The sequence below is a fragment of the Giraffa tippelskirchi genome, chromosome 3 (genome assembly GCF_054371585.1).
Source record: "Giraffa tippelskirchi isolate mGirTip1 chromosome 3, T2T-mGirTip1v1.2.pri, whole genome shotgun sequence".
Lineage (NCBI taxonomy): Eukaryota > Metazoa > Chordata > Mammalia > Artiodactyla > Giraffidae > Giraffa > Giraffa tippelskirchi.
Window position 1 is genome coordinate 21,753,600 of NC_137277.1, and position 121,896 is coordinate 21,875,495.

At 48.9% G+C, this 121,896-nt stretch overlaps 2 protein-coding genes and 1 long non-coding RNA gene across 5 annotated transcripts; 2 read left to right on the forward strand and 1 right to left on the reverse strand.

Annotated features, from left to right (window-relative positions):
- Positions 1–34,922: 34,922 nt before the first annotated feature.
- Positions 34,923–46,073, forward strand: CCR7 (C-C motif chemokine receptor 7). The gene is made up of 3 exons (XM_081586444.1): positions 34,923–34,984; positions 40,883–40,932; positions 44,018–46,073. Exons 1-3 carry the CDS (start codon positions 34,975–34,977, stop codon positions 45,095–45,097), a joined length of 1,140 nt encoding a protein of 379 aa, XP_081442570.1. The 5' UTR covers positions 34,923–34,974; the 3' UTR covers positions 45,098–46,073.
- A 25,184-nt stretch (positions 46,074–71,257) lies between these two features.
- LOC145542699 (uncharacterized) lies at positions 71,258–87,497 on the reverse strand. Its single transcript, XR_014080075.1, has 3 exons — positions 85,670–87,497; positions 84,669–84,798; positions 71,258–71,990 (listed from the first exon to the last, which is right to left on the reverse strand). It is a non-coding gene; the product is annotated as an uncharacterized LOC145542699 (long non-coding RNA).
- Positions 87,498–99,939: 12,442 nt separating this feature from the next.
- TNS4 (tensin 4) lies at positions 99,940–121,290 on the forward strand. 3 transcript variants are annotated; one of them, XM_081582113.1, is made up of 13 exons: positions 99,940–100,029; positions 103,878–104,406; positions 110,417–110,840; positions 111,958–112,382; positions 114,600–114,686; positions 115,016–115,141; positions 116,584–116,676; positions 116,769–116,846; positions 118,031–118,102; positions 118,793–118,994; positions 119,788–119,856; positions 120,114–120,140; positions 120,622–121,290. In XM_081582113.1, the coding sequence occupies exons 2-13, from the start codon at positions 103,968–103,970 to the stop codon at positions 120,761–120,763; spliced, it is 2,184 nt and encodes a 727-aa protein (XP_081438239.1). In that variant the 5' UTR covers positions 99,940–100,029; positions 103,878–103,967; the 3' UTR covers positions 120,764–121,290. The 3 variants fall into 3 exon arrangements, with proteins under 3 accessions (XP_081438239.1, XP_081438240.1, XP_081438241.1); XM_081582114.1 differs by having other exon boundaries at positions 118,826–118,994; XM_081582115.1 differs by lacking the exons at positions 119,788–119,856; positions 120,114–120,140; positions 120,622–121,290 and having other exon boundaries at positions 118,793–119,372.
- The last annotated feature ends 606 nt before the right edge of the window (positions 121,291–121,896 follow it).

The following is a 121,896-nucleotide window of genomic DNA, read 5'->3' on the forward strand; positions in this document are numbered from 1 at the left end:
AAAAACAGCAGCTCTGTGTGTTTAAATCATTTTGTTGGTATTCTCAGCCTTACAATACAGTTCTCACAGCATACCTAATGAACCGTAATCATCGCTCAAAGTATGTAGCTTAACAACAATTGGGGAGATCCCACCAGGATGGTATCTGTCCTAAACACTCTGCGACCCAGCTGAACCCAACACATCAGCAATAGGCGTTATACGTGGAAGCAGGGGGCTGATGCAAGTGAGGCACCAGGAAACTCGTGCTTATCAGAATAGCTGCTTTGAGTTGGCTACCGCCACGCTAATGCACAAAGGAGGATCTATACAGGTCTCCCCTTGTATTTTTTTTTAAATAATTTATTTATTTATTTTATTTTTGGCTGTGCTGGGTCTTCATTGCTGTGAGGGTTTTCTCTAGATGCAGCGAGCAGGGGCTACTCTCCAGTTGTGATGCACAGGTTTCTCATTGCAGTGAGTTCTCTTGTTGCAGAGCACAGGCTCTAGGGTGCATGGGCTTCAGTATCTGCGGCTTCCAGGCTCTGGAGCGCAGGCTGGATAGTTGTGGCTCTCAGGCTCATTTGCTCCAAGGTATGTGGGATCTTCCTGGACCAGGGATTGAACCCTTGTTGGCAGGTGGATTCTTTACCGCTGAGCCACCAGGGAGGACGACCTCCCCATGTATTGATACTAGAATTATTGTAGCAAGATTTTTTTTACTGTCACCACCCACTTTGAAGGTAAATTTTATGATTTCTGACTTAAGCTCCTGTGAAAGTGAAACTGTTAGTCACTCAGTCATGTCTGACTCTTTGCGACCCTATGGACAGTAGCACACACCAGGCTCCTCGTTCCATGAAATTCTCCAGGCAAGAATACTGGAGTGGGTTGCCAGTTCCCTTCTCCAGGGGACCTTCCTGACCCAGGGATGGAACCTGGGTCTCCTCAATTGCAGGCAGATTCTTTACCATCTGAGCCACCAGGGAAGCCCTCCTAAGGCAGGTCTATAAACCAGGTGGAAGTTGACAGACACGTGTGTTCTGCTGTGGCTGAAAGTGTTCTAGGTCCATGCAACCTGGGTGTCCTGCCATCAGAACAATTAGTGCTGGAACACACAGGGAAGCTTGATAGCCTGAAACTAAACTGCCGTTTATTTATCCATGATTTGCTTTCTCAGGAGCAAGAAACAGAGAGGGCTCTGAGCAGCAGACTTGTGGACCACGTAACTCCCTCTTCTCCAACAGGGGTAGGTTCCCTGACACTTGGCGCTCCCCTCCAGGAGGGGAGGGGATGGGCTGTTTACTGACTCACTCTGGCCGGAGGCAGAACCCCTTTGTCCGATGGTGTCCAAGTGATATTACCTCTCAACTGGGAGAGCAGACAGACGCTCCATCCGTCGTGCACCTGTGCTGTGCCTCCAGCGCCCTCTACAGGACGTTGTTAAGACCTGGATGCCGGGAACTAGGACAAAACCGGCCCCCTTCACTTGGGACTGAGTAGGGATTTCAGGGCTAAAACTGGGCAAGTCCTGGGCAAGCTGAGATACACTGGCCACACCATTAAATAAAGGAGGACATAAATCTGGTTGTAGGGGCATGATCGTCGTCATCATTTTATGGTTGAAGTCCGGGGATGGGGAGGGGACAACATAGACTGGGATTCTAAGGAAAGAGGTGCAGAGGTTACCTAGCAGGGAGAAATAAGCTGTTGGATAATGAGGCTGTTTGCCCTGAGTCAAAGCTCTCAGCCCTAAAGCAGAGCCATGTATCAGGTTCTACAGCCCAGGCTGGGCAAAGAACGGGTGACTGGAGACTTACATGTTTCCTTGTGAGCTGTGGATCATTCCTTTGATTTTCGTTCACTTGACAAACAGCTGCTGAAATCTATTATATTCCAAGAAACCTCCTAGGAACCAGTAATAAAGATCCAACACGACATGGCCCCTTGCCTTTTGTCTGGTAGAGGAGATGTCTGTCCAAATGGTCAGAGCCCAGTGGATGCGCACCTGCATGAATCAAAGACTTCGCAAAAATGTGCCCTGGAAAGGCCTTTTCCCTACAGAGTGATGAGTGAGGCACTCCTTTTGGTGGGTACTTGAGCATGGCAGGAACTGACTGGCAGGAGTTAGGCCCAGGGCCAGGGGGCAAAGGAGCATAAGATGGCTCATTGGAGTCCTTTGAACTCTGCTCTGAAGCTAGCCCACCTTCTCTGCCTGACCCCCCGGGACTGACAGGGCCCAGGAAATTTCTAGCCAGAGGAGGCTGGCTAAGTAAATTATGATACTTAAAGTATTTTCTGAATTAATGCTGGTAAGAAAGAATATGTAGCAAGATGGGGCTATACATACACTCTCAGATTGCTTCCGTTGTCTCAGTCACTCAGTTGTGTCTGACTTTTTGCGACCCCATATACTGTAGCCTGCCAGGCCCCTCTGTTCATGGGATTTCCCAGGTAATAATGTTGGGGTGGGTTGCCATTTCCTCTTCCAGGGGACCTTCCCAACCCAGAGATCAAACCCACGTCTCCTGCATTGACAGGCAGATTCTTTATCACTGAGCCACCTGGGTAGCCCACACTCTAAGACTAGTTTCTTTCAAAAAATAAATGTATGTTGGGATCATGCTGCTGTACAATTAAATACGCATCCAGAGAAAAACTAGAAGGGAAAACACAGAAACCGGATCCAGTGTGTTTGTGGTAAGATTAGGGATGGTCTTTTATTCCTCTTGGCAAAACTGGGTTTCGTATAGTTGTCATTTTCACCATAAACAAGGGAAATATCTTTAGTGTTATAAAGTTCACATGGACTACATTCTAATGAAAAACTACAGTTAAAAAAAAAACAAAACAGTGCTGCTACAAATTAAACCTGTTACAACAGAAAAAAAAAAAAAGAACAGTCCTGGATTAACACATCTGAAGTTACCCAGGAAGAGAAGAAACAAAACCTGTACAGGGGAATTAATTCTCCTTTCAACTCATGGGGCTTAATTATTTTGTCCCAAACCAACTGGTGCCAGACAGAGGTGGCGTCGTAACACCCAGGCCAGAAGCGAATCCAGTGGCCAAAGATGCTGGATTAGCTGAGCTGGCCTCCAGGCAAGCTGGGAGATGTAATAAGAGCTGGTGTCCTTCCAAGAGATGATCTTTGAAGGATAACAATCCCAGGCTGCCATCAAAATGAAAAGATGGAGACAGATTCAGCTCCTGGGCTGAGCTAAGCCGAGTGACAACTTGCTATAGCCCTGAGGCGGGTGTGCAGATGACTAAGGAGGGACGGGTCCTCAGGGTGAGGGCCCAGCTCAGGGGATGAGAAGGTGGGTCCAGTACCTCATAGCTCCTCCTGCATACCACAGGCTCCACCCACTCCTCCTTGGTACTTCACAAAATGTGTAAATAGTTTAAGTCCGTTTTAAACAGGATGCTTCCTATTCATCCAGTTTCAGGACTCCAGGGAGGCCAATGAATCCCCATCACACTGTCTCCAGCCAGCACCCATCCCAGGACCCTAGGCTTCCCCTGGATTGAAGAGAAGGAAATAGGTAATTAATTAGGACATTTGACAAGTGGTTGAACTGACTCTGTCCCTGAGCTTCATCCATTTGGAAACATGGTTCTGGGGTCAAAGGGAGCCCCCTTGGAGGTTGCCCAGCACCTTGGCTCCTTGTATTTACCTCCATCTCTGGCCCTAGAAAGCCAGAAGAAGCTGGAATACACCTGGATGGAGGCTCCCTGGCCTCATCTGGAAACTGACTTCTCCCCTCCGCCATGCCTGCAGGCCAGCAAATTCCTCCAGGGCCCAGACCCTGCTGGCAAAGATTTCTGCCCCCTTCCTCCTGCCCAGATCAGTGAACCACTCTGTCATTTTCAAATCACCCTGACTGGGTGCCCTTGACTCTAACCTTGATAACATCCCAGCTCTCCTAGATCTTAAGGTGGGATGGGGAAGGGGCAGGATTTGCCCTGAACATTTTTTCCTGGCTCCCTCCCCGATCTCTTAGTCAGAAATACACGAACAAACTGCCTTTCCTCCAGAAAAGATGGTATATAGAGGTGGAGGAGCCAGTGACAGATCTTCTCCACCCATTCATTCCACACTTACTGACAGTTTGAGAGTCCAGTGATGGAGCACACTCAGAGATGAAGGGGTCCTGGGCCCTTGGAGAAAGAGGAGAGAAATGCACTGACTGTCTCTACCAAGGGCCACATGCGTGGTCCCATGAGTCAGAGGAGGGAAACAAACTTTCCTGTGTGCAGACACTAGGGAAGGCTTCAGAAGTGTGGTATCTGAGCTGGTTCTGAAAGGGCAGTGGGAGATGGAGCAAGGGCACTGTGGGAGGCAAGGGAGGCCCTGGTGGAAAGTTTGGAGCAGAGATAGAAAGGAGCAGCAACTAAAATTGAGTTCCCCTAAAACTGAGTTCTTCTGCCAAGCTTATGGTTAACCTCCTTATCCAAAATTTCATTCCCTTTCTTGTCCTGCACGTGTTACCCTTCCAGGTTGAGTAGTATCAAAGGAAAGGGGGGATTATAACCAAGCAGGACCCAATGGGGCCTTCCTGGGAAGACCCCCCACAACATGTCCTCTACCTGCCTCTTAGTTGTAGAAAAACTTCAGCCTCCTAGACCTTCCCAAATAACAAATTTAATTAGAGAGTGAGAAAATGCAAAAACCAAGGAAAACAGTCAAGTAAGACAAAATAATAGTAGCTTAGCAATTAAACAAAGTCAAGGACTTTTAGTCCCTCCTCAGGGGCTATAGCAGAGAGGGTGATGGCACCCTACTCCAGTACTCTTGCCTGGAGAATCCCAGGGAAGTTGGAGCCTGCTGGGCTGCCGTCTATGGGGTCACACAGAGTCGGACACGACTGAAGCGACTTAGCAGCAGCAGCAGGAGCTATAAATCATATTCTGAGCCATGTCCTTGAGCTATTTCACAGACAACTGAAACCCCCCACCAGGTGGAAGATGTTAACTACATGCTGACCACGAGCACGTAACCCCAGACTAGTCAGAACCAGAAGGTTGATGATGTTAATCCCTGATTACCTCACCACCAACCAATCATAAGAATGTCCACAAGTTAATCATGTACCTTGCAACCCTTTCCCTCACCCTGTCTTTAAAAATCTTTTCTTGAAAGCAAGCCATCATTGAGTTTGGGGTTTTTGAGCATTAGGCACCTGTACTCCTTGCTTGGTGCCCTGCAATAAACGCTGCACTTTCATTCACCACAACCTGGGGTCAGTAGATTGGCTTCAGATTCAAGTCGGGTTTGATCACACAGTAAGCCAGCTGCTTAAGAATGGAAGGGGGATACTCTTTGGAGGGTTCTGATTCCAAACCCAGGCTGAATCTCAGCCTCTACTTGGTCCTCCTGGTTGGGAGGTATAGGAATGAGTTGTTATGGGAGACTATTAAAGCAACGAGACAGGTTAAAACACACCTACTGGACTCTGGTAAGACCACCTCTTTCTCAGTAGGAGATAATGCAATCAATTTCTCAGAGGCCCTGGGCTTTCAGGTAGGGAATCCCCAGCACCCAGGAGAGTCCCATGGCTGGAGAGGTCAGCAGATGGTGGTGACTCAGCACTGGGAAGACCAATGCTTCTGTCTTGTTCGGCCTAAGAACTCTGGCCAAAGGACTGTTGACTCAGATCCCTAGTCACAGAGACTTTTCTCCACCAGATACGGATCAGCTTCCATCCAGATTCCCTAAAGAAACTCAGAAACCCAAAGCACCTCTCTAGAATGGCTCTGAAGTACTGCTACCAGGATAGCCAGTCCCCAGCCCTTGCCTCCTGCCTAGGGAGCACCTACTCTCTGCAAATGAGAGTGAAATCAGGCGGCTCAGAATCCTGCCTCCCACTTGGGGGAGCTCTGAGAACCAAATGAGGGAATCCATAGATGAAGATGAGCTATAGAGGCTGTGTTCAAAGCCTAGGGGGTTTTCGGTTGTTGTCTGTAAGGCGAGAGATGCTGTACAAAAATCCTCCCCCTCCTGTTTTCACTTCCTCTTCTTTCACTTTACCCTGGGAAGGGGAAAATCCTGTACAGATTAACAGCTGATGTGTAAAGTACCAAAACAACATTCTTCAAGTGGCATTTTAAGAGTATCATCTGGTCACAGCCATGTGACTAGGTTCTGACGTTTCAGACTCAAGACCTGAAGAATTGCTAGATAAGAACAAACGTAGGGGTGGAAGGGCCCATAGGTCCAATGTACCACTCTATTGCTCTCTCAGAGGGTCTCCAGCCTGAGTTTGGACGCCTCCAAATGAAGAGTGGGTGCTGTCAGTGTATCCAGGCAGCCTCACTGACATTGGCTCTGCGTTATGCTAGACGATGTGGACAGGCTCCCCATCCACTGGTCCTGGGTGGGGCCTGGTGGGAAGTCATGGGTATGGAGAGCCCAAGAATGCCCTAACCCTGCCAGCCTTTTCCCCCTCACACAAGTCCCCAAGTAAGCCAGACCAACCAAGGACAGCTCAATGGGAGTTGCAGTCCCCAAGCCATGCCAGCACCAATAATGTCACCAAGATCTGGGGACAGTTCCTACATTTACTAGGGTTAATAATAACACATATCATAACCTATATGGGAAAAGAATCTGAAAAAGAATAGATGTAAGTATATGTATAACTGAATCACTTTACTGTATATCTGAAACTAGCACAACATTGTCAATTAACTCTACTCCAATATAAAGTAAAAACTTAAATAAATAAATATAAATTACAGCTAATAATAACTACATCTGTGCTGTACATTTACTATGGAGTCAAGCTCTAGGGTGAGCCAGGCTGGGAGTGAATGATGAAGGAGTTAGTAAAAAGAAAAGATACTATCAGTGGGTTTGGGTGGTGAGGAAGCTGGGAGTGAGGAAGTATGGCTGGAGGGTAGCCCCAGCCTGCCTTTGGGAGATGCCAGACCTTCACACAGTCACCTTGAATACTCCCCCTGGTCTCGCCCCAGTCTCACAAACGCCTACTCTGCCATCAAGATGCAGCCCACGTGTGCCCACCTTTGAGAAGCTTTTCCCAGCACCTCTGTTTCCAGGTGGAGTGAGATGCTTGCCATCTGTGGTTTGTACAGTCTGTGTCTCCTACCAAGGATATGGTCCCAACCTGAGTCACCATGGCATCCCTGGAGCCCCACTCAGGGAGGGTATTAATGAATATTGATTGACATTCATCTTTGTAGCCCAGTGACTATTACACACAGTATATTACAGAAGAGATAGATGTTCCATGAATGAATGAATAAGTGAATGAATGAATACCAAGGGGTTATAGGGCAGCATATGACCTTGGGACAGGCACCCAACCTTACACCACTTTTGTTCTCCACAGGGTTTCACAGTGAAGTGACCACTTCATTGGAAGGACTAGCTCAGCTCAACATTTGAGAATCACTCATTTAGCAAATATTTACTGAGCTCTGACGATGTGCCAGGCTGGGTTCTGGGTGACCAAGACACAAAACCCTTTGCCCTCAAGAAATGTCCATTCAACAGGGAATGAGACAAACTGTCCTGTGTGTCATGTAAACACATGCCTTCCCCTCACACCTCCTCCTTGCACACCCAGGCCCCTCAACTTTAGCACTTGAAGGCGCCAGTAATGCCCTGCCTCTGGCATTCTTCAGACAGCAACTCATGAAGCGTAACAAGAGGAGTGACATGGTGCCATTTCAGTCATCAGCAACAGATGCAGGGGAGGTGGCACTTTTGCTTCCTGGTCCCCAGATCCCACTCTGCATCCACTGACAGTGTCATCTGCCAAGGGGTGGAACCAGCCCTCTTAATTAAAATGAATTAAATAGAGTCAGCTTTTCACAATTGAATGACTCAGAAATGACCTGAGGACCTCGCTGGCCCTGGGCACCTTGGCATGGGGCCTTCGGTGCATCATTGACCTGGGCTTCCTCCTTGGGTCCACGACTTGCCTCCCTGGCTACCTGGTTCCCAGCAGAGAGCCTGTTAGACCCTGGCTCATGCTGTTTTGCAGGCATTTGGAGAGGGGTTGCCAGCCTCCAGGATTAATGTCTGCTGGAATGTGGGCATTGTTCCTCGGCAGCATTTCCTACTTTCCGGGGTGGCACAACTCTCTTGCTAGGCACTGGAGATGGGTGCTGAAAGACACCCAAAATTCACTTGCCCCAAATCAGGGGGCCTGCGTCCGCCTTTGAGACTGGGCCTATGTGGTTTTCCTACAGAGCTGGGTATGCAATACCATCTCAACAAAGACTCACGTTAAAAGAAAAAAAAAAAACCATATAAAATGCACAAGAAGAACTGTCTGTTTTAAGTCATCACGCGGTGAACTGTTGCAAAGTGATCAATCCTTTTTTCCAGCAGATTATCTTAACTGGGTTGGCCTGATGTGGATTTGAGAAAGGTTTGACGTGAATTACGTCCTTCCCAGATTCACTTTTCCTGTGTCCTCACTAAAGTGGAGGGGTTGCTAGCTCCTAAAAGTAGCAGTCATTTACATAACACTTTTCACGCCCACGGCACAAGGGAGGGGTGTCAATATGATCCGTCACCAGAAGAAAGCCTTACAATTTATGCAATCATGGAGAATTCAAAGGATGGCAAACAAAAAGCAATATACGCTCAGCATGGCACAATTAATAAGTATTATTCTCTTGATCCTTTTCCCGTTTCTGCCAGTAAAACTGAGCTCAGCGGGTCTGCTTTCTTCTTTGTAATGCCAACTGATGAAGTCACCAACCTACCCGCACCCCCCTCCCCAATGCAAGCCAGCATCAAAAACACCAGTATCTGAGAAGGAACTACAGATGATGGCATGTCTGCCCCGAAGCTGGGGAGGGAGAGATGTCACTCTATATCCAAAAAATACTTCAAAGAATCAGATTTAATAAGGTGTCAGTTTGAAGATTTTCACAAGAACATAAATCTCATTCTCCAGGGTGATGTGTGGACTCGTGATTTTTCATTACTCTCTCAGGCTGGACTTGATTTGAACAAATCTGTCCCTGGACACATTCGGTCAACAAAAGGGTCTGGTGAGATCCCTAAAGCTTTAGAAATGGTTGCCTGAAAGACAACCATAAAAAGAGCCCTGGAAGACATCTATAAGTCTGACTGGTTTTCTCACTTGAGGATGGGTTGTCTTAGAAATCACATTGGAGCTGACATCTCTGCATCCCTCAACTGTCCTGTGGGCTTTCTCTATCAGATCACAAGAAGGTCATTCAATTTTCCCCTTCTCCCACCTGCACGAAAGAGCAAATGAAAGCTAAGTGTGTTTTCCCCTACTGAAGCACTCTTCGGATCATTTAAAACCCACAAGGATGGCATCATCTCTCCACCTCCTTTCTCCCTAGAAGCCCTCTTGATCCAACTTGAACTTCCCTTTTAGATCCTTCAGAGTCTTCAGTATAAAACAAGACAAGTATATCTCTATCACTAAGTCCCTGACTCTTGGCTTTGTTTTACCAAAGACTTCTCCTCATCGGGAACAGACAATGAGGCAGAAAAAGAGGGGAGTGAGGGATGGGGAAAGTAATCATCACCAATCACTAAGAATCACTCATAAAAAAGCAGCATCTCAATTAAAACAATTAAGTTCTCATCAAGCTCAGTCTCATGGTGTAAAGTCAAATATTGAATTTCAGTTGCCCTGTAAGGCCTAACTGAGATTCTAATTAGTCAGACATAAACTGTACAGCTGGTTCATTCTTGGGACCCTTTGGGGCTTCTCAGAAGCAGCAGTGCCCTCTCACCCAAAGTGTATCCCCACCAAAAAAAAGATACATTCTTACAAGTATAATCTACCTGATTCTGAGAACTCTTTTGGCTCAATTTGCTCAAGTGTATGTAACCAATTACTGAGCCCTTGAATCTCATACCATTTCCTCCCATAAGACTTCGTCTCTGTCCCAATCTTGGCCAATCAAAATGTTGGACACATGAAAGATGTTGGATACATCCTTCTAATAGACCACCACGCAACCATTTAAAGTGATGTTGTGGAAGAATATTTAATGAGGAGGAGGAAAGTTCATCAGATACCTGTCAAGTGAAAATTGCAGGTTTGAAAGCAACAGGTGCCATAAGGTATAAGCCCACTTTAGAAGGTTTTTAATATATATATGGTCATCTCTTAGTGGTTTTATTTTCCTGCTTGGGCTTTTCAGCAGTTCACATTTTATGAATATTTTTATCACTGAAAAAATGTAAATGGAAACTAGAGGAGGGTATGGCAACCCACTCCAACACTCTTGCCTGGAGAATCCCGTGGATAGAGGAACCTGGAGGGCTACAGCCCATAGGCAAAGGTTTGCCTACAGTCCATAGGCAAAGAGTCAGACATGACTGAAGCAACTTAGCATGGACTCACACAAATAGAAAACATCCTACTTGTTATAGGCTCTGTTCCCCCTGCCACCCCAGTTAATGTGGTTAAGTCCTAACCTCCAATACCTCAGAATGTATTTGGAGATAGGGCCTTTAAAGAGATAATTAAAGTCAAGTTAGGTCATTTGGGTAGGCTCTAATCCAATATGACTAGTATCTTTATAAGGAGATGGTGTCAGGATATAGACCGTGGAATGAGCATGTGAATACGCAGCGAGAAGGCATCCATCTGCAAGCCAGGGAGGGAGGTCTGAGAAGAAACCAGTCCTGCCAAATCCTTGATCTAGGACTTCCAGCCTCTAGAACTTTGAGAAAATAAATATCTGTTATGTATGTGACCCAGTTTGTTTTGGCAACCAGAGCAAATGATACACCACTCATCCACCAAAGACTGGCCCCAAGGCCAAGCCTGCCATGAAACCACCTCTCACCCCCAAACTTCCCCTCCCTCTGTCTTTCTGTTGCTACTGCTTCTGTGTCACTTGGCCTTGTTTCGAATACACTTGCTCACACTCCCCTCTGCTGCATTGTAAGCTTCCTGAGGATGAGGTCCATGTGTTAATCACCTTTTTCTATCCCACCACTGCTGGTTCAGAAGGCCTGGGAGCTCTCAATGAACGGACATTGAAATAACCAAGGAAAAGGAATGCCACTGGGGGGTCAGACCACCTAGATGTTTTCTGGCGGTGGTGTTGTGTGTGTGTGTATGTGTGTGTATGTGTTGGGGGTGGGTGTGGTTTTTCCAGGAGGGCGCCACCTCTTACCAGCTGTGTGATCTTGGGGGCGGTCACACTTCACACCCAAACCTGAAGAGTTTACAAAGCGTTTTCATGTGTAGTCTCTCATTTGGTTGTCATAACAATCCACCACGATTGCCCATTGTTTCCTCCAGTTCACAGGTAAAGTAACCATGCTCAACGAAGGCAGAGAAACAAAACATTTCATTGTGAAAATTTACAATAATAGCTAAAATGTGCTGAGTGCCTGGTATGGCACTGAACGCTTTTCGTGGCTTGTCCCAGTTAATCCGTACAAGGAGCCTGAGTGGGAGGAATTGTCACTAGAGCTATCTTACAGGTAAACGGAGGCTCAGAGGAGTCACCTGAGATCACAGGGCTAAAAATGATGGAGCGGAGCTTAAACACAGGTTTGATAGCCACAGCCCACACTTAGAACCAATGTCACCTCCTCCTCACATAAATCAGTGTATTTTGTTATTGTTCAGTTGCCTAGTCATGTCCGACTCTCTTGAGACACCATGGGTTGGGATTTTCCAGGCAACAATACTGGAGTAAGTTGCCATTTCCTTTCTCCAAGGGATCTTCCCGACTCAGGGATCCAATCCTTATCTCCTGCCCTCATCTCCTGCGTTGCAGGCAGATTCTTCACCAGTGAGAGCCACCAGATATAGAGGGTCCTAAATGAGAGAAGCAGACAAGAATTGCTCCAAAATTCAGAGACGGAGTTGGTCTAGACAGTCTTCTTAAATAAGGCAAGGTTCGAGCCAACTCTTTTCAGACATAGTGAGTGGAGAGGATGAGGTGGGGCCCGCCTGCCTCACTTCATGCTGTTTACCACTGAGTCTCACAAGTCAAATTTAACCACTCAGTTTAACTCCTCATATCCCTCTGGAACCATCAGGCTCTACCAGCACCGGGCTGGGAGGTGCAGGGATATAGAGAGGATGAAGTGGAAGGTCCCTGCCCATGAGGAGTCCAGTCTCCCACGTAGAACAATAGGGCCCAAGAAGATGTGAATCATTTATGATGCCGTGACTTCAAGGTTCTATCCAGGACCTTTGGGGAAAGCCCTGGTCCGAAGTCTGCCACTGATTTTCTATGAGGCTTTAGGCAAATCGCAACCCGTCTCATGGCCTCAACTTCTGCACCTGGAAACAGAATCACTGAATATGTATTAGGGAATGATTTCTGTAGGCTACCCTCTATCATTTACATGCTATTTCTTCTCCCTCTCTCTCTCTGTCTCTCTCTCTTCCTCTCCTTTTTTGTTAAAAATAGGAATTGAATGTGAAAGATAGAGGTCAAAGCAAAAAAAAAGTTTAAAAGTCAACAACATATAAATAAAAGTTACAGGAGCCAATAGACACTCAAGAAAGATGCTTGTTAAACACAAGATTAATTAATCCATTCTCCTAGGCCCACCTCATGGTTCCACACAATCAAAAACACTAACTCAGGCAATAAAATGTAAGAAAGGCAGCTATTTCTTGAAGATGGAGATATAAATAGCACCAATTGCCATTTACATCCTGCTGGGATGAAGGATGCTTTCAGAAGAGACGGTGTAAATGGATTAACCACTTCCTAGGGAAGCCAGAGGAAGAAGTTTGAGTCTACAACATACGTGATACCTAAAGCAGCGTCCACTGCCTCCAGCACTGGAACTCGTGAGGGCCTCTCCTAAATTCTTTCTGCCCCTAGTGCTGGACCTTATCCCACCGGAACAGGCACCTTAGCAGTGGGGACAGGTTTCTCTTGGCTTATTTCTTGTAAGATTCAAAAGATAAGAGGAATTCCTAAGGAATTGGATGGGCAGTATTTTCTTACTTAAGAACAGAAGTTGAATAAGCAGGAACAATCCCCTGGGAACCAGTTGACCAACACAGTCTCTTTAGATTCTTTTTTTAAATTTTATTGGAGGATAGTTGATTTACAATATTGTGTTAGTTTCAGGTGTACAGAAAAGTAATTCAGTTACGCGTATGCATATATTCACTGTTTTTCAGATTCTTTTCCCATACAGGTTATTACAGAATATTGAGCAGACTTCTCTGTACTACACAGTAGGTCCTTGTTGGTAAGCTATTTTATATATAGTAGTATGTTAATTCCAAGCTCTGAATTTATCCTTCCCCTCCCCCACATAAGTTTGTTTTCAAAATCTGTGAGTCCGTTTTTGTTTTGTAAATGAGTTAGCTTACATCGTTTTTTTAGATTCCAATTACAAGTGATGTCGCACATGAGTGATAGCCGCATATGAGTACCCACATTTGATAACCACATATAGTGGTATCATATGATATTTGTCTTTCTCTAAGTTTCTTTAGATTCTTGAGCACAGTTAGCATCGTGGTACATATATGATTTCTTTCCTTTGTATTTTCTTCCTTTTCTGTTTTCTAATGACAGGAGAAAAACCATCTGCAGAGGAAAATTCTTCTGTGTGAACTGAACCCTTCACCTTTTTCATCCCAGTTTTAGGAAATATCCACTACAGTAAGATGAACCCTTCTCTGGAAGATAAAAAAGAGAGGGTTCTCCCCCTTCCCTGGGCCCCCATCATTCTACAATCCCGGGGCCCCCTAAAGAGTAGTGGGTCTCTTCTGATTGCTTTCCAGGTTGGTTTTCAACAACCCACCCATATCAGCATATCAAGGGGTTGGGCTCTCTAAGAAAACCTCCCCCTTCCTGAGCTGCTGTAGAAGCTTAGAAGATGTGGTGAAAATGAAAGATTTCCCAGTAACTGTGCCCACAGGGTTCCGGGGACTTCACAAGCTGAAACCGGTGCCAAGAGACTCCTGCCTGAGGGCCAAGCAGGACAAACTGTCAGTGTGGCCATCCGTTCAGTGCATCAGAAAATGCCCCCGAGTCCTTCATTTGCTCATCTGATAGACGTCAGTGTGCATCTGTCTCCCCAGCACCACATTCTCTTCTGGGGATATAAAAAGGAGAAGACAAAGCCGCTGCCTTCAGGAACTCAAGACTCAGTGGGGGCGCAAGGAAGCCTCCATGCTTGCTTTCTCACTCCCTACCCCCACTCCAGCCCCACAACCCCAATATCAGGAAATGAGACAAGAAGGTTTGAGTCAAGTTGGAAAACCTGTTAGGCTGGGCTGTTGACTACCATTTTGGCTGAGAACCCAGGGGAATCTGAGATGTTGAGAATTCGCAGCAATCGTGGTAGCTTCAGATGGTCTTCTATGCAGCATCCTTTGGAGGTGAGGGGTAACACTCTAGGCTCCTCATGAGGGATAAGCCTACAAAAAAGGAAAAAGATAAAACAGTCACAAAGCTGGACACACTGCCTGTTCCCATGGAGAAAAGAAAATGATATGAGTAGAAAAAATGCACATGGCAGAGATTTATATTGAGACAGGCAGTCAAGTAGGAAAAAGTATTACTATGAACCCAGGTGCCAGGTAAAGGCCTTGAAGCCTGGGCCCAGGGTGGAAAACTACTGCCTTTTCTGATGGGAGAGCGGTAGTGTTTATGGGAGGTGAGTACAGTGGTTGCTTAAGTAGACTAAACTCATGTAAACCCCATCCCTCCCATCTCCTCACCAACAACTAATCGGTGCCAAGAAACTGGGTCTGGCTGAGTCTGACTGGATCTGACTGAACCTGGTTGAGTCTGGTTGCATCTGCTTAGGTTGAGTTCGGTCTGGTTGGTGATGCACTCAAATACTGCCCATGACCTTTGTAGTAGTCAACACAGAGATGTGAGTCCAAGTCCCACATCCGCTCCTTGCTTGAAAAAGTCTCTGATTCTCTTTAAGCCTCAGCTTCCTTGTGTGTAAACTGGGGAACCTGATCAGTACTTACCATGTTGTTAGTGTGAGGATTATATGAGACAACTGTGTAAAGCTTGAAGAGTGCCCAGCAGAGGTGGAGGCTCAATACTTGTTATCTGCTACACGGAGTCTTTCCCCATCCTTCCAATAAAAATGGTCCACCTTGAACTCACACCACAGTCTGCTTTATCTTTCATTTTCTGCCCTTGAAGAGAAAATCCCTGTTTGATTCATATCCAGAGAGAATAGTCAGAATTCAAATGGTAAGATTTGCATCGTAGATGATTCTTATGTGAGAGGGAGGAAAAAGAGAGAATGTAGAAGAATGATGTCCATGGGTAGAAATATGCAACTACTGCCAGCTACCAACACAACAAACAGAAACAGACTGAGCTGCTGCGGCTTGAAATTCAGTTTCCCGGATGTTAAAGATAGACTTGCTATGACTTAGGATGTGATCCATGAGGATCATCTGGGAGCTTGGGAGAAAGGTAGTTTTTCAGGCCCTAGGCCAGTCCTGCGGAATTTGAATCTCAATTTTGACTCCCAAGCATGATGCACTTGTGAATCTGGATAGACCGGTGGTTATCAATCTTGCCTACACATTAGAACCATTGAAGGATTTTTAAAAAATCTTGAGGTCTAGGCTGTCTCCCAGAACAAGCAGAATCTCATTTATTTTTGTAGCTCACCAGATTATACTAGCCTGGGTTGAGAACCATTGGTCTAAACCAACCCTACAATTTACTGGTCAAGAAACTACAGTCCAGAGGTAAACTGACCTGCCCAAAATCGCATAGTAAGTAAGTGACAATGCTTGGGGGTTGAGCCAAGTCCTCCCTTCCCAGGGCTCTCTGCACTGTTCTTAACTGCCCTACAGAATTGGGGATAGGAAGGGAGCACCAGGCTTCCCTTTCTGGCTTGGCGTCTTCAAGGTTGAGTTCTGAAAGAGGAGTTTCCTAGACACAGATGGCCTGTGCATGGGAATTCCCTGATGGACTGTGTCCACCTCCCTCCCCCCATCTCCCACGGGATAGGTCCCCAGAGCCCAGGCCAGGTGGTGTTCTGCTTCTAAACAGCAGCTAGTCTCTAGGTTAAAACAGCCCCCAAACTCTCACCCCGCCAGCCTGAGTCTGCCATTCCCACACACCCATTCCTCCCAGAAACACAGAGCGCTCAGGGACTGTCCCACCACCAGGCCATACAATTCTCAGAACTCAGGTGAAGTTTCTGAGCCTCCACAGCCTCAGCTCCTGGCTCCTCTCAGAACTGCCTGGGACAGGCCTCATTCTCAAAGTCAGCAACCGCGACAGTCTCGAAACTAGAAGGTCTAGAGGCTCCCCCTTGACTTGTTTTTGCTCTCTTGCCAAGGTTTTGAGGGAGGTGTGTGTGTCTCAAACCTCTGATTGTCTCTGCTCTCTGACTTTTCTGGTCTGTTTTTGAAGTGGCTTTTTGTTATTCTGCCTCGGCTCACTCACCTTCCTCAGCAGCTGTGGAAAACACTCAGCCTTGCTCTGCTCCCCGCTGAGCGCTTGGATTCCACGTAAACTGCTCACCTGCTGGCCTGGTCGGGAGGGCCTGGGCCTGTGGAGTCCTTGAGAACAGTCATGGAGCAGAAAACCTCCCTGTGCTCAAGGAAGAGGATGCAGGAGACCTGAGAAGAAAGAACTTTCTAAGCACACCATTACCTACAGCCTAGGCAGATCTGGAGAAGGCAGGGCTAGGGACCTCTCCTTTCACAAACATCAGGATTGCTATAAGGAGGGTGCCCACCTGCTAGGAGAGGCTTCCCTGGTAGCTCAGTGATAAAGAATCTGCCTGCCAATGCAGGAGATGCAGGAGCCTCGGGTTCCGTCCCTGGGTCGGGAAGATCCCCTGGCGGAGGAAATAGCAACCCACTCCAGTATTCTTGCCTGAAAAACCCCAAGGAAAGTAGAGCCTGGGGGGCTACAGTCCACGCAGTCGCAAAGCATCGGATATGACTGAGTGCCTGAGAACGCATAAACACACACCCCGGCCAGGAACCTTCACAGCCGCTTCTGCTGAAATTTGAGTAGATCTAGAACGGCACTCAGATGGTAGCCGTTCATCATATGTGGCTAGTGAGTGCTTAAAATATGGCTAGTGTGACTAAGGAACTCAATTTTAAATTTTACTTAATTTCAATGAAATTTAAATAACTACGTGTGGCTAGTGACTGCTGTGTGAGACAAAGCAGCTCATCGGCAGTGATTCTCACAGCTGGCTGCACAGCAGAATCACCTGGGAAGACGTAACCCTCGGATGCCCGCATCCACCACAGTGATTCTGATTTACCCGCACAGGGCATGGACTGAGCTGCAGAGTTTGGGAAGCTTCATGGGTGACTCCAGTGTGCAGCCAAGTTTGAGAGCTTCTGGCCCAAAAAATCCCCAACAGCTCTTCTAACCCTGACTTCCTACATTTTGATGTGATTACTGGTGTTTTTGGAATCACAATTCAATTTCTTTCATCAATGAAAGAAAAGACAAAACCGTGTAATCATCTCAACAGATGGAGGAAAAAGCATTTGGTGAAACTCAACATCCATTCATGATAAAAAAAAAAAACACTTATAAAAGTGGGCATAGATGGGACCTCCATGACGGTCCAATGATTAAAACTTCACCTTCCAATGCAAGGGATGAAAGTTCAATCCCTGGTCAGGACGATCCCACGTGCTTGGGGCCAAAAAATTAAAACATGAAACACAAGCAATATTGTAACAAATTCAATAAAGACTTAAAATTAATTAATTAATAAAAAAATTAGGGCTTCCCTGGTGGCTCAGTGGGAAAGAATTCACCTGCCAGTGTGGGAGACATGGGTTTGATCCCTGGTCTGGAGAGATCCCAAATGCTGCACAGCAATTAAGTCCATGTGTCACAGTTATTGAGCCTGAACTCTAGAGTCTGCAAGCTGCAACTATTGAAGCCCATACACTCTAGAGAGAAGCCACTGCAATAAGAAACGTGTGCCCTACAGCTAGATAGTAGCCCCCACTTGCTGCAACTAGAGAAAAGCCCGCATGACAATGAAGACCAAGCACAGCCTGCTAGTGTTTTTAAAAAGATTGCCATGAATAGTAGCAATACTTGATGAAAAGCCATTCAATAACCCCTTGAGAGGAGAGGAAAAAAGAAGGGTGGGAAGGGAGGGGAAAGAAGTAGGGAGAATAAATAAATAAATAAAATTATTTAAAAATATTTTAAGTGGGTATAGAAGGAATGTATCTCAACATTAAAAAATACATTTATGACAAACCCACTGCCAGTGTAATACTCAATGGTGAAAAGCTGAAAGCCTTCCCCTTAAATTCTAGAATCAGACAAAGATGCCCACTTTCATTGCTTCTGTTCAACATAGTATTGGAAGTCCTAGCCACAGCAATCAGACAAGAAAAAGAAGTAAAAGGTACCAAAATGGTAGGGAAGAGGTAAAAATTGTCATTATATGTAGAATTTGAGGACTGAGGAGTTTACTCAGAGAATCCACTCAAGACAATGAAAGGTATTTTTCCATGTTCTAAACATAATATACATTCATGGTAGAAAATTAAGAAAATTCAGAGAAATAAAAAGAAAGTTAAAATGCCCTGAAATCCCACCACCCAAATAAAGGGTTAAAACATTGAAGTGTACATCCTCCCAGGTATTTTTCCATGGATATATCCTTCTGTTTCCTTCAAAATTGGAATCATACCATGAGTTCTATTTTGTAATTAGCCATTATAACTTTGTCTAGTTAGTTCAGTTGCTCAGTCGTGTCACTCTTTGCGACCCCATGGACTGCAGCATGCCAGGCTTCCCTGTCCATCACCAACTCCCAAAACTTGCTCAAACACATGTCCATTGAGTTGGTGATGCCATCCAACCATCTTATCCTCTATTGTCCCCTTCTCCTCCTGCCTTCAATCATTCCCAAGATCAGGGTCTTTTCCAATGGGTCAGTTTTTCGCATCAGGTGGCCAAAGTATTGAAGTTAAAGCTCCAGCATCAGTCCTTCCAATGAGTATTCAGGACTGATTTCCTTTAGGGTTGACCGGTTTGATCTCCTTGCAGCCCAAGGGACTCTCAAGAGTCTTCTCCAACACTACAGTTCAAAAGCATCAATTCTTCGGAACTCAGCTTTCTTTATAGTCCAACTCTCACATCCATATATGACTGCTGGAAAAACTACAGCTTTGACTAGACAGACCTTTGTTGGCAAAGTAATGTCTCTGCTTTTTAATATGCTGTCTAGGTTGGTCATAGCTTTTCTTCCAAGGAGCAAGCGTCTTTTAATTTCATGGCTGCAGTCACCATCTGCACTGGCTTATGTGGTTAACAAATATTCATATATCACCAACTGTAAGGTTACATGTTATTTTATCATAAATGTAAACTATAGTTTATTCAAATCCATATTAATATTGGCCCCAGTTTTGCTAGTATTTTTCAAAACGTTGCCATGAGTATAATAGTAGCAATACTTGATAAAAAGCCATTCGATAACCACTTGTGAGGATTGGAAAGAAGAGAGATGGGAGGGGAGGGGAAAGAAAAAGAGAGAAAATAAAATGAAAATAATTTGCCCAGAAGGCACAAAAAATTCTAAGTAATTCAAATTACTCTCCAGAAAAGCTGAACCAGTTGACACTCCTACCAAAAGAGTGTAACAGTACCTATTTTTATGCATGCTGGCATTGTACAAAGTGCATTTGATAAGTATTATCAATTTTGCTTGTCAAATTTAATGAAGTTTAAAAAAAAAAAACCACCACCAACAGACAGCAACTCATTGTAAAGTCCAGCATAGCTTAATAAGCACCAACTCTGTACAAGGTGCTATCTTAGATATGGATAGTAAAGATGAACAGAAGCAACTTCCCTGGTGATCCAGTGGTTAAGAATCTACCTGCCAATGCAGGGGACAGGGTTTGATCAATGGTCCAGGAAGATTCCACATGCTGTGCAACAACTAAGCCAGGGTACCATAACTACTGAAGACCATGTGCTCCAGAGCCCAAGAGCTCAGTAGAGCCCGAGGGCCCTAGCACCAAGAGCTGGTGATGCCATCCAACCAAACATAGTATGGTATGGTTTTATTTGGCTTATTCACTCCTTTTCTAGAAGACATTGGCATACAATGTCAATATGTCCATTTTTTTAAAGTTCCAGGGAATTCCCTGATGGTCCAGTGGTTAGGACTCAGCACCTTCACTGCTGGGGCCAGAGTTCAATCCTTGGCCTGCAAGCCACAGAGCGTGGCCAAAAAATAAATTAAAAATAAATAAATTTTTTAAAATGAAAATTTAAATTAAAAAAGTGTTGCAAAAGTCAAGGTCATAGGGCAAATTTTGGGAGACTTGGATTCCCCAAGCCTCAGGACCTAAGCCCAACTTTCACACAGCACCAGCATTGTAAAGAGAAGGAGGAGGTCAGTTCAAGCCCTGGCTCTCCCACTTAGGACTTGTGGGGAAATTTACTTCATCTCACTGAGCCTGTAAAACATGGATTGGAGGAACAGTGAAAAATTAGATTTGAAGGGTGGAAAAGAGTTTTGTTAAAAACAACAAGAATAAGAATAAGACAGCTTCCCTGGTGGCTCAGTGGTCAAGAATCTGCCTGCCAATACAGGAGACGCAGGTTCAATCCCTGGGCCTGGAAGATCACACATGCTGCAGAGCAGCTAAACTGCCTGCTACAACCACTGAGCCTGTGCTCCAGAAGCCAGGAACCACAACTGCTGAAGCCCACATGCCTAGAGTCTGTGCTCCACAAGAGAAGCCACTGCAATGAGAAGCTCGAGCACCCTAACAACAGAGTAGCCTCTGCTCACTGCAACTGGAGAAAAGCCCATATAGCAACAAAGATCCAGCACAGCCAAAAATAAATAAATAGAATTATTTTTAAAAAGAATAAGAATAAGCTGTGACTCCCATCAATGCGGACCATGGTCAAGTTAACCAGCTTCTTACTTTTCCTTTTTATGAATCTGTTACACACACACACACACTCACTCACACCCTTTAAACGAAGTCTCTGACGTACTAGCATTTCAGGAACAAGGCAAGTCCCTAGAGATGGCCTTTCCTCAGAAGCTCACTGAAAATGAATTCAGGAACTTGCCCAACTGTGATTCGGAACATGGGGTTGGAAGGGCATGACAGCCACGGGACCTTTGAGAGTGGGGTCCCCTTTTCCACCCATTGACCTACACACCCCCTCCCCCCAGCTCTGCTCTATTACGTCAGGGACGGAATTAAATTTCCCACCTGCCCTGCCTTCACTCCCCCGTCTCCTCCCTGCTCTGTGACACACATCCCTGGAGAGTCCCCCACATCATCGCAGAACAAAAACAAAACAACAAAGAGAAAAACACCAAACCTTCCCCCTCGCCACCCACCCCTCCGCTATGAGTTGCCCACACGATAGGGGTTCTTCAACTCGGGTTTCGAATACTAGAAATGAAATGTTTTTTTTTTTCACTTCTGCTATTTACACAGAAGTGCCTGCCCACCATAATTCAAATTTATTTTTAGATTTTTCAACTGTAGAAGTCTGCAAAATGCCAAAATGGGCTCATGTTATTCAGTCAACAGGAGGGAGGAAGGGGGAAAGGGGTACGGGGTGAGTTGTGAGAACCTGTCCTCCACACCCCAGCTCCGCCCCCCCGACCCTGTGCTCTCCTGATTCTGCTTCATTTCAGCCTCCTAGAGACTTGTAGAAGAAACCCATCTATTATTGATCTATTTTTGAAGGTATTGAAACTGAGGTTCTGGGTAGTTAAGCAACTCGGTCAAAGTCAATTAGTCAGTACCAGGACCTGGATTTGAAACCAGAACTGACTCAAAAGCCAACGGTCTTTGTGCTGAAACCCTCTCCTTCTCTGTCTTTCTTTCTCTTGTTTCCACAGCAAATTCACGTGTACCTTCTTTACCTAAGTGTTTGCACACTCCCCGCTCTAGCCACCTGTGCTTTGACCTTTTCTGCTTTGGAATAAAAATCAGGTCCACCAGAGAAGATTCTGGAAATTTAAGGTTTACTCCACCCCCAAAGCAGTGCATAGGCTTCATTGCAACCTGTTTTAGTGACTGATTCCTTGCCCCTTGCGAATCCTGGTGGGGAGGAGAGCAAAGGCAAGTTGGAACTCTCTAACAGCAACCTGGGAGGCTGCTGGTTTGGGGTGACACAGATCTGGGTTGGAATCCCAGCTGGGACACTTAAGGCACTTAAATGTCACTCAGCTTGCACTTCCTCACCTAGAAATTGGCAAATGAGGTACCCACTTGGCAGCAAAGATGGGAGACGCAAACGAGGTCGTGTGAGAGAAAGGACGCAGGTCAAGTCCAGGCACAGAGCTGGCCGTTCAGCACGTTTTCCTCTTGCCTTCCCTTCTCACCACCCCAAGAGAGGAGCACAGGACTTGAGCCTGGCCTACAGGGAGCTCTGGTAACTATCTCTGAGGAGGTTCAAGACATTTATCAAGCAAACAACAAGGCTCTACTAAGACAGCCATATTCATATCTTTTATTCTATGATAAACCATAATGGAAAAGAACACTGAAAAAAGAATGTATATAAATGTACAACTGAATCACTTTGCTGTACAGCAGAAATGAACACAACATTATAAATCATGCTAAGTAGCTTCAGTCATGTCCAACTCTTTGTGACCTTATGGACTGTAGCCCTCCAGGCTCCTCTGTCTGTGAAATTCTCCAGGCAGGAACACTGGACTGGATTGCCATGCTCTCCTCCAGGGGATCTTCCTGACCCAGAGATCGAACCCGTATCTCTTATGACCCCTGCATCGGCAAGCAGGTTCTCCACCACAAGCACCACCTGGGAAGCTATACTTCAATTTTTTTAAAGAGTTTTACTAAGGCCCACTTCCAACATTTGCAGGGGCCAGCCAAGGGTCCAGTAGAAACCTACATCCCACATGCCAGATATTTATGGCAATAAACTGGCAAGTATTAATAAAATAGGTTCTATCCCATTTTGAAAATATGTTTCCATCATGTAAAATATATTTTATAAAGACCTAAAAGGCCATGTTTAAATTTAGAATTCTCAGATTCCTTGGATAGCTTCCTACCAGCCTCCAGCCAGGGCCTGCAGCTCAGTCCCTTTTCCTTCCTACTCCCTGGCCTGCCATGTAAGCTCTGTCTATACCACCATCCCCATACACAGCTGGCCTCTGGCCAGCTTTGAGTCTGGGGGATTCTGGATGTTCGGACCTGGAGGGTGATGAAGAAGTGGAGACACTGACCCACTGTGGGCCCATCCTTCATGTGACAAAGAGGGATGCAGTTAGAAGGAACTGTGCAAGGCACAGAGCTGCCATTTATCTGTCATTCTAAGTGGGAATTTATACGGTGAGCTGGGACCACAACAGTTGCCTCATCCTTCTTTCTGAATTAACCCTTAAACTTGACATTTGAAAGAAAATTATATTTTTGATCATTTTAATCAATTTGCAATCATCTTTGTCTCTCCCTTGGGACAGAGGCCAAGGAGGGGGAGACTCTAACACCTGTCCTTTGATATTTACACATAGAATCTCTTCAGCTCTATTTTTATCTTTGCTCTTAAAAGTCTTTGCTCTAGAAAACCAGACAGTATAGACAGAAACCAGATCTGTAGTTGCCAAGGGCTGCGGGTGGAGGAAGGGGTTGACTACAAAGAGGTATGAGAGAATTTAGGGGTGTGATGAAACTGTTGCATACTGTACCTTGCTGGTGGTGGTGGTTACACAACTGTATGCATTTGTAAAAATCCCTAGAACTGTATACTAAAATAGGTGGGTTTTATTGCATGCAAACTATATCTCAATAGCTTATATAATAAAAATTCTTCAAACCACATTTTAAGAAAGGAGCAAGATTTGAAAGAGGAATGTGTTCAGGTCTCTAAAATAAATTTCTTTGGTGCAACTTTGAGGGTGAGTCAGGGTAGACTACATCTGTCACGTTTGTAGCTGCCCATCATCTTATGTATGAACAGACTTTCTTTCTGGAAGAAATTCCCTCGTTATGGTCCTGCCTCCCCAAGTGGAAGTCAAGAACTCAAACTCCCAGCCTCCCTTGCAACTAGGCATGGGCACGTAACCTACTCTCCACCAGTCAGAAGCATTCATGAAGATTTTGATTCAGAAGTATGGTGAGGGCTTCAGGGGGCTTCCATTTTTGCTGGTGTGATGACAGCAGAGACATTTGACTTTGAGGGTTTTAGTGGTTGTGAAGTTGAGTTCCTGGTCACCAGCTCAAATTTGTGTAGGGTGGGGATGCATGGGGAAGCTCTGTTCCCTGCTCTCGGCTACTGGCTCTGCGTCTTCTTGGGGAAAGACCTTGATTTCTCTGAGTCTCTTCATCTGCAGGGCTCACCTGACAGAACTGTTGTGAAATTAAGTGAAGTGATTCAGGGTCTGATATGCAGTAGGTGCTGAGTAAGTATTAGCTCCTTTCCTCCCTCAAACAATAGGTAAGATACTGTAAACTGGGAACTTGCCTTAATGGCCTGGGAGCCTCCCCAGAGCTGGGACCCCAGGAGCTTTATTCAGAAGCCAATGCTGACACTAACTTTTGAGGAGCAGGAGCAGGTAGTCAGAGCTATATGCCCATTAAGCTTCCCTCCTCTGCCCAGCTCCTCTCTGGCTGTACCAAGGAGTGAGCATTATTTCATGAGCTCAAGGTAGAGCCTGTTTGGGATCAAATAAATGAAAAGATGCTTCAATCTACTGGTTGAGCACCAAGAATATGCCAAGTGCTGTGTTAAGCTTCCAAGAAATAAATAAGTTGTCAACTACTTGCAATCTGATGGAGGGAGAAAAATGTATAGATGCCTGTCATACAAATTAGACTGAGAGATGCTAGGACAGTAGTAGTGTGAATAGAATGCTATGGGCTTGAGCATCAGAAATTCTTCAGGAGGTGAGGGCTCTCTGAGCAGGGTCTCGAATGATGAGTTTGAGTCTAACAGGGGAGAAGGGATTCAGAGGCATCTTAGCCTAAGAGAAGAGCATCTGGAAAAGCCCAAAAGAATGAAAGTACATAGCACTCTTGAGGCAACTCAAAGTTGGTCCAGAATGGAGGCAGTACAAAGTGGGTAGAGGTGAGGAGTCAGAGACTCCTCAGGCCTCAGGCTAGAGATGGCCTCTACAGAAGGGCTTTGAATACCATGAAGAGAGCACAAGAAAAGGATGAAGCAGACATGGTGTCTTTCCCAGCCCCGCCAGGAGATGATAAATGGACTCCTCAAATGTGGATGACCAGAGAGGACATCTAAGGTCATCTGGTTCAATTCCCAGGTGAAGAAGCAAGCAATGAGGTGCTCCTGGAAAATGGCTGGCTGAACCAAGACCAGAACCCCTTATTCTTTTCTACCACAACAGGCAGTCTCAAGTGAAACAAGCATGAAGCCACCTGGGCTTTCCAATACCTACAATGTACAGACTCAGCTGTGACATGTGCAACACTGGCCCAGTGGTGGGCCTGGCCTAGGGGGTGGGAAGTGGGCATGCTGGATGTCTCCCTCATCAATTGTCACGAGACCAGACATCACTTCCCCCCTCCTGCTTTCACCACAGAGGCTATTTCAGTCCAAGTTTCTGATCACCCTCGCCACCTGCCAAGACAAAGGTCACCACAGATGTCAACACCAGGTTTCACTGAGGGACAAAAGGAGCCCACGAGGGATTCTGGGCAACCTTCAGCCACACACAGGGGCTCCAACCTAGAGCTGATGGCTACATTCGGACACTGTGGCCAGCCCCACCCTCTCTAGGTGTCAAAACAAGAATGGTGTGAGGTTCCACTGAGCAATTCTGAAAGAATAAACTGCCCCCTGCTTTCCCTTAACCTGCCATCAGACCCGCATCCTCACCTGCCCCCACCGCTTTCCTCAGGGAACCTGGCAACGTGAAAAACACAGGCATATAAACCCTGCCTCTTGATGCCCGACACTGAACCACGCAGCAAAACAGGAAGCATCTTCTTGTCATTGTGTTCTCTGTGCAGGCACGTCCCGACAAGGGGCAGGAAACCACCATGGGCCGTGGCAACAGGTGTCAGGGTAACCTGAGGCTTCCCGCCAATTCTCCTTCCCTTTTCTTCCTCCTAGAGAGCAGTCTCCTTTCTCTCTGCAGCCTGACAACTCCTCACCTCTCACCTGCTGCTCCTTTCCCTCTTAATGGCCTGAGGCTTGATAATGACCCTCAAAGGCCCTCAAACCTAGTAAGATTGTTGTCTCTCCCCAAATATAATTCCTGAGACCAGCCAACCAACACAAAATGTACACATACCCTGAAATTAAAAGAACTTCTCTTTTAGATTTTTCTGATTGCAAACTTCTAGGTCAATTCAAAAGAGAAATTCTCTCAAATTTGGGGGTGTCCCTGTCTGGCTGGGGCCCTAAATCTATCCTAAATCTGCCTGTTGGGTTACCCTGAACTGGTGGAGACCCACACTCCTTGGCTTCAAGTGGGTTTGGTTGTTCCCACGTGAAAAAAAATAGGGATGGAGACAGGAGTATTAGAGGTGTGATCTCGGACTTTGCCCATTGAATTACAAACCCAGAGGGACTGGAAGCCAGAGGACACTCTGGGTTGAGCCAAGAAATTGGTACTTTAACCAGGGCTCCATCTGCACCAAAGGCTCCCTCCAGGGGACTCTGGGTCTGCTGCCTTCTCTTGGGTCTCTCCAGATCAGACCTTCTACAGAAGGTCTCTGTTCTTCCTTGCCTTGTACAAGACTTACCCCGTTCTTTCTTATGTTAAACAGGGGGGCTGAGTTTATGATAGGCTAAGTTTTTCTTTATCCTTAAGGTCACTGGGTTGTCAGTGGATGGTTGGACTGAATGACTGTAAAAGTCTCTTCCACGTTCTGCTCCCTGCTCCTTCTCGGAAACCTTTGCTCATGGGCAGGACTTCCCCCATGAGAATGCAGTGCACACATTTCTCAGAGAACAGGGCAGAGGGTGGAAAGCCTGGTCCGAGAACGTCTTTCTCAGGAGTGGCCTTAGCCCTTTAGGTCATGCCTCACGTCAACTTGGCATGGTAGGAAAAGCCCCTTAGCTTGGAGTAAAAAATCAAGATACCAAAAAAAAAAAAAAAATCAAGATACTTCTCTTTTAAGTCACAGTTTCTTTAGTCAGAAAATTGAAACCTACAAAACTGAGCAACCCTATTGTTAAATGCGATTAGACTGAAGAATGTGCTTGGAAATATGCAAGCCCCATACAAATGCAGAGACATTGCCTTCCATTAATTGACATGTTCTTCAGTCATTAGTTAACCATGGCATATTAAGTCTTCAGGTCCTTGCTCTTGACCCAATACCTGGCAGAGCAGATACTCAGTAAATAGATACTGGGTAAATGATGGGCCAGTGAATGGACAGATGGACAAATGTACATGAAGAGTAGTGGGGAACAGTCAACTATGGGACAAACATTACACACCATCTGTTTCACATGTCACAACAGCAGGGAGAGATTCGCTCTAAACACACAGCCAAAGCAAAATACATCTCATGTGTCAAGCACAACCAGATCATTGTATAGTAACAAAGGCCAGAAATCTGGCCCCCAGACGCATCTTCCCTGCAAGGAGGCCAGGTTAAACAGTGCGGCTTTCCCTGTTCCCCTAACTGCCAAACTGAGTGATTTGGGAAAAGTGAGCAAGCTGTTCAAGGTCTGCCAGGCAAGACTTCCGGCCTTGGCCCTTGCCGCTGACCTCTCACTACCACCTTCCTCCCTTCTCCTGGGTTACCCCTCCTCCCCTCAGATAGCACTTTTTCCATAACCTTCCTGATTCCCTTCTGTGTGCTTCTATGGTATATTGGGCTTGCCCCTCCCCTTATTAGTTAGCTCTTACTACATTGTGCTTTAATTTTGTCTTCCATTATTTTTTAAATATTATGAAATACTGAATTCATAAAAGCATAAAGAATATTACATTGAGATCTTTGTCCACCACAAGTCAAACCTTACCAACAGTTTCAGCTCCTAAAAATCCCTCTCCCTTGACACCCTCTTCCACCCCCATCTTGAATTTAGTATCTACCTTTCCATGTCTATTTTTATTTTTTTAATTGGAGTATAATTGCTTGCAATAACATGTTAGTTTCTGCTGTCAACAATGTGAATCAGCTGTATGTATCCATGCCTGTTTTTATACTTTTAATGCTTATGGGCAATTGCTTCTTTATTTTTCCATCTCCTCCACTGTTAGGGAATGAGTGTTTGTATCCCCCCAAATTCATATGTTAAAGCTCTAAGACCCAACGTGGCTGTATTTGGAGATGGGGCATCTAAGGAAGGAAGGTTAAATAAAGTCATAAAAGTGAGTCCATAACCCAACAGGACTAATGTCCTTATAAGAAGAGCTATCAGGACTTCTCTGGTGTCACAGTGGTTAAGAATCCATCTGCCAACACAGGGGACATGATCCCTGGTCTGGGAAGATCCCACATGCCATGGAGCAACTAAGCCTGAGCGCCACAACTACTGAACTTGTGTGCCTTAGAGCCTGTGCTCTGCAACAGGAGAAGCCCCTGCAGTGAGAAGCCTGTACACCACAATGCCGAGTAGCCCCCATTCGCCGTAACCAAGGTAAGGCTGCACAAAGCAACGAAGATCCCGCGCAGTCAAAAATAAAATTAATAAAAAAAGGAAGAGACTCCAGAAAGCTTTCTCTGTGTGTGTCTTTCTCTTGTATTTGTGTCTCTGTGTCTCTTCACTCCTTTCTCTGTCTCTCCCCTCCAAGCCGCCTTGCACACTCTAAGAAAAGTTCATGTAAGGACATAATGAGAAGGTACCCATCTGCAAGCAAGGAAGAGAGGATGCTCCTCCTGGACCTTGATCTGGGACTTCCAGGCTCACAATTAACTGTGAGAAAATTAATTTCCAGTGTTTAAGCTACACAGTTTGTGGTATTTTATTGCGGCAGTCCAAGCTAATATACCCACCACGTTCCACATGAGCTTGGCAAGGTCAGGGACCATAGGTGTTCATCTTCATATCTGTCGAGTCCAGCACTGTGCCTGGCATATAAGTGTTTATTGAATATTTGTTGAATAAATGAATGGGTGAAGACACTGCATAAGAAATATGGATGTCCTAGGGCCTATTCCTGGGAGCAAGGTGTTCTCTGCTCTGCCATGATATAGGTCTTATTCAAGTTGCTGCTGAGACTAGAATCTGCAGTCAGCTCCTAACAATATAAATTTGAAAAGAAGAAAGGAACTCCCAAGAGAGAGCTGGAGCAACTGGTGTCACCTTAGGAAAAGGTTGAAATCACATCATCAATCAATCAAATATTCATGAAGCATCTGTTTATTAGGTATTCAGACCCGAACGGCCTCCATTTCTGTAAGGCAATCAATCTTTGGAAAACCAGAGACCGATTGGTACAAAGATGCCCCAGATAAAAGTAAGCACAATGCATTTGCTTCTCTTCTGGACAAGTCCTCGGTACAGAAACCAGTCCCCGAGCACTGGTAAGGGGTTTCACTTCCAGAGTCCCTGCTTTGACTTTTAAGATTCTCCAGACAATAAAAAAAAAAAATTAATAATTTTTTTAAAAAAGAAGATTACCCAGAGGGAAAGAAGCAGCAGTCTCAAGGGGCTGGCTTCAAATCCTTTCCTAGGTATGCAACACATGGTCTTAACAAGTGGGCTGAGACAGAGGATAACAGCCAGGGCACCTGTAAGTGAATCATATTAGATATATGTTTTATTTACTTTATTTTTTATTTTTGGTTGTGCTGATTCTTTGTTGCTGCGTGCCAGCTTTCTGTAGTTGCAGTGAGTGGGGGCTACTCTTCGCTGCCACGTACAGACTTTAATTGCAGTAGCTTCTTTTGTTGCAGAGCACAGGCTCTAGGCACACAGTCTTCAGTAGTTGCAGCATGTGGGCTCGCTAGTTGTGGCTTGAGGGCTTTAGAGCGCTGGCTCAGTAGTTATGGCACATAGGCTTAGTTGCTCCAAAGCATGTGGAATCTTCCCAGACCAGAGATTGAACCCGTGTCGCCCACATTGGCAGGTGGATTCCTATCCACTGTACCACCATAGAAGCCCTAAAAAATATATTTTTAAAATCACAGCATTGTTTGGCACAATACAAAAACCAGCCAAAAATGTACACAGCATAATCTCTCTTCCAAGAAGCATAACGTCTCTGCTTGAATAGAAAACGGTTCCCATGCTGTTGTTATAAATGGCAATTTGAGGGTGCTCGAAGTTAAGTGCTATGAGTGTTCAGAGGAGGGAAGAAAGAGAAGGTGGGCCTGCCTGGTCCTCGAAGGATGGGGTGCAATTTGGAAAGTCATATGTTCCTCCTATATTGTCCCTCTCAGAAAGAGTGAATCGTCGCTAACTGAATGCTAGCGTGTGGAGGGGGAAGCTCAGAATGTTGAGAAATACTAGGGAATCCCCATTGCCTTGCTCAGGGACCAACTAAGAAACTGAAGCTGAAGGCCTCCAGCCCAAAGTGTGCCATGTTCACACAGCCTGAGTAGGAGAGGTTGGTAAGCACATGAGCAAAGGTCTGGGGTGGGCACCATGGCTTAGCATCCAGCTGAGTCTGCTGAGAAGATCAGAATCAGGATGCTTCCTTTATCCCCTAAGAACATGGCGCATCTACCACCGAGCTCTTCAGTCCTGCCCTGTATCCTACGGCTGCTATCTGGGGTCTTCTCTGGGGCCTATATGGGGCTGGAGAACCAAGAAAATCCCTGAGGACTATAAGGATTATCCTGAGAAGGGAGCCTGGAGATTATGCGGTCCAATCTCATTACTTTTCAGGTGGATATCCAAGAATCAGAGAGGGGAATTGACTTGTCTGAAGTCACATAAAACATTCCAGCAGAGGAAGACTGGTACATAGGTCTTCTGCCTCTAAGCTCGATTTTTCTTAGAAGCATCTGGCACATGGAAAAAGACCTCAAGAGGAAGCCTCTAGAATAGTTCCAAACTGAAGTTACTCTGCTCTTCCTTGCCAGCACCCTACCCAGATATAACCCACTAAAGTCTTTCCCACCTAGTGCAAGAGATTGTCTATATGTTTAAAACTAATTCAGTTCAGTTCAGTTCAGTTCAGTCTCTCAGTCGTGTCCTACTCTTTGCGACCCCATGAACCACAGCACGCCAGGCCTTCCTGTCCATCACAACTCCCAGAGTTTACCCAAACTCATGCCCATTGAGTCGGTGATGCCATCCAACCACCTCATCCTCTGTTGTCCCCTTCTCCTCCTGCCCTCAATCTTTCCCAGCATTAGGGTCTTTTCAAATGAATCAGCTCTTCACATCAGGTGGCCAAAGTATTGGAGTTTCAGCTTCAACATCAGTCCTTCCAATGAACACCCAGGACTGATCTCCTTTAGGATGGACTGATTGGATCTCCTTGCAGTCCAAGGAACTCTCAAGAGTCTTCTCCAACACTACAGTTCAAAAGCACCAATTCTCCTGTGCTCAGCTTTCTTTATAGTCCAACTCTCACATCCATACTTGACCACTGGAAAAACTATAGCCTTGACTAGACAGATCTTTGTTGACAAAGTAATGTCTCTGCTCTTTAATATGCTGTCTAGGTTGGTCATAACTTTCCTTCCAAGGAGTAAGCATCTTTTAATTTCATGGCTGCAATCACCATCTGCAGTGATTTTGGAGCCCCAAAAAATAAAGTTAGCTACTGTTTCCACTGGTTCCAAATAGGAAAAGGAGTACGTCAAGGCTGTATATTGTCACCCTGCTTATTTAACTTATATGCAGAGTACATCATGAGAAACGCTGGGCTGGAAGAAACACAAGCTGGAATCAAGATTGCTGGGAGAAATATCAATAACCTCAGATATGCGGATGACACCACCCTTATGGCAGAAAGTGAAGAAGAACTAAAGAGCCTCTTGATGAAAGTGAAAGAGGAGAGTGAAAAAGTTGGCTTAAAGCTCAACGTTCAGAAAACTAAGATCATGGCATCTGGTCCCATCACTTCATGGGAAATAGATGGGGAAACAGTGGAAACAGTGCCAGACTTTATTTTTTTGGCTCCAAAATCACTGCTGATGGTGATTGCAGCCATGAAATTAAAAGACACTTACTCCTTGGAAGGAAGGTTATGGCCAACCTAGATAGCATATTTAAAAGCAGAGACATTACTTTGCCAACAAAGGTCCGTCTAGTCAAGGCTATGGTTTTTCCAGTGGTCATGTATGGATGTGAGAGTTGGACGGTGAAGAAAGCTGAGCGCCGCAGAATTGATGCTTTTGAACTGTAGTGTTGGAGAAGACTTTTGAGAGTCCCTGGGACTGCAAGGCGATCCAATCAATCCATCCTAAAAGAGATCAATCCTGGGTGTTCATTGGAAGGACTGATGTTGAAGCTGGAACTCCAATACTTTGGCCACCTCATGCGAAGAGTTGGCTCATTGAAAAAGACCCTAATGCTGGGTAGGATTGGGGGCAGGAGGAGAAGGGGACGACAGAGGATGAGATGGTTGGATGGCATCACCGACTCGATAGACATGGGTTTGGGTAGACTCTGGGAGTTGGTGATGGACAGAGAGGCCTGGCGTGCTGCAATTCATGGGGTCGCAAAGAGTCGGACACGACTGAGCGACTGAACTGAACTGAACTGAACTGTTTCCACTGTAAGCAACCTCCAAGTACCAGTGATGAGAGCAGCCAGAATCTTTAGAATGGAAGGAAAGTTCCAGTTCCAGGAGGGCTTCTCAGGTCTCCATTTGGGGGATTTGGAATAAAAGAGACTGGTTAAGCAGTGGACAGGATGCCACAAGAAAGTTCTGCACTTCAGAGTCTCAGATGCCAAAGCTTGGGTATCTCCTAAGCAGTCCATATCCTTACTTCACACTTGAGAAAACTCAAGTTTCCTCAGGCCCAGAGAGGGAAAGTGACCTACCCAAGATCATACAAAGGGCTGGTGAAGAGCTTGGCTTAATGCACTGCATCCCAGTTGAATGTTCTTCATATCTTTGCAGCGAAGAAAAGCTATTCTATCTACTTGTCCACCTGTCTTCCAGCCCTATTCAATCTTGGATTTCCTCCCCTCATTTTAGGTAAAGCATCATGTCATGTTTGGTCTCAGTCATAACTGTAGGCAACAGGGATGCAATCTAGCCTTAACTTTTTCTACATAGTAGTCCCCCCTTATCTCTGGGAGATATGTTTTAAGATCCCCAGTGGATGCCTGAAACTATGGATATTACCAAACTCTATATATCATACTTACTATATTTTTTCCTATACATACATATCTATAATAAAATTTAATTTATAAATTAGGCATGGTAAGAGATCAGCAAAAATAGCTAACAATAAAATAGAAAAAGTATACCAATATACTGTAGCAAAAGTTATATGAATGTGGTCTCTCTCTTTCTCTTTCAAAATATCTTATTGCAGTGTTCTCAGGCAAGAATACTGGAGTGGGTTGCCATTTCCTTCCCCAGGGCATCTTCCCAACCCAGGAAATGAGCCCATGTTTCCTGCATTGGCAGGCGGATTCTTTACCACTGAGCCACCAGAGAAGCCCAGAAATGGTCAACAGGCACATGAAAAGGCACTCACCATCATTAGTCATTAGGATAACGCAAAGCATAACCACTTCACACCCACTAGAATGGCTAGAATCAAAAAAAATAGAGAACAGGTTTTGTTGAGGATGTAGAACCTTCATACATTGCTGATGAGAATGAAAAATGGTGAGGCCACTTTGGGAAAAGCTTGACAGTTCCTTGAAATGTTAAACATGTAGTTGAGATATTAGCCAACATTTTCACTCGTAGGCATGTTCTCTAGAGAAAAAGAAGCCTATATCCACACAAAATCTTGTATATGAATGTTCCTAGCAGCATTATTCATGATAGCCAAAAACTGGAAACAACCCAAATGTCCAACTCATCACGGATAAACCAAATGGAGTATATGCATACCATGGAATAGTATTGAGACATAAAAAGGAATGAAGTATTGATATATATGACAACATGGGTGAACCTTGAAAACATTATGCTAAGTGAAAGAAGCCAGACACAAAGGCCACATAGAGAATAGTTCTATTTATGTGAAATGTCTAGAATAGGCAAATCTGTAAAAGATGAAAGTAGATTTGTTGTTACCAGGGGATGGGGGTGGGGATGGAGGGGATAGGGAGAGTACTCATTTCTAATGAGCAGCGGTTGAGGAGGGGTGGTTTTGCAGAAGGAAGTTATTTTAAATGTTCCAAAATCGATTGTGGTGATGATTGCACAACTCTGTGAATATACCAAAAAAAAATTTTTGACTAGTATTCTTTAAAAGGGTGAATTTATTTGTGAATTATATCTCAATAAAACTGTATTTAAAAGAAAAGGAAAGAAAGAGAAGAGAAGAGGAAAGAGAAAAGAAAATGAAAGAAAAGAAAAAAGAGGAAAAAAGAGACAACCTGGTCCAATGGCTGATTCATGTTGATGTATGGCAGAAACCAACACAATATTGTAAAGAAATTATCCTCCGATTAAAAATAAATAAATTTCAAGAAAAGAGAGATATCCTGGCACATCCTTCCTCTTTTGCCTTCCAACATCTGTCAGTGCCTCCCATTGCCCAAACCTACCCAAAAGCCAAAGGGCAAAGCAGTTTGGGAAACGTAGTCCTCTGTGACACTGAATAGGGCAAGGGAAGGATGGGGATAGATCTCTCCCTTATCTCCAACTCCCTGGCATGTGATACCCAGGCTGTAAACATTTATCAAATCAATAAATAGCTTCATTCCCCTGCCTTGGGCAGGGCCCCGAGTCTGCAAGGGGGGCTTTCTGAATGTAAAGGACCCAATGATTCATGATCCTGTGACCGGTGAGTGGGCTGTCACTGTCTCACTTTCTCATACCCCTCACAGCCTTTGGTCCCAGGAAGCCACCTGAGTCCAGACCCTGAGTGAGGCCGGACTAGGGGGAGGAGCGGGGGTGGGAGGGGCTGAGAAGAGGGTGGCTCCTCTCACAGCTTAAAAGGGGCTCGAACCACATCCTCCCCAGACAGAGCCCCGGCACAACCTTCCTGTGTGGTTTCAGCCGCCGAGAGAGTCATGGACCTTGGTGAGTGAGCTTCCCCCAAGTGAGAGAGAGAGCAGTTACCGGGGTCACTCGGACACCCAGAATGACTTTGTGGAATGGGGGTGGAGGATAGGGTGGAAGGCATGGGGGAGCCTCCCAGAGGAACCAGGTGGCTTTGGTGGGAATCAGTGGCTCCTCCCAGAGAGGCTCCTCCAGGCACTTCTTTCGGACCTGGGGAAGGGGGCGACCATTGTTACCAAGAATAGTAGGTTCTGCAGAAGGTGCCGGGGCTGGGGTGGTAGAGATCTGCACAGCACCTGCTCTAGCTAGCCAGGGGGTGATGGGGAAGGCTCTCGGGGGCCCTGTTTCATCTGAGAAATCTTGGAGGGTTCAGGACCCTCCATTCGCCCTCCTATTCCCACCTCTCTCCCAGGCTAAATAGGGCTGAGCTTGTCTGCTCTCTTTGGGTTATGACGAGAGGCAGAGTCAAGGTGAGTGCATTATGTAAATGACACTATAGAAGCAACACGAGCTGTGCTTTTTTTTCTCTCTGCTGCACATCCCACGGGAAAGCTGTTGCCTCTTGCCGGTCAAAGGTTGAATGGGCAACACGAAATGAGACCACGAGGGGCCTTCAGCTGGAAGAAGTCACAGCCAGGGCCTCCACCTCAGCCCCTAGTCTCACTCACTTTTTCTGCTCGGGGATATGGCTCTTCCCTTTCCATAATCCATCCTCCGATCTAACCTTGGTCTTAACCAGAGGGAGTCCAAGGGAAGCCCCAAGCAGCTTCTTGGGGGGTTCATCCAGCTCCAGACACCCCATGTACAAATCTCAGCTTAAGAGTCAGACTGGGCTGAGGCTACAAAGGCCAGGTTCCTGGACGGCTTGTTCTCACCAGCAAACAAACACCACAGCAGCCTCAAAGCCACAAGGGGTTGGCTTTAAAAAGTGAAGGTTCCCTGTTCATCCTCTGCTGTCCTCACACCCCTCCCCATCACACCACAGCCTCTTGCCTTCATGTCGGCTTTTCCCGCCCACTCGGAACCCAGGGTCGACTCAGCAAACAGCTGTCAAAGGGCTAAAGTGGCTGTTGCACCCACCGACCCAGAACTCCTGGAAGGCAGGCTTTGATTCTTGCACCTCTGATTCCCAGAGGCTTTGGGGGTGTGAGCAGAAAAAGATCTGTGGAATGAATGAATGGCATCAAGAACTCTGATTTTAGTTTTTAAAAATTTCTTCCAACTTCCCCTCCTCCCAGCAGCCTGCCCACTAATCCCACTTCCCAGACATCCACCCCCACTAACCATGGTACCAGAATGCAGACATCGTCCCCCTGGAGACCCCGATCCTGCTCCTCTGTTTGATCTCTGTGAAAGAAACCAGCAGGTCCCCGTGGTACACTGGTAAAGGCTAGAGAACTGGCTCCCTGATACGTAGCGCTTGCCAGTTTCCACAGTGTAAATTCTCCCATCATAGCCGATTGCAAGCTGTCAGTCGATTTCAAGCCATGAAATGACTGAGCACCCAGTCAGAGAGAGATGCTCACCACTGACTCAATGAGCCCATGAGAGCAGCCACAGCACAGCGCGGAGGGTCTTCCTCCCAAAGACTAGGTTTGGGGTGCTAGACTCACAGGCATTAATGGGGGAGGGAGATCCCTTTAATGCAGGACATGTCTCCAGGATAAAAGGATGTTCTTACTGCTTCACTCAATTCGAGAGAGCCCCAACGGCTGACTGAGCCCCAGATACTGGTAGGAGGGGACATCACTGAGACATTTTACTCAGATCAGGCATGAGGACTCAGGGCCGTTTGTAGGACGGATGAGCCACAAACGATCTGTTTCTTTCTCTTTGTCAGCCTGTCAGGGCGCCTGAGGTGGGTGAGGGGTAGAGTTTCTGTTACACAAAATGTGAAACGCCAAAACCAGGGCTGAGCTGGCCTTTTTCACAATTTGAATGGGCAGCCCTGAGGCGCCTTTCCAGTCCATCTTCAAGAAGTGGGGCCTAAGACTTCAGTTAGAACTTTCCAAAGCAGGGAAGAAAAAAATGAGCCATGAGATACTCATTTCCCACAGCTCAGCCAGAGATAGTGGCAGAGGGATATGTTGAAGGAATTCAGGGCCAATCCTTCCTGGCCTCTGGGGAGGCTGACTGGGAAAGAGGGGAACCCTGCAGCCTGGGGGAGCTGTTGGGAAATCTCTCCTCTTTGCTTGGTACTTTCAGTCAACTGCTATTGATGGAAGAATTCAGGCAAGACCAGTCTGGTGGGGGGAGAGACACATGTGTCAACGAGCCATTGCAAGAGGGGGAGAGAGAGTGCTGATGGGGTAAAAGCAGGGCAATTGTGAAACCTAAAGAAACGAACAGTGACTATGAGTCAGGGGAGCATTTAAGCTGGGTTTTGAAGGATGTGTAGGAGTTCTCAAAGCAAACAAGGAGAAGCAAGGGGCCTAGGAGGTAGCAGGACTAGTGATCTCAATGGCTCAATTGTCAATAATGTAACTGAGGGAATGGGCATAAGATATAGTAAGTGGAGGACAGTGGAGTGAAGAGGTTAGCCCTACCTAAAGGCATCCAAATCCAATTTTTTTAAAACTCCATGTAACAAAGCAGAATATCCTGTGGACTCAGCCTGCAGGCTCCCAGCTTGTCAGCTCTAATAAAAGCTAATAGAGACAAGAAAAAGGCAAGTTGCGGAGGGTGTATAGAACCTGGCTGTACTGAGAAGGAAGGGAGGTAGGAGGGACAGGCAGGGTCAAACTTTAAAATTCTGTGTGGCATTGCTGAAAATGTTTGGGCTTTTTTACTGAAAGCAATGAGAAGCCAGTGAAGACTTTTCTGTTTCAGTTAGGTGAGTTAAATATTGTGATCTGTGTTTCAGAGGAGCTCTCTGGTGGCAAAGCCTTATGTCAGGGTAGAAGTGGGGCCAGCTCTGGGATGTTACAGGGATAGAGGTGACAGAATGAGTGACCAATAGATGGAGGAGAGTGTGGATTCCCTTGATGCTCTACAGAGGCCCCAATACACAGCAGACTCAACAGAAATGAAGTAGCAGGAGTTCCATTCAAAAATCTCAGACCTATCTCTTTGCACCTGTGTGACCCAGACAAGTGGATTAACCTCTCTGAGCCTCTATTTTCTGAAATATAGAATGAGACTCACAAGGGGTAACTCACAGGATATTAGGAGGGAAAAGAACATAAAGTCTGAGAGGCAGCATGGAAGAGGAATTGGGAGTGTGGTTTCTGAAATTAAATGGATTCAAAGCCCAGCTACATTACCAGCTGGCTGTGTGACTTTGGGAAAGTTACTAATCTCTAGTTTCTCTCACTGGGAGCTAAGGTTGGACTTCTAGGGAATTTCCTTTTCATTGTGATCATTACTAGAACCTCAAGAACTCAGAAAATACCCAATGTATCACTCAACCACTCCTCAGCCCCCGAGATTCCCAACTTCTCTGGCCCCACCCTGGTGGCTGCCCAAAGCCAGTTGCTTTATGACTTTGTAACAGACAAAAACCATTTGAGTCAAGGACATTGACCAGGCCCCCTCTGATTCACACCAGAGTTTCCCCCAAGTTCCTGTTTGGTCACCTTTCTTGAAGAACAACCTATGCTGGTCCTAGAAGATCCCTGTTCAACGACCATCTCCAACACAACTGGAAGGAGACCTCACCTACACACATCCTCCAGCCCCCCTCCCAACCCCTCCCCCAGCCAGTGGCAAAAGGACTGAGACAGGGCCCACGGAAGGAGGTTGATGGAGTGAAATAGAAACACAGCTCTTGCTCCTCGTGTTTCACCCGTTGTGACATCAAAACCTTGAGGTTTCTCGGTTCTCACTGACAGCCAGAGCAGGCTTTCTCTAGAGTAACCGAAAGACTAGTACATGTTTAAAGAAACCTCGAACATTTCACATCAAGATGAATCACCAGAGGCCGGGCAGCTCGTTGGACCGCAAAGAGAGTGTGCTTAAGGGTAAAGATGTGGACTTGAGCTCAGGGGCTCTCAGGATAATTCAGCAAGGAAGTGGGGTGAGAGAGGGGAGCCATGATGTTGCACAAAAATCCATTCCCACCCAGGACTGCAAATACTCAGGGGCAAGCTGGGGATGACAGCTCCTGCCCCCAGAAATAGAAGATGAAGCTAGGAAGGCAGGTCCAAGTAGACAGTGGAAGGGTGGGCAACCACGCTGAGCATCAGGCTGTCATCCTTAGAACTGGTAGAGAGGTCCTAAGGATTTAGCAGGAGGGCACGGTGGGGGTTGGCATCAGAGCTATGATTGAGGAAGATGTGCCTAGCAGTAATGTGCAGTATAACGGGAGAAATGTCTGTTTATTTATGTGGCTCCATGCCCTTCCTCCTCCCTCCAAGACACCCCAACCCCAGAATTCCCGTCTTAGGCAAACTCCTTGGATAATGGCAACTTGGATGTCATGTCATGAAATTTCCAGCAGGTGGTGCTGTGGCCAAGCACACAGACTCGCTGGCCCCGTGCTGCTGCATCTTGGGAAGCAGGATTCCTTGCTTGTTTGAGGGAAGCCCTGAGCCTCCAGAAGGTGCTAGAAGCAGAGTCCCAAGCATTGGTCTATTGACCCTCCTGAGACTAGAGGTGCGATGGGTCGGCAAGTCCTGCCTTGTATTCATTCCTGACATCACAGTTACTGTCTCCCATGGGCTGGTCCAGTTATAGGAAGGGGTTTTACAGAGATGAAGAGGGCACAGCTCTCAGACTTTAAGTGAGATAAGAGCTCTGTATAAATCACCCTGTCAACTTGCCTGGTCTCCTCAGCTTGACCCCCTAGAAGAAATAAATTCCAAGTCCAGCTCTCAACTCAGCCACCAAGAAGGACTGAGCCACCAGGGCTCACATCAAACCTTGTGAGAACCTGGGCTCTCAACCTGCCGTTCAGAACTAAGGAGGGCCTCCTGACTTTCAGAAAGTACCCAGGCTGTGACTCACTCTTTCCCACCATTTTTCTCTTTCACCTGCCTCCCAAGGCCCTAGATTAGAAGCAAGTTAAAGAAGAGAAAACATATCCACACAAGTCAAGTGACCTTGGGGAATGGCCTCACTCCTGTCACACAGCCACACGGCAAGGTCCCTACAGGGCAGCTTGGGAGAAGGGCAAACAAGTCATTCATTCATTCATTCATTCATTCAGCAGCACACAGTCTCTGGGCACCTCCTCATTTATGGGCCTGAACTGGGTAAAAGGGACAATGTCGCTGGCCCAAAGCCAAGCTGGGGGCATGGGCCTGGTGAACCACCAATGAGTGCTGGATGGATGACAGCCGGGTGAGGACTGTTTGGGGGAGCCTCATGGGTCCTAGAAGAACTTTCCTATTTGCCATTGAGAGGCAGTAAGGAACACTCCTTCATGCAGCCCTGTGAAACCAGTCTACTTCCTCAGCCAGCCTCCATCAGGAAACAGTCAGGGCTTCATAGGTGGCTGCCCACCCACTGGGTGCAGGAAAAATGCTCCCCACTGGCTCCTGGCACCAGAGCAGGGCAGAACACACACACCTCCTCCACCTCCTTACAGTCTTTCTTCCTGCGTAGCATGGAATAGGAGGGGGTCAGACGCAGGAGTCAAGGTCAGCTGAAGCTCAGCCTTGAGCGGTAATCTGGGCCAGGGTGGGCTTTCCAATTCCAGAAGAGACTCTGAAGAGCCAAGAGGGGGGAGTGCCTGCCCTGCATTCTGATCCTCCTCCTTTCCAGGACCCCTTCTGGAGCTGAGGAGGAAGAAGAGGTGAGGGCAGTGAGACTGGGCAGCTGGCCGGGTGCTCCAAGGCACAATCTGGTTCTCATGTTCTCAAACGCAGTGTCCAGAGCTTGTGATGAAAGTTCCCCACGTTCTCCCTGGCTCTGTGCGGTTTTTTCATAACAAAGAGCCAGCCCTGCTGAGCAATAACTTTCTCACCTTGTCTCCTTCAGGGAAGCCAATGAAGAACGTGTTGGTGGTGGCCCTCCTTGTCATTTTCCAGGTGAGGTGTCCTGCCTGCCAAGGAAAGCTCCATTCCCTCTCCCAAATGCCCCTCAGCAAGCCTAGCCTTCTCAAACCCAGGCCCTGGAGTTCTGGTGGAGTCACTGGGCATTTACTGGAAAGAAATAGACCCAAGCACAAATTTGGTCTTCTTTAAGCTGATGGCCACCTTCTCCATCTGCTGAGTGACCCTAGAAAGCCACAGGTGTTCTCTGAATTTCTTCACTCCATTTCAATTAAAATTTTTGGGAAAGCAGGTTACCCTGCCTTCCCCACTTCACTTCCAATATCCCCACCCAGGAGACAGAAAAGTAGACTCTGAGTTCTTGGAGAGAGTTCTTTGCTTCACAAAAAAGTAAAGGCTGTGAGGTTACTGGGTCTGGAACATATGTGCCCACACCCACGAGGGTAAATCTTCATAGGTGAGATGAGAAAAGAACCTGCAGGCAGCTTACTATCCTATTGCCCCAAAGATGTCTTCCTCCCAAGACCTCCAGCTAAATGCTCCGTTCGAAGCCCCAGTTCCCTTTTCTGAAATAGACTCATCTGAGCCTCACTGTGGGGAGGGGAGGGGAGGATGGGGACCCTGGAGGGAGGGAGGGTGAATGGAACCCATCCTTCAGGGGGGCCCAGAACTCCGGAGGAGCAAAGGCCACCAGCTTACAGGTCTCAGCTTCTCAATCCCAGATGTGGAGACAGAAAATCCACGCCCACCAAGTGCCAGTGTTAGAAAACCACTCTTCCCGTGACTTTGCTGGGGTAGGGGAGCTCTCTTGGAGCCGGAGGAGGCGGCTGAGGCTGGAGCTGGAGAGGCAGTGCTTCAGAATTTGGCTCCTCCTCAGGTCTGGAGACCAGAGAGGCAGTTTTCCAGGAGCTCTGGCCAGAGGCAGGCCCCAAGCTGGGCACTGTTCCCAAAGCCCCATCCCAGAGGCCTCCTGGAGCTTGGGTTGTAGCCTACAGCCTGGCCCCCTTCCCCATCAGCACTCCCTCCCCATCGTCTCCCCCCTTCCCAGGACTCCAGAGGGTTGGAGTGCTAACACGGGAGGCTGGAAGATTGGGGAGGGGATGAGGGACAGCTGGACTCATCCTCCTCTTTACCTGGAGAGATGGGGGTGGCTCAGATGGGGCAGGATGTGGTGGGGCTGTGGGCTGCAGAGACATCAAGCCTGGTGGCCCCTGGTGGCCCCTGGTGAGGGGTGGGGCAGGTACCAAGAAGAGAAAGAGGAGGCAGAATGGGGCAGTGGGAAGCACACGCCAGAGGCTCGGTGTATTACCCGCCGAAGCCCAGAACCCCCTTACGTCCAGATCTGAGGCCTCGAGTGTTACCCTGGGCAGCCAAGGACAGCCAGCCTCTCCCAGGCCTCCCGGGCTGCAATCGCACCTGGAAAAGAGAAAAGAGTTGCCACTGACATCTCTTCTCAAGATAGCAATGCCCCAAAAAAGACTCCAGGATATGATTTGGTCCTCACCCTGTCCCCACACAGAACAGTGATGAATCCAGGATTTGGAAGTGAGAAAGAGACAGGATACAGGCAAATCGGGAGACTAGGTTCCCGTTCTGGCTGAGTAACCCTGAACCAGTCACATTGTTTCTCCAAGAGCCTCCTTTCATCTCCTCTACAATCCCTCCAGTTCCCCAATTGTGTAAATCCATCACACAGGGCTGCCCAGGGCCCCATTCCCAGAGGACAGACCAGAGGCTTGCTGAGGCAGTTTCCAGCCCAGCTCACCACCCAGCACAGCTCAGCCACCCCATGTGTATCCTTCATTGATCAAATCACAGCTGTCTGCCTGAACCTTCACCCTGCCCTGCAGATAGGCTAAAAAAAAAAAAAAAGCCCTGAACATGTGAGCCCTACTAATTGGAATTTGCCAGAAGAGACAGTGAGGAAGAGAGAGAGGAGTAAGTTGCGGCGAGAAGGTGGGAAGATGGAGGGAAGGTGGAGATATGGCTACGCTTCCTTCCTGGGCCCAAGAGGACTCACAGCTGAGGCTGTGGCCCCGACATCCCCTTGGGCCCGCATCACCTGAGCTCCTGCTGCCTGCCAGTCTCTGTACCTTGGGCCGCAGGGATCCATAAGCCTTCCAGTCACCCACCGCCCATGATCACAGCATCTTGCCCCAACCCAGGGCTTTGTGGTCTCTTAACAGAGTTTTCCCTTCCTCTCTTCTCACTCCATTTCCCTGGTGGCTCAGGGGTAAAGAATCCACTTACAATGCTGGAGACACAGATTCGATCCCTGAGTTAGGAAGATCCCTTGGAGAAGGAAATGGCAACCTACTCCAGTATTCTTGCCTGGGAAATCCCATGGACAAAGGAGCCTGGTGGGCAACAGTCCATGGGGTCGCAAAGAGCTGGACCCAACTTAGTGACTATGACCACCACCACCTTCTCACTCTGGGCCCTCCTCAACTTTAGCCCAAGTGGATCTTCCCTCAAAAGATGGGGTATTTTTGTAGGCCCCCTCCCTTGGAAAGTTCTTTCTACCAGATTCCAAAGGAGGCTCAAAAAGAAAGACCCTACCATCCCATTCTCCTGGAGTTTCCAGCAGACAAAATCAAAGCTCCATGAAGACAAAAGGATGCCAGAATATGAGTTAGGAACCTCACAACAACCATGTAAAGGAGATAGTATTCATCTCCATTTCACAGATGAGAAAACTGAGGCTTGGAGAGACGAAGTATATTTAACCAGCCCAATGCTCTTTTGACCCCAAGCCTAGACCGTTTCCAGTCTGCCATTAACACCTATAAGATCAAGTCTCTCAGAAGACTTGCTACTTACTAGAAATGCAGAATCCCAGGCTTCACCCCATCCTACTACATCATATGAACAAAATCCCCAAGTTCAAGTGCATGTTAACATTTGAGAAGCCACCAATTTCAAACTGAAGAATCACCTAGAAAGTTTAGACAAACAGATTCCTGGGCCCCAGCTCCTGACATTTGGGTTCAGTGGGTCTCAGATGGGGTCTGAGAATTTGCAGATGATGCTGATCACAGTTTGAAACCTCTGCTCTAGACAGTTCCAGGGCAGTGAGATTTCGACCCACTCAGCTAAGCTGGAGCATGTTCCTTCCCCACAGGTGTGCCTCTGCCAAGATGAGGTCACAGACGATTACATCGGAGACAACACCACAGTGGACTACACGCTGTACGAGTCCGTGTGCTTCAAGAAGGACGTGCGGAACTTTAAAGCCTGGTTCCTCCCGATCATGTACTCCATCATTTGCTTCGTGGGCCTGCTGGGCAACGGGCTGGTCATGCTAACCTACATCTATTTCAAGAGGCTCAAGACCATGACCGACACCTACCTGCTTAACCTGGCCCTGGCGGACATTCTCTTCCTTCTGACCCTCCCCTTCTGGGCATACAGCGCAGCCAAGTCCTGGGTCTTTGGGGTCCACGTTTGCAAGCTCATCTTTGGCATCTACAAGATAAGCTTCTTCAGCGGCATGCTCCTGCTACTATGCATCAGCATCGACCGCTACGTCGCCATTGTCCAGGCCGTCTCGGCCCACCGCCACCGTGCCCGCGTCCTTCTCATCAGCAAGCTCTCCTGCCTGGTGATCTGGGTTCTGGCCATGTTGCTCTCCACCCCAGAGCTGCTGTACAGCGGGATCCAAAAGAGCAGCAGTGAGCAGGCACTGCGGTGCTCTCTCATCACTGAGCACGTGGAGGCCTTGATCACCATCCAGGTGGCCCAGATGGTGGTAGGCTTCCTGATCCCCCTGGTGGCCATGAGCTTCTGCTACCTCGTCATCATCCGCACCCTGCTCCAGGCACGCAACTTTGAGCGCAACAAGGCTATCAAGGTGATCATTGCTGTGGTCGTGGTCTTCATAGCCTTCCAGCTGCCCTACAATGGTGTGGTTCTGGCCCAGACGGTGGCCAACTTCAACATCACCAGCGGCACCAGCTGTGAGCTCAGCAAGCAACTCAACATCGCCTACGATGTCACCTACAGTCTGGCCTGCGTCCGCTGCTGCGTCAACCCTTTCTTGTACGCCTTCATTGGCGTAAAGTTCCGCAGCGACCTCTTCAAGCTCTTCAAGGACCTGGGCTGCCTCAGCCAGGAGCGGCTCCGGCAGTTGGCTTCCTGCCGGCACACCCGACGGTCCTCCATGAGCGTGGAGGCTGAGACCACCACCACCTTCTCCCCGTAGGAGGCACCTCCACCGGGACTAGAGGGACCTCTCCCAGGGCCCCTCGGATTGGGGACACGGGGCAGAAGATCCAACAGCTGCTGAGGGAAAGGCCAGTCTGGCCGTTAAGGTTATCTCGTGTTGGAAACCTGAGCCGCAGGAGACAGAAGAACGCCAACCCTCGTTAGCTACGTCAACCAAGGTTGCAAAGATACGTGGTTGATAAGCCATCCCAGATCCTGCAACACTCCAAAACCAAGACCATTATCTTCTAAACCCCAAACCAGAGGTGAAAGTCAAGAAACAGCTCACACCTCGCAAAGTGAAGGGGAGCAGGTGTTGGTGAGATCTAGGTGGTGGAAGGGGCCCGGCGAGCATTCCAGATCAATGTCCTTCTCAAAAGAAGTCCTCCCCAAGATTCAAGGCAAGGTCTTCCAGAAAGCCAGGCTTTGTCCCCAAGAGCAGAGACCATGGAGAGACTTCTTGCCTGAGCAGGGGAACAGGGATGCCAATGAGTCAAACTAACTCTCTGAATCCCTGCCTCCATCTCTCTTTTTCCCCTGCCATCCGAGCCAGCAAGAATCGGCAGCCTCCACGCCTCCTAAAAGCATGCTGACCCCTCGCTCGCCACCTCTCCTCAGGCTCTCCACGCTGAAAGGGTGTGGTGCTTCCCACAGGCCAGGCCCTGCCAAAGCCATGTTCCCAGCCAGGATTCTGGGGCAGAGATGAAGTATGGCCGGCCCATCTCAGGTCTCAGCTCGGCTCCGAAGGGAGGAGCAGGCAAGGAGAAATGTTAGGGGCCGGGGGTGGGTGACAATGTTGCCTGCCGCCAGCCAATGAGCTGCTGCTTTGTTCTTTGCCACGGGGACAAAACATCTCTCATCCTGTTCTGCTTTCAGTTCATTAAGAGAGCACATTTTACTCATACACAAATAAAAGTTTTCCCTGGAGAAAACAACAACTTTAAAAGAAAGGGAAAAAAGTTTTTTTCAGTAAATGGCAAATGATTGTGTTCTTGTTTTGCAAACCCCATACCCCATCTGACTACCCCCTCAGCCCTTTTCTCCCCCAGACTTCATTGTTCAGAGATGCTCAGAGCCAAAAGGTCTGCTTGAGCTATGCTCTGAGACCTTCCAATAACATGGGCCCTGAGTGGCTGAACGAGGTAGGAGGGGCAAAAGGACAGGGTGTCCAGCTTGCAAACACCTTTCCAGAGCTCACGGGACCCAAGCCTGTGCAGTCAGCAGTGATCTGAGCCGAGCTCTGAAAAGAACCAAGTTGTCCCTGTAACATCTATGGCTGAGAACCCTCCCTGACCCTTAGCAGCACTTTCACACTGTCCTGTTCATCTATCCCAGCTCAGTCTGGAACTGGAGCCCCTGTCCCTTGGTGGGTCTCCCCAGGCTCCCAAAATGGTGTTTAGAGGGAGGACTACCCCCTGACACTCGTCTGCCATGGCATTCTGGATCCAGGGGGCTTGAGATGGGACCCATGTGATACATTCTATACTGGATGCTTGGGAGCCAGGTCTGCCCTTGACCCTCCCTGGCCACTATTGCAACAGTGGCCTTCCATTGTGTGGACACCCATCGTGGAGGGGAAGGGATCAAGGAACAGCCACTGTCCCCATCACAGGCCCAGGATCCATGTCACTGGATGTTCTGATGCCTGCCCAGTCCCTGACTTCTCCAAGCCAGAGAGGTTAGTCCAGCCTGTGATGTATGAGGAGGTATCTGAAGGACCTGGCGATGTAATAGCTCAGGGTCTGGAGGTAGGAGGGAGCTGAGACACTCATGAAAAGGTGATTCCATCAATTTTCCAAAGCGAAAAGAGACTCATTGGAAACAGAGCCTGCCTGGAAATGAAACCCGTTCTCTCATCTCGTAAGCACATTGCGGTACCCTCCTCCACAGGCTGCACTGGGCTCGAGCCAGGACTGGCGCCCTGAGAAGATGAGACTGGCACGTGGAGCCGTGGCACCAGCAGCCACATTAATATTAATCAGCACAGCTGCCATGGTGGGAGGGGTAACCCCAGCACTGCTGGCCTTTCGGGGAGCGTGCCGGGACGTAAGGGTGGGAACGCTGGTGTGCACATCCTACTGAGCTTACACATGGGAAAATATCCTCCCTTCCTGAAGGGGAGGAATGCAACAGAGCCGTCATGAGCAGGGAGCCAGGCCAACCTCACAAACACGCCACCTCGGCTTCAAATACGTTTTTCTAAAATAACTAGACACCTCCAAGTATTTGCAAAAACCCCAGCAATGTCCATTCCCCACAGTGCTGTGTCTCAGAAGCACTGACCTTAGCTCACTGCTGGCCTGGTCACTGCTCGCTTGCTCAATGCTCTCACATGCCTACCCTGAGGTGGGGCGGGGGCCTAGGGTGAAGGAAGGGACTCACTGGGAACACCCAGGGCCTCTCTCTTTCTCTCTCTCATCTGCCTCATGCAACTGGCCTGTCTTCCCAGGTTCACAGCCCCCACGACCCCTCCGAAACTACCCTTATTTCCATCACCAGTGCCTTGCCCTCTCTTCCTTCTCAGCTACAACCCCAGGCTATAAATCTGACTTTTTAGCCTGAAGCTGCACATCTCTTGAAACATGGACTCATGGAGCTGCAAGGAACCTCAAAGATCAGCTGGCCCAACCTCTAATCATTCTCTAGTTGGGGAAACTGAGGTCTGGGGGAGGAACTGATTTGCCTAAAGAGACACTGCAACATGGGGAAGTAGGTAAACTTGCTTTGGGGACTTGAGGATCTGGCAGGACTGCAGGAGGTGGGTGAGGGAGAGTGGAGACTCTGGAGCCCAGCCGACTTGGACTCTCATCTCTGCTGCTTCCCAGCTGTGTGACCTTCAGCTGTTGCTCAACTGCTCTGAGTCTCAGATTTCTCAACTGCAAAATGGAGAGGATTTGGCAAACATGTAGCACAATGCCTGGAATGCCTGGAGCTCAGACTCTGAAGCCAGACCTCCTGGTTTGAATCTCAGCTGCACTACATGCACTGGTTCCTTAGTCTCTCTGTGCCTTGGTCTTCTAATCTGTATAATGGGGAGGGGGCTTCCCCGGTGGCACTAGTGATTAAGAACCCACCTGTCAATGCTGGAGACGTAAGAGACGCAAGTTCGATCCCTGGATAGGGAAGAGCCTCTAGAGGAGGGCACGGCAACCCACTCTAGTATCCTTGCCTGGAGAATTCCATGGACAGAGAAGCCTGGCAGGCTACAGTCCATAGGGTCGCACAGAGTTGGACACGACTGAAGTGTCTTAGCATGCACATAATGTGGATGACCAAAGAACCTACCTCTTAGGATGGTTCTGAGCAGTAAATGAATTCCTATATGTAAAATGCTTAGAAATCCTTAAAAAGGATTGTTGGTAATCATTAAAATGTTCAATAAATGGTAGCTTAAAAAAAGTTGCTAACCACAAGGAAGTCAAATTCATTTCCATCCCCCTATAATTTATAAATCAAACTAGAGGACAACTTTGAAATTAGTCTCTGCTTCTCACCCATCATACAGGTGAGTCGACTGAGGCTCAGAGAGGAAAGTGACTCTCCTGAGGTCTCCCATGAGCTCTAGGCAATGGTAGAACTTGATGGTTCTCGAGCTCCCATCCAGAGCTCTTCCCCCAGTCCATCACACTGGCTTGAACACATCCACCCTCACACACACCAGCCTCATCCAAGACTGCCCAGCACTTCTTAGGCAGGCACTGTCCCTCTTGTCCTGCAGCAGGTCCCTAAGAAGAACCTCTCCTCTCCCTCTTCAATAGTTTCCATCCTGGCCATTAGATTGGGGAGCATGAAGGGCAAAAGAAGTATGGCAGTGGTTCCAAAGGAAATCAAGCAACTGATTTTTTTTAAGGAAGAATCTGGGTGTTAGGTTCTCAGTTGCATTTCTGTGTTGAGGGTGAATAGTTTGAGGAAGGAGAAACTGGCCTCTGAGGGTGGGGGGTTAAGGCAATGACATGGGGAGGGGGAGCAATTCTGAGAGGTGAGCAGAAGGCAGGGGGGAGGAAGGGGAGGGGTGAGTTCTAAGGATGACATAGCTGGGAGCTAGACTTGGAGAGTGTTCTCAGTGGGTAGAAAGATACCCCCACTACACTCACACAAACACACACAGCACGCACACATTTCCCTGAGCCTCCCAGTCTCAGGTGGGGAGGAAGGGGCTATGTTAGTCCTACAGACAGATGGGCCCATGGCTTTCTTTGCCAGAAATGGGTTACAAATGGCCTAGTTTCCCTGGTCTGAGCCCATAGAAAAACCACCCAAGGAAAAAGAGGGGGGATCTCTCCCTTAACTCAAAAGAGCAACCCTGTCAGCCCTCCTAGCCCCCACCCCAGCAAAGAGGCCCTGCAGGAAGTAGAAGCCTTGTCACATACATACACACACATACACACATCCCACACAAACCACACACACAGACACAGACACACAAGCCACACAGACACATACACAGACACACAAACCACACACACGTGGACACACAAACCACACACACATACATGACAAACAAACCACACACACAGACACACAAATCACACAGACAGACACACAAACCACACACATATACACGGACACACAAACCACACACAAACACCAACCTCCCTGTCATTTGTCATTTATCTTGTCTCAGGCCCAGAAAGAGATCCAGACAAGGGGCCTGTGGCAGAGAAGATTCACAGCCCTCGCTCAGCAGCCAGTGCAGCTCTAGACTAAGGAATGAATCAAACTGAGCTCATCCAAACTCAGACTCAAAGGGATGTAAATTCTCCCTCGGGCTCCTCTGTGTGCGGGCATGTGTGTGGCTCAATTCCGACTTCCTGGTGGCTGTCAGTTCTCTGCCTCCCACATTCTCTACTTTGAAGGTGGAGAAAACCTTATTTTTGCCTATTGTTCTTCAGCCCCAGGGTATTCACTTGCTGGGCTGTTCTGTGGTCACAGTGACCACTACACAGCGTGCCTCTGGATTCTCATCTCTGGGGAAATAAACATCTCCCTGCAGGGCAGGGCGGGGGCGGGTTTTGTTGGTACTGAAGGTCCATTTAGTTCCCTCTCTTGGCAGTAGGTCCCAAGGTCAGACTGCAAAGAGCCGGAGGGCAGGGGAGGAAACACGCATGGTCCTGGCGTCCTCCGAGGCAGGGTCAGAACTCGCTTAGGACACAAGAGATGATCATTGCTCTAAGTAAATATCTGACATTGTGAAGTTCAACAGATGTCTCAGATGAAACGCCCCCAAACTCTTTCCCAATGTTTACAAAGGGGCCTGGGAATTCATGCACATTTATCTTGTATGGTTTATGCAAACTGCACTCGGAGCCGAGCAGAAACATGATCACGTGCAATGGCCGAGGGGTGCATTCTTAGCAGGCTGGGGAGGGGCGGACGTAGCCAAAGGCATGTGATCAAGCCAGGCGCCAGGAGTCACCCACAGAGGCACCAGGGCTTCCTCCTGCTGTGTCCTCCCTGACTGACTCCCCAGGCATGCCTGCGTGAACCCCCCTTTCCACCACACACCTGCTCTGCTCACCTCTGTCAGGGATGCTCATCTGCTCAGGGCACTGCGGCTGCTGCTGGCAACGTCTGGACACAATAGTTCAGGGAAAGGGAGCAGAGAGAAGGACAGGGCCTGGGCAGTTCACAGACCCAACCCTCTGCATGCACCCTCAGGTGCATGAGACAGGCCCAGACCCACCTGGCATCCTCCAATCCCGTCAAAGGCAGAACTTGGATTTCAGTCCAAGAACAATATACCTCCTCCACCCCAGCCTCCCTCTCAGTTACCCCACTCCTGCCCAAGCCCCCTTACTCCCAAACTGGGACATGGGCTACTCAGTGTTTGTGAGCTTTTATTTCTGGAGGACTCAGAGCTGGGAGACAGTGGGTGGAGGAGGGAAGGGTCAAGAAAGGGACTTCAGGGAACATGGAGCCTCGGGGTGGAAGCAGCCTCGAAGAAGGGGAGGGGTCCTAACCTAGTTGCTCACTGCTCACGAGTGCTGAGTGGCTATGATGCTCCAGGACCGTGTTCTGTATTCCATCTCCTGCTGAATTTTTATGACAACAGGTGAGGAAACCTAAGCTTAGAGAACTTGTGTAACTTACCTGAGGTAACACAGCCAGCAAAAATAACTACAGCTTGGGACTTCCCTGGTGGTCCTGTGGTTAAGACTTCACCTTCCAGCGCAGGGGGTGTGGGTTCAATCCCTGGCCAAGGAGGTAAGATCTCATATGCCTCACAGTCAAAAAACCAAAGCGTAAAACAGGAGCAATATTATAACAAATTCAGTAAAGACTTTTAAAAATGGTGCACACCAGAATCTGCCCACAATGTGGGAGACCTGGGTTCGATCCTGGGTCAAGAAGATCCCCTGGAGAAGGGAATGGCAATCCACTCCAGTATTTCTTGCCTGGAGAATTCCATGGACAGAGGAGCCTGGTGGGCTACAGTCCACGGGGTCACAAAGAGTCGAACACGACTGGGTGATTAACACCACATCAAAAAATCATAAAAAAAGAATAACTACAACTGTATTAGGATTTTATCAGGCGCTATACACTGTACTAAGCTTCCCATCTTATCCCATTTCATTTTCACAACAACTCTACTTGAATCCCATTTTACAGAAGAGGAAACTGAGGCTCAGGGAAGTTGAGATTTGTCAAAATCGCACAGCTACCATTTGATAAAGCTACTAAGTGATTTCAACCAATTCTAGCTGGCTTCTCAAGCTCATGCTCCTGCCGCTCCACTCCATGGGCCAACTAAATAACTGTTTATTCATTGTCAAATATATACAAAGCCCCTACTTCTTGCCAGCCATTGTGTTCAGTACAGCCAAATTTCTCATAACCCATTGGATGCAGAGCACTGACCTGGGAGGAGGGAGAATCAAGTGACAAAGACACAGCCCCACCTGCCCAGGGGGATGTAACCCCACAGCTGGGCCGCAGCCAGGCTTTATTGCTCCCTTCCAGCTTTGTCTCCCCTTCTCTCCTCCAGGCCCTGATTTCCACACAGGCTTCTTCCACAGGCTCACCCTGCGGGGCTGTGTGCCTGAGAGGTAGGGGTGTTCTGGCTCTACCACGGGCTCACTGGGCAACATGGGCAGGTCGTCTCCCCTCTCTGGGTCTCCGTCTCCTTAGCTGTGAGATGAGGGAGCCGGACTAAATGGGTGGGGTCAGCCAGCAGGGCTCTGGGCACATTGATGCCTGAAGAGGTGCAGAGTGAGTGGGTGAGGGGCTGAGGAAGCTGCCACACCTCCAGCTGTGGTTTCTGGTGGGGCCACCGAGGCAGCAGGTGGAGGGAAGTGCTTGTCACTCATCTAACAAAGGCAGTAAAACAAAAGCCTCCCGGGGGCTCTGTGGGGGCAGGCAGCCTAGGTGCCAAAAATAAAACACACACCTTTCCTTTGATAGACCCTAACAGCTGCAGAGGGGCCTGGCCCTGGGGGAGTGGTGAGGAAAGAGCTCAGATTTCATGCCCAGCATACGTTCCCCCCCCAACACACACACACACATACAAGCAGCACACTCACTCGTATACACGACCAGCTTCACGGGTCTGAGACCCATGCAACCACACAGAGCCTGCACTCAGAAGGGCCCACACCTGATTAAATGCTCAGCTGTCTCTGTCTTGAAGTTCTTCATAATTTTTGAACACGAGACCCAGCATTTTCATTTTGGACAGGGCCCTGCAAGCTCTATAGCTGGTTCTTTGGGTATGCATCCTTAAGTACGTGCATTCACCAAATGTTAAGAAGCACAACAACAGTTATATCAGACCATATATACACTGTACATACATGCACACAAGTACAGATACATTACACACCCCACCCCACATCAAGCAACAGTCATCCCTTGTGCACACTCACTGTAGTGCACACACACAACCCAGAGGGCCGTGGACACTCACAGGTGATGCTCAGAGACCTGCAGCCCTTTGGCACAGTTTGATCAACTTTTAACACTGGGGGCAACAGAGCAAAGCACTAAGGAACGGGCCTGGGGGGGTGGGGTTGGAGAAACGGGTTTATTTACTCTGTCCCCAACATCCCCAGCAGCTACAGCCAGCTTCTCTCATCTGCCTGGGACCAGGAGCTGGGACCAAAAGAAAGGATGAGTGTGGAAAGTGGAGGGATCAGAAAAACAGAAGAAAGTAAAGGAATAAAATGGGGAGGGGGCAGGGCATGCATGGAGAGGGAGAGAGGACAGCAGAGCAGGAGGGAAGTCTCCGGGCAGTGAGCCCGATCAGGGGTCCCATCAGAGTTTGACGGTCTGACAGACTGTCTGACCCATCAGACAGTCTTGGAGGGTCTTCCTTCTTGGTTAAGACTTCCAGTGACTAAGACTCTGTGCTCCCGATGCAGGGGACCCGAGCCACAACCAAAGATCCCAAATGTTGCAACTAAGACTTGAAACAGCCAAATAAATAATTAAAAAAAAAAAAAAAAAAAGGTCTTGGACTCAGAAAGTAAGAACAATGACTCTGACTTTCCCAAAAGTACAGCACACCCCACCTCACCCCAGAAGAGAGGCAGTTGTAAGCTTCCCCACCTCTGCTTCTCACTAGCCACCAATCCTCAGGCAAAGCACTTAACTTTTCAGCCCTAGCCCCCTCCTCACATCCTCATTTCAGGGTGGTCAGGTAGGCATTAATACTGTGCTCTCACCTCCTGGATTCTTCCCAGCACTGGACATCTCATCTCCTTGTCAGGGCTTGCCATCCGATCCTGGGCTCAGAAACTTCCTTCTTCCCAACCAGATGCAGATGTGGACCTAGCCCAGCATCCTTTCAGGGACCATCAGCATCCCCAGGTCCTTTATGATCCCTCTGCACCTTCTCCCCAGCAAACCAGGAGGACCCCAAGACCTGAGACTTTTTCTTCCTCTTCTACTTTCTGCCCTCAGCCTGACCTCCCTTATGTAACACTGCTCCATGCTCTCTGCCCTGAGATCCCAATAATCTGGTAGGTGGTGCCACGCACCAAGGAATTCACCTGGAAACACATCAGCTCTAAGGGGAGCCCACCATGCGCTCGGCTCTCCCCATTACAGTCACCCCCCGGGAAAGAGGAGCTGCCATCCAAGTGGCACGTGAATAACCTCAGTTTCACTGGAATTCTTCCAAGAGTGTAGGTCACTCAGACCCCCCACACACTCACACTCCCTCAATTTACTGAGAAGGAAACAAAGGCTTTGAAGAATGAAAGGGTGGGGGCAAGCAAGAGTTGTGGTCTGTGGGCTTTCTGATCTGCAGCCCCTAGGAGACCAGACATAGCGTGATCCTTCCCCACTGCCCGGCCTCTCCAGTGGACAGATGCCTCCTATTCCCCAGGCCAGCCAGGGTTGGGGTTTGGTCATCAGAGGTCTCCCAGAACAGGGAGGAGGGAGCAAAGCAGAGCATCTGGCCTGAGATTCCCATACCAGCTTCACCTTTCACCTTCTCTGACACCTCAACAAGTACTCTTTCCTTCCAAGCCTTAGTTTCCCCCATCTGAAAATGGGCACAATATTGTTCTAACAACTTTCCTAGAGTTGTTGGGAGAATTCCACTCAATGAGATCAGGCGGCTGGAGGAGCTCTCTGTGACCACAAAGTGATAACAAAATTCAAACTTTCTTTGTATTGGTTCACTTAATGATCTCTAACTGGGAAATTCACACACAACAGGGGCCTCATCTTGGTGGTGACCAGACATGAAAGCCTCCAGCCTAGGCAGCAGTCTTTTTGTTTTTTTTAGTTTATTTATTTTAAATGAAACAAAGATCAATATTTCTGATGAGAAAAGGTACAGTTCACAAAGAATAGACATCATAACCACAAAGACACCTAACACTGGACACTTAACCACAAAGAAACAAAGATACATAAAGCAAAAATTCAGAAGAAATATAAGGAAAAAGAAAAAAAAATAATCATAGTGAGACATATTAACGTTTCTCTGAGAATATTTTATTAAGTGCAGAAAAAATAAGAATAGGAGCATCTGGAATGATGTCATTAATAATTTAAATATAATAGACTTCTATTTAATTAATTATATTAATCTTATATCCTACACAAATGTATTTAAAATGCTGTATGTTATACGTTCCTATTAGATAGACATCAGTCTCTGGGGAGGGTAGAGAGAGACTCTTCCCACGACAATCACTGGAATAATCTCTGCTGAATGTGTGGGTGCCTGCTTTGACCTTTTAAGGGTAATTTTTCTCCCGGAGATGTAGGGGTTTAGCACTCCTGACACATGAGAACAGAAGTCTCTTGCTTTGGCTACAGGGTAGGGGACGACACGGCCACACCTGTGGGCTCCCTGTAGCCTTTGGTCCCCAACAGGCTGAGCCCACTTCTGAGCACAGTTCCTTCCAGGAAAGGAGGTTTCAACCACATTTAGCAGGTTACCAACTCCTGATTGGCTGGCCTAGCGGGAGCCTGGCACAGAAGAGATCAAAAGTGTTGGTGGAATCAATAGCAAATTTGGGGTCTTCCCACACCTTTGACTCATAAGCTTTCACTCTGCCCAAAACCCCAGCACTGCAGAGATAGGCCCCGGGCGGCCAGGCCTTGCTATGAGGAGAGCGCTGGTCAAGGGCAAGGGTAAGGGTGCCCTTTCAGACTCGCTGCCCCGGGAGAGTCCCAGGCAGTAAATAGATGACCCTGCCTTCCAATGTCCACCCCCACCCCACCCAGGCACCCGGTCAGAGCTGTCCAGCTCTGACGCGGGCTCTTCTGCTAATAGATGCCGTTTCCATGGGAACTGAAACCCCCGTTTGTTTTCCCTCCCAGACACTCTGTAATTTCCCGCACGACCTGTGCAACGTCAGTATCGTAACCTCGTGGCGAGCTGCTCTTCCGAGGGTGTATCCAGAGCGGGCAGCTGAACTGACCCGAAGAGGTCACAACAAGCTCCCCCTGCCGACCCCAACACAGGAGGAGGGCCTCCAGTGGTCGTGGGCACCAGCCCCCACCCACCGCCCCGCTGCAGAGAGGCCCACAGAGCAGGCAAAGCCAGAGACTAGTCCTTCCTGAGGGAGGCCTGGGGGGGGTTGGTTAGGAGGGGGGCACCGACGGGGGCCCATTTCCAGTAAGACGTGGGAGGGAAGAAAAAGGTCTCAGTCTGGCAGGCAGGGCCCCGGTGATGGGTAACAGATGATTTCTAGCTGCAGGGGGAGGGGAGTTTGTGGTCGCAGCAGTTGGATCATCAGCCTCTATTGTCTGAGCGAAAACAGAGTGGAGAGGGGGCACTCCGGGTGCTGAGAGGGTGAGGGTGACAGGTGGACGAGGTAGCGGGGAACTGGACGAGAAGAGGATGGACAACCGCCTGTCTCATAAAACGTTCTGCTCTCTGGCCCCCGTTCCACTCAGGTTCGGATCCTGAGGAGGCAGGTCCATCCCCTGTAGAGCCCTGAGAAGACCGCAGCCCTGGGCCAGCACCTTGGCCACAGCCCCCGAGACACCCAGGGCCAAAGGACTCAGCTGAGCCCGCTCGGACTCCTGGTCCCTGGAGGCCATGGCTCTGTCTCCTACCGCCTGCAAGGGCAACAGGGAAAGCTCTCTCTGGGCCCCCTGGGGGGGCCCCGGAAGAGGAGAATGAGCAAGGGCTGGAGTCTAGAAGCCTTTGAACTAGGCTCTTGACCTCACTCTCACTCCGAACACCCTCCTCAGCAAATGGGGCACAATAAAAATAACGCCCACTCTCTCCCCTTCCAGGGCTGTGTTGTGGGCAAGGTGAGGAAACTTGGTGTGAAAGTACTCGACGCCCAGAGATCTTGTTATTATTGTTATTATCACCTATGGGGAGAGTCCCACCCCACCCGGTTTCACCCCAGGCTCCCACCCCACTGCCCACCCCTTCCCGCAGAGCCCCCAGCCACAAGCCAAGGCGCTCAGGCCTCATTCCCCGATTACTCAGCGGGGTCCACCAGGCAGGCCTCAGCCCCGGCCAGTGGCAGGAGTGCAGGGAGAAGAATGCTGAGAGGGAAACAGGATGTGGCCAGCGATGTCCTGTCCTCAGGCTGACAGCTGCTTTCCGGGGACCCCGTGTCTCGGGGAGCCCAGCCCTCACCCTCCTACCCTCAGCCGTGTGAGCTTGTCAAGGCCACGCTAGCTCAGGCCACCTCCCTACAGCACCGTGCGGTGAGCCACAGCACTCAAACCACTGACCTGATTTTCTGCAAAAGGGAAAAGATAATAGGGTACTTCCACGTGGGCGGCACCCACAATGGAAACTTTCTCTGTTTCCTTGACAGGAACCCAGCCCTGAGAGAGAGAGAGAGAGGCTGAAATTTCTGTGCTAGGAGCTTCCTGCAGTCCAAAGCCAGGTGTTTACCTGCGGCAGGGACCCGAGTTCCTGGAGCCCTTCAGCAAGGAGCCAGAGCCTCAACACCATCTAAGTCTCTATGAAGCTTCTGGAGGGGAGCTACACTCCAGCAGGGTGGGGCCGTGGACCAGGCCCCTACAGACCACCAGCTCCCCCACCCCCACTCTGGCTCTGTGCTGGGCCCCCACAAAGGGATTCAGAAGCGCTCCATCTCCCCTCCCCAAAGGATCTCTCAGGTCCTGGGTAGACATGTTTGCTAAATGAACAAGTATCTCTCATCCCTGTACTTTCTCTACACCCAGGGTCCCATGAGCCTCAAAAGTATCTTGGGGCCAGATCCTGCCATCCGTAAGGATTGGGGTCTTCTCAGGGTAAGTTCTCAAGGATGGGTAACTGTCCTTATTATCTATCAATCATCCTTACAGGCAGCCGCCTTCCTCTGGGCCTGGGACAGCGCGCAGAGGAGCTGCTGAGTGGAGGGGTTGGTTACCCACCAACATGTGGTCTTAGAGATGCATCAGAGCAGAAGGGACACCAGAGGTCACAGGCCAGCTCCTTCCGGACAAGCCTAAGGCCTGAAGTGTCCTTAGCCCTCACTCCCAGTTTTCCACCCTCACTACTCAAGCTGCTGGTCCTGAACCCAGGAGCTTATAAGAAATGCAGAGGCCCAGCACCTTGGAATGGTCAATTGCAGGCAGGGGCAGACACAGACACCAGAAACCACTGCCATCACAGCCACCAGGTCCAGAGCCCCACACTACATCCTACATCCGTAATGGCGAGAAGACAAACGGGATGTCCTTCTCCCTAACCTGAAATCACAAGCTGGTGATCGCTCACAGCAGCATCTCGACAAAAAACTCCAGACTTCTGGAGGAGGAGGAGAAGGAGGGCTGAAGGCAGAGAGAACAGGACTCAGGCATGTTAGCACAACCTAAACCAGCAGGCACTGGGAAGGAAGGCTCTACTTTCACCACTTCATACTATCAAAATGAAGTGAAAGTGTTAGTCACACAGTCGTGTACGACTCTTTGCGACTCCATGGACTGTAGCCCGCCAGGCTCCTCTGTTCATGGAATTCTCTAGCCAAGAGTACTGGAGTGGGTTGCCATGCCCTTCTCCAGTGGATCTTCCAAGCCCAAGTATCGAACCCAGGTGTCCTGCATTGCAGGCAGATTCTTTACCATGTGAGCCACCAGGGAAGCCTCCTATCAAAGGAGGATAGAATGGAGACTGATTGAGTGACTCTCCTGTATCTACAAGATTTTATATTTATATTTAAATGCAATCAGTGTTCCCCACAGGACCTTTTATCCTTACTGGCTTTGTCATTCCTGAATTCTTTGTCTGACTGGTCTCTCAATTGGCTGGCTTTGGTTTTCAAGATATTTTTATTCCAACAAGGACTCATAGAATTACATACCATGATTTCTTTTATGTTTGATAATGTCTCTTTGTAACCATTAGAAATAAAAGCAGCTTTAAAGGGCTTCTGTAGTGGCTCGGACAATAAAGAATCTGCAATGTAAAGGACTCTGGTTGGATCCCTGGGTGGGGAAGATCCCCTGGAGGAAGGCATAGCTACCCACTCCATATTCTTGCCTGGACAGTTCTATGGACAGAGAAGCCTGGCAGGCTATCGTCCATGAGATCCCAAAGAGTCAGACATGACTTAGCGACTAACACTTGTAACACTTGCCAGGTAAAAAATAAGAAAGAAATGCAGATGCTCAGGCCCCAGACCTTTAAATCAACATCCACCTTTTGACAAGATCCCTAGTTGATCCCTCAGCCCAGGCGTAGGACTCCTAGGAGTTACGTTCTGCCCACAGAGCTGCAGAACCCAGGACAGGGTACAGCCAGCCCATTCAAATCACCACTGCTTTCCTCTCCCAGCCAAGAAAGTCAGATGAGGTTGACATGGTTGTTACCTCAGAGGGTCCTAGCTGTCCGTGTGGAAGATGGGCAGGAAACGACAACCCCATCCTGGGCGTGGAGAACCTGCAGGCTCTCTCCTGCCTCTCACCCCACCTTCTTCCATCTTCCAGACTTTGCCCTTCTTAAATCAAGGGGCAGCCAAAGGAAAAAAATGAAGGATGTTTTAGACTTCCCAGGAGGTCCATTGGCTAAGACTCCATGCTTCCACTGTATGGGGCATGGGTTCAATCCCTGGTCAGGGATCTAAGATCCTGCACGCTGCATGGTGCGGCCAAAAAACTTAAATAAATCAATCGAGGGGCAGTGCTGGGCAGTGGACTACATGCAGGTTGTCATCTGGCCTGACCTAAACTTTTAAGGACTTTTGGTTCACCCTCTTTCTAGCAGCTGATAAACAAAGGTTTCAGTTTCACCTGCCCCTTGGCTTGCGTCCCTTGATTAGCCCTATTCCAGACACCAGTGCATGCGTGTATGTATGCGCACTCAGTCGTGTCCCACTCTTTGCAACCCCATGGACTATAGCCCACCAGGCTCCTCTGTCCATGGGATTCTCCAGACAAGAATACTGAAGCAGGTTGCCATTTCCTTCTCCAGGGGACGTTCCTGACACAGGGATCAAACCCACGTCTCTTGTGTCTCCTGCATTGGCATGTGGGTTCTTAACCAACTGAGCCACCAGGGAAGCCCTCCAGATCCCAGACTAGAGCCCACATTTGAGCCTCTGATCCCTGCAGGCAATCTGCACTCCAGCTGAGGCCCAGTCAGCTTCAGGGAGGGGAGCTGTGTTGGGAAGAAAGCAGTTTGGCTGAACCGGAAAGCCAGTAACAGCTATCAACACCCCTAGGGTGTGAATTCATTGATTCATTTATTGCTGTAACATCCTAGTGCAAATTAGCTGTTGGCTCTTCTTCAGCTGGCTGGCAGAGAGTGGGATGGGACATCTGGACTGTCTGAATTTTGATAGAGGAAGCGGCCTCAGGAAAGAGAATGCACTGGTCCAGTTAGTTTCCACCTCTCCCGCCCTGCTCCGTCTGGCACCACTCCCTCCTAGGGCAAAGGGTGGAAGGGAAGTCTCCACTCCCCACAGACGTCTGCACCTGTGGGTGAAACTACCAGGTTCCTGTTTTATGCTGTCTCCTGGCCTGGGATTCTGAGGGTTCAGTGAGGAGGGACATTGCCGGCATCTACCCATGGGTCTCCCACCTCAGAGCACTGCTTTTAAGGCCGTCATCATATTTCCCATGAGGAGGGGAGGGAGGGAGGAGGAAAACTGACATTTAAGGGATTCATTATGGGTTGGTCACATGCTAACTGTGTAATTAGCAGCTCATTCAGGTCTAACAACACTGTGAGTTGGTACTGCTATTGTTCCCATTTTACAGTCAAAGAAACTGAGGCTGGAAGAGGTTAATAATGTGGCCAAGGGCATCCAGCTAATAAGTGGCTGAGCTAGGATTAGAACCAAGAGGTTCCATCACTGGCCAGATCCAGAGAGGTGAGACTGTGAATTGGTTTGCTCTTCCTCCAAGACCAGCTGAAGGAGGTGGGGGTGCTAACACCTCCCTCTTCATCCTGAAGGCTCTCTTCCTTCTGTCTCTCCTCCTGAAGAAAGCTAACAAAAGGATAGGGAAGATGCCAAGCCAGCCCATGGAGTACAGGCTGGGGACCTGGATTCCTGCCCCTTTTCTGGACCCAGTGACTGAGTCAGCATTAGCCTGGGGCCAGGGTTCCCTGGGCCCCTCATGTTAATTCCTGGCCTGTCACTCCCGCTAGGACTGTCACTTTCCAAGGCCTACCTGCCTCTGGTGCTCCAGCGGGCACAGACCTGGGGCAGGGGGAGGATCCAGCTGGGCCTGGCAAGGGGCCAGGGCTCCCTCCAACCAGGGCAGGTGGGCACAGCATGAGAAGGGACAGCCGCAGCCTCTCCAGGCTGAGTTGTCAGCAGCCCGGAATAGCTGATCCCCCCTCCCCTGAACTATGCCAACCCCATATTTAGGAAACGAATATTTATTGAATATGTCATCACATTTTGCCATGAGCAGCAGTTGCTGTGATTCTACCTCTCTTTGAGGAAACTGAGGCCCAGAGAGGTTGACCCATGCACACAAAGTCTCATGGCCAGTGAGGGTACTGAAGCTGAGAGGCAAGCCCAGGCCTCTCTGGTCCCTCTCCCTCTGGCCTGATACCAGAACCTCCATCCTTTAAAAGTGAGACTTGAGGATTTCCCTGGTGGGCCAGCAGTTAAGGTTTTACCTTCCAATGCAGGAGGTGCAACTTTGACCTCTGGTCAGGGAGCTAAGATTCCACGTGCCTTGTGGCTAAAAAGCCAAAACATAAAATAGCAATCTTGTAAGAAATTTAATAGACTTTAAAATGGCCCTCATCAAAAAAAGAAAGAAAAATCTTTTCTAAAAACTAAAAAAAAAAAAATTTTTTTTAGTTAAAGTGAGACTTGATTTTGGAGACCGGAAGCAGAGTCTCTGTGCTCCCAAGTCCTCCAGCCACTTGCCTGTGGTCAGTGATGCCCTGGGCCTGACTCCTGCACTGCCCTGAAGCCTGGAGGGTCTCACCACAGGGCAGAGGCAGCTGGGAAGGTATAGAGAGCAGGCTGCCAGCTACGTTATTATCCTTCCTCTGCTCAAATGCCTCCCAAAGCTGTCTAGCACCTGCTCAATGAAGGCATACTTCCCACACAAGCCCTCCTCAATTACCTCCACAGTCTCAGTGCCCCCATGACTTTCAGCCAGTTCTCTTGTTTCACCTAAACTGGAGTGATCTGTGTTTCCCCCAGGAGACCTGAATTTCCCTCTCCCTCCACCTCTGCACATGTTCTTTCTTCCCCCTGAAGCCCCCCTCCCAGTCATCGCAACCTGCCAGAATCCCATGTCTCCTGCGTGGCCCATTACAGACGTCACTTCCTCCAAGTACCCTTTTAATGTGAACTCGTCCCCTTCACAGGGATTTCTAAAGAACATCTCACTCCCCCAGGCTATTATGAGCTCCTGAGTGCAGAGTCCTGCCTTGTTGTATCTGTCACGGTGCCGGCTCTGTGCAGGGGCCTAGTGGACCTGGTGGAACTGATCACCAGAGCCTCTCTCGGAAGCAGGCCTTGCACCTAGAGAGGCCTGGGGTGGCTCAAAATGAGACTCAGACTTCCTGGGGTGCAGGGTTTTCTTGAGCAGGGCTCACCCCTCTCCCGGGCTGCTTAGAGGTGCCAGCTCTGTCACCAGGAATCAGGAGAGATCTGGGAACAGCGTTCGAAGCCAAGGAATGTCCCACCCATAGCATCTGGAGCCACTTCCTTCCTGGAAGGAGAAGAAAGGAGAAAGAGGAGATCCAACCTCCCCCAACAGGGGCGTGTGTGTGTGTGTGTGTGTGTGTGTATGTGTGTATGGAGAGCTGGGCTCCAGGTGGGAAAGGAGGCTGCCAGGAGACAATCAGGGGCCCTGGAGACCCCTCTCTCCCTTCTCTCTGTTCCTTCCAGCCTCTCCTCTGTGAATCCCAGACTTTCGTCCTCCACCCTTTTTCTCTCTCTTTCCCCACCTCCGCCTCCCCCATCTCTCACTCCTTTATTGCCATGACCACCACTCCCCTGGACTTCACTGCAGAAAGACCACGCATGACTCTGAATTTCCGCCCCTTATCTCACCATCCCAGGCCTTCCTAACAGTCTGCCAATGCCTCTCCACCCCTTCCCTCCTCCAGCTCTCCCCCTCCCTGAGCTTTCCCGCCTCTTGACTGTGTTCCTGTGATTCCCTCAGCCCACACTGACCTTCCCCACCCCACCCCGTGCTCTCCATCTCACCCTGTACATGACTTGCCTCTCCTCCAAGGTCCCCTCGGATGGCACTGCCTGGCTCCCAGATCAGAATACATCGCCCTCTTCCCTAGGCTCCCACCCACCCAGTGCTCACTACACTCTGCCCTGGATAGAAATAGTATTATTAAAATAATAGTAATAAAAGTCTTTGTTTATCCACAAATCCTCTTCCCCTTCCATAATACAGAGTTGACCCTGGGAAGTGGTTCCTTCCTGGGGGAATTTCTCTCCCAATCCTCATGGCATTAATATAAGGCGTACAAGGAATTCTCACCAAGAGACTGTGAGAAGAAGAGACTGTTAGGAAGTTGGTGCACCTTCTCAGTGGAGCCACATCTCTTCCCCATCCACTGCCTGGATGCCAATGGCCAAAATGTTCCTGGAAGCCACATGTTTAAAAGGGCAGTGCTGTCAGCAAGGTTTCTGGATGAGGCCCTCTGCCAGTCTGGCATTTCTTAAGATCATTACAGGAGCAAGAAACAAATTTCTATTGTCTCTAGCTCATTACACATTCTGGGCTATTTGTTACACCAGTTAACCTATCCTGACCAACGCAAGTCACTGCCAATTTACTGAGAACTTACTATATGCCAAGAACAATATATGCTTTCACAATCATTGGCTCAGTTAATCCTCATAGCACTTCTACAAGGGAACTACAGTTAAGTCCCCATTTTATAGATAAGAAAATGAGGCTTAGAAAGGTTAAGAAGCTTGGTCATAGTTCCCCAATTAGTAAGCTCCATTCTAACCAGAACCAGAGTGCAGAGCCACCGATGAGTTTGGTACACAGCAGATATTGGGCCCTTGATTATTGTCACTGGGAAGGTCCAAGTGAGGTTCTGATCACACTTCCCCCCCCTGCAGAGACAAACGTCACCCACACCAGATGATTTTAAATGTGATTGCTTTTTAGCTCCCATCTTCTGAACATGCAAGGTCCCACACAGAACGGAGGGCACATCACAGATGTCACTCAGATCGTTTCAGAAGGCCTGCCAGGAGGGTATTTTGTTGATCTGGAATTGGGCTCTGGGAAGCTAAGGAACCTGCCCCAGTAGCCTCATGTGGAAAGAGCGAGGTCTGTTGAGTCCTCACCTCCATCCCCTGATCCACGCCTCTGCCTCATCAGGGGAGGGGTGAGGGTGGAGGAGCACGTGCGGTGTGTGCGTGCACATGTCCTGCGTGCATCAATGTTTCACCGCCTTCCATCACTCAGTCTGGTTTTCATTTGTGCAGGGAGGCGGGTGGAGTCTGACAGAAGCATGGCAGGAAAGAGAATGCCTCAGGCTGAGGGAATAAAAGATCAGAGTCCACAGAAACTGTAGCTGTCATGGGTAACCGGCTGGCTCCATCCAGGAGGAAAGGGGCCCAAAGAAACAGACTTGCTCAGTGAGTTGGGATTAAAATCTGCACTTCTAAAACCCCACCAGCTCTCTTTGACCAAGCCCTCTGCCTCAAAGCAGGGAGGAGCTAGAGCACCCACTGTTACAGGTCTCAGGGATCACCTCCTCTTACAGGGATCACCTCCTCCAGGCAGCCTTCCTTAGCATCTCTACCACTCCCCTGCACCACAGTAGTTTATTCGCCCACTAGACTGGGAGAGGGCAGAAACAATTCTGCTTTTGTCACTGGTGCCTCTCCAGACCTCATGAGACCTGGCACATGGTAGGCACTTGATAAATGTCTGTGGAATTCAATGTCCAAATGAACGCATGGACAAACCACTTGATTATACATGCTATTATACATAATAATAGCCTCAGTGCTTTCATTTCTCAAACCATATAGTCTCAATGAAACCCCGTGAGACCCCGGTGACAAGAAGAGTGGCATCAAGTGTATACACACATGCACACGTACACACACCCAAACTGGCATGTGCAGCTCCAACCCATGCGTGTGCGTAGGTGTATAGAGACACACAGATCCCATCCCCTTCCTGGCCAGCAAGGAGGATGCATGGCATGCCATTTCCTGCTTTATCTGCAGAGACAGAGGCCTCCCCAACCCCAAGACACACACACACACACACACCTGGTCCCTCACAAGTGTAGGGCCAATTTTCCCTTTAGGCTATGAATATGTGCTCAGTGGTTTCCAACTCTTTGTGACCCCCATGGACTGGGGCCCACCAGGCTCCTCTGTTCATGGGATTTTCCAGGCAAGAATACTGGGGTGGGTTGCCATTTCCTCCTCCAGGGGATCTTCCTGACCCAGGGATCGAACCCACTTCTCCCGTGTCTCCTGCACTGCAGGAGGATTCTTGACCACTTGAGCCATTGGGAGAACCTCCCTTTAGGCTAGGGGAGAGCAAAAGAAAGCCGGCTGTCCACAAGGGGGCATCCAGAGACCATTGACTCCGTGTCTCAGAGACAGAGTTACTACTTAATTGGCCTCAGAGGGACCACAAGATCCACAGGAAAAACTGAGGAGCCTGCCTGGGGTCTTGTGCAGGAGCCCAGAGGAAGAGATGGTCAACCACTGGAGTAGCAGGACAGAGAGATGGAAATGGAGGCTCAGTTGTTCAATAACAGAAATGCTGATTATGGTTGCGCTTCATATGTATTCAATGTTTGATCCATGTTTGTACTGTCCCACGTGCAAACATTATTAACAAGTAATAACTCATTTCATCCGCATCGCACCTCTGCAAGGTGCAATATTACTATAGTTTTTGTTTCATAGATGATAAAACAAATGACTCAGAAAGATTAAGTAACAGAGTCAGAATTTGAACTCAGGACCTATGGTTCATCACTGACTCTGCCAACTGCTCACTCAGCTCCCTGGGTGTCAGTTGGGCCTTCAGACCCCCTACTTCTAACCCAGGACTACTCACTGGGCTCCTGTCTCTGAGCTCCTTCTGAAAGTTTCTGAAGGGCCTGGAAGCTGATTTCATAGGCATTCATAATTTGTGGTCCTGAAGCTACCCCCTCATACACTCTAAATTGTTGATGTTGAGTTGGCATAACGCCTCGGAAAGCAATAAAGCAATTCCTAGCAACACTCATAAAGCCGTTTTTCCCCCCTGGAACCCAATCATCTCATGCCTGGGAATTCATTCCAAGGAAATAATTCAAACGGAAGCCAAGTATTATCTGCATAAATCCGTGCACTGGAGTCTTTCTTTAAAGGTCAAAAACTGGGAACTAGACTAGGGAAGTGGTTTAGTAAACTGGGATGTCCACACAATGGGCAATCAGGCTGGAAAACCGCAGCTGTTAAGACTGTGACGGGAACAGGGAAAATGCTTTTACTACACAATGCGTCACCATCACGCTCCCCCCGGACAAGCTAACTCAACGAAGCATGCTTATCAGACAGGGAGAGAGAGATCTGTTCCTGTTAGAAATAGATTCTTAGCCTCCACTGCCCCCAATGATGTGGAAGAGAAGCTGAAATATAACAACAGCATCAAACAAAACAATCCTTGGCTTTGGAGTTTCCAAGGTCCCAGCTGCTGACAATCTACAGGATTTTCTGAGAGCAGTTTTCAGGATTGGTTATTGGTGACTTGCACATTTCACACCATACTGTGATACAATTCTTCAAATTAACATCTGTAAAGATAACTGATGGGGTTTTTGTTTTCTGACTGAGCCCTAACAGATATAGATACAGTCTGTGGACCCAAAGATATCTCCCCGACACTGATGAAGAAAAAAGGAAACTTCAAAATTAAAGTGCCCGTCACTATGTCAACTTATATGAATGTATGTATTAGGATGGTGACAGGTATGGCTGGCCTTTTCCAAATTAAACTCAGTGCTCATTACACATTGCTGCAAATTATCATGAAGCTGAAGGTCATGAATCCAGGTACAGCTTAGCTGAAGCCTTATTTTGGGGTCCCTTGTAGGTGGCAGTCTAGGTGTTGTCCAGGGTTGTAGTCATCTCAAGGCTTCACTGGGGAGGGTCCACATCCAAGCTCACTCACGTGGCTGTTGGCAGGATCCAGTTCCTCGTGGGCTGTTGGACTGAAGGCCTCAATTTCCTGGCTGCCTGGTGGCTGGAAGTGGCCCTCAGTCTTGGCACATGGGTCTCTCTGCTGAGCAGCACCATCGTAGCAGCTGGCTTTTTCAGAGCAAATGAGAGAGTAGAGGCATGGACAGTGAGCATGAGCAAGATGGAAGTCAGAGTCTTCAGAGGCCTGGTCCAATGGCTAAGGCTCCACACTTCCAATGCAGAGGACACGGGTTCGGTCACTGGTTCAGGAACTGAGATCCCACGTGCCATGAGGTGTGCCCAAGAGTTTTTTTTTTTTAAAGAGTAGTATCCTCTCATTTTTGCCATATTCTATTCATTATTAGCAAGTATATGGGTCCAGCCCACACTCAGAGGGAGGGGACCCTACAGGACATGTGGTATGCCTACCACATACTTGAACATTTATAGCATCTTCTCAAAAACAAAAACAGTATTTTCAAACATTCCTTGTCTAATCTGAATAGTTTCTAAATCTATCAGCAAACTCCCACACTCATATCTCACCAGCCACAGTCCTCCCGTCCCCTGCCTTCAAGGAACCAACGTTCACGGCAACAGACCTAGCAGAAAGGCCCCCACCCCAGCCCACACTCCCACCTTGGTGGGGAGGGAGCAGCTGTAGGAGGAGAGGGGCAACCAGGCACTTCCGGAAGCCAAGTGTCAGAGGAGGGTGGCCACCAGGGCTCCACCTTTGAAAAAGGTGCACATGGTCCCTGCCCTGAGGGCATTCGCGGGGCTTTTATTTTTCATTCTCATGACCTTTTCTTTTTTCATTCTCATTTTTTATTTTCTTAACCAGCCCTACAAGGTTTGGCCAGAAGTGGCTCATCTACTCTCCCGGGCTCAACTCACTCTTCTTTTCAAGCACACCGGCCTTGTCTCTGCTCTCAGGTCAGACTCTCTCCCTCCTCACTGTATTCATTTGGGCTCTTTCCTCTCCAATCTCCCCAGCCTGCCCGCCAAACTTCACCAGCCTGACTCTTTACTGAGCCTTCAGCCTCAACTTGGACATACCTCCTTGCAGGGGCCTTGCCTGAGTCTCCAGGCTAGGCCACTTCCCCTCCCTGGAGATTTCAGATTCAGACCAAGGATCGTCATTATCGGGTTGGCCAAAAAGTTCATTTGGGTGTTTTGTAATATGTTTGAGAAACACCCGGATGAACTTTCTGGCCAACCCAATACAACAAGCCCCACAGGATTTTTTTAAACAGTGTACTTTAGGGGACCCTGCCCACCCCTGTCACGGGCTCTCGTAGAGCTTTCCTCCTCCAGTCTCACTCAGCACACCTGGAATGGGTTAGAGAGTTCCCTGAAGACCAGGCACACATCTCTCTCGTCGGAACTGAAGGGAGCGTGGAGTGAATGAGCAAGTTGCTTCTAATGTGGGCAGGCGAGGGGCTCAGCCTGGTTTTGGGAGAGGTAGACACTTCAAGACATCTAGGTTCCACTGAGAACATCAGGATGCTAGGGAAGAATCACAGTCCAGGACCAGGAGACTTCTTCCAAAGCTTCTGCAGAAATCCAGGATCTTGGAGCTCCTGCAGGTGCCATGTGGGTTGCCCACAGCCCCACTGTTTAGGATTACAACTGGGAGCCCGAGATTTAGGGTTGCCAGAGTTAGCAAATAAACATGTAGATGCCTATTAAATTTGAACATCAAGTGAACCACAGATAATTTGTGGGAGACATATCTATTCTACCTGGCAACTCTGCCAAGTTGTGAATAGAATCTGAGGTGCTGAGACTGGAGTCCATGATTGTTCCAAGGGATTTCTGGAGAAAAGAACAAATTCTAGGGCTCCAAACAGGCCAGGCCCCTGCCATGTTCTCAGAAAATGGCAGCAGTCAATCATTATTATAACATTTAAACACTGGACGCAACCTAAATATTCTTCCAGGGGACTGTATTCGTCTCCTAGGGCTGTTGTAACAAATACCACAAACTGGGTGGCTTAAAATAACAAATTCATTGTCTCACAATTCTGGAGGCTATAAGTCCAAAGTCAGGTGTCAGCAAGGCCAGGCTTCCTCTGAGAATCTGAGTAGAATCCTCCCTTACCTCTTCCTTGTTTCCAGTGCATGCTAAGTTGCTTCAGTTGTGTCTGACTCTTTGCAAATCTATGGACTGTAAGCTACCAGGCTCCTCTGTCCATGGAAGGCTCTAGGCAAGAATACTGGAGTGGGTTATGATGCCCTCCTCCAGGGGATCTTCCTGACCCCCAGGGATTTAACCCACATCTCTTATGTTTCCTGTGTTGGCCATCAGTCCTTGGTGTTCCTTGGCTTGTGGCTGCCTCATGACAGTCTCTGCCTCTTTCATCACATGGCATCTTCCCTGTGTCTCTGTCCTTATCTTCTTGTAAGGACACCAGTCCTATTGGATGAGGGCCCACCCTAATGAAGTATGACTTCATCTGAACTCATTAATTGCAAAGATTCTGTTTCCAAATAAGGTCACATCCACAGATATCAGGGATCAGTGCTCCAACACATCTAGGGAAATGGATGAATTAAGAATGAATTATGGAAGAATGTCCATTATGGATCTTTGATTTAAAAAAAAAAAGCAAGATGTAAGAAACACACACACACACAGCATGATCCCCTTTTTGATCTTAAAAACAAAATGTATGTATAAGCCATTATGAATAGTTTTTACTTTTCATTTATTCAGTCAACAAATAAACTCCCACCAGGGATACAGCAGTGACCAAGGCAGGTCCCATCCATGCCCTCCTAGAGCCTACAACTAAGTATGTAGCTCACCAGAAATATGTCCATTTGCTTCTGTTTCCAAGTGACCTTGGAAGGAGAAAGGGAAATATTTTTTATTTTTTCTATATTGCTTGAAGTTTTGCAACAAGCATCTTATTAATTTGTAGCTTCTAAAAGATGTTTCACTTCTTTTAATCCTAAAGACCAACCCCTTTTGGAAGCTTCTTTGTTATGTCTTCCTGAGCACTGCAGCTCCTGTCGCAGCTGCATAAGCAGTGGTACCACCGTGAGCTGATGACTGTTGGACCAACCACCAGGCTTTCCGAGCATGGGTAAGTGTGAACTTGTAGGAAAGTTATACACAATCCAATCACTCACTTATTAAAATTTTATTGAACTTGTAATTATACATTTACAAGTATTTACTTAACATCTGTTTCTCCTATTGGATTCTGAACTTGGAGATGGTGGGGCCATATTTGTTTTGTCCAACATTGTACAACGAGCCTTCAGATCAGCACACAACATATACTAGCTACTCAGTAAAAGTGTGTTGAATGCATGAAAGAATATCAAACCTTGAACTGGCTCCTATCCGTCATCCAGTCTAACCCACTCATTTTATAACTGATAAAACTGAAGCCCAGAAAAGTCAAGCCACAGACCTAGTTGTGCCCTGCTTATTCACTCAGTTGTGTCCGACTCTTTGCAACCCCATGGACTGTAACCCACCAGGCTCCTGCGTCCATGGGGATTCTCCAGGAAGGAATACTGGAGTGTGTTGCCATGCCCCGCTCCAGGGGATCTTCCCAACCCAAGGATCAAACCCAGGACTCCCGCACTGCGGGCGGATTCTTTACCGTCTGAGCCACCAGGGAAGCCCAGTGATAGCCAAGCCCAGAAGAGCCCTATCACTCTCAATCCAGGTTCTTACCTTAAAAAAACAATAATAGTATGATATACATTTTCATGCTGGAGGAGGGCATGGCAACCCACTCCAGTATTCTTGCCTGGAGATCCCATGGACAGAGGGACTTGGCAGGCTACAGTCCATAGGGTGGCAAAGAGTCAGACATGACTAAAGCAACTTAGCATGCACGAACATACATTTTGTAGTGAGATGAAGAGACATATAACCGATTAAGCATACAGAAGTACTGTCTAATAATAACCAAAATTGTGAACCATTGTTTTCATCAAACTGTGCCTTTTCCCACTGGGGCTAAAAAGTCAACAGATGTTGAGGTTTGCGGGTGCTAGTAAATCACACCCCTCACTTCTCCAAGTTCTGATCCAATTGAGAAACAGTCACAGGAGACAAGCAGGGATTAAAATGTCAGCTTTATTGCTGGTCCAGATGGGTTAGAGGATGTGGCTGAGACCCAAGGCCCAAATGGGCTTCCTTTCCTTCTCTCCCGATGTGACCTTACCCACCCACTCGCAGCAGAGCAGCTGGACTATTGAAGTCTCCTCAAGCAGGGTTGGGACTGCCCTGGTACTCGTTGCCTGGAGAAGGCAGGAGCAGAGAGCACACGCTGCTTGTAGTTCAATCAGTCCCAGAGAGAGAGCCAGGAACGGGCTGAGCAAGGCACACTTGATACCTTTTCCCAACCCCACCAAATCAAGAGGTCAGTCCTCCCCTCCCAGTGAGGAACAAGAAGGGGCTGCCAATAAAATTTAAAAGTAGCTTCCCAGTACTTCCAAGAGGATGACAGTTCCTGTTTTATGGGCTGATGGAGAATTGGGAGAAGAGAAAATTGTCCCCCTTCATGACAGCCTTCAATTTACTCAATACTTTTTCATAAAATCTAAAAATTTCTGTGTTCCAGGAAGCACCTCTGAGGTTAAAGCTTGTATGATTTGAAGGTGAATTTGCTGAAGAAACAAACAAAACAGGAAATTAAACAATCGGTAGCTTAAACTAATAAAGGATAAATTTTTCTTAATCAACAGGATATGTGGAGACAGGGAGTCCTGGGTCTATGTGAAGCTCTCGATGCCATTCAGGACCAGCGGTCCTTCTGTGTTTCCACTGTACCATCTTTACCAAGTAGCGTTTGCCCTCATGCTCGCAGGATTTCTTCTCCATCCATCTCTAGGCATCCTATCCACATCCTAGGCGGGAAGAAGGGATAAGGGCAAAAAGCTAAATCTGTCCCTTTTATCAGGAAAATAATAGCTTTTCTGGAAACTCTTTTCACAGCACGTATGTTTTCATTTTATTGGTGGGAACTGTATCACTTGCCCCACTTCTCTGGAAGGGGGGCCTTTGCATTTAATTTCTAACTTGACAAAACTGCATTCTTTCAAATAAAGGAAGGATAAGAATGAACACTGGATGGCAGAACAAAGGTCATGAAATAATGATGAAAGAAAACATAGAAAATATTGTCAAAGAATTGCTTTTTTAAAAAGATCTAAATGGGTGTGTGTGTGTGTTTCACTTTTAGCTTTTGGCAAACATTCAAGAAAGAGATTAGTCCCTGTGCAGATATTTTCAGAGCATAAAATGTAGAAAATTTAGTTCATTTTACATAGTTAGCATAACCCTGATACCTAAACATAACAAAGAGAAAACACACACACAAGAAATACATTCATTAACTAATTAAATAAAACTGCATACCAAGCTAACTTGCAAGCTGACAAAAACCTCATATTTCCCCCATCTAGTTTTCTCCCTTGTTTTATTGAAGCACATTCTCATATGACTTCCTAAGAAAAAGTATATGGGAAGTAAGCTCTTTTAGCCCTTCTATGTCTAAAAATGTCTTTGATCTGCCCAGGTACCTGATGGACAGTTTAGCTGGATATTGAATTCTAAACTGAAAGTCATTTTCCCTCTGAGTTTTGAAGATATTCTGTTCCACTGTCTTTTAGCATCCAGCACTGCTCGTGAGAAATCAGATGCCTTTCTGATTTTCATGCGTTTGTAGGTGTCTTTTTTTCTCTCTCTCTCTGAAAACTTTTAGTAAACATCTTCCCATGTTCCTATATATTTTGAAATGTCAAAATCTTGCATGTTCATTATGCTCTCTTAGTCTGGAAGATTTGAGTCTTTCTGGTCTGGGAAGTTCTATTCAATTATTTATTGGAATATTCTCTCCTACTTTCTCCCTTCTACCTAAAATACTTATTAATCAAACCTGGACTTTCCTTGTTTTTTTCCCTCTTTTCTCTAACAATAATTCTATTTCTTTCCCTCTTGCTTTGTTTTCTGACAGATTATCTTGACATTAACTTTCCACCTTTCCACTGAACTTAAGTTGTATTTTTTTATACCAGGAACTTTTTTTGTTCTCTAATTGTTCCTTTTTCATAGCACTGCTCATGTTTCACAGATATAGTGTCTTCTTGGATTCTCTTGTTAAGTTCTCTTCTACCTATAAATTGTTTGTTTCCTTGGAGATCTCTTTTTTCAGTTTGTTTTTCTTAGTTCTTTCTACTTCTTCTTTCAGGTTTCCTCAAATAGTTTCTGGCTTGCGGTTGCCCATTCATAGTTAAGAATGAAGCAGTGGAAAAGTTTCCAGGAAGCTTTGTGTGCATAGATAAGAGGAGCTAAACGGCAGGCTTTGTTTCAAAGGGATTGGTCTTTATGTTTGGAGACTTCTAAATGTCAGCCTGTAATGTGCTTTACTCCAAGATACCATCTTAAAACCAGCTATCCTCCTCTTCCTCAGACAGAGCTATGCACTCTGCATACAAGGATCAGAGAAGTTTATTTTCTCATTTATAGACTTTCAATTAGACCCCCAATTTCAGCTGTATATCCTCTTCTCACCCTCCACTGCACCCCACATATTCACGTCTCAAACTTCTTCAGTCTTCCACGGGAGGGTCAGCTCCCATCTGGGCTGCAGATCCTGCCATGTGCATTCAGCCTACAGCATCCTCCATCCTGCCTCCTCAGTCACGACTCTTCCATCAAGCCATTCGTCCATAAATATGTGGAGACTTCTCTTGTCCACAGACAGCTTTCTCCCAACTCTCTTCTTTGGGAAGATTTATATATGTATTATTTATTTCTGAGACATTTCTGGAGGAGGAGGAGGAGATAAGCCCATGTGCATTTGGTTGGCCATCACACACTGAAAGTCCCACCTGCCTAGTAATCTGGGCTTATAAATGATGGGCATGTGACTGGGTTCTCTTTTACAATTTTAAATTTTTACAGTTTTACTGAGAAGAGTGCAAAGTCTTTCTAAGCAATGACACATTTACAAGAATTTCAAAAATATGCACAGAGATGCAAGGAAAACTTTTTTTTTTTTTATTACATAACACATTTGAGCATGTGTTGATTAAAATATATTTTAAATGTGAAACAAAAAATCAGATGTGTCCCTAAAGCACCTCCCAGAATCCTAAACATTTCATAGAAAATATTCAAAAAACCACCGGCCTAGTAAAAGCAGCATGGAATTGGGATTCAGATAAACTTGATACTGATCCTGACTCAACCATTGGTCCTCTCCAAATATTACCTTGCTCAGTGGTACTTACCTCCTTAGATTACTGGGAGAATTAAATGAGACAGTATACATGCAGAGTACCTGGCACAGAACCTGGTGCTTAGCAGGTGCTCAGTAACTGCTAAAGACTGCTTCTTTTCCCCACTTCATACTGAACCTCTCACCTTGCTGCACGTCATTCTACGCTACTTTTACCTCCCTCCTTCTCTATTTCTTTGAGCACCCGCTCAGTCTTCAATGTTCAGATCACACATTCCCACGTTTACAAAGTCTTCCTCACCCTCCAGAAGGCTCACTGTTCTATCTTCTATGCCCCTCCCAACCATAGCACTTGTTCACACCTCTAATCTCTCTGCAACCAAGAGAGCTGTGCACACATCTGTCTCTCTGCTGGGGAAAGAGTCCCCAAAGGCAGCACCCTGCTCTTGTTCCTAAGATTCCCCCCGGCACCCACTGTGGCAGCTGCCACATAGTAGGCACTCAGTAAATGCTGGAATCTAATTGAATGGCAACTAACTAGCCTCAACTAGGGACAGCCTGAAACAACCACCAGGCTGAGATACAAAAACCAAGCCATGACCCAGATGGACAGATTCTAACTTGCATGCAACGCAAATACCTTGTTCCTTTCCTGTAGGAGTTTCTGAGCTGCTGTCATCATGACCTCCACCCCCAGTCCTGCCACTTTGCCAAACACAAGTAAACACATTCAATGCCGGGAGACAGAACTTTGGTTTGGCTCAGCCCTTTCCCCAACCCATGAGACAGAGTCAGGAGGACCAGACAGAGCTCACCTGGATTTACGGGAACCCACTGGGTGGGGATAGGATTCTTTATCCTCCAGAATGACACATTTAGCTCTGGGGCTGGGCGAGGCAGGATGCTTTCTCTGTTATTCTCCTCTGCCTTCTTGGGCAGTACATGACAGAAAACATTTGGGGCCCTGATCTCTCCCCTCTTTCTCCCTCTGTCTTCATCTCTGACCCAGGTAGGGTCAGGCCGGGAATCAAGCGAAATAGAGATATAATACAGTTTGTATGAAGAACCCTGTTCTGCGGCCTCACACAGACCGCCCATATTAGGTGTCACTGGTGTCACAAACAATGTAAAGTCCCTGTCCTCCAGGAGCCCCCAGTCTAATGGGAGACAGGATAGGGAGACACAGTATAATCTCAGCTTTCAAGTCGCTCTCCAGCTGATGTGGTCACCGCCACACTCAGGAAACATCCGGTCCAGAGTGGGGGACTGTGCAGGCGCACACAAGCATCTTCCAGAGTTAAGTAGATACAGCCCCAGTCATGGCACCTACTATGTGCCAAGCATTCGACATATGTATCAATGTTTTCAAACTGCAGTGTTGGAGAAGACTCTTGAGAGTCCTTTGGACAACAAGGAGATGAAACCAGGAAATCAGTCCTGAATATTCACTGGAAGGACTGATGCTGAAGCTGAAGCTCCAGTACTTTGGCCACCTGATGCAAAGAGCCAATTCATTGGAAAAGACCCTGATGCTGGGAAAGATTGAAGGCAGGAAGAGAAGGGGGTAACAGAGGATGAGATGACTGGATGAACTGCTATCAACTCAAACTGCTATCTCGAGGAGATAGCAAAGGACAAGAAAATCTGGCATGCTGCAGTCCATGCGGTCCCAAAGAGTCAGACACGACTTAGCGACTGAACAGTAACAACAACATCGTGTACATGGTCATCATCCAAGTGGTGCGGTCTCAAAACTGTGTTATCATCAGGGGTGGCAACTGAAAAATGACAATTTTGAAATAACTAGGTTTGTTTACTTGAATTCCTGAACCTGAACGAAAGGGTTTCACAGATCACAGCGATGCTTCTTCAGTCTCCTTGCTCCCACCCTGTTTCCCCTCACACGTTGCAGCTGCTCCCAAACCTCCCTCCTCTCTTAGTCTTGCTCCTGCTGTTCCTTTCTCTCTCTGTCTTCCCAACTCTACACCACATTTGTCTAAGGATTATTCTGACAAATCAGATGCCTCCTTAGAGGCCTAGGGAGGCAAAGAAATCAAGAAGATCAAGCCAGAATTTCCCTCCAGTCGGCACAGGGAAGGGAATGCCCAGGAAAGAACGTGTGCTTGGGTGCTCAGTCGCTTCAGTCGTGTCTGACTCTTTGCGATCATATGGACCATAGGCTCCTCTGTCCATTCTCTAGGCAAGAATACTGGAGTGGGTTGCCAGGCCCTTCTCCAGGGGATCTTCCCGACTCAGGGATCAAACCTGTGTCTCCTGCGGCTCCTGCGTTGCAGGCAGATTCTTTACTGCTGAGCCAACAGGGAAGCTCTGGGAAAGAATACTCATACACTAATAATTTCCATCCTGCCGTCTAGATATTGATAGGATGGTCCTTACTCTACAGATGAAAAACCTGAGTTTACAAGTAACACACACCCAACAGCAGGCCCTGGATCTGTGGGGGAACAGGGACTTGAAACCACGCCTTCTGGCATCTGGGCGAAGGGAGACGTGGTGGTCGTGGTCGCTGAAAAGACAAATATCAATCGCGGGGTGCCCAGAGGGAAGGAGCCGGGTGACTCATGGCTTCGTGGAAAGAATCTCCAGGGTGAGGCAAACTTCTCTTCAGTACCTCAGGATACGTATGTGTTTGTGTCTGTGCATCTGAGGAGTCGGTGAGGTGACCACAGGGAGTTCCCCTCAGCCATGGTCCACAGCCCACAGCTCCCAGCGTGGGAGGACATTCCGCGAGGAGTCGCTCATACCCGGAGATTCCGGGAGAACGGTGAGGACACTGTGAGGAAGATACACAGGAGTAGGGTGGGCCGAGGGGCTCTTGGGGGCCAGGCCGAGAGCATAATTCACCCACGGGCTTCTTGTTACAGAACGTGCAGTTTCTGTCTTTGGCAATATCAGGCCGGCGTGGCACAGGCAAGAAAACTGAGACCCGAAGAAGTTTCACCACCAGGCTGACACCCAGACCTGACTCCCACAACACCCTGCAGCCACCCTAGCCGCTGGGGAGGGGCAGACACATCTATACCCCACTCCCACATCCCCCAAGTAAAAGTCGCTCACTTGTGCCCGACTCTTTGCGACCCCATGGGTCATACAGTCCATGGAATTCTCCAGACCAGAATACTGGAGTGGGTAGCCTCTCCCTTCTTCAGGGGATCTTCCCAACCCAGGGATCAAACCCAGGTCTCCCACATTGCAGGTGGATTCTTTACTAGCTGAGCCACAAGGCGAGCCCCCCACATTCCCCAATCCACCCAGAAACGGGGCCTCAGAAGGCCTTTGGCATCTCCCTCTTCTCCTTCTGGGGCCATCAAATGACTCTAGACACAGACTCCTCAGGGTGGACACAGGGAGCTTGTCCTGCCAACTGTTTCCCAAGCTCCATGAATGAAGGAATGCGCGTGATGACCCCACTGGCGTGAGGGCATGAACGCTGGGCAAGGGGACATCAGGGACCTCTTCCTGCTTTGCCACAAGCCAACACCCAGGGCAGACTTCTTCCACTGCCCGGGGAAGAGGTAGGAATACATCATTCAGTATAGAACCCCTGGGGGGGGACGAGGGCAGGAAGACAGAGGGGCCTGAACAGTTGGAGAGATCACCCCTTTACTCCATGCCCACTCCCTTCAGCTGGATTACCTTTGACTTCTCCATCTTATTCGTCTACACTAATGGCAAGCTTCCATTTGAAGAAAGGGTCTGACATCCCACCTTCTTCCTTTTTTTCTTTTTTTAAAGATTTATTTGTTGCTGTTGTTCAGTCACCAAGTTGTGTCCGACTCTTTGTGACCCCATGGACTGTAGCACGCCAGGCTTCCCTGTCCTTCACTATTTCCCAGAGTTTGCCCAAGTTCATGTTCATTGAATAGGTGATGCCGTCCAACCACCTCATCGTCTGTCACTCCCTTCTTCTCCTGCCCTCAGTCTTTCCCAGAATTAGGGTCTTTTCCAGAGAGTCAGCTGTTTGCACCAGGTGGTCAAAGTATTGGAGCTTCAGCTTCAGTCCTTCCAATGAGTAGTCAGGATTGATTTCCTTTAAGAGTAACTCGTTTGATCTCCTTTCAGTCCAAAGGACTCTCAAGAGTCTTCGCCAGCACCACAGTTCAAAAGCATCATTTCTTCAGTGCTCTACCTTCTTTACGGTCCAGCTCTCACATCTGTATATGACTACTGCATTGATTTATTTATAAATACATTTATTTATTTATGTTTTATTTTTGGCTGTACGGGGTCTTCATCGTAACACTCGAGCTTTCTCTAGTTGTAGTGTGTGGAGGCTGTTTTTTGATGTGGTGGCTTCTCTTGTTGGAGAGCATGGGCTTTAGGCACGTGGGCTTCAGTAGTTGTGATGAAGGGGCTTAGTTGCTCCACAGCATGTGGGATCTTTCCGGACCAGGAATCGAACCAGTGTTCTTTGCATTGGCAGGCAGATTCTTAAACACTAGACCACCAGGGAAGCCCCTACCTGCTTTCTTAGGAATACTTGTGGACAGCGTTTGTTTGCAAGCCTTTCCTCTTGTGTGTTTAAATCAGAATTTCCCTCTCCATTCAGAAAGTTCCTAGGTGAGGGGTGGGCATGGGCCAAGGGAGTTTGTTCATCTCTCTGTTCAGGTTCAGCTGCTCTTGACCTCAGTAGTATAGGAATCATGGCTTCTCCTTGAGGCCACCTCTCCTGGACACCTCTCTCCACTTAGTATCTGAACTTTCTCCAGCCTCCTCTCTCGTTTACCCACCTTGATTCGACCCTGCCCGATTCAGATGCTACTACCAAGAGTTTTCCCCTCAGTCCTTCTAGAAGGGATTTTGTGGGGGATATGTCTGAAGTCCTCAAAGAAACGGGCCTCCCCTGTGCTCTCTGACCTTCCTACAGCCCCTTGAGCTTCCCTGGATTCCAAGAGGATGTTGCTTGGAACATCCTGCACGTTGGAGCCTAGAAGGCTCCATCTCCTGGTTCTATTTTTTTTTTTAATTGGAGGATAACTGCTTTACAATATTGTGTTGGTTTCTGCCATACATCAGCATGAATTAGCCACAAGTATATGGATCAGCCACACATATATACATATGTCCCTCCCTCTTGAAGCTCCCTTCCATCTCCCACCCCATTCCACCCTTCTAGGTTGTCACAGAGGTGCCACTGAACATGCATATTGGCGATTAACTGCCTACGTCTTCTCTTGTCACCTCTGCACAGCTGTTAAAGTCCACTGCCTTTTTTTAAGTCCTCTAGCTCCACTGTGGTATGCCTGGAAGCAAGACTTCAGTTCTTACTTATTTTCTTTGAAGAAAGAATTCAGCAAAGAGACGGAGATCGTGAAATGAGGGGATAGCATTTATCAGTAGCAAAGTACGTGTGGATGAGCATATGGACAAACTCGGAGTGAGTTGCTCACAATAGGGGCTTAAGTTGCTTATATGGGGGGAGTTCTCGGTCTCTGCCAGTCATCTCAATTGTGCTCAATTTGTTCTGACTCAGTGTCCTTCTTGGTGTACGCATGCATCTCTCGACCAAAATGAATTCCAGCGTGAAGGTTTCTGGGAGGTTGGTATGATATATTATGGGCTGGCGACTCCTCCCTCCTTTGATCCCTCCCATAGACTGAGGACCTCTTCTGCAAATGTCAGACTGAGCTTTCACCTAATCAGGGCCCAGGGCTCCTACTGGTATCTTGTGTCAGCAGACCAGTTGCAGCTGCTCAGCCTGGGGCCTGTTTATCTTCCACATCACCATGATACTTCATCCAGACCAAGAGTGCTGGGGGAAGCAGGTGTCCTATTCCTATACCCTGTATTTTGAGGGTTTTGGGTGGACCCCCAAAGGTAGTGAGACCCCAGCAAGGATTGGAGGCTGCTCAGCTCAGAGCTCACTTTGGAAAATCTTTCCCTGGAAGGAAGGCAGGGGGCTGGACTGGATGATCCTGGGCCCTCCATCCTGAGAATCAATGGTGGGGCTGCTCCGAGAGCCGGTCAGCAGAGTCTCTTTTCCTTCCAAACTTCTTCCCTTTCTGGTGCAGGTCTGTTGACTGATATGTGAAACAGACCCAGGAGGCCAGGCAGGAGGCAGAGGAGGGAGCCTGAGCCAAAAGAGGCAGGGGTAAATCTAGGCTGAGATCAGAGACCTGATTTCCATGTGTCCCCAGCATCTCCATAAATTCAGCCCCAACACCAGCCACAGCAGGAAGTGGTCCCTGGGGCTTTATGAACGAAATGAGTGGAGAAACACCTTGAAGCCTGTGAACAAACCCCACAGCCCAGGGTCCAAGTCCTGCTAGAACCACAGACAGTCCTTGGCACCAGGAGGATAGATGGGGAGCAAGAAGCTGCAGCCCCACAAACCTGCCCCACCATTCACCACCCCATACATCGGGAGGGTCCCTCAGAGACTCTGTGGGGTGGTGGGGAGTTAACTGTCAAGAGGCCTCCGGGAAGGAAGCTGCTCAAGGCTTTGCTCCGGTTTAAGACAAATAAACAGCTCTGCCCTCAGGGAACTCCCACTCCAACGGGGAGACCCAGGCCCTACTTGGGGTGTGGGTGGGGGGTCAGTCTTGCTCTTTAAAGACACCTCAGGGCTCCTCCGTGGCTCCTTCCCCCAGGGCAGGGCGAGGCCAAGGGTGGAGACTCCTGAGTAAGAAGGGTTACCAACGACAGCCCTTCCAAGAAAAGTGACTCAGAGGCAGGAAGAGGGGAGTGAGAAGCCCTCACCTGGCCTCATGGGCTCAGCTGCCAGACACCTGGGAGACCCCAGTGCCTTCACGTGCCCTCAGGTGCCACTCCTCCTAAAAAAGCACCTTTGAAGACAGGCACCCATGGGGCACAGCAGAGATTCCCGGGACCAAGAGTCCTGCAAATGCTGGTGGGGTTGGGGAGGAGGAATTAATGAATTCCTTGCCCAGAGCCCTGACTTCTTTCTGCCCGGAGCTCAAACAGCGTTTGCAGAAAAGCACCCACTGCAGGTGCCCGCTCTCCCTCCGGGCATGCGCCTTGGACACGTGCCAGCTGACTCTCCCAGAGTACCTGGCACTTCACACTGGCTGGTCTGCTGCCAGCCTGTCCTCCCAGACAGACCGTGAACTGCCTGACGGCAGAGCCCAGCCTGGCTCTACCTCCCCAGGGCGCTTTGTACAGAGCAGACTCATGGTGGGTGTTTAAAAGTGTTGACTGGACAAATGACCTACTAGGTACAGTATTTAAGGTTGATCACGTGCCCACACTTCCACCACCACCACACTAAATCTTGTACCATCTTGGACCTGCCACAACTTCAGAACTAGTCTTTCAGCTTTCTTGCTTGACCACTGCTCCCATCCTTCAGCCATACCATAGCCAAAGGATCTTTCAAAACTGTGTCATCATGTGTCTTTAAACACTTGCTTCCCACTGCTCTTGGAATAAGTCTAAAATACCTAACCCAGTCCACAAGGGCTGGCCCCTGGCTACCTCTCCAGCCTCTTCATTTTAAGCCCCATTGTTTATGTACTGTTGCTCCTACCTCAGGATCTTTGCACTTGCAGTTCCCTTTCACTTGCCGGCTCTTTCTCTCTGCTTCACCTTCATTCCCTGCCTATTGTCTATTGTCTTTGGATCTCAGATTAATTGTCTCCTTCTTGGAGAAGCCCTCCCTGATCTCCCAGAGGCAGTTTCTGCATTACACATTCTCAAGGCAAGCACAGCTTTTCCTTCATAGCATCTTTCATCATTTGTAATTATACATATGGAAGGTTCTTTCGTTAATATCTATTCCCTTCCTGTCCCAAAGTCCATCAGCAGGATGTACACCACTCTCTAGCCCCAACTGAGGGACACACCTGACCTAGAAATGCTCTGCACACCTGGAGGCTGAGATTTGGGAAGTACTTGGCCCAAAAGGTCAGCCAGCCCCACCCCATGCCAAAGGTGTGGAGAAGAGGAACTGGAGGTGGGGAGGCATGCATATTCTCCGAAAGAGAAAGCTGAGGAATATTTAGAGAGGGAGATAAGGCACTCAAAAAGCAGGAAATGAGCTTTGGGGAGCTGTTGGCTTGAGGCAGGGCAGTTTAGAATGAAGGTTGCAGATCAAAGCCGCAGGAAGTGGGCTGGTTTTTTCAGTAACGGAAGAATCAAATCAAAGCCACACTTTCCTGTCTGGGCAGGGTAGGCAATTCATTCACTTATTCATATGTATTCGTTCATTATCATAGGTCATTCAACAAATATTGATGGAGCACCTTTTTCTGTGCCAGGCCCTGGGGCTACAGTGATGAATCACAGTGGATTGGACCCCTATCCTCCTGAATTTACAAGCATCCTGCTTAGTGTCCAGACCAGTTTTTAAGTGGCAAATTTGTAGTCCATTTAGTGAGTCATTGTCAGCATTTAAAAAAAAAATACAGAATGGAATGGAATGGATAGGATAGGATGGGATGGAAAATATCACTGTACCCTGCATAGTAAGGAAAAGCACTATTTCAATTATATATGTATTTATGTGAACTGGGTACCAGCATAAAATGTTTTTCTTACCATGGGTCATGATCAAAAAGGTTTGTGAAATGCCAGTCTAAAATAAGCATTATTAAAATAATCCCATAAGCCCATAACTAAAGTCTGTGATAGGGAGCAGGCAGGACAGAGTGCAATGGAAAATAGAATAGTACCACCCGATCTGGTCTAGGCTGGAGAGGGGTGGTCAAGGAAGATTTCGCGGGGCAGAAGATGTTGCAGGGAGAAGGAGAAGGAAGGGATAGAGGAGGGGGAGAGGGAGAAGCTGATAAATAGGCTTATCTTGAGAAGCCCAGTGTAGGGCAAGAGGTGAGACAGGCCGAGAGAACCACATGGGCCATCTGGGAGGAAGGAGCATGGGAAATTTAAGGGAAGGAAAGAAGACAGCAGAGGGGAGGGTGGTGTGACGTAAGGATGGAGAAGTAGGAAGGTGTCTTGTGGGGCTTGTTGAAGAGTTTGGCCTCTGAAAGGCAATGCGAAGTCACTGATGGGTTTATTCATTGCTGTATTCAACAGCAGCTTGCCAGGTCATGCCTTGACCTGGCTGTCCTGGTGCTGCAGACACAAAGGCACCTGCAAGCCACTTCCAGGCCAACTGGGAGTCAAGACAGGCAGGAAGTGGTCAAGGCAGACTCTCATCCCAGCTGAATAAAATTGACATCTTGGGCTGGGTTCCCCCATGGTGGACTCTACGACAAGAATGTGCATGTCAGGGACTTCCAGGGTAGTCCAATGGTTAAGACGCCACGCTTCCACTGCATGGGGCATGGCTTTGATCCATAGTCGAGGAACTGAGATCCCACATGCCCCTGGGCACGGCCAAAATAAAAGAATGTACACATCATGCACCCTAGTGTTCATTGCAGCGCTGTTTACAATAGTCAAGACATGGAAGCAACCTAAATGTTCATCGACAGAGAAATGCATAAAGCAGATGTGCTGGCTGTGCTGTGGTTAGTCGTTCAGTCATGTCCGACTCTTAGCGGCTTCATGGACTGTAGCCTGCCAGGCTCCTCTGTCCATGGGAATTTTCCAGGCAAGAATACTGGAGTGGGTTGCCATGCCCTCCTCCAGGGAATCTTCCCAACCCAGGGATCAAACCCAGGACTCCCGCATTGCAGGCGGATTCTTTACAGTCTGAGCCACCAGAGAGACCCAAAGAAGACGTAGTACATATACACACATGTACATATAAGGTACATATATATACATGTATATATATGGTACATATATGATGAAATACTGCTCAGCCATTAAAAAAAAGAACAAAATAATGCCATTTGCACCAACATGGACGGACCGAAAGGGTATCATACCAAGTGAAGTAAGTCAGACAGAGAAAGACAAATTTCATGTATCACTCATATCTGGAATCTAAGTTTTAAAAAATGATACAAATGGACTTATTTATAAAACAGAAACCAACACAGATTTCGAAAACAGACTTCTGGTTACCAAAGGGGAAACATGAGGGGGAGGGAAAAATTAGGAGTTTGGGATTAACATACACACACTATTATATATAAAATAACCAACAAGGACCTTCTGTATAGCACAGGGAATTCTACTCAATATTCTATAATAACCTATATTGGAAAAGAATCTGAAGAAGAATGAATTATGTGTATGTATAACTGAATCACTTTGCTGAGCTAACACAACATTGTAAATCAACTATACTGCAATTTAAAAAAAAAAATGGGCATACCAATCACTTCTTGAGGGGTGACCCCAGGAAGGACTGATAGGAAAATGGAAAAGTGACACAGAGAAGGGGAGGAGCCAATAGAGGGGGGTTAACAAGCCCCTCCCACCAGTGCCCTTTGGGAGACCACAAGGAACATACCTTCCTAAAGGAGAAGAGCTGTGATTTTCATCATCCAGGTATCATCTGTCACTGCTGAGGATGCTCCTGGGGACACTCCTGGCCTGTCCTTCACACAGGCCAGGCCTGCTTCTGCTGCAGAGAAAGCCATCTGGAAGAGATACAGGGTTGCAGTGCCAAGGGGATATGGACAGGGCACTGACCGTTTCTGCCAAAATCAACCTGTACCACTTCCAGAGCATTCTGTGGTCCCTTAACTCATCTGCATTTGATTTAGGGTGATGACCTCAAAATCTCCCCAGTTTTAACTTTTCCTCTGGCCTCCAAACCCTTATATCAACCAACCGTCACCCAGACTTCTCCATTTGGATGTCCTACCAGCCCCTCAAATCATCAGATCCTAAACTTAATTCATATGACTCTCCATCCTCACCCGCAAACCTGCAGCTCCAGTTTCCCTATGGAGATGAATGGAATCCCAGTCACCCAAGCCAGAAACCAACTCCCCCACCACCAACTGCCCACAACCAGCCCCTCAATCCTATCGCTTCTTGGTCCTCTCCATCCCTCCCAGCCTGAGGATGTCTCATTCCTTTCACTCAGATCCCCACATTGGCACCCTGGCTACCTTTCACAACCCCATTGGGCCATCCCTAATGCAGCCCAGGCCAACTTTCCAAAACACAGATCTGGCTGGGTCTGTCCCCAGTGGAAATCCTTGCTGCCTCCCCCACTGCCCTGAGGACAAAGTCAAACTCTGTGAGATATAAAGGCTTTCACATCCCTCCTAGTCAGTCTCAAGTCCCACACCACCATGACTTCCACCCCAACTCATACGCTCCAACTCTTCTAAATTATTCCTAATTCCCTTGACACATATCCATTCCTTTGCACTCACTAAACTGACTCTCTAAACTCAACATCCTTTGCTTTGTCCATCTGGCAAATAATCCTTTCAGTCTCAGCTCAACTCTGCCTCCTCCAGAAAGCCCACCCTGGTTTCCCCCACGATCCCACTGTACCTTACACATCCTCCTTCAGAGCAAGAACATCATGAAATAGTGAAATCATCATTGTTAACCGCAGATCTGCTTCCCCCATGAGCTCCTTGAGGGCAGGGAAATAAAATTTCATCTTTGTTTTCTCCAACTCTTAGCACACAGACTGCTCCCAGAAAATCCCCCATAAATATTGGTCAATCAATGAAGTGACCAGGCTCAGGTGACATTACTGGACAGAAACTGGACTCTCTCCCACCCTCGTGTCAACCCAGGTGACACAGACCTGTTAAAATGAGACAGCACAAAGTGGCCCTTTATCTCCCTACACAAGGCTGAACCTTGTCAGCAGGACCCAGACTTGTCACAACAGTGGGGACAGGGTGCACCGAGGCAGCCACACTCTCTCAGTACCAGAGGCAGGATCAGACCAACAGACAGGCTTTGAACCTGGGCAGAGCAAGGAGTTTCTGTCCCACCAGGCACTACAGACAGTCTTGGCTTCAGGGCCTCTGAGCTCTACCCACGTGGGCCAAATGGCCAGTGAGCACTGGGGGATAGCTCTGCCTTCTGGTGGGTGACTCAGGACAAGTTGCCTCCCCTCTCTGAGCCTCAATTTGCCCATCTGTAAAGTGTCAGCTTGAAACAGGTCCGCGTGTGCTGTGTGCCAAGTCGCTTCAGTTGTGGCTGACTCTTTGCAACCCCATGGACTGTAGCCCACCAGGCTCCTCTGTCCATGGTATTCTCCAGGCAGGAATACTGAAGAGGGTTGCCATGCCCTTCTCCAGAGGATCTTCCTGACCCAGAATCAAACCCTAGGTCTCCTGCAGCTCCTGTATTGCAGGTGGGTTCTTTACTGCTGAGCCACTGTGGGAGACCTGAAGCAGGTCCATTCCAACTCAAAAACACTATGATTTGGGGAATTCTCTGGCGGTCCAGTGGTTAGGATGGTGTCCTTTAACTGCCGAGGGTACAGGTTCAATTCTCGGTCAGACAACTAAGATCTCACACGCTGTGTGGTCCAGCCAAAAAAAAAATTCAAAAAAAAATATATATACTATAATTTGGACTATAATCCCCTCAAGAAACAAGTTGAGGCCAAGAAAGGGACCAGTGACATGATGTGGAAAGCACAGAGTTCAGGGACGGCTGCCCTCTGCCCAGCCTCTGCCCTTGGTCCCTGTGGCACTAGGGGCGTCTCTTTGCCTTCCACAGTTTCCTTATCTGTAAAAGAGAGGAAAGGCAGACACTCCACGAGGTTGCTGAGAGGAGAAATGCCATGAAGGATATAAAGTGTCTGCCGCACTGCTAGACCTCTAACTGATGCCATAGTTGATGTGGTTCCCTTCCTCTGGTTCTAGAAGGCCCCTGTGGGTGCTGGGTGTCTCCCAGCTCAGCCTGCAGAGCCTAAGACCAGCTCACCTCCTTCCCTCCCCGCCTCGCCCCCAGTCCCATCTGTGGCTTCCCTCACCGCCAAGCTTAGCTCCTTGCTCACAGCTGGCAGAGGCCCCGAGTGGCCAGGTGAGTGTGGTCAGCCACAGACATGACCACCCAAGAGCCCAGACCAGAGTGGCAGGGCCTGGATCCACACCGAGGTCCGGGGCCTCCAAGCCCGGTATGCCTGTCACAAAACAGCAGACCCCTGCGTGACACAGGCTCACTGGCTCACTGCCCACCCATTATCCAGCCAACCTCCCTCTGTCCCCAGGTGACCCCAGCACATTCCTGTGGCTTGGGGTTTGCTCGTGGTGGCGACCAGTCTTGGCCCCCTCCCACTGGCAAATGGGGAGGGGTCTCCAGGGGCCAAATTCTTTTTCAAATGAGATTCTCGTGGTTTCCTCAGCTGAGGCGTCTGCGGAGCAGAGAACAAACAATGTGGAATTAAATTTCTCTGGAAAATAGGCCCTGCAAGTGAAGATCTAAGCGTCTCCTTGGGCATGGGGCCGAATTCGCCTGGTGCCAGGCTGGACTCCCACTGCCTTCCAGGCCCCAAGGTTGAGCAACCCCAGCTCCAGAGGCGGTGCGCCCCTGCCCCCACCAGCAGCCGCCCCACCCTGTGTGACCTCAGAACTGTCACCAGAGAAGGGTTCTGCTGGGTTTAGCCGGGGACCCCTGACCAGAGACAACTGGAAACCCTGAAACAGGAGCATCCTCCCCAGATGGGGTCACACCAGCTGTGTCTGCTGCCAGCACCGCCACGGGGAGGAATTTTGGGATCAGGTTGCACAGACAAGGGGAGGTGGTGAGACTGGTTGTCTCCCTGGGTCCCCAGGCCCCAACAGCATATTCTAGAGTGACAGACCCCAAGAGTCACAGAGGAGAAATAAACAAAGAGGCCGAACGACCAGCTGACTTGCCCCAACCACCAGCCCATTACCATCTTGGATCCTGGCAGAAAGGCCCCTGTACATGTGGTCTATCCATGCAATGGGATATTATTCGGCCATAGAAAGGCGTGAAGTGCTGACTCCTGCAACCACATGGATGAACCTTGAAATCATTATGCTAATTGAAAGAAGCCAGTCACAAAAGACCATATAGTGTATGATTCCATTTATAACAAATATCCAAAACAGGTAAATCCATAGAGACAGAGCACAGTTTAGTGGTTGCCAGACCCTGGGGGAGGGAGGAATAGGGAGTGGCTGCTTAATGGGTCTGGAAGTTTCCTTTTGGGGTAATGAAAGTGTTCTGGAAATAGAGGGTGTGACTGCACAACGTTGTGAATATATCAAATGTCACTCATGGTACACTTTATATGTATTTTAACACACTAAAAGGAGATAAGAAAGGCCCTTGCTCTGGGTCCCCAGCTTTAGAGCAAGCCTGCTCTGACCACCCTGGGAGAAGGAGGAGTCAGAAGGTCCTAGTGGATGTTCCCACCAGAAACACGGCCTCCCTTCTAGACCACACTTGGCACAACGAGGACAATTGCACTTCCTGCCTAAACTGCCCTGAGATTTCTCCAGGTTCCCTTTCCCAAAGGCAAACCACACCCTGGGCCCCAGGGGCAGGCAAAGGACAGCTGTTTGCAAGGGAGTTAATGGAATTTAGCTCATCCAGCCAAGGCTTCCCACCCCTCCTGGTGCTGGATGGTGCCAGGAATGACAAGAGAAGAGGGCTCAGACCACAGACCAGGGGCTGGAACCCAGGGGCCAGCCCTCTGAGGACAGCTACCTGCTGGCACAGAATTCCAAGTCATCAGAGAATTACAAGCTTGACCCTGGCCTTCAAGGTCATTATGAAGATATATATGTCAAGATAGGTGGGTAGACAGTATTTGATTAACAGTTTGAAAGCTTGAGTTTTGGCTTTGGAATATTTAGATTGTGGTATTCGTCGTCTGTATTTGTCTTCTGTTGCTGTATAACAATTGACCACAGACTGAGTGGCAACAACACCCATTTATTAACTCACAGCTCAGCGGCCAGAAGTCTGTGTGGGTTCGACTGGGTTCTCTGCCTCCACAAAACCAAAATCAACATGGGCTCTTATCGGGAGGTTCTGGGGAGGAATCCACTCCCAGACTTGTTCCAATTGTTGGCAGAATCCAGTTCCATGTGGTTGTAGGACTGAGGTTCCCATTTCCTTGCTGGCTGTCAGCTGAGAGATGCTCTTGAGTGAAATCCTTCACGTGCTTTGAATCTCCCCAACTTCCTATCTGCTACCAGAAAGGAGAAAACACTCTCCTTATAGTGGGCTCATCTAATTTGGTCAGACCCATCTAATTAATCTCCGTATTTTAAGGCCCACTGACTTGGGATCTGCACAGTTCCTTCATGGAAGACCTAGATTGGTATTTGACTGAGTAACCATGGTATATTAAAAAGCAGAGACATTACTTTGCCGGCAAAGGTCCGTCTAGTCAAAGCTATGGTTTTTCCAGTAGTCATGTATGGATGTGAGAGTTGGTCTATAAAGAAAGCTGAGCACCGAAGAATTGATTCATTTGAACTGTGGTGTGTTGGAGAAGACTCTTGAGAGTCCCTTGGACTGCAAGGAGATCAAACAAGTCAATCCTAAAGGAAATCAGTCTTGAATATTCATTGGAAGGATTGATGCTAAAGCTGAAACTCCAATACTTTGGCCACCTGATGGGAAGAACTGACTCATCGGAAAAGACTCTGACGCTGGGAAAGATTGAAGGCAGAAGGAGAAGAGGAAGACAGAGGATGAGACAGTTGGATGTCATCACTGACTCGATGGACATGAGTTTGGGCAAGCTCCAGGAGTTGGTGATGAACAGGGAGGCCTGGCACATGGCAGTCCATGGGGTCGCAAAGAGTCAGACACGACTGACTGACTGAACTGAATTGAACCAGGGGATGGGGTCTTGGGATAGGGTCATGCTCAGAATTCTGCCTACCACTGCCTCCATTTGAAATCTTCCCCCGGGCCTTGGAAATGTTAGAGATGCCTATTCCAGTCACACATGTCCAGCTCTTTCTACCTTAGGATTTAACTCGCCAGAACTTTGCTTAACCTAGAGCAAGCATGGCCCACGTCTGTGGTTCGAATATGATTCTTTCTCCTTCAAGGGCCTGATGAAATGCTACCTCTCCCATGAAATCTTTAACTAGATCCTCAGGCAGAATTAATCTCCCCCAGAGAGCCCTTTGGGGCTTCCCTGATGGCTCAGCACATAATCCACCTGCAGTGCAGAAGACACAGGTTCAATCCCTGAGTCAGGAAGATCTCCTGAGAAGGAAATGGCAACCCACTCCAGTATTCTTGCCTGAAAAATCCCATAGACAGAGGAATCTGGTGGGCTACAGTCCAAAGGAACACAAAGAGTCGGACACAACTGAGCAACTAAGTATGTATGCACAGAGAGCACTTTGCTAGTACCTCGCTTCTTATGACCCATCTCAGCCTGCCTTGGGGTACAGCACATAAGACCAGGAGCCATCTGGGCAGGCCCCATCAGACATTGCCACTGTGCCAGGCCCAGCAGGGACCCAGAGAGATGAATCAAATGCCAACCCTGCCTTGGAGGATCCCTCACAATAAAGCAGGGCCAACAAACCTCGTGTGCCCATCACTGTCCATACCTTCCAAATACCCTGCGATGTGCACACACTCACAGGTGAGGAAACTGGGGCACGGGGACATCCATGAATTTTCCCAGAATCTCATGGCTCATCTATGGGAGAAATTGGGAATCCACTTCCAGAGACTAAACGTGTAACTCCCGCAGTAAAAAATCTTAAAGAATTCAAGAGATCTCCCTGGTGGTCTAGTGGTTAAGATTCCATGCTGCCAATGCAAGGGGTATGGGTTTGATTCCTAATCAGGGAACTAAGTTCCCACATGCCAGGTGACACAGTCAAAAGATTTTTTTCTTTTTTAATTTTTAAAAAAATCTTAATGAACTTGGGAATTTTTTAAGTGGTTACGACTCGGCATTTTCACTGCCACAGGCCCATGTTCAGTCCCTAATGGGGGAACTAAGATCCCACAAGCCTTTCAGTGCCGAAAAAAAAAAAATTCAAGCCCTCTGACTTCTCATCTGGGGTCAGACACTGTTAACTGGGCTGCCTCCTGCAGTACCCACTCCAGTGTTTCTGTGGCTTCACATATAAAGATTGTCTTTCTCACACAGCTGCAATGGGCGTAGGCTCTGCTCCTTGCAGTTCTGCAGGGACTCAAGCCCCTTCCAGCCCACCGTAGGGAAGGCTTTGCCATCCTCCCCTGGGTCCTCCACACCCGGCCACGCGACAGGGAAGAGAGTGAGGTCAGACCAGGAATGGCATGGTTTACATTTCTTCAGCTACATTCCACTGACCAGAACTCAGCCCATGGCTCCGACTGCCTGCAGGGGAGATTGGCAACTGTAGTGTCACTGTGTGCCCAGGAAGGAAAGGAATTGAATTTGAAAGACACAAGGGTGTGGCCCTGAATGCCACGCCCTTTAGCCGCATGTGGCTCCAAAGGTGCTGTATGTCATAGGCTGCCTGGTGCCGTCAGTGACCACAGAGCTAAGCTCAAGAAGTAAAGACAGAGTGAGCATCCCAGTAGGAACCGGGGAGTTGTGAGAGTACAGAGCATCCTCTTAGTCACCTGCTAGGCTCAGCAGGAGGCCTTGCTCATCTGATGAGCTCACCTTGGGCCTAGGGCTGTGTAGGATCACCAGCAGCAGCCCCCTCCTCCCCGAGCTGGCCAGGGCCCCCTTCTCCAGGCCAGGCCCTGGACAGATGGTCCAGCAGCTTGGTCATTGCTACCCTGGCCAGGAGTGGGACACAGGCACTGGTGTCCCCAGGAGTAACTCCACTCCGCGCACCCCAGGAAGATGGGCAGGCCTGAGGTTGGCGAGCCCCCAGGTTGTCTGGGTTTGGATACTGATGGCACTAGTGGTAAATAATCCACCTGCAATGTAGGAGACACAGGAGATGTGGGTTCAAACCCTGGTTCGGGCAGATCCCCTGGAGGAGAGCATGGCAACCCACTCCAGTATTCTTGCCTGGAGAATCCCAAGGACAGAGGAGCCTGGCAGGCTGTAGTCCACGGGGTTGCCAAGAATTGGACACAACTGAGGGACTAAGCATGCACGTCTGCTTTAACCCTAAGGTGTAAGAATCACCAAATTGTGTCCCAAAGTCAAGGACAAAATATTTGGTCTAGAGAAGACACGTGACTTAGCTCTGGTCAGACAGCTGCAGACTCTGTCGCAAGAGAGGAAAGGGTGGGAAAGGAAAAGGGTGTTATGATCAGAAGCTTGTTCACACCTACTCTGGGGCCCACCCTGTGTGCTCCCCAGAGAGAAATGTGGAGCAGATGCCAAGGTCCCAGCCCCAGGCCCCAGGAGGACAGGTATTCCTGAGACCGCAGGACCCGGTACAATGGTGCTGGGGTTGCAGTAACCACTCTGCCTCTGTGGACGTTGGAGGGAGGCCCAGGAAAGCAAGGACCTGAGTCTCTTGCTACCCACTCTGACTCTCTTATTACCCCTTCCCAGCCCAAGCCTCAGCTGAGCCATCAGTCCAGGGAGACCTGACCACCTACCCCACAAGGTAACAGACTGATCCATGGGTATATGGGAAGAAAATCTTAGAATTCAACATACATGCATCCACATGTATTTCTATCTGAAAAGAAAGAAAAGAATTCAGCTCTACTAATATTTAACATAAAAATTGGCCCAGGCACCCCCACTCAGTCTATTTTGGCTGATTGTGTCCCCCACATTAGTCAATGTCTGGTAAGAGACATGTCCATCAGGCAGAGAATTTGAGGACAGCATCCTCACTCTATTTCTCAACTTCTGACCTATTGTGACATGTTGCTGTTCACATAAGCTCAGTTCAGTGGAATGCACAGATTGTAATGTCTGGTTCAAACTAAACTGGGACTTCCCTGGTGGTCCAGTGGAAAGGCTTCTCACTTCCACTGCAGGGGGCACAGGTTCAATCCTTGGTCAGGGAACTAGATCCCCCAAGCTGCAACTAAAATACTGCATGAAGCAGGCAACAAAGATTGAAGATCCCATGTGCTGCAGCTAAGACCTGATACAGCCAAATAAATAAAAATTTCAAAAGAGAATTTTTTTTAAAAAAAGGACAAGTGGCCTAAAAAGATTTCTGCAAAGAAACAGCAAGAAAACAGGAGCACTTCCCGCTGATCCCAGGACATGATTTCATCTGACATTTCAGGAAGGAGAGACAAGGGTTGCGTATTGAGTGCTCCAGTGAAGATTTCCAAAAGTGAAATCTCTTTTCATGAGGACAAAGGTGAAGTTTAAACAGTTGTTAAGGAAGTAATTTTTTTTGGAAGGACTATAGTATGAGAGAACATTTAGAAATAAAGTTGGAAAGTGTTCCCATTGTTACTTGATTTTATTGCCGAAAACCTCATGTGTTCCCAAGATCTTTCACATCCACCCTTCAAAGAAAACAAAAAAGGAATTTTTAACTTGCTTTAAAATGAGTTTGAGTGGGTTTAAAATCCATTTGTGAAAGTATTAAAATGCAACATATTCCAATTTCTTTGCATGAAGAACTGATTGACATGAGAGAGGATGGAAATTTGAAAGTCAATTTTGAAAAAAACCTTTGCATAATTGGTGGATGGCATTGAAAACTGAAAAATGAATGTCATGATTTAATGAGCAGAGCCCACAATGCACCTCGTCCGTCTGGATCTAGGTATCTTCATGAAGCCTGCTTTTCAGTGGTGACAGCCTTTAAAACTGAATATTGAAATAAACCGAATTTAGTACCAGACATTCAAGTCACTGTCCCGCAGAGTGTGAAACTGGGATTTTCAAAAATGAAGAAGGATATTCAATGATGTCGCTCTCATTATGGAGAGCAAAAAGGGATTTTAGGCCATTATGAAATGAAATGCCATAAAAATTATTTTAAAACTGTTTTTATTTATTACCTCTTTCATTTCTAGTTATGTGGCTTTATAATGTGCATATAATAATATGCATAATGTCTAGTTTATACATATGTGTATAGTGTACATATTTAATACTATATATTTTATAATGTATATGCTAATGTATTTTTATGCATAGTTTATGTTTATAATTTATTAAGTTCTATGAAAATAATTTATAAACAAATAAATATCAGAGATGCCTGCTCAACATTTTTTACTGATGACATATGAATAATAAAGTTTGAGTTCAGGGTGATGGCAGCGCCCAAGGGGCCCATCTAGCTCTGGCATCACAGCTAATTGGCGACAGAGACTGAGTGTAAATTCGAGCATCCAGAGTGCCAGGTACGGCCTTTTTCCTGCTCTGCTCTTTCTGGCCCTTCACGCAAAGCCTGGTTTAGCTACTTTAGTTACCAAAATCTCACTTGTCTCTGTTGAGAAGCTCTTCCTGCTATTTGCTTCAGTCTTACCTGCTGCAAATAAAGCCTGGAATGTTCTGGAGGCTAGGTCACTTTTCTGTCCTCACTGTAGCAAAGAACAGCCCTCTTAAATCTTTGGCACCTGTCTTGACCCCAGAGAAGAGACAGTCCCAGAGAAAAGTAAGGCCCACTCCTCAGCTACCCTCTCAAGGGGTTCAGCACCTCCCTGAAGCAAGGAGATCTTTCTCGGGCACAAAGATGTTCATGGCTTTCCCTCCCCGCTCCTGTTCTGCTTTAAAGCATTTCCTGTATCTCCATTGTCCGAAACAGAAAAGTCAGATTGCTTAGGGCAAATGCCATGCCCTTGACCCCCTGGACCAACCTATCTGCATCACTCAGCAGCAAGAAACAGAAAGCACACTAGCTAAATTAAGCAGAAAGGAATGTCATGCAGGTAATTCCATGCTGATAAGCTCATCAGAAGGGCTAGAGGGACAGGCTGCACCTGCAGGAATTACTCCAAAGACAAACTTGGGACCCACCCTAAGAAGCAAGCACCTCCTCTGACACCATCAGGAAGGTAAGGAATCTGGAGCCACCCAAGAAGGTCTGTTGGTTTCAAGAACCATCATCTAACTGATTCAGGGGTCAGGAGGCCATTTGAGCAACACCTTCTCGACACCCACAAAGCTGGACACTGGGTGCTAGAAGGCAACTGCCCCCTAAATTAGTGCCTCTATAACCATGCTGAGCGATGAGTCATGTTTCCAAGTCCGTTTGACTGACAGACCTGTTTCCTAACTAAAACTCTAGCAGCAACGGAGTCTGAGGAATGCAGTGGTCACTCACCATCCCCCTCCACTTTGAATGTCCTTCTGAGTCTGAGATGTTTTCTCTGGCTCCAGGAGTCAGGGGTTACTACAGCCTGCAACTGTCAGACAGAAATATAATCAAGTCACATATGTAATTCTAAACTTTCTAGCAGGCACACGTAGAGATTGAATAATGGCCACCCTCAAAATATCAAGTCTTAACTCCTGGGACTTTCCAGTGTTACCTTATTTGGAAAAAGGATCTTTGCAGATGTAATTAAGGATTTCACAGACAGATTACCCTGGATTATCTAGTTCATTTCAGTTCAGTTCAGTCGCTCAGTCATGTCCGACTCTTTGCCACCCCATGAATCGCAGCACGCCAGGCCTCCCTGTCCATCGCCAGCTCCCGGAGTTGACCCAAACTCATGTCCATTGAGTCGGTGATGCCATCCAGCCATCTCATCCTCTGTCGTCCCCTTCTCCTCCTGCCCCCAATCCTTCCCAGCATTAGGGTCTTTTCCAATGAGTCAACTCTTCACATGAGGTGGCCAAAGTATTGGAGTTTCAGCTTCAACATCAGTCCTACCAATGAACACCCAGGACTGATCTCCTTTAGGATGGACTGGTTGGATCTCCTTGCAGTCCAAGGGACTCTCAAGAGTCTTCTCCAACACTACAGTTCAAAAGCATCAATTCTTCGGCGCTCAGCTTTCTTTATAGTCCAACTCTCACATCCATACATGACTACTGGAAAAACCATAGCCTTGACTAGACAGACCTTTGTTGACAAAGTAATGTCTCTGTTTGTTTTGTTTTTTTTTTGTCTCTGCTTTTTAATATGCTATCTAGTGGGGTCCCTAAATGCCATCTTAAGGGTCTTTATAAAACAGAAGCAAAAGATAACCAGACACGGACTTCCCTGGTGATCCAGTGGTTAAGAATCCACCTGCCTAGTAAGGGAAGATCCCACATGTCTCAGAGCAACTAAGCCCATGAGCCGCAACTACTGAAGCCCATGCACCCTAGAGCTGGTGCTAGCACAGACAAAAGAAGCCACCACACTGAGACACCTTACACCACAACTAGAGAATAGCCCTTGCTCCGCAACCAGAGAAAGCCCATGTGCAGCAATGAAGACCCAGTGCAGCGCCCCCCCAAAAGAGAACACAGACAGAGAAGAAAACAAAGACAAGACAAAGCAGAGATTGAAGAACGTGGCCATAGCCCAGGAATTCCAGGGCAGCCACTAGAAGTTGCAAGAGGCAAGGAACCAGTTCTTCCCAATGACCCAAAATCCAGCCTCTAGTCTCCAGACTTTGAATGACTACATTTTGATGTTTTAAGCCACTCCGTTTGTGGAAATTTGTTACAACAGCCTCGGGAAACTAATACGTGAAGTGAAGTGAAAGTCGCTCAGCTGTGTCTGACTCTTTGCAACCCCATGGATTATACAAACCATAGAATTGTCTAGGCCAGAATAGTGGAGCGGGTAGCCTTTCCTTTCTCCAAGGGATCTTCTCAACCCAGGGATGGAACTCAGGTCTCCCACATTGCAGGTTGATTCTTTACCAGCTGAGCCACAAGGGAAGCCCGGGAAACTAACAAAGTACATCTCAAAAAATGAAAAGAAACAGGTCAAATTAACTTTGCTGGTTTATTTTATTTACCCCAACATCTACAAAATATTATCAACATGTTGTCAAGAGAAAAAGCTCCAATGAGATATTTGCGTTCTTCAAACTAAGTCTTTGAAATCTAAATTGTATTTCCCATCTATGTATGTGTGTTCAGTCATGTCCGACTCTTTGTGACCCCATGGATTGTAGCCCACCAGGCTCCTCTGTCCATGGAATTTTTTCTAGGCAAGAATACTGGAGTGGGTTGCCATTTCCTACTCCAGGGGATCTTCCCAACCCAAGAAAACCACATCTCTTGCATCTCCTGCATTGGCGGGTGAATTCTTTACCACTAGCGCCACCTGGGAAGCCCTTCACACTAATGACATGTCTCAGTATAGACCGGGCACATTCTTCAGCCACACCTGACTAATGGCTACCATAGAGGATGGTGCATTTCCCCTCCTTTGTAGGGCTCTAAGCAAGCAGTAGCCTGGAATTTGGGGCCTTATTTGCCTATGAGTCTCCCTTCCCTTGGACTGCAAGGAGATCCAACCAGTCCATCCTAAAAGAAATCAGTGCTGAATGTTCATTGAAAGGACTGATGCTGAAGCTGAAACTCCAATACTTTGGCCACCTGATGCGAAGAACTGACTCATTGGAAAAGACCCTGATGCTGGGAAAGATTGAAGGTAGGAGGAGAAGGGGAAGACAGAGGATGAGATGGTTGGACGGCATCACCAACTCAGTGGACATGAGTTTAAGCAAGCTCCGGGAGTTGGTGATGGACAGGGAGGCCTGGTGTGAAACAGTCCATGGGGTCTCAAAGAATCAAACATGACTGAGCGACTGAACTGAACTGAACTTCCATGCTTCCACAGAGCATGCATAGACTGTATGCTCCGTGGGGACAGGAATCTTGTCCCATTCATCTTGGTATCCCAGTGCCTAACATCAAAGCAGGCAATGAATGTATTTTGAATAAATGTGTATTTTGAATGGATTCTTGACAAGAAAAAAATAGGGACATGGGTTTGGGTAGACTCCAGCAGTTGGTGATAGATAGGGAGGCCTGGCGTGCTATGGTTCATGGGGTTGCAAAAAAGAGTCGGACACAACTGAGCGACTGAACTAAACTGAACTACCAAACATTTAAGGAAGAAATTATACCAATTCTTTATAGTCTCCTTCGGAAGCTAGAAGCAAAGAGAATACTAGCTAATTCGAAGGCCAACATCACCTGAATACCAAAACCAGACCGAGACTCTACAAGAAAACCACAGATCAATATCTTTCACAAGCATCGATGCAAACATCCTCAACAAAATACTAGCACACTGAGTCCTACCATGTATAAAAAATTATGCAGCACAACCAAGTGAGATGTATCCCAGATACGCAAGGTTGGTTCAGTATTCAAAAATCAGTTCATGTACTCCATCACATCAACAAGTTAGAGAGGAAAAACAAATCGCATGGTCATATCCATAGATGCAGAAAGGCTGATGATGTCAGAGGAGCACGGTGCTGGCAGAGTGAGGTGGGGGATTAGGCAGAGGCAGGAAGGTGTGGGTGCACCAGGTCTACGAGGAGGCTGAGGCTGGAATCAGTGTTCCTGAGACTGGCTTAAGGTAAAGGGAACAGCCGAATGTGAACCAAGAGGGTCAAATCTGCCAAGAAAGATTGTAACCCTCAGGCACAGGGTCACAAGCCTAGGGCTCCCAGGCCTGAAGAACCACTGCTAAAACTGTCCTTGGTGCCAGCCCCCAGGAACACAGCCAGGGCCAATGTCAGGACCCCCCACCCCATAACCTGTACCTTCCCCCTGAGAATCTTAGCAGCTGACTGCCCATGAATAAGGCTGCTGTGGGCAGTGTATGTTGGCTTGCAGCTGCACACACCCCAAGGGAGGGGCATCATTTTCTTCATTCAAAGACACAACTGCTCACCAAGCCACGGGCTGCTGGCTGTGTGAACACTCAGAGATGCCTTTCAGTGTCTTTCAGTGATCACCTTTCACTACTACGCTCAGCTGTGCTTCCTGGCCTCCGTCAACACAGGCCATAATGCCTCCGTGAAGCCACAGCACATCAAAGACTTTAAGGCCAGAAGTACTGGCCTTCTATTGAGCATCACAGGGGAACTGGGCAGCCCTCCCACCCACCCAACCCTAAGATAAGCCCCTGCTGGGATCACCCTGAGTCCCTGGGCTGGAGAGTGCGCCAGTTCCCTAGTTTCTGATCAACCTGCCCAGAGGGGTATGGCTTTACCACAGTCCCCCTCCCCCACAAAGTCTGGATGCCCCCTCACTACACTCTGGGATCGCTGGCACAGAACAGGAAGGGAGCTGGAGCTAGGGAGAGGGAATATCTGGACTTTGGGACTTTCTGCCATCACTCCCACATGGAACTTCCACCAGAATGTGCGGAGGGATAGGCCATGAGTGAATGAATGAAGCCCACCAGGGCGCTGAGCCCCCTCTCAAAGCCCTCCAGATACTCAGAGCCTCTTCTCGTTGAATTAGAAGCCTATTCCCAGACTAAGAAAAAAAGACAAGATCTGTGCCCAGCTTGAGTCCCAGCAGGCCCCTACGTGGTGCCTGTCACAGCATGACCCAGCTCAGAGAGCACAGAAGGGGCCTGAGGGAAGAGTCTCCTGCCCCTTGGCATCCTGCTCCCCCAAAGCCAATGCTTCACTCTCTGCTAGCTCTGCCAACCAACCCCAGGCCCCTTCCCTGGCTGGCACCCGGGTGAAGGGAATGCCTACAGCACACTTGGTTCTAAGAAGCCCTGTCCAAGCAGGGGTTCCCCTGAGCACTCAGCACCCAGGGAGGAGATGGGATGCTTAAGAGCCTCTCATACACACTCACACACCTGGCCCCAGTGCCCACCAGGGCCAGGCTTCCCTTCCCTGCCTGTGCCAGCCCCACCTGAGCTGGTCCAGACAGGCGGGTGGGGCCTGTGGGCTGTCAGGCCACGTGTAGGGCTGGCGGGGAGGAGGGAGGGCGGGGTTGGCCGGCTGCTCTTAAGGCGGGGCTGGAGGTGAAGGGCACCTCCCTTTACTCCTCACCTGGGCTCTGACGACCGCCTCACTTCGTCTGTCCCAGGAGCCAAGAGTGAAGGCAGGAGCGTCTTGCTCTCCCTGGACCCCAGGTAGGCACCTTTATTCTTCAAGGAGAAAAGAGGAGGAGGCTCAGTACCTTCAGCCAGCCCTTGCCCCGTTTTTCTCCTCTCCTGGGGCTCAGAGTGAAGGTGGAGACAGATAAGATGGTCCCAGGACCACAGACTCAAGTTCTGCACTTTGAGGGAACTAAATCTGTAGCCCTCAGTGTACAGGTGAGAGAACCAGGGTCTGGGGAGGGGAAGGAGTTTGCCGGGGGTCCTGAGACTTGGGAAGGGAAAGGACCCAGAACCTAGCCTCCTGCCCGCCAGCCCAGAGCCCTCCGGGCCTGGCCGTCAGCCCCCACCCCATGCTGGTTCATTCAGAGGCCACCGGGAATCCTGGAGTGGGAGGGAGAGGGTGGGCAGAGCAGGGGTAGGGAAAGGGCTTCACCGGTTCTTCAGGTCCCTGTCTACTGTCCCAGGTCTGCTTCACCGGGTCTGGGTGGGGACCACGGGACAATCAGAAGCCACTCTTCCAGCAGAGGGGTGGGGAGGGGATTGGGCTACTGAGGTGAGGCACTCTGGGGGACACTTGTCCTCCCCTATGCCATCCTCTCCCTCCACTGCCCTGGGCTTGTAGGAGGGAAAGAGTGAGTCAGGAGAAGAAGCTGGCAATGAAACTGACAAGGGGATTTGTCCAGGAATCAGGATCCCCCTGCCTCCAGAGCCCTTGGGAACAAAGGAGATTTGAGTCCCATGGGTGGACAGGACCTATAAATAAGACTGAGTTGGCTGGAGCCCTCCATTCCCACTATAGCCCCCCAACACTCACACACACAGTGCTGAGCCCAGAGGCCCTCCCCTCACCTTTCGAGCAGGAAGGAAAGAGCTAGAGAAGTGTGCTGGTGGGGACAGAAGAGAGAGTGTCCAGGAATAAAGGAATGAGACCAGCCTCTGCCCTGGGAGGTCTGGTGGTGCTTTGGGGAGTGTCAAAAATGAGAAGACTTCAAGAAAATCCCAAGGGGCTGCCTAAACTTTGCTCAATCTCAGGCCTGTCCCACTGGGTTCTAGAATCCCAGAAGGGGTGGAGAGAGGTGAAATGGATCTTAAATCTATGAAACAGTGGCACGGAGTGTGAGACTGGGAGCCAAGATCACCTGGGTTCAAATCCCAGTTCCACTATGGGTGCTGTGGGTTGTACGACCTCAGGCAAGTCCCTTAACCTCTGCAGCCCCATTGTAAGAGTACCTTCTTCAAAGAACCATTGAGAAAACAAACTGAGTACATTTTAAGTGTCTGTTACGATTGCATTCCCATTATACAGATGGGACAACTGAGGCCCAGAGAGGAAAGGACACTTGCCCAGCGTGGCATAAAAGCAGATTCCAAATCAGTAGGCAGACATCCTGGATCCTAGTCCTGGGGGAGGAACCAGGTACCCAGTGCATTCCCCAGAGACCATAACCCCAGGTCCTCTTTGAGGCACAGCCAAAAAACCTGCAGGGTGTGCAGAGATCCTGCCCCGACAAACCCAGGGCACTTGGAGCCAAAGCTCCATGTCCTTAGCTGCCCCCAGAAAGGAACTTGAAGGCCCGTTCCTTGTTCCCTTTCACTGCCATTTATAGACACGCTTCCCGAGCCTGAGATGTGCCTGCCCCCTCCAGGATCTGGCCAAGGAGAAGTCTAGCAGCAGGTCTAGCAGGAGCCATGAGGGAGAAAAGGGTTTTGATTTTTCTCATTAACTTACTGTGTTACCTTGGGCAACTCACAGTCCCTCTCTTGATCTCAGGTGTTTCTCTGCACTTGAACTCCATGTGATATAAGGAGTTAAGTGTCTAAAGTCCAGGCCTGAGTTTGAAACCCAGCTCTATCACTTTTCTGGATGTGTGGCTGACACAGATTTCTTAACCTCTCTGAATCTCAGTATCTTCATCTGTAAAATGGACTGGTAATAGGGGTGCAGTACTTCCTAGGGTTATGAGAGGATTAGACGAGTTATGATAGGGGAAGTCAGTGTCTGACACACAGTGAGTTCTCAGTAAATGGGAGCTATTATTATTTATTATTATGAAGGCATTATATTCTATATAAGCCCTGATTTCTAAGTAGTATTTAGAATTGTCCGATAGCTTTCACAAGCAGTATCTCACTGGTTCCACACCACCTTCTGGGAGGATATAGAGCAGGAATTCTTATTCCCATCTCACAGATGAGGAAACTGAGGGTCAGAGTGACACCTTAAAGAACTGTTTGAACTGGGGTTCAAATTCAAATTTCCAGACTTCAAAGTCTGCATTCATTTCATTTGCCCCAGACTGGTCTCAATGACTTTTCCAAGACTGAGGTCTAACTCTAAAGCAGAATGTAATAGAGGTATCTTGGAAAAAGAGAAAAGTGGAGTTGGGGAGTGCTAGGGGCAGGGGGAAGGCGAGGCTCAGGGCAGGCAGTCTTAGCACAACCAGCAAGTCCTAGCTCCTTACAGTTTTCTTGGCAGCCTCTGTTTTGGAACCTCTTACCTCCTGTTAGAAACTGCTAACATGTGGCATTAAGGCTAGACAGTGGGAAGAACTTCCCACAGTCAGGAAACCTGGGATGTCTCTTTCCCAGATGAGCCCCCAGGGAGTGAATATCATCTGATGATGTCACTCCTAAGCTCTAAACTATTCTGTGGCTCTCCATTGCCCTCAGGGTTGAGTCAGCACTACCAAACCCAGCCTGCAAGGTTCTACAGGGTCTGCCCAGCCTGCCTCCCCAACCCCAACTTTCCCTCCATTCACCCTAGGTTCCCTCTGTTTCCCAGATGCTCAATAACGTCTTGTGATCTCCTTGGTTCATCAGGCCTCTGAATATACCTGCCTCCTCACCCCTACCTGGTGTGCCCAGCCAGCTCCTATTTTTCATCCTTGTCTCCCTTTACATGTCCCTTCCTCCAGGACGTCCTCCCTGGCCTCCCCTACTCCCTGGCCTCCTCCTCTCCCCCTCCCTGTGCCCACTGAGTCCCTTCTGACTCCCCTCCTCCCCGATGACACTGTTGTGATTGCTCACCTGCTTGCTTGTCTGTTTCACCAACTGGCCCATGCTGAGTAGCCGCTAAATGCAGGGGCCCTGACATCACACAGCTGGGGTCCAATCCTACTCTGACACCCGTTGGCCAGACGACCTTGGGCAAGTTACTTAACTCTTTGTGTCTCAGTTCTCCCATTATAAAATGGAATAATAATAGCATCTACTTCATAGGGTTGTTATGAGGATTTTAAAAGGTTTTATACACCAGAGCCTAGGTACATATAATTACTCAATGAATATTAGCTGTGCTGTGCTAAGTCACTTCAGTTGTGTCTGACTCTTTGGGACCCCATGAACTGTAGCCTGCCAGGCTCCTCTGTCCATGGGATTTCCCAGACAAGAATGCTGGAGTGGGTTGCCATCCCCTCCTCTAGGGGATCTTGCCAACACAGGGATCTAACCTGAGTCTCTTACATCTCCGGCATTGGCAAGTGGGTTCTTTACCACTAGCGCCTCCTGGGAATCTGGAATTTTAGCTATTATTTATTTAAAAAGTAAGGCTGGAACATAGTAAGTAGCCATCAAACATCTATTGAGGTTATTTTATTTATCCATCACTTGCATACTGCTTATTATGTACTAGGCAAGTTCTAAGTATATTATAAATATTAACTCATTCTATAGACAAAGAAACTGAGGCACAGAGAAGTTAATTAACTTCCCCCAACGTTGCACAGCTAGTAAGTGGTGGAGCCAGGATGCAAACCCCAGGCAGTCTGGCTCCAGCAGCCATGCTTCTAAATGAGTGAATAAATGTGCCTTTGTTTAGAGGGAGGGGAAGCAGAGGTTTCATCTACAGAAATTACTCAGTTCCCACCCCCGGCTTCTTTCAGGTCCCAAGAGCTCCAGGTTGGCAAGTGACAACTGTGGGATGTGAATCTGGCTGGAAGCCAGAGGTAAACCACCAAGTCATTGCCCTCAACATGTCACAGGTGATGTCCAGCCCCCTGCTGGCAGGAGGCCCCGCAGTCGGCTTGGCTCCCTGTGAGGAACCCAGGAGGGCCCTGCATCCAGCCCCCAGCCCCAGCCTGCCGCCGCAGTGTCCCTACTACACCACAGAAGGCTGGGGAGCACAGGCCCTGATGGCCCCCATGCCCTGCAAGGGGCCCCCTGGCAGGCTCCAGCCAGCCCCACAGGCTGGAGCCAATGTCAGCTGCCTCCTGCAAGCCCCAGGGGAGCCGGTCTCAGGGACTCGGGAGGACCTTGACTCCTATATTGACTTCTCACTGGAGAGCCTCAACCAGATGATTCTGGAGTTGGACCCCACCTTCCAGCTGCTCCCTCCAGGGCCTGGCGGCCCCGAGGCCGAGCCCACCCAGAGCACTACCTTGAGGAAGAAAAAAGAAGAGCCTGAAGCCTTGGGTAAGGAACTGGGGCACAGGGCTGGGAAGAGGGCTTGGGGATCAGTCCTCATGAGGAAGGAATTTTCTATCAAATCAGAGGAACATGGAACGATGTCCTGTTGGGGAGTGCTGTGCAGCTCTAAACAAGTTTCTTAACCTCTCTGTTTCCTCTGCTCTATACAAGGGATAAATATAAGTAGTCATCACTGTCCAATTCTATTTGGTTCTTGAGTTTGGAAAGTGATGGATACCTGTTTTATGTAGTTTCCCAGAGAATTAAAATAAGCTAATACAGATAAGAATACTATACAATGCCATGCATATAAATAAGAGCTCGATAAATGTGTGGTCCCTGAATCTTAGTCTTCTGTGGTGTCTCTCTTTAGGTTCTAACTTGATCCCCTGAAATTTTTATAGGAATAGTATTTTCACCTCACCAGTAACAATAGATGTAAATAACTTCAAGTATAGACATAGTAAAATACTTAGAACATGATGCATTTTTGAGTATTTATTACTTTTGTTTTCAATATGTCATTACATTGTAAATTTATATAGTTTACTCTTTAGTAATGCCTAAAGCATCAAACTATATTAACTTACAATGTTTACATCATTTAGCAACCAGCTGAAAAAAATCTTGAAAATTTAACAATCAGCTTTTTTGAGCTAGTTCAAGCCAACTCCAAGATACCACCACCTCCATGATCGTCCAGAAATATCTGCATCTGGCTTCAGTTTCCCAAAGAGTTTCAAGTATACATTGAGGATGAGGATCATGGAGCAGCAGCCCCATTAGACAGGCTGGAAGACTGAGGCCTCAAGGGGTTTAAACAATCAGTGTGGGCTAGGGGATACAGGGAGGATTAGAGATGGGATCCAGGAGAATTCTGCTTATTGAGCATTTATCATTCTATCCAGGCACTTGTGTGTTGAGCAGTTAATAATTGAACCTTTGATAATAATAATTTGCTCCCTCCAATCCACCTCCGTGAGATGAATATTTTATCCTCATTTTACAAATGAAAAGACTTGGTTGATGGACTTGAGTGAGAAGCCAATGTAGCCTAACCACTGGAGTCGGGCAAACCTTACACAAGATGCTTACACTTCTTGGTGTCTCAGATTCTTCTTCTGTAAAATAGAGATGAGTTTTCACCTCAAAAGGTGTTGCAAGGATTAAAAGGAATAACATTTGATGGGTGTTTATCACAAATCCTGGGACACTGTAGGTCATGATCGGTGGTGGCTGTTTATAGTCAACATTGGAGTTGCATTTAGGACTAGCTCCAGGACAGTTTCAGACCCTGGGGTGGAGGTGAGCCCAGCACCCAGGTCCTCTGGCACCTGGGTTCCTGGGCTCTAGCCAGCCTTCTGCTCCTGCCCCCGGAGCATTGCCTGCCAGGCCTGTTAAATGAACCATCTCCATCCCTCAACAGTCTTTTGCTTCTTAAGGCCAGTTGTGGGCACGTCTATGCAGGAAAGATAGCTTGGGCCTAATTATCACTGGCAGGAGCAAGCCCGGGACTTTAATGCTCATGCCCCAAGGCAGGGCTTCCATGCACTCAAGGCCAACTGGGGTGAGAGCAGTCTCTGGGTAGCGTGCACATGTATGGGGTTGGGGTGTTGACAACAGGGCCCTTCCTCCAAGGGACCGATGGGCAGTAGTCTGCCTTCTCAGATGCTTAAAGCACAACCTGCCCCTGTGAGGATGTGACCACCAGACTTTTGGCAGCAGGGGGCGCCAGAGGGCAGCAGTGGTCCCAGGGTCCTGACGAAGCCACCTAGCTCCCCTTGATGGAATTTCTAAAAATCCTCTCCTCTTACCTCTGCCTGAACACCAGCGATGCCTGGGAGCTCACTACCTCCTACGATATCCAGAGGGTCAGCTCCCTGTTGGAAAGTTCTCTGCCACCACAAGAATAGCGAGAGCCTGCCCGTCACTGTGGTGACTGCACCGCTCTCCCCAAACCTTTCCCTCAGACCACTGCTCCTGGTGACAAAGCCCTCACCAGCCCCCAGCCCCTCAGTGAGTTTTCACCCAGGCAAATGTATCCGGTGTGTAGGGCCCCTCTGTTTGCACTCTCACTCAGCCTACTTTTGGCGTGTTGAGTGGAAGATGTTCTGTAATTGTGATGCTAGCAGACGTTCACAGCTTCTCTTTGTCCCAACTTGGCAGAATCAAAAGTTGAACACTGGCTATCCTATATTGATCCCTCCCTTAAAAATGTACAGAGGGATTTTTGTAAGCATGATCCCAGCGTCTACCCTGGGAAGGAGATAGTGGAAACCTCATTTACAGATGAGAAGACTGAGGCTCAGGGAGGGGAAGTGATGGCCACAGCCACACAGCTAGTGAGTGGTAGGTCAGCTCAAAGCCCAGGCCTCTGGGCTCCAAAGTCCATATTCTAACTTTTCTCTCTTTCTCCGAGCAAGTTTTCTGCCCTCCAAGGCTTCACTGAGTTTACACCCCACCCCGCCTCCAGTTTCTCTGCCTCTTGCTGACCTTCCTTCAGATTAACCAGAGGTGGGCCAGGGGCGGCATGGTAGTGGGGAGCAGGCATGTATCCTCCACCCCCAGGGAACACAGCTTCTAGAAGCAAACACCATATCCCCTCCTCTGCCACCCCTCCCCATCTTTGGAACAGGCCCCCATTTTATTTTCCAGAATTTCTGCCGGGCAAGGCAGTTTGCCAATCCCGAGTGAAGGGTGTTTAATAACCGGCTGTCCGCCCCCCACCCACCCAGGCCCCCCCTCCACCCACCCGGCCTGGTGCCGGCGCCTGCATCCACCCAGCACTGCTCAGACTTGCCCCACAGGCCTGTAAACAGCAACTGCACGCAGGTGAAGGGGCGGGGGCCCCACCACCCCAGCCACATCCACCTCGAGGCCAGGCTAGAGCAGCGGGAGTGACTCACAACTCCAGGACTGCTCCCTCCCTTCCTGCCCAGAGTCTGCTTGCTCTTGCTCGGTCCCTAAGCTAGGCCTTCGGGGGGCCTTTGGTCTCTCTTCACCAGGCCGAGAGACCCTCCCCAAAGCAGCTGAGTACCTACTTACAGACAAGGCCTTGGCCAAGTTTCCTGAAGAGCCTGTCTGCATGGAAGAGCTCCCTGCAGACAGAGCACAGGAGCAGGGATCAGTTTCCTCAACCCTTTCTGTAACATTATTCATGTATTTGTTTGGCTGCTCTTAGTTGTGCCATGCAGGACCTTCGATCTCCACTGCAGCATGTGGGATCTTTAAACTGTGGCCTAGGGATCTAGGGCCCTGCATCGTGAGAGTGCAGTCTTAGCTACTGGACCACCAGGGAAGTCCCTCCTCAACCTCTCTGAGCCTTGATTTCTCGTCTGACATGGAATTAAGAATGTTTCCTGCCTCAGTCAAGTTGTCATGAGGGTCAAATGAGCTAACACAGGTAATATGCCTGTGGCAGCCCACAGTGCTCAGTAAATACCAGCCTTTGTTTTAAAAGGTGCAATAAATCTTAGCTCTACCCTTACATTTCTCCGAGCCTCAGTTTCCTGCACTGTAAAAGCAGTGCTTGCTGGCACTGGGCATAAGGGCAGTCTTGAGGTTTGAGAGGATTAGAAGCGTAAACACTGTGAAAGTGAAAGTGTTAGTCACTCAGCCGTGTCCAGCTCTTTGTGAACCCATGGACTGTAGCCCACCAGGCTCCTCTGTCCATGGAATTCTCCAGGCAAGAATATTGGAGTGGGTACCCATTCTCTTCTGCAGGGGATCTTCCTGACCCAGGGATCGAACTCAGGTCTCCTTCATTGCAGTCAGATTCTTTACCATCTGAGCCACCAGGGAAGCCCATAAATACTATAAAGACCTATTTAAAAAAAAAAAAAAAAGGTTGTGCTTGCCAACCTTGCAGAAGAATCTACCCCATTCCAAAATTTCCCTTTCAGAGCCCACAATACATTGCACCAAATATTCTCTCACCCTCAGCAGTGGGACCCCCACCTTAGCCAGAGTATTAACCAACTGGCCAATACTGCCCCCCAAAAGCAAGCGGGCAGGAGACGCTCTTTGAAGCCCACCATGGACCAGGCTCCAGGCTCCATTCATCAGTGTATCTCATCCTTACCAGAATCTTGGGAGGTTGGTTTTAGATCCTCACTTTACAGATGAGGAAACTGAGGCTCAGAGCAGTTAGGAAAATTACCTGATGATTTTTGGCGGGAAAGTGGCAAAGCCAAGACTTACACCTAGGTTTGTTTGTCGACAAAGCCGGGCCTGTTCCACCCCCTGGGACAGCATGCCCAGGTTGACCTGCCAGCCTCCCCCCTCCATCTGATGCAATCCTCCACCCCTACCCAGCCCAAGCAGGCTCAGACAGAGGCAGTAACCATGAGCAGGGCCAGAAGGTCCTAGCCCGGAGTGGGCTGGGGCAGGCAGGGATTTCAGGGGTGGTGAGGGGGGATGGTGCATGCACCAGAGCCCAAGGGGGTGGGAGGATGGCAGATGGGAGCTGAGGGTACAGTTTCCCACTGACTCTGCCCTAGTTTTCATCCTGGGAAGCCCGAGATAGGACTCACAACCCTCTAGAAGGGAGCAGCTCAATGACCCCCATCGTTCACCACTTTTCCAAGAACAGCACCGAGAACAGCTCCCCTCCCCCAAGTCAGGAGGAGAGGTACCCATCCCCCCATGGGGAGAACCAGAGGGTGCCCCCACTCCAGGGAGGAACAAGAGTCCTAGGTGCCCCCACCGGGGAATGAAAGAGCATCAGAGTGAATCAGCAGCCTCGGGTGCTAAGAGTCTATAGCTCAGCAAGGCAGGCAAGCCCTGCCCCTAGGGAGTTCTCGTGCTCAAGTGTACCCTAACGCTGACTTGTCAAACTCCAAGGTGCACCCAGCTCCCCTGGGATTTTGCTAAGATGCAGATTCTGATTCAGTAGGCCTAGGGTGGAACCAGAGAGTCTGCACAATCTCCCGGCTCCCTGGTGAAGGGGTGCTGAAGGGCCAGGGACCACAGCGGTGCAGTCCAGTGCACAATGAAAACACCTAGGGAGCTAAGCTAACACCCTGAGGCCTGGGCCCACCCCTGGAGGTTCTGGTCTAACTGGCACCGGATGGAGCCTGAGTTTTAGGACTTTTTGAAGCTCATCTGGTAATTCTAGCGTGCAACCAAGCTTGAGAATCCCTGTCTCCATTGCAGGCATAGACAGAGAAACCGCTTTCACCGGCCTGAGTAATAGAGGCATCTCAAGATGTGACCGGTGCAGTCATTCTGGCTGGGGAGTGGGACACACACGAAGGAGAGGGTCTCTCAGTTTTAAAGGGCTTACTGTGTGCCAGACACTGTGCTGTGCCACCTACATTCATCTCAGTTCATCCTTACTGTAACACCAAGGGGCTGGGTATAGCCACCCAATTCTATAGGCCTGGAAACTGAGGCTCTAGGTGGTCAAGTCACTTGGCCAAGCTCTCAGAGAGCAAGGGGCAGAGCCAGATTTGAAACCCAGGTCTGTCTGACTCCAAAGCCCGTGTTCGTGTCACTGTCTCTCTCCACCCAAGGGCAGTTGTCACAGAGAGGGTGACATTGAAACTGGTCCCTGAAGGTGAAGCTGGAGGCTGATCCCGATTCCAACAAACATCTCTCTGGGCCTCAGTTTCCTCATCTGTATCAGAAAGGGTAGTGGTCCAGTGGTTAAGACTCCACACTTCCATTGCAAGTTACATGGGTTTGATTCCTGGTTGGGGCACTAAGATCCTACATGCCGTGGGGCATAGCCAAAATTTTTATATATATGCTTGCTAAGTTGCTTCAGTCGTGTCCCACTCTTTGCGACCCCATGGACTGTAGCCTGCCAGCCTCCTCTGTCCATGGGATTCCCCAGGCAAGAATACTGGAGTGGGTTGCTGTGCCCTCCTCCAGGGGATCTCCCCAACCTAGGGAGGAGATGGCAGTGTCTCTTAATGTCTCTTAATGTCTCCTGCATTGGCAGGAGGGTTCTTTACCATGAGCACCATCTAGGAAGCTCCCTGGTTTCACCGATGCTCTGCTTCTCTCCCCAAAGATATAAAGTACATCGAGGTGACCTCCACCAGGTCAAGGTGCCACGATGGTCCACGGAGCTGCTGCAGCCCTTCTGTCACCCCACCCTTCGGCTCCCCACGCACTGGTGGCCTCCTCCTTTCCAGAGACCTCCCCCGAGAGACTCGAAGCAGCAGCGAGAGCCTCATCTTCTCCGGGAGCCAGGGAAGGGGGCACCAGCGCCCCTCTCCCCCCTCGGCAGCTCCCTCCTCTCACCCCCCAGCGTCTCCCAGCATCTCCATTCCTGGCATGGGGAGCAAGGCCTCAGGCCCCCATGGCTTGGGCTCCCCACTGGTGGCTTCCCCAAGCTTTGAGAAGGGGCTGGGGGGCCAGGGCCCACAGTTGAGCAGCAGGGTCTCCATGTTGTCAGGCAGCCCAGCGTCTGATGTCAGCTATGTGTTTGGAAGGTAGGTAACTCCCACTACAGCTTCTGATGTTGCCTTCACCACACACACACACACACACACACACACACACACACACACACACGCATCCTAAATCAGACATCCTGCTCTTTCTGAGCAAAATCTGGAAATGTACCAAAAATAAAAATGAATGTTCTCTTTTATGCCATTTGGCTCTCAAGCTTCCCTCAAGCATTTAGAATATCATTCAATACAGGAAAATCTCGACTTCTATTTACCTCCTGGGAAAAGAACTACTGCATTAATGAGGCTCACCTGTATCCTGTCCAGCCCTGCTATCGCCCATCTGTAGGAAGATGTCTTTAAAAAAAAAAAAAAAAAAACCCAAAACACAGAATATAAACCGAATCGAGGGTCTGGGAAAGCTTCCTTCATCTTTGTTCCTGGCAAAACCCAGCAGGAAGGAAGCCAACCTGGTGGGGCATTATTTACAATCGCCCCAGCCCAGTTCTCTGTAGGCTTCTGAGCAGAGCCACACACTCACCCATCTTTCCCTGGAAGAGCAAACCACAGGACCTCTGTCCCCCATACCAACTCCAAAGCCACTGTGCCCAGGCAGTCCCTGGCAAGGAGACTGGGATTCCACACCCATGCGTTGGCATGGGCCTCTGAGCTCAGGGAGAAGCCTGGTTGGCTGCAGAGCTGACCTCTTTCTCTTCCTCCAGCTGGAGAATTCCCTCTGCATCAGTCATGGACATAGTTCAGCCCAGGTCCAGCCTGTGTGCCGGACTCTTAGGAATGCTTGGGGTGGCCGGGTAGGGAAGATGGCTGGTATGACAACTCAGTTGGATCACGTGGCTGGGAAGGCAGAGGGAACAGAGTCCAGCCTAAGCCATGAGACTTGCAGGGGGCAGCCCACTGGCTACTTTAACTGACCACAGACCCTACATTGCAGGTACACTCCTGTATCCTTCAGCATCCCTTAGGGCTCAGATGGGCTCTGGGGATGGGGTTGGGGGGACAGGTGGGTGAAGTATGCAATTCTCTGACCAAAGCCATAGGCATCTACATCATTAAATTCCAGAGCCCAGCTCTGACCCCAGACAGTCCACTCCCACCTCCTAATCCTCTGCCTTTCTGGTGCTCTCTCCTCTCACAGCAGCCAGTCCCTCCTCCACTCCAGTATCTCCAGCCATCAGTCATCATCTAGATCCTTGGAAAGCCCCACCAGCTCTTCCTCCAGCCTCCACAGCCTTGGTCCAGTGTCCCTGTATACGAGAGCCAGTGACCTCCAGGTCCCCAGCAATGCCACCCCAAGCATGGGCCAGCCCAGAGCAACCTGCTCCCCACCACTGGCCAAGGAACATGCCAGCAGCTGCCCGCCATCCATCACTAACTCCATGGTGGACATACCCATTGTGCTGATCAATGGTTTCCCAGAGCCAGGATCTCCTCCATCCCAGAGCACCCCAGGACCCCAGGACTTTGTCCGTCCTGGGGCTACTTCTTCCAACACGCCCTGTCTAGCCACCAGGAGCCACAACCAGACCCTGCCAGAAGCCGCTCTCACCACATCCCCGGAGGGTAAGTTGTAAACCAATCAATACCTCACGCATTGTAAGGTTTGGCTAATGGGGAACAGACAAAGCACCAAGGCGTTTCTTCAAGAGCGGGTCAGTACACTGATTAAGTACCTACTGTGTGCCAAGCACCGTGCCACTTAATAGGGGCACAATCTAGAAAGAGAGGGGGGAAAAACCCAAAGGGTTATTGCAGAGTAAGATAAACACAGAAGTAAAGAGATGTTCTGAGTCTTGTGAGGCTACAGAGGAAGGAGTGAGCCTTTTTGAGCCTTTTTAACCTGGAGAAGTGGGGAGGCCAAAAAGCAGATCAAAAGTTCATGGCCAGAGCAGGAGAGGAAGGGCTGCCCCAGCAGAGGGAACAGCCGGGCCAGAGGTACGAAGGTGTGGAAGCACATGGCATGTTTAGAAAGTGACTGGGATGTTGGGTGCAAGGTGAGGTCATTGGGAGTAACTTGGGGCCAGATTGGGAAAGACCTTGAATACCAAGCTGAAGAGTAAACTTTACCCTTTAGGGACCAGGAGACCCTCAGAGACTCTCAAACCGGAGAGTGATGGACTCAGAGGCGCATGCTCAATCCATCACTCTGGCAGCTGCGCGACAGAGGAATTGAAGGGCTTGTTGGCCAGGCAGGGAGAGCAGTTTTTATTTGGTTCTGTTTGGGTTTTCATCACGAAGTGGTCCAGGGCGAGACAGAGGGTGGAGGAGAGTGGACAGAGCCAGGAGACCCTCAGGATATGGAAGCAGCAGGCTGGGTGACTAACCCAGGAGAGGGAGAGTCAGTCCTAACTCTGACGCTGGCAGATGACGAACACGGGCAGGGGGAGGATAGGGTAACGGAGACAATGCATTCCAATTCAGACAGCTAAAAACCACAAAACAGCAACCACCCTCCTCCCTGTAGTCGCGAACTACAGGCATTCAAAAAGAACAAAGCCAACCAGAGCCCAAAGCAGTAAACACAGAGGCTAACCGTTAGCACCCTGGGGTACCTCTCTCCCAGGAGCAGAGCCCCCCACTGAGCCCCAAGGACAGGAGGCCTGCTTGCCTGTGGCTCAGTCATCTCCTTCCCGGGCTCTCAGCCCTCCCACGGCCACAGACATCAAGGTACTCCTAGGGGGTGTGAAATGCTCCCTCTAGCCCACTGCTCGCTCCCACCCACGATGCCATGTCAATGAGAACAAGCGAAAATGAGGTGACAAGTATGCCTTTGAACATTTTCCTAGGACAAATCGTTTGCAGATATCAGTACATTTTTTATAATGAGTTATTCTCAACTGGCAGTAATACACCTTTTCAAGATGCCGAAACCGAGAACCACCGCTCTCTGCCTTTGTGGTTGTTGTTCAGTCACTATGTCAAGTTCAATTCTTTGCGACCCCATGAAGTGCAGCCAGGCTTCCCTGTCCTTCATGGTCTCCCGGAGTTTGCTCAAACTCATGTCCATTGAGTCGGTGATGCTGTCCAACCATTAGGGACCCAGGGAAATGGGGGGCATTTTCACATCTCAAAGAGCACATTTATTTGGCCTGGGGATATCCCCATCCGGGGTCGGCGATTCCCGGATAATCACTCATTATCCCTGGGATCTTAGCAAATTCCGCAAAATATTCTCAGGACAAGATTCAGTTTCATTTCCAAGTTGTTGGAGCATTACAGACCCTCACGGGACTTTTGGTTCACTCAGTTCCCTCTAGGTTTCGGGAGGGAAAGAGCCATCCCAGATCAGAATCCGACTCCACCTCCTGACTCCTGGATGCTCTTCTGCCCGAATCTGCTGTCTTCCTTTCCTTTCTCCTTTTCTTTCATTTTCTTTTGCAAACTGAACCTCCCCCGCCCCCTGCCACCAAGACACTCATAGGATTATTAAAGGGGAAGAAAAATGTGAAATCAAGCAAATGATGCATCTCAGAATCTTTTATTTATCCCCTGTTTCTGTCTCTACTGCATAATATTCAATTTGAGAAACTGTTTCTCATTGAATTGAGTTTTTAATCTATTTGTTTGTGATCCATTACCAAGGATAAAAGGGTAGACTCCTAGATGGCACCAAGCCCTGGGATTCTTCTGATGGATTTTGCCCCTTTTGGGAGCAGGAGATACGGTGGAGTAGGGATAGAGGAGGATGGGTTGAATGGGACCACTGGGCAGAGAAAGGGGAGGGTCTCTCAGTTCCCCTCTATCTGGCCTACAGGGTTCCCCTCCCCTGTCTGTCTCCAGGTCCTGCCAGGGACATGCAGCCCACCATGAAGTTTGTGATGGACACATCTAAGTACTGGTTTAAGCCAAACATCTCCCGAGAGCAAGGTAAAATGAAGCCCCGATTCAGGGACTGAGTGACCCAGGAATCAAGTCTGGGTCCCGGCACCCTGCATCAGGCAGATGGGGCTCTGGATTCATGCAGAGGAGGGAATGGAATGGCAAATGGCAGGTCCAGGGGAGGGGGTGTCCTGCGAACCCCATGACCCAAGGAAATAACGACTGCAGCAGGAACGGTGGAGGTTAGACAACAGAAAGGACTTCCTGGGAACCAAAGGCGATTCTGTACCATCTGCTCTATGAGGACCCAATGGGGCTGAGGCAGGGAGGGTGTCCTGGTGGGGTAGTGACTGTCTCTGACCCAAGGATTGTTCCAGCCATCGAGCTGCTGAGGAAGGAGGAGCCAGGGGCTTTCATCGTGAGGGACAGTTCTTCATACCGGGGCTCCTTCGGCCTTGCCCTGAAGGTGCAGGAGGCCCCCACACCTGCCCAGAGCCGACCAGGTAGGCTGTCTGTGCATTTGATCAAGGCCTCTTAGAGGCACCAGGGTGTGGTGGGTTCCAGTCCCAGCTCTGCCGCTCATTTGCAGGGTGACCTTGGGCCATTCCCATAATGACTCCTGGGAGGATGGACCTTGGCACCTTCCCAGGGGCCTCCCAGCACTGAGGCTCCCCAAGTCCCCAGACTCCTTGCTTTATCCTCCAGTGGGAAGAAGAGGAGGGTCCCAGCCCCTCTCCAGCCTGATCTCTTCTGGTATCCATCTCTGTCCAGACCAGATTTCTCACAAAGGAATGTAATGTAGTAATAACATGTGAAAATGAGACCTTTTTGGTTTGGGTCTGTTTTTCTCAAATAAGTAACTAGTAACATTTTATATCAAGTTCATAAAGTTTGATTTTTTTTCTCCATGAATTCAATTTATTTTTATAAGTAAATACTGGGTTTTATGAGCTTCCCCAGTGGCTCAGTGGTAAAGAATCCACCTGCAATGCAGGAGATGTGGAGACCTGGGTTCGATCCCTGGGTTGGGAAGATCCCCTGGAATAGGAAATGGTAACCCACTCCCAGTATTCTTGCCTGAAAAATTCCACAGACAGAGGAGCCCAGTGGGCTACAGTCCACGGTGTTGCAAACAGTTGGAAACAACTGAGTGACTAAACAACAGTAACGTGTGTGCTAGCTCAGCCCCTGTGGTCTTACACACAACACACGTGGATGGAGCATCCACTCTACCCCAGGCACTGTGCAAGGCACCAGTGAAACCTCATTGAGGACAGAGATAGGAATAGACTATTGCATTACAGGGTTCCTGGGTCACAGCCCTTCATCGAAGGCCCAGGATTGTAGCTGTTACACAAGGAATGGATGAGGGAACTGACACTCCCAGAGGGAGTTAATGACCCTTGAGCAAGCAAGTAATAGAGCAAGAAGATAAAAACCCCAAGTCCACATTCTCTACACCACACCTCTCTGTTCAAATAAGAAAGTGACCTCTGGGCAGCGTTAGTTATCAAGGAAGCCCTACCAAGGAGTCCAAGGAAAGCAGGAAGCTGTGGGCTGGTAGAGAAGCCAGGGGTGTGGTCCCCCCTCCCAAGGCCAGCCTGGCGCCAGCAGGGGCCATCTAGTGGAGAATAATAGCACCTGGGAGGGAGTAGGTAGGGGGGGCGGGAAACCCAGCCCAAGAGTTATTGAAACCAAGAGCAAGGTCTCCTGAAAAAAGAATTGCACGTGTGCATACTAAGTCACTCAGTTGTGTCCTACTGGACACAGAAGGCTTTGAACAAAGATGTTGTTGGCACCTCCCTCATGGGAGGCCTCGAGGATAGGATACCTACCTGCAGTCCCACCCAGAGGCAGGGGGATGGACAAGTTAACCTCTGGATGGACTGGAAGAGGTAGATCAGGAAACGGGTTGCACTTCCATCCACACGCTTTCTCTGTCCAGGGGAGGACAGCAGTGACCTCATTCGCCACTTCCTCATTGAGTCTTCCGCCAAAGGGGTGCATCTCAAAGGAGCAGACGAGGAACCCTACTTCGGTGAGCTGAGCCTCTCCAGCCCTCAGGCCCCTTCCAGGCAGGGTAGGTGGCCTGAGGAAGGCTCCTGATGCAGGGCTTCTGTTTCCGCACAGGGAGCCTCTCTGCCTTCGTGTGCCAGCACTCCATCATGGCCCTGGCCCTGCCCTGCAAACTCAGCATCCCGCAGAAAGGTGGGCTGGGGCTCCACGCCTGTTCGTTCTCAGGGGTCACCTCTCACCTTACTTAGGGATCATGTTAGTGTCCCAGTGAAAAGTACATGCTCTGGAGTCTGTCCACATCTCCACCTCCTAGCTGTGAGCATCTGAGAAGATCAACATCACTGAGCCTCTGTTTCCTCACCTATGAAATGGGCACAGTTAGCATCACACCTACTTCTAGGCTGGGTGGAGGTTGGGGGTGAAATGAAAAAGCTCAGGCAAGGCTTTTGGCACAACGCCTGGTGCTGAGTCAATGTTTGAGAAATAGCAGCTCTGTTTCAGGGAGGAGGAAAGAAGCATAAATCTGCCCATTCGGCCAGGTTTGGTTTTTACTTCCAGGTCCAACCTTTACTGGGCACCCCCTCCTCCATTCACACCTCACTCCAACCCTGTGAAGTAGTCATTGCTGTTGCTGTCCCCATTTCACAGATGAGAAAAGGAAGGGTCGAATCTGAACCCAAATCTCTCTTACTGTCTTTTTCCGAAGTGTTCAGGGAGCTAACAGAGAACAAAGGTATAGACAGCTGTTTCATGAAACTCAAGGAAGAGAATTATGAGGAACAAAGAAATGATCAATGAGTGAAATTCGGGGAGAAAGAAAGAAAAGGAAGATTCGAGGCATTAAGTAACTTCCCCAAGGGCACAGAGTCAAACCCTCCAGCCCAAGTCTCCAGGGAGCCCTCTCCAGAGCTTACAGCCGGCACACCACCGGGTGCGCCCACATCTCAGGGTGTGCAGGAGAGCTGTAGGGGGCTCAGGGAGAGGAGCAGTCAAGGCCAAGGGAGCCCCAGGTGTGGTGATGGTGAGAGCCTCCCTGCTTTCTGCAAAAAAAAAAAAAAGGCCTGTGTTTGGGGCAAGGTTCGAAAGAAGCAGGAGGTCAAAGGCCTCTGAGGCCAGAGCCAGAGGCCAGTCCAGGAGCTAGAGGTGGGAGGGGGAAGGAGGGATCAAAAAATTTGCCAGCTAGGCTTTAGGGGAGCTGAAGGCAGCTCCGATTGCCTAATTACAGGAATCACACCTGGTTTCTCAGCCAAGTTACTTCCTGAAGGTGGGGGCGGAGGTGGGACCCATTTGAAGGGCTGAATGAGGCCTGTTCCTAGGATGGGGGTCCACTGACTGCACCCCCACCCCTGGGGGCCTGTTCCTTTGCTTTGGCTCAGAATTGGGAGGTGGAGATGGGGCCTCAGACCCCTCTGCAGACGGCCATGCCTCCTGTCTGAAGAAATGTGCGGGTGAGTGGGGGGCAGGGTGGGGGGAAGGCTTGGCTGTGCCCTGCCCCATGGCACCTCCTAGCCCTGTGCAGGCACATGCAGGTCCACACATGTTTCCCATTGCAACTTTATTTCTCCATCTTTAACAAGGTGCCACATTCTTCCCTCTGCCTGTAAACCAGGAGATGAGAGGCTGAGGGCAGCTGGTCAGGAGGAAGAGGGGCAGGAGAGGAGGGGCGGGCATGGAGAGGCTTAGAGCCCATCCTGCATATGGGGGGCACACATGGATGAGCTAGGTTCTCTCTGGGTCAGAAGGGCCTGGCCCTGGAGAGGGCATCCTCCATGGAGTGTCAGGTCTGAGTCCTGGGGGTGGTTATATGGGAAGGGTCACTTTTCATCACATCCAAGGGCCAAGCATGGGTCAGCACTTGGGTGAGTGACAGCTCCTATTCCGTGCCCTGAGCAGCTCCTATTCCAGCTCCTATTCCGGCTCCCTCCCCATTCCTATCTCCTCTCTTCTCTCAGCTAGGAGCCAGGGCCCTGGGGTTGGGGGTGAGGGGTAGGGGTGGGGGCAACACCAGCCATGGGACAGAAGGAAGGTTTGCCTGGACGCCCCTACACACAGGGCAACATCTCCTTGCCCCTTGCTGGAGGTCCAGAGGCCAGAGCAATGCAAACAGTGACCTCCACTCACCCAGTGGATTCTGGTAGTGCCCCAGCACAGTATCTGCACCCGCCCCCCAGGTTGCCATGCCCTGTACCTGAGCTCCGTGAGCGTGGAGACCCTGAGCGGAGCCCTGGCCGTGGAGAAGGCCATCTCGGCCACCTTGGAGAGGGATGTCCTCCCCACGCCCACCGTGGTCCACTTCAAAGTCACCGAGCAGGGCATCACCCTGACTGACGTCCAGAGGAAGTAAGGGACTTCCCTTGTCCTGGAACTGCGGGGCTGGGCAGGGTGAGCTGGAGGGGATGGCTGAGGTGGCTGAGGTGGAGCAGTGGTGGAGCTAGAGTTCAGGCTCCTGGACCTAATGAGTTCAGTGATGTGCTGAGTGACTCCAGACACGTTCTCTGCCTTCTCTGGGCCTCGGTGCAATGACTTCCTACCGAAGCCCCACTTCATCGTGACTGATGGATTTGGAATTAACAGCAGTCATTGGGCACTGATTAAATCTGTATCCACTGATGGAACATCTCCTGTAGGCCAGACGCTGGCTGACCAATGAGATTGCTCCTTCCCAGGATCAGGGATTCAGTCCAGCAAGATCCCAGCCCTGGGCTGGAGGAATAAGAGATGACCAGCCATAATTGCATGCTTAGTCATTTCAGTTATGTCTGACTCTTTGTGACCTCATGGACTGTAGCCCACCAGGCTCTTCTGTCTGTGGGATGCTCCAGACAAGAATACTGGAGTGGGTTGCCATGCCCTCCTCCAGCAATTTCTACCCTCAAATCATTAAATGACACAGTGGGCAATTGGGTGGGTTGGTAGAAAACCCCAACACATAAGACAGAAGGCAGATGACCTTCATGAAAGGAGAGAAATACAAACATGTGCCCGGGTCCAGCAGTGAAAAGGTCACAGCAGGCTGTCAGGGGTCATGGAACTAGGAAGCTCTTGGAGGACAGGAAGCTGGAGATGATGGAGGTGGGGCAGGACGCTGGGATGGGTTCTCACCTGCTCCCCTTTCCTCCCCACCTCCTCCCAGGGTGTTTTTCCGGCGCCATTACCCCCTTGCCACCCTCCGATTCTGCGGCATGGATCCCGAGCAACGGAAGTAAGTTCAAGACTGGGCCAGACTGTAAAGGCCAGCCAGGGTTTAGCTGCCCGTTGACTCTGGGATTGGGGTCCCAGACAGAGCCTCTGAACCTCAAGGGGTGAGGAGCAATAGAATGAGGGGAGGGGAGCACAGTGGGGATAGAGGAAACACAGCTGGCCATTATAAGCTCCTCCCACCCCACAAGGCTCAGCCGGAGTTCTGTGAAATGGAGCGGAGAATCAGTACCCAGGACTGTCTTTGTTCCTCTCCCACAGGTGGCAGAAATACTGCAAGCCCTCCCGGTAAGGCCTTCCTGTCCACTCAATCAGTCACCATGAGAGGTCTCCCTGGGGCAGGCCCCGGACCCAACACGGGGTGGGAGTCAGGGAAGAAGGGAGGCCCCACGCTGACCTTAAGAGCCCATGGGTTTGTACAGGCCCTGGCCCTCTGGGAGTCACCAGTCTGAATGGGGCAGACATGAACCTGGGAGCGCCATCTTCTCAGGGAGGCACAGGCTTTCATCTGGAGGGACCCTCCAGTCTGCTGGGGAATACAGGTCCTGTCCTCAGGGGCCCCCATTCCAAAGGAGAGAAACCCAGATCTTAAACTCAGGGATCTCCCAGTCTGACAGGGGAGGCACATCCTCCCCCTAGGAAAGCTCCCATCATGACGAGGTGCTGGGCTGGGGAAGGGCAGGAAGGAAGGTTGTACAGGCTGAGTTCCCCAGCTCCCAGTCTCGTGCCTCCCTGGGCTCTCTTCACCCCAGCTCTCCTCTCCCATCAGGATCTTTGGGTTTGTGGCCAAGAGCCAGACCGAGTCCCAGGAGAATGTGTGCCACCTCTTTGCGGAGTATGACACGCTCCAGCCTGCCTCGCAGGTCATCAGTCTGGTGGGTGCTCTGCTGCAGGACCCAGAAAGGATGTAGAGGAGGGAGCTTCCTGTGTGCCTTCCCAGACATCCCAAGGGGCTTGTTCAGGATCCCCCCTCTGCCCTAACCAAGAAGCCTCTCACCACACTGATGGACCAATCCACTGGACTGGAGGAGAACGGTACCAGGTTGAAACCCTTGAACTCACTATGACCTTCAGCAGCGACCTTCATCCAGATCCCCTTCCCTCCCGGGGTTCAATCTCTTCAGCCTTAAAGGAGCAGGACTTCCCTGGTGGTCCAGTGGTTAAGAATCTGCCTGCCAATGCAGGGGACAGGGGATCGACCCCTGGTCAGGGAAGATTTCACATGCCGTGGAAAAACTAAACCCGTGCTCCACACCTACTGAGCCCACGCTTTAGAGCCTGTGCTCTGCAATGAGAGGCCACCACAGTGAGAAGCCCACACACTGAAACTAGAGAATAACCCCTGCTCGCCACAACTAGAGAAAGCCCGCCACAACTAGAGAAAACCCATGCACAGCAGTGAAGACCCAGTGCAACCAAAGATAAATAAATAAATAAATGTTTTAAAAGGATACTTTAAAAAAACAAAAGGAGGCAACAGACAGGATCAGCTGTTCATCTCGGACATCTGTGGGTACCTTAACAAGCTCCCTGTGATTCTGAAGCAGACCCACATCTGAGAACCCGGCATGAAAATAACCTCTGAAGACTCCTGACTCTGTCAGTCTGGACACTACCAACACAGCAGCTTGAGCTAGAGGCCTGTGACCCTCGTTTCATGGCAAACAGCAGGTGCTGGGTAGGGACCCAGGGGCCATGGCCAGAGGCTGGCCTGAAAGCAGATGGTTGGCAAGGATTGAGGACCAAAGGGGGCCTCCGCGGTGGTTCAACAGTAAAGAATCTGCCTACAATGCAGGAGATGCAGGAGACGCAGGTTCGATTCCTGGGTCAGGAAGACCCCCTGAAGGAAGGCATGGCAACCCACTCCAGTATCCTTGCCTGGAGAATCCCATGGACAGAGGAGCCAAGTGGGCTACAGTCCACAGGGTTGCAAAGAATCGGACACGACTGAAGCGAGTTAGCCCACAAGCACGCACACACAAGGACCAAAGGAGGGATGGACTGACTCTCTTTCCCTCCTTATCTGTTCCTTTCCCCATTTCCT

What these genes read in the sequence shown, in the direction of transcription:
- TNS4 (XM_081582113.1), top strand. Translation starts at nt 103,968, where the DNA reads ATGTCACAGGTGATGTCCAGCCCCCTGCTGGCAGGAGGCCCCGCAGTC. An exon ending in AGACGAGGAACCCTACTTCG is followed by an intron (nt 116,677 to 116,768) that starts GTGAGCTGAGCC and finishes GTTTCCGCACAG; the next exon opens with GGAGCCTCTCTGCCTTCGTG. An exon ending in AAATACTGCAAGCCCTCCCG is followed by an intron (nt 120,141 to 120,621) that starts GTAAGGCCTTCC and finishes CTCTCCCATCAG; the next exon opens with GATCTTTGGGTTTGTGGCCA.
- CCR7 (XM_081586444.1), top strand. An exon ending in CCCTCCTTGTCATTTTCCAG is followed by an intron (nt 40,933 to 44,017) that starts GTGAGGTGTCCT and finishes CCTTCCCCACAG; the next exon opens with GTGTGCCTCTGCCAAGATGA.